The following is a 144,179-nucleotide window of genomic DNA, read 5'->3' as shown; positions in this document are numbered from 1 at the left end:
CAGAAGACAGAAAGGTGCAATAAACCAAAGGACAGGGCAGAAAGGCATGCCATTATGTGACCATTTGTCAGAAATAGTCATGTCTTTCTTTAAACATAGTATAAAACCCAATAGTTCAATCTGTTTCTAATAATGCATTTCTTATAAAATTAAAATAATAGAAATGTAAAAATTATTTGTTATCACATCAATTGGAAACATAAAAAGAAAAAGTATTTATAGACAGATAAAATGTATATAATTTTAAGTCAGGTGACAGTTGCTCACCCATGTAATCCTAGCTACTCAGGAGACTGAGATCTGAAGATCACTTTCAAAGCCAGCCCAGGCAGGAAAGTCTGTGACTCTTATCTCCAATAAACCACTTGAAAACCAGAAGTGGTGCTCTGGCTTAAGTGGTAGAGTGCTTGCCTTGAGCTGAAGAGTGCAGGGACAGGATTCAGGCCCAGACTTCAAGCCCAACAGACCGACAATAAAAGCATATAATTTTGTATATATAATATTTTTAAGGCTATAAAAAAAAGAATTACTTGAAAAATACATCCAGCCATGGGTAAACAACCTACTATGAATCTTTACTTTTTAGCTATTACTTCATAAAGCTAATACATTATGGTATACAATTGAAGTGTATTTTTGTAGCTTATAAAATCCATTTTTGAAATTCTGAAACAACACAGAGAAAGCAGAGACAGAAGAGGAAGAAGAAAAGGAATAAAAGGAAAGACAGTGGGAATGAAATTGGACATGGGGAAGATGGATCTGACAAAATAGATTGAGGAATATGGAAAAAGGCAGATGTGTGAATGGAAATATATAACAATGAACCAAAATACATTCAACTAAGTATATGAAACCATGCACTTTTAAAAGTGCATAATATGAATGAATTGTGACTAAGAAGAATAGTGATATAAAGGCAGGCAGAAACTATATTTCAAAAATTAGGAAAATATGTATAAACTAAGCTACATAGAAAGTTTTGATCTGGTGGTCAAGGTTAAAAGCTAAATTGGACAGGAAATCAAAAAGAATATTAATTCCAGTTAACTATTTGGTGAAACATTATCCTTATGCAATAAATAAATAAATAAATAAATAAATAAATAAATAAATAAATAAATAAATAAATGGACTGTACCAGGCTTTAAGATCAATTCCCAGACAGACTAGCAGCAAAAAAACAAATTTAGGCAAATGCTTAAGAAAGCATAATTTGTAAACTAGAATCAATGAAAATATACTAGTGGAGATGATTAGATAAGTACTCAGTAAATAGAAATAAAAAAATAGAATGATATTCAAATTTACCTGGCTTTGGTTACAACTTGTGACTCAACCATTACTAGAAAAATGAGTGCGAATCACTTATTCATGGAATTCATTACAACAATATAAACTAATATCTGATGGAAAAAAGAATGTAGACCATCTACACATTTGGTCATCCATGTAAGTTCAATCATAAGAGGACTTATTTTTCATAATATGTGTTTTGTCCCAGAAGCCATGCAGAAAATTTCTATCTGGCCTTAACAAAATGATGTAGCAGTTGGGGGCAAAGATGCCACCCAGCAACTCTTACTGGAATCCAAGATGGAGAAAACCTCTGTAGCCACCCTGACTTTCCTTTTGTCACTGAGGTAGACAGGCAGGAATGTGAACCGTATACTACAGAACACCAGCATGCTGAAGGTTAGGAACTTGGCTTCATTGAAGGTGCCAGGCCAGAAAAAACATAATGAAGCTGGCCAGGGCCAGGGGAGCCCAAGTATCCCAAGACACAGTAAAAAGTGGTGAGGGAACCCTTGTTACACAGGATGAGCACATGGCCACATTTAGAGTGTATATCTGTGTAAGAGTAGGAAGGTGAAGTCTCCAGTCAGAGTACACAGAGAGGTACCTAGATCAGAGTACAGATAGGAATGGTGACGTTAGGAGCCCCTGATAGCAGCAGCCACCTCATGTTTCTCCCTAGAGAAGTGACCTTGAAGGCCAGATCCACATTTACAGTTTTGGCCAAGACAGCAGAAATAGATACTGTGAATGCAACTCCAAACGTGGTTTGCTGTGGAATGCAGGTGATTGTGTTGGAACAGCCATTAAAGAGCAAAGGAAAGTGAGAACAGAAGATGAGGGAGATGAGCAGGATGTACCTGAGAGCCTGGCTACTAGCTTTTTTTTTAATTGTGAAAATGCTGTACAGAGGGGTTGCAATTACATGGGCAAGATAATGAGAGATTACTAGCTTTGACAGTGGAGGTGTTCTGATGTTCACAAAGACTCCAAGGACAATTCCCTGTTAGTGTACATAAATAAATGGCCATGCAGGTCAAGGCCATTCCCAAGAGCTCTCCATTAGCCAGGAAACTTTCATCTCTTTAAGTCACTGGTTACTCTCTGCATTGGCATACTGGTGATCAGGACACTTTACACATTGCTCCATATCTAGTGAGGAAGTCAAATAACCAATAGTCACTTTTCACTACTTAAAAGAATATTGGGAATCCCTACATAGGGATAATACTAACATGTCAACACTTACTAGCAACAAAAGAAAATATTATCAATTATTCCTTGATATGTTCAGTACTATTTCTATTTCTTCTTCATGTTCCCACACTCTTGCCTACATTTTCCTTTTTCAGTTTGAATCTTTTTTTTTTACATACTGTGACTATCACCCATAATATTTATTTCCATTTGTAAAAGCCTATGAAAAAATTTTTGCACATACTGGAGCATGTGGCTAATGATATCTGAAGAGTATGGTTCGAAGCCATCCCAGGCAGGAAAGTCCATGAGACCCTTATCTTTTTTTGTGGGGGGGGGGCGGTCATGGGGCCTATACTCTGGGCCTGGGCGCTGTCCCTCAGCTCTTCAGCTCAAGGCTAGTGCTCTACCACTTGAGCCACAGCACCACTTTTGGCTTTTTTCTTTTTTCTTATGTGGTGCTGAGGAATAGAACCCAGGGCCTCATGCATGCAAGGCATGCATTGAGCCATCTTCCTAGCCCATGAGATTCTTATTTCCAGTTAACCACCAGAAAACCAGATGTGGTGATTTAGCTCAAGTTGTAGAGTGTTTGCCATTAGCTGAAGCTTAGAGACAGCAGCCAGGCTCAGAGTTCAAGCCCCTTGACAGACCAAAATAAAAAGAACGTTTCTGCATGTTAAATGCTGCCATACTAATTCTCAGTCTTTTGTGTACTACTCAAACCACTAATCCAAAATTCTGGACAGAAATGTTTGGAATTCCTTGAATGTCTCTATGCAATATAAATAAGAACCCATTAGCTATTCCTTGCAGACATTATATTTGTCCATCTGACTCATCAATAAAGTGGTGGAGAACAAAAGCTGTACAATCATCCTCTGCAAAACACTGTTGCCTGCTTCTTCGACCAAACCCAACACAGAGTGCACACTCTGTTGAAAGAACATTTCTGGTCACTAGGAAATAAAGGTGTACAAGATGTCTGTTTTTTTTGCACCCTAACGTGAACTTGAAGAAGATAGAGACCATGTACTTAAAAAGGCTTCGCACTTCATATGATAGACATTAAACTTACATTGCTAAGGAGTGGAATAAGCATGTGTAAAATGAGTAGAAAAAAATAATCTTACAAGTAATTCAGAGCCTGTATTTTTTATTTCAAGGAGCAGTGTCATCCAGTGTCACAATTAATTTACAAGGTGAAAGAAGGAAGTCTTTGAGTATGCAATTATTATACAACATTTGTGTTTCAGGGATTGGGTAACACAAGGGAGTAATCATAAATTTGTTCCTAAGTCATGCACTTACCTATTAGCTATCTCTTTCTCTGAGCAAAGGGTACAATCAAAGCAACAGGTAATCTTTCCTTCCTGAGGGGATTTCCTGAATCCAGGACATATCTCACTGCAGACAGAGTGAGGAGCCTGAGAACAATAAGATATTTGTCAGTAAATGTATAGAATTTTACATAATACTAAAAAGTCCATTGATTTAAAGAATAGGATTATTAAGGATATAATTGTATGAACATAACTCTAATAATGCAGTTATAGATTCCACATCATATATCAAAAGTGTTATGTAGTATATACTTAGTCTCTATCTAGCCTGAACTACTGAGAAGTGTCTGACCTTTAAAAGAAAGAGGATAATGATGGGAAAGTAGGTCCTGGTTGACAGCCTTCTGGAATTTCCTTGAATTCATAATATCCTATGTAGTCTCCTTCTCATCTGTGACATGTTGAGGGACAAGGAGAAAGAATCCTCTTGATGCTTTAAAAGTATGCTATAAGATAAAGCACAGGCCTCATCTTTATAGGGTTATATGAAGCCCAGGCCCTTCCAATCTTCTTTTCATCTATCCAGTGCCATGCATTGAAAATCTGCTCACACAAGCTCTTTCACTGTTTGCTCTCTCCACAGATCATTAAAGTAGCAAGACAACAAACCATTGAATGGATTCTCCACAGAAGGGAGCAAAATAACTCTTTAAAAAAATTAAATGTTTCCTCTGATACTTTCTCTCAGCATAGAAACCAGCTAAGAAAAATACAATTTACATTCTATGATAACATTCTAAATAAATATTGAACAACACACTTTTAACTTTTTATTTTTTGGGTGCTTAACCTAGAGATAAAAATCTGTATCTGGCCACTGTCCTTGAGGCTGTTTTGCTCAAGGTTACCACTCTACCACTGGAGCCATAGCTCCACTTGATCTTCTTGGTAGTTAATCAAGATAAGAGTCTCACAAAATTTTCTTCCCATTTTAGCTTTAAACTGATATGTAATCTTAGATCTGGAAGGATAGGATTACAGTCATGAGTCCCCAGTGCTCAGCTCCATTAATTTATTCTGTTTCTTTTCTATCCAAGAGTCAATCAATAAAATTTCTTAAGTTTGATATACTTAAATGTTAGTAAGCACAGAGAGTATAAAGTCTGTGTGTTTTTTTTTCTGTGTGTGAGAGTATATGTGTGAGCCAGAACTATTGTTGAATTCAGTGCCTGGGCTTTGTATCTAAGCTTTGCTGCTTAGGGTTAGCACTGTATCACTTGATCCACTGCTCTACTTCCAGTTTTTTAGGTGTTTAAATAAAGATAACAGTCTCACAGGCTTTTCTGCTAGGACTGATTTGAAACCATGATACTAAAATCTCTGACTTCTAAACATCTAGTATTATAGGAGTGACTTTTCTGGCCCCAGCCAGGAATACATTTTAAGGGTGAAATCTGCTTATTTATATGAAATTACAATTAGATCCCACCCACCTTTGTAGTTCCTATGGCCCACTCTACCATATTTTATTATTCAAACGCTTGTGAACATGTAGTTTATGTGGAGAAAAATGGCCTACTTCCACTTGAGGTCAGACCTTCTGGAAAATTCCAAATGTTCACAATGTCATACTCTTCTTCTAATTTCCTTTTCTCAATCAAAATCTCTTGGCCTCAAAGAGGATTATGAAATTGTATTTTATTCACAAAATGGGTACACCTAAAAAAAGATACATCATCTTATGATGAAGTACATCTCAGACTTAAAACAAAAAATCTGAAATGAGTAAAGCTCCTGATTAAAATTTCAGATTCAGCATTCCAAAAGAGCAGAAAAACCTAGTGAAGAAATAAAAAATTCTATGGGACAAAAAATTATCAAAATAATCTTTGGACATCCTGGTCACTCAGCAAAGAAATAGAAGTCTTTGTTTCAAGAGAAACCAGTTCCATACAAATACTCATAAATGGGACAATTCCCAATTTCCTCACTACAGTTTCACATAACTAAGTTTGTAAAAATCTATAGTTTGAGAATGGTAAAATTTTCATGCACAAAGTTGAATGAATTTAATTTACTTATAAAAATATGGATAATTCTGTTTAGCAGATTATCTTTACTAGTATTAAGAAACACATCAGGAAAAGGTGAATTTTTAATTTTCAAAACATTAGCTATGAGCATGTTGAGGTTATTTGAAACTAAATGAATTTATGGAAAAATGGAATATATTTTGCACTTTTTACTGACCTGCTTTAAATTAACAGCACAAGCACACATGTGTAAGAGACCTCAATTACAAACTGTTATACAGTAAGAGACCTGTCTAGGAAATGACGTTCCTCACTGTACCATCCAAAACTTTAAGTCCTTACCTGTGCAGGTGAAGGCACTGAACCTTTTCTATTTTCCGTTGTTTATAATACTGCTTGATGAAGAAGCGTGTCATGGAGAGCCTGGGCCACAGAATATACAGCATTCTATATACTGTAACTGTCTCCAGACATAGTCATGTCAAAAATGTGCCTAGGCAACCAAGCCAAAGAGGCATCATGAGGATAGTTCTCCCCATTACCAAATCAGAATCAGAACCTGAGCAATTAAAGGAGAAACCACAGCCCACCAAGGAAAATGTCTCCTTGGTATTTGGAACGGTTAACTACTTTGACAAAATTTGTGAATCCAAAAACATCTGGGTGATGATGTTAAAAAAAATGACAGGTACATGTAATGAACTAAGCAGAAAATATTTTTCTTATGGTTAAATGCCATTCTACAACTTTTCCTTTTATTAAAATTTACTCAACACACACCATTAAATATAGTAGGAATTCATCATGGACATATAGGATGAGGACATACGCTGATGATTTACTTATATGGTTATAGGGTGCCATGATTTTAAAAATATACATCACTGGTTTGTTATTGCCAGATCAAATTATTCTTGGCCATCTCTTCTTTCAATGCAGGAAGAATCCGCAAACATTTTCATCTTGTAATGTTAACAGTCCTACCCAATTCCAGCTGAAGTGAAGTAGTAATAAGACCATGGCAGTTGCTACTGATGTGTTCTTTGGGGACATCTAATAGAGAGAAGGAAACTTTTTATGGTCACTCAGTACATGATCAAAAGTCCCAAAGGTAAACTAAAGATAAGGAATAGAAGATGCTCCATGAATGAGAACATTTCTATCTATGACAATCCCAGTCATCATATATGTTATATAACCATGTGAAGAAAATGGAAGGCATTTTTTTTCTTTTTTCTTTTTTTTTTTGCCTCTTCTTTTTTTCTTTTTTTCTTGCCCATGAAATTGTAACCCCTCTTTATGGTATTTTCAAAATAAAAAAATAATAAAAAACAACATTGAGATATCACCTCTTTTTATTACTTTTTTTTTATTTTGAAAATACCATACAGAGGGGTTACAATTACATGGGTAAGATAGTGAGTACATTTCCTATCAAACATTGCTGCCTCCTCCTTAGTTTCCCCATACCATCCCTTCTCCTCCCCACCCACTCACCCCCACACCCCCATACCACAACCACCCTACCTCCTCCCCACCTCCTCACCCCGCCAAAGTTGTAAAGTTCGTTTTTTGGCATAACGTCTTGTACATCTCGTAGTTGTAATGGGTCTACCTCTAACCCTGTTTAAACAGTTTGTTTTTTCCCTTCCCGTCCGCAAATTATATCAACATCAAATACAGTGAAAGCAGGGCTTATAAAGCATTGTTGCCTCCTCCTTTGTTTCCCCTTCCCATCCCTTCCCCTCTCCAACTCCCCATCCCCCCCCCAATCCCACCACCACCACCACCACCTCCATTTGATAGGAAATTGAAAGACTTGGAAAAATTATATTAAGTGAAGTAAGCCAGGCCCAACGAAACATAGGTCCTATGGTTTTCTTATTTGCAATAACTAGTATATGTCTGAGACAAACAGAAACTCTTAAACAAGTTGATGTTAGGCAAAATAAACCCCAAGATAAGGATTCATCTGGGTTTTTTTTTTCTTTCTCACGATTATTTCCATCATATTTATAAGATGCTTTCTTTGTTGCTGTGTATGTACCTCCCCCATGGTATAACCCCTGCTTTCACTGTATTTTATTTAGACATGTTTTTCTTTTAGTTTTTGAAAAGAAAAAATAAAACTTTTTAATTAAGTGTAAAACAAATCAATTTGTACAATGTCTTTTGGTCTTTGTCACTGTCTTTGTCTTTGTCACATCAACTCTTTTGGTCTTTGTCACATCAACTCCTCTCATTTGTATCTACCACAGATATTCCCTGACTTTAATAGTTCCATTTTCACATATGTACATTGAATATTATGTTGTATTTGCCCAACCATATTCTTCTTTTACCTTTACACCTTTCCACATCCCCTTAAAACGCCCCAAGAAGATATGCTTCTGGGGCTCATTTTTTATATAGTCTGTTAATTTTTCAGAAAGGTTAGATTGATATGTACTATAATTTATTCAGATTGATCATGTATATATGTAAGTGAATATATGTGGGCTCCATAACTTTATAATATTTCATGAGCATAATTTTTATCTAATATTACATATGAGAGAACACATACCTACTTTTACTTTCTTTTTTTCCTGCCAATTGTGGGGCCTGAACTTTGGGCCTGGGCACTGTCTCTCAGCTCTTCAGCTCAAGTCTACCACTCTACCACTTGAGCCATGGCACCATTTCCAGATCTTTCTGCTGAGCAATGGAATCCAGGGTCTCATGCTTGCAAAGCAAGCACTCTACCACTGAGCCACCTTTCCACCCCCTACTTTCACTTTCTGAGCCTGACTTTCTTCATTCAATATATCTTACACAGAAGCATATGTATATGTGTGGTAATACAGGGATATAAACTCAGGGACTCATGTACTACTCCTTTCAAAGCTACCAATCAACAACTTGAACCACACATTAATTCCTGTTTAATTCTTGTTGATTCAGAATGTTTTCTGATTACTTGCACACTCTGCTTAACATATCTCTACACTTTCAAGTCATTTCCTGATTTTTTAAAGAAAATTAGTAAGGGTAAAACTTTAAAAAAAAACCCTCTTTGATGTGAAGGGTAAACAAAGGAGGAGGCTGCAATGCTTGGTAAGAAATGTACGCATTATCCTGCCCATGCAATTGTAACCCCTCTGTACAGTATGTTCACAAATAAAATAAAATAAAATTTAAAAAACCCTCTTGTCATATCTAACTTTTCTCTTTTCAAACCAAAGGGACTATCCTATTCCATTATATTTGAGTACTTACTCTTTGATATTACAAAATTTGATAGGTTCATAAATCCAATCTCCTCCTATCATACTCTCCTAACAGCTGAAATGGCCCCAAATTTGATATTTTTACTATCGCCTACCCTTCCTATTCTTATCTGTGAACCTGTAAAGATTCAGAAATGTAACAATCTGGGCAGATATTCTTCCTGATGGTCCTGTAAATGCTGCTATGGACTTTTTTCCCTCATATGATTGTGGTTTGGAATATTATAATTTCTCAAGATGCAAATGAAGGGATCTTTAAATGCTGTTGAATTTCCATATTGAACATTATATACATACATACATCTATATCTATATCTATATCTATATCTATATAATCCCAGAGTCAAGTTATGTAAAAGACTAGGATATTTGTTGTGCTCTTTAATAGCAACTACCACAAAAAACACACTAGTAGTTCATGAATGTCAACCTGAATAATGAACATAGAATTTCAAGACTAGTATTTCAAACTTAGGATGTTGAAGTATAGAATGCTTACTTTCTTGCCCATATATATGTTAAAATATTACCCTAAATTGGGATATAATGTGAATATAGTTTCATGTGTGAAAGACATAAAGGAAATTTGTCATGAATGAAATTTAAAAAGTTAGTTAAGGCACAAGATAGTTTGCTTTATCTCTACTACCACATAAACCACAGCAATCATTTTCCATTAAATGTGGGGCTGGCTTTCATGAGACAACAAATATTCTATTGTTTTCATGTTTGGTAACTATCTCCACATATGAGAAAAGTTTTATTTCAAGCCACCTAGTTTGTGTAATGTGGTTATATTGCAGGTCAGAGTAACTAACAAATCTTCCATGTAAGAATGTCTTTCAGAAGCTAAGTGTCATTTAAGGAAGATTCTATAGCAAGTTATGTTCACAGACCCAACATAGTAAAAAAAAAAAAACACTTGATGCAATATCAAGCAAAACAAAAGCTTAACCATCAGGTGATGGAATTTTATTTCTTATTCATATGACAATAGTAAAGGGAGTCATCCAACTCCAATGTCCTTATTATGGAGAGAATAACCTCCAACATGGGGATGAGAATGTCAGCAAGCTTTACATTGAAATCCAATTTCCAAGGCCACCGTAGCACAATGCAGTAATCACTTCCCAATATATTTAGATTGAGATATTGAAAAGAATGACTATAAAAAAGTAAAGAGGATCAAAGTACTTTTCATTCTCTTTTGTCATGTTTATGTGTATAAAGTTATTCATGTGTGCACATTCTAAAGAAATTAATGCAATGAAATCAACAAACCTTTAAAGTTAACAATTGAGGCAATATTAAAATATAAGTAATTCAAAAATTACTTATAGAATCCATAGAAGAACAGGAAACTGGCAATTAAAGTTTCATAAAAGTATAACCAAGCAATAGGGCAGATAATCAAGATACAGAAGAAAGGTGAGTAACATGTTAGGAGTTACTAAATAATTCTCAGTCCTAAATATCAATTTTATTGGGCTTGACCCTACAATTAAATGACATAGATTGAGTAATTGGATCAAGATATAAAACACATCCACCTGCTGTCCCAACCAAAAAAATTATCAAATAGAAAGCAAACCCACAAAAAATAGGGTGGAGTAGCAATCTTAATATCAGATGAAATAGACATCAAATTAAATTAATGAGAATAAACACAGAAGGACATTACATACTAATAAAGGGAACTCTTTCTCAGAGTAATATACCAATTCTAAATATCTATTCACCAAATGCTGGAGTACCCAATTTTATTAAACAATGCATTTTAATCTAACAATGCACATAGATCTAAACACATTGATAATTGGTAACATCAACACATCATTGTCATCTCTGGATCATCCAGGAAAAGCTCTGCAAAGAAAACTCATACATATATGATTGTATGGACCACCTAGTTTTTCCAGATATCTAGTGAATATTTAAACAGGAGCATCAGAATATAAATTCCTCTCAACAACTTAATGAACACTCTAGCAAGTAGATCATATTTTAAGTCGCAAAACAAATCTTGCAAATTAAAAAAATATGATATTATTCCCCTGCATCCTGACATATCAAAATGGAATAAAATTACAGCTCAACACATAATGCTATGACAGAAAATTCTGTAAAGTGTGGATAATGAATAATATATCACAGAATGAAGAGATTAGAATGGGAATTCAAATATTTATTAAACAACATATATGAACCCATAAAATACAGATCCTCTAGGACTCAATGAAGACAGTACTCAGAGGAATATTTATAACTCTGTGCTTACAAAAACAAGTTGGGGAAATCTCAAATCAGTAGTTTAATGATGAAAATCAAGGTTCTTGAAGAACAGGAATAAACCAAAAGCCAAAGTAAAAGGTTGAAACACCAAAAATTAAATCAAATAAAGTAGAGAAGAAAATACCATAAAACATTAACAAATATTGGTTCTTTTAAGAAAATTAATAAAACTGGCATACACTTAGCAAATCTGATCCCCAAAAGAAGAGTATGTACACACATAAAGAAAATTATAGGCAAAAATCGGAAAATCAAGAGAGATACAATCAAGCTTTAGAACATTAGAAGGGAATAATTTGTAAACATTTATCATGACAAATTGGAGAATTGGGAGGAATGGTGAAATTTCCAGAGAATGTTGATATATTCCAACAAACAAAATACATTGGAACCAAGACAATAGACCCATAACAAGTAATGAAATTGAACTGGCAATATAAGACCTTCCATCTAAGGAATGCCCAGGACCTGATGAATATATAGCTGAATTCTATAAGGCCTTCAAAGAGAACTCACTCCATTATTTCTTAAAAATCTTCAATGAAACAGAAAGGGAAAGATCACTACCAAAGTTCTTTTTTGAAACCAGCAAAACGCTCATCCAAAAACCACATACACTCATCATGAAAGAGATCTGTAGATCCATTTCTTGGATGAACATCAATGCAAAACTTCTAAATAAAATTCCAGCCAACCTAATTTAACAACTATCCAAAGAAGTTGTGTTCTATGATCAAATTAGATTCAACACATCAACAGAAACAAGGACAGCAACTACAAAATCTTATAAACAAAGTGTTTGACAAGATTCAACACCTCTTTATGAAAAATGCTCTGGAGAAGCTAAGAAGCCATGGACTACAGCAACTATAAGGTAATGGAATAACCTTCCATGGTCCTGATTGGGAAGGATTATCATCATGAAAATGGTAGTAGTGCCTCAAGCTATCTACAAATTCAATGCAATACTAAGAAAAATCTTAAAAACATTCTTCAATGATATAGAAGAAGCAATCTGAAAATTCTTGTGGAATAGTCAAAGACCAGAGCAACAAGAACAGTCCTCAGCATGAAGACTGGTACTAGAAAAATATCAATACCCAACTTCAAACTCTGTGATAAAGTCATAGTAATAAACAGTTTGATAATAGTACAAGAATAGGGCAGAAAGCAGAGCAACAGCAGCTCATGCCTATAATCCTAGCTACAGAGGAGGCTGAGATATGAGGATCATGGTTCAAATCCAGCCCAGTCAGGAGAGTCTGTGAGACTCTTATCTCCAGTAAGCCACTAGAATACTGGAAGTGGCACTGTGGCTCCAGGGTGCTCGCCTTGAGCTGAAGAGCACAGGAACAGCACCCAGGCAAAGAGTTCAAGCCCCACAACTGCCAAAAAAAGAGCAGAGGTGAGGACCAATGGAATAGAAGACCATGAAATGAACCCACATACTTATAGCCACATAATGTATCAGGAGAGAAAAAAAATAGGATAGAAGGAAGACAGTATCTTCAACAAGTTGTCAAAAGAGAATTGTGTAAACATGTGCTGAAAACTTCAAAGAGATTAGAACAGATATTATAGAACCTTATATATCACCCTTCACCTAAATCAATTATACAAGAAACTAAGACCTCAGTGTAAGACCTGATACCCTGAAGAGGTGGGGAAACACCAACGATCCTTGACACAATTCAAAATGTCTGAAGTCAATATGCAGAATCACAACAAATCAAAGAAAGTCTGGATGCATGGGATTGCCTCAAAATGAAGAGTTTCTGCAATGCAAATGGAATAGCTAGCAAGATAAATTGAAAGCCCACAGATTGGGGGAAGATCTTTATTAAGTATGCATCAGACAAAGGCCTCGTATCTAAAATATACTCAATGGTCAAAACATTAAACCTTTCCAAAATCAAGTCCTCAAAGAAACAATAACCCAATTAATAAATGAGTTAAAGACTGAAAGAGAGCTATCTCTGCAGAAGATGTAGAATGGTAAATTTATCCATCAAGAGAGAGAGATTTGACATTTCTCTATATGAAAGAAATATAAATCAAAACAAGATTGAGATTCCACCTCACCCCAGTTAGAATGCCCAATATAAAGAAAACTAACAATACCAGATTTTGCCAAGGATATGGCCAAAAAAGAATGCTTACTAAACTTTTGATGCAAATGTAAAGTTTTCAACCACTCATAAAAGAATTATGGACATTCCTCAAAAGAGTAAACATAGAGCTTCCCTATGACCCAGCAATTACATTCTTATTCATTCATCCAATAGAACACAAAAAAGACCACAGTGAAGACACCAGCCCAATGATGTTCATTGCAACATTGTTTACCATAGCCACGGTATGGAATCAACCCAGATGGCCCTCAGTGGATGGATTAAGAATGTGTGGTTTACATAGCTAATGGCATTGTATGCTCCCATCTGAAAAAATGATATTGCTAGTTTCATAAGGAAATGGAAAGACTTTGTCACTGTTCTTGATTTCTGATTTTATATAAGTTTATCTGTTTTGGTAAGGATAAGGGAGAACACAGAAATGGTGGAACAAAGTGTGAACAAATGCAGCAGTGATACTAGACACTAGGCAGAAACTGAAATATACAACTTGTGTGGAAGGGGCTTAGGAGGGAAAATCTGAGAGAAAAGGACAGAGGTTGCACCATTCCAAAAGAAAAGTACTCATCCAACATGTAACTCTAATCCCTCTGTATATCACCTTTAAAATAATAACAAAAACTTGAAAAAAGTGGAATAAAACATTACATGCAAATGAAATACAAAAAACTATGCGCAAGCATGTATAACATCATCACATCAAATAGACTTTAATGAAAGGATCAAAAAGTAACAAGATTTTAATGTCATGATAAAGGAATTAAATCAACAAAGTGAAATAGTAACTGTAGGTGTTTATTTTCACACTTCTAAGCAATTAACTATACTAACTGACTTTGAGATAGTCCTTAATACAATAATAGGTGAAGATTTTATGGAGAGATTTGCCATTCAGAATCAACAGGCAGGCATTAGAATTTAATTTCACCCTTGATCACGTGAGCCCTATATATGCCAAAGAACATTTTAACCAACTTCTATTGAATAAAGCATTGTTCATCAATGTAATGAATTTTCTCCAGGAGAAATGATGGGGTAGGGCCAAATACCAGCCATGTTTTAACATTTTACAACTATCTTGAGCACACATGTAGATTACACTGTAGTAATGCTAGAAATTAGCAAGGAATATGGGCACATAATATGAAAATCAAGTGAATTATATTTTAACCATTATTACTTAAATAATAATTGCATTAAAATTATTCATTGAAAAAATTGCTTCATGATAAAGTGAATTTTTTTCAGGGCACATTTCATGAAATAATCTGGTCCTAGGAACAAATGAAAATGAAAAGAACATCAGAAACACATAGTTATAGAAAACAGGACTTAAAGGAACTATCAAATTTTGCTTAAACCAAGAGAAGGAATAATGAACTAAATAACTTGCACTGCATGTCAATGAACAAGAGAAACTCAAGAATAGTAGAAAGAATGAAGGAAACGATGTCAGGAGCAAAAGCATAGTGGCAATCAGCAATGAATCAAAAGGAGTTTGTGCAAAACAGAAGGGTTATAAGGCTGAAGTAAAAATCCTAAAGCAGCAATCAACAGAATGACATACATTAATCCATATCTCCATGATTCTGCATGGGCTGAATCAGTATGGTGAAAATAGCCATATTACTGAAAACCATATACAAGTTCAGTTCAATCTCCATCAAAATTTCTATCCCTTCCTAGACAGAAATAGAACAGGCAGACTACATTTTCTGAAAAAGGAAATCCTTTATTCAGAATGATGTTAAGACATAAGAACAGTACTGAAAAATCACTGCCTTTCTCTTATGCTATGGGGCCAAATAACAAAAAACCACATAAATCAATGAAAAATAAGACAGAAATACTTGTAACATCTACAGATATCTGATTTTTGGAGAACTGACAAAAAATACATGGCCTAGAGATGGCACCCAAAATAAGGCATGGAGCCGTTAAATTGGTTATCCATGTGGCAAACATTGAAACTAAAGCCTATCCTTGAATACACAATTTTTTCAAATGAAAGTTGATTAGTTTTCAAATAGATACTGGAACATTGAAAGTAGTAGTGAAAATGAGGGTCAATATAAAATAACGATAACCTTAATAGATCTCACACCTGTCATAAAATAATAGAAAGATTTAAGTGTGGGGCTCGGAAGGTGGGTCAGTGGTAGAGCGCTTGCCTTGCATGCATGAGGCCCTAGGTTCAATTCCTCAGCACCACATAAGCAGACAAAAAAGACCAGAAGTGGCTCTGTGGCTCAAGTGGTAGAGAATTAGCCTTGAGCTGAAGAGCTGAGGGACAGCGCCCAGGCCCAGAGTTCAGGCCCCACTTCTGGACCAAAAAAAGAAAAAAAGAAAAAGAAAGATTTAAGTGTGAACTCAACTAGGTGGTAGAATATTTTTCTTATTTACAAGGCCCTAAATTCTACCCAAGAATGGAAATTTATAACAGCTTTGTTTGCATCAAATTGAAAAGGTTCAGCACACTGAAAGAAACAGTGGGACAGCCAAATATTTGGTTGAAACTCATTAAATCATTTTAGCAATCAATACAATAAAAATAAAAACTACAATGAGTTATGCATCAAGCCACACAAAATTTTGCAGTGTTATTGTAACTGAATATTGGATGTGGGTGATGAGTAAATGGCAAACCTCAAGATAATCTTTAGGGCAAGAGACATTTAAGTTAAAGGAGAGCATAGCAGTGTGGGCAGAAGAAATGTATTTTTAAATGATGATATCATGCATACCAAAGCTCAGGGATGAGGTCTGAGATGCATGCTAGGATCACAGTATTGTAATAATATATATGAAGTAGCTTCATATATATTAACTAATTTGCTAATTGTTTAAATGCCTGCAAGGTACAGTTTTACTTCTGTAATTCAGGGAGGGGAAGGGAAAAAACAAAATACTTAAATAAGGATACAGGTTGACCCACTATAACAATGACATGTACAAAACACTATGTGGAAAATGAACTTTACAACTTTGGTGGGAGGGGGTAATTGTGGCGGTAGGAGGGGAGGGATGGTAGGGGAAAAACAAAGGAAGAGGCAACAATGCTCAATAGGAAATGTACTCATTACCTTGTCACCCCTCTGTACAGTATTCTTACAATAAAAATGTACAAAAAATTAAAAATAACATTCAATGATGGAAACCAATGTCTCATGTCTGTAATGTTAGTCATTCAGGAGGCTGAGATCTGAGGATAACAGTTCAGAGCCAGCATAGGCAACAAAGTCCATGAAACCCTCCTCTCCAACTTAACCAGCAAAAAGCTGAAAGAGCTGTGCCTCAAGTAGTAAAGCCTTACCTTGAGCAAAAAACTCAGGGACAGCACCTGAGTTTAATCTCCGGACTGGTATGAACACGCACACAAACACACACACACACACACACACACACACACACACACACACACACACACACACACACACTCCATGCAAACACAGTAGTAGATCACATACCTGTAATATTTTCACCTTATTTCCTAGTGATCGCATTTAATTTTAATTTGTTTCATTTTTTCTGCTAATAGTTATTACTTTAGTTGTACACACTTGTGGAGGTACAATGTGACTAATACATGTATTAAAAATTAATATAATGTAATTATAATGATCAAATTAAGGTAGTTAGCATTTCCATCTCTTTAAACTTGATCTGCATGTTTTTTACTAGGATGGAATAAATAAAATTTTGACCAAAAAAGATACAGTTTTAAAAATACCATGCAAACAAAGAACCTGCAGATTATTGCCTTAAAGGGTCCCACTGATAGAGAACGGCATTACATTTTCATTGTTTATTTCTGTCTTGGTAAAGTTTCTCAAATGCCATGGGAACTAGAGGATTCTCATTTCAATTATGACTTTTAATTATATTCATAGGTGGTTAACTCGCACTCCTATTTGCCATTCAAGCACATTTGTACCTGGATCTGTAAGAAACAAACCAACTAGTTCTTTATAAAGATGATCTAGAACACAAAGGTAGCTTCTCAAAATCATTGCTGAATTTCTTTAGTAGAAAAAACAAAAATAAGGGGCTGGAAGGTGGCTCAGTGGTAGAGTGCTTGCCTTGCATGCATGAGGCCCTGGGTTCGATTCCTCAGCACCACATAAGCAAAAAGGAAAAAAAAAGCCGGGAGTGATGCTTTGGCTCAAGTAGTAGAGTGCTAGCCTCGAGCTGAACAGCTGAGGGACAGCGCCCAGGCCCAGAGTTCAGGCCCCCCAACTGTACCCCCCCAAAAAAAGAAAAACCAAAAATAAGAATAAATTTATTCCAAGTATGTTGTACTCATATATGGAAATACCACAATGGATGCCTATCATAATATAATTTGTACAAATTCAAAACATACTAAAATATTTTAAATCCCTTCAAATGATGGTAATGCTATATACAAATTAGAGATTGGGAATACATCCAGAAAGTCTGGAAAATTATCTGTGCTGGGGCCTCATGCGTGTAATCTTATATAATCAAGAACCTGAGAATTGCAGATACTAAGCCAAAGTCAACTAGTGTAGAAAATTCCTTGACAGACTTTTCTCCAGTTAACCAAAAAAATCCAGAAGTGCAGGAGTGATTCAAATGGTGAGAATCAACCTTGAGAGAAAAGGCCAATCAAGAGTACAAAGCAAACCAAACACTAATATCCCATACCTGTAATGCTTGCTCCTTCAGGAAGGTGAAAATGAACAGAAATAATTAGAGATGTAGGAGAGAATAAAGGATGTAGAAGAAGGCATAAAAATGGAATTAAATAGACCATGTGACTATGAAAAAAGTTCATGGTTTGCAGGTGGAACTACAATATGAAAAATTATTTGGCACAAGTATCATATTGTTCAGAAATTGAGAACGATTGTGGGTGTAGAATTGAGTGAAATTTCTCATTTACTGCTGTGTAATTGCCATGGTCCACTTATCTACAGGAAAGATTTCATGTATAAATATTATCATCTGTAGTCAATAATATGAAGGGTATGGTTTTTGAGGGGTCTAGTCATGGGGCCTGAACTCTGGGCCTGGGCTCTGTTCCTCAGCTCTTCAGCTCAAGGCTAACGCTCTACCACTTGAGCCACAGCGCCACTTCAGGCTTTTTTCTTTTTGCTTATGTGGTGCTGAGGAATCGAACCCAGGGCCTCATGCATGCAAGGCAAGCGCTCTACCACTGAGCCACCTTCCCAGCCCAACCATTAATGATATTTTACTAATACAGACTATTCTTTTCTTCATATCTATAGGTAGTTATGAGATTTGCTGAGATTATAATTCTCAATGTGTTCATATTAGCACAGAAACAAAAGTACACAAGCATGTTTTGGGAAATTAAGAGAAGGAAAGTTAGCTTAACATGGATAAATACTACGGAATAAGAAAAATAAACTATGCTAGGGACTGGTGCATCATGCCTGTAGTCTTAGGTACATAGGGGTCTGAGATGTGGTGATCATGTTTTGAAGCTATCTTGGGCAGGGGTGACTGTGAGACTCATTTCTCTATTTAACAACCAAAAAGAATCAGATGTAGAGCTGTGGCTCAAGTGATAAAGCACTAGTCTTGAGCAAGAAAGCGCAGTACAGTGCACATGCCCTGAATTTCTAGTACAAGCACAAAAGAAAAAAAGATAAGCAAACATACTACTGGCATATAAGATAAGGACATATATATATATATATATATATATATATATATATATACACATATGTGTGTGTGTGTGTTTGTGTGTGTATAATAGGAGGGAAGGGAGTATCTGAAGCCTTTTAGTACATAATTGGTGACACTGACTCAAATGTTTGAAATAGCAGCCATCCCATCATAATCTGCAGTGACTTCTGGGATTAAGAAGATAGTTGAGTAAAGTGTAGTGCCTAGAAAGAGAAGCTATATATGGGAGGAAACCAAATTCATTTCCTACTAGTAGATAGAAATGTACTGAACCATAGATGAAAGGTACAAGTATGAAACTGAGCTTTTCACTGGTGCATAAGGATGGGTTGGCATGGTAGAGAAGAAAGAGAACACTCATCTGTGCACCTAAACTTCCCTCAGGCATTGCCTATCCTGAGAACAAAACAGTAAATGGAAATAGATTAATGAGTTACTTAGGGCTTGTTCTCTTCATGCCTTGGAAACATCGCCTGTTACTGCAATCTTTGTCTAAAGTGTAGAGGGCCAAAACACCAGCAACATCCCATCTCCATCCATGTGTGCTCAGTGCTTCATTGTAGAAAAGCACATAATGCCAGCCAAGGACTAACAAAGAGTGGAAGCTGGAGGAAAAGGAATGTGAAAGTCGAAAGGTACATCCATGAAGTATCTGCTAAGCTAAAATCCTGGTTCAAACTGAGGCCCACAGTTTTAGGTATACACACACACACAGACACACAGACACACACACACACACACACACACACACACATATGTGTGTATATATATAGATATCTTTGCACATGTGCACATGAGTCCTTTTATTCACAAACATGTGTAGTATAGTCCATCTTTCATGGAAAACTCTTGTGAATCCCCAGGAAGAATGTATTACATTCTTCCCTGGAGCTCTGCGTCTGTGGCCTTGCATCCAGAAGAAAAACATAGGTTGGAAAGCACACTTGCAGGTTCTCCTTATTCATCTCGGGTGCTACTGTTTCTTCCAAGACCACAGACAGTGAGTCCCTAGTGTTGAAGTTAACTTTGATATGTTTACTCCAATATCTGTGTCTATTTGCCGAAAAGTCATTCAGAATGATGCAATTGAATTGCATCAGAGGATCCCATGTCAGGTGCATGGTGAAATGGACAGAAAAAAAAATGTATTGTAGTGGGATATCAACCAAAGTTATTAAGGCATCAGACCCAATGGGTCAGTTCATAAATTCAATGTCCACAGAACGTTGCTGGTTGATCTAGGCAGGGTTCCATAAAATTTCCATTTGCACAGGCTTCCAAAAATGTACCTGCTTACTTCTCCCTGGAAGCAATGATGATGCTGAAACCAACAAAATGTTACTAAGGGCTCTAGAATTTATATCTAATATATTCTGATAAATTCACGGATTAGTACATCATAAAAATATCCTCAGTAAGTTAGTCTCAATAAATCAAGTTTGATGCCAAATTGAATGTCACATTTGCATTCTGAACTTTCACCTTTACACAGGTAATTTTTACTCAACCTGCTTTCACAATCTAGTTTTGTTTTTCAAGACATGTTTTTGAGAACATATGGTAATAGAAGACTTCCTTCTCTACCATGAGCCTAAATCAATATCGGTACAGACTCTATGTTTTCTACTTGTCATAATATATTAGACACAAATACCACACAGAGACCCCAATGGCCCTTGAGAGCAGAGCTACTTCAGAGATGTGTACACACTCTGCAAATGTCACAACCTTCCATGCACATGATGTACTTGCCCATAATCACGTACTACGTATCAGAAAATGTGCATTGCTGTTTAAACAAATCAGCAAATGTACTATAGATTGTAGAAGGAAAAACTTTTATTTATTGTGAAAATATCATACAGATGGGTTACAATTACATAATTTGCAATAACTTGTATATGTCTGAGACAAGCAGAAATGGTCAGATAAGTTGATTTTAGGAGAAATGAACCTCTAGATAAGGATTCAAATGGTTTTTCTTTCATGCGGTTGTTTCTAACATATTCATAAGATGATTTCTTTGTTGCTTTGTATGTCCCTCTCCCAAAGTATAACCCATTTTCACTGTATTTGATGTAGGAAAAAATTTTTAATGAGATTTCCACTGGCCCTTTAATCTTGTATACTCCTTATATTATATAATTATATCACTTACTTTTTCATTCTTAGTAGCATATGTTAATTCTATAGAGGGTTTATTTATACACATACATGTACATATGCAATGAACCTCAATCTCATAAGGTAGTGGTATTGGTTCATATCTTCAATCTATTTATCATTTTTGTGGGGTTTTTTTGTCAGTCATGGGGCTTGACCTCTGAGTTTGGGTGCTGTCCCTGTACTCTTCAGCTCAAGAAGAGTGCTCTACAGATTGAGCCAGAGTGCCACTTCTGATTTTCTAGTGGATTTTTGGAGATAAGTATCTCACAGGGGCTGGGAAGGTGGCTCAATGGTAGAGGACTTGCCTTTCATGCATGAGGCCCTGGGTTCGAGTCCTCAGCACCACATAAGAAAAAAGAAAAAAGCCAGAAGTGGAGCTGTAGCTCAAGTGGTAGAGCTCTAGCCATGAGCTGAAGAGCTGAGGGACAGCGCCCAGACCCAGAGTTCAGGTCCCACAACAGGAACCCCCCCCAAAAAAAATAAGAGTCTCACAGATTTTCCTGCTCAGGCTGGCTTTGAACCTCATTCCTTAGATCTCAGTCTCCTGAGTAGCTAGGATTACAGGCGTGAGCCACAAGCATCCAGCTTTTTATAATTTGTGAGAAACTACATACATTTCCATAGTATGAAATGATATTCCTATGAATTGTGTATAAGTGATCACTTTATTTTGCCAGCATTTTTATTTGTGTTCTTGGTGATAGACATTGTCATTGAAGTGTGAAAAATTCAATGTCCTTTGGCTTTGCATTTCCTTTATGCCAAGGATGTTGAGCATCTATTTTTGTATTTTAATTGGCCCCATATACTTCCAGATGTCAGGAATATCTTTAAATTTGCTTGCCAATGTGTTCATTGACATTACTTAAGAGTTTAGATTTCTAACCTTCCTTCATATTCTGATAATTAAGTTCTTGGCTGATGTTAAGCTAATCTGTAAGCCATCTATTCACCCTAGTTACTGTTTATTGTGTTGTGCCACATTTTTAATTCAGTGTAACCCCATTTGTCAAGTTTTGCTCTTATTTACTGAGATATTTGAAGTTTTAATCAGTAGCTTACTGTCTAAATAAAATGTTTCTTCTTTTATGTTGTCTGTAGTGTAGTGTTTTATTTTACATTTTAGATCTTCAATTTTTATGGGCTAGAAAAACAAGGACCATTCACAACTTAAGGCATACTGGAATACCTGGAGACAGTGTCCAGGAGAAGATGACTGGAATTGTGGTCAGAGAGAGAGAAGCTCTGTGAGTGGAAATATTTACTCACCACAAGTGCTGCCCTTGTGTACACATGTGGGACCTTTGGAGCCAGAGCGATCCTGCTTGTCTCATGGACTAGAAGTCTCCCTGAAGCCAGCAGTTGTTTCAAGTACTCAGAAAGTAATCTTGTGAAGTGAATCAAATATCCATTTGATGTTTTTAAGAATCAACGATATAGGGCTGGGAAGGTGGCTCAGTGGTAGAGCGCTTGCCTTGCATGCATGAGGCCCTGGGTTCGATTCCTCAGCACCACATAAACAAGAAGAAAAAAACCGGAAGTGGTGCTGTGGCTCAAGTGGTAGAGCGCTAGCCTTGAGCTGAAGAGCTGAGGGACAGCGCCCAGGCCCAGAGCTCAGGCCCAACAACCGGACCAAAAAAAAAAAAATCAACAATATATTAAATAAAGCTACAATTTACAAATTGTCCACATACACTAATAGGAATCCTTATGCATTTCTGATCACAATAAGTAATGGAGGAAAGATTTTACCTGTTATTGGATTAACAGATATCTCCCTAGAGTAATTTTACATATCCCTGATGCCATAAGGGTATCATGGAGTAAAATATAGACATTGTGACTTGATGAGTCTTTTACAAGGTATCCTACACTTAGACTTGTTGGAGTTGGTGAATTCTTCAAAACATGCAGCCTAACTCTGCTGACCATCTACTGGATGTTTGCCAACATCCACCTGGCACTGAACTATCTGTTCAAAATATGAGTGCCAATTCTAATAATGTGAAACTCTTGACCTGCAGGAAAAGCATTGGAAATAGAGCCTGAAAATGGAGTGCTCAGATCAGAGAAGCACCCTCACTGGTTATTTTCAGCACCATGTTTTATGTGCCATGAAGATGCTGGCTTAGGCTGGCCCTTTAGAGTGTGCTGTTTACAGCTGTGGAATCTTCGGAATCTTTTTTTGTGCCTCTACTTTTGAATGAAAAAATGTTCTCTTAATCCAACTTCAACTATTTGATGCATGAGAATAAGAATTAATATTTATGAAGGGGGCACCTGATTCTATCTGAAAGGAGTTTCCCTAACCTATATATAGACAGAGCAAGGATAGCTTATAGCAGATTGTGAGACTTTAATCAAACAGGATTATTTGGAAAAGAGCTCATTGTTCTAATACATTGCATAGATATGAACCACCTATAGTGTAACAGCATTCCCCCAGGCACTGGAAAACCCAAGCTCTGCTGCTCTCCAGGGAATGGACAGTTGGTCATTAACACTAGAAATCCTAAACAGGTTCAATAGGTGTGAAGTCCTCATGGGCTCTAGACACAATGAAATTCTTCCCAACTCCAGTTTGAACTTCATACCTTAGGACCAACTCACAAAGTGAGATTTTTGTGGGGTTGTTAGGCACTTTGAGACGTTTAGAATGTTTTTGACTCTTTTTGGAGCCCACTCTTGTGGCAACACTAGCATTAGTTTAAGATCTAAAGCCAGAGCCAGCTGTAGCACCTTGTGTTGGCCCACAGGCAGAAACTGTGCAATCTATATATTGTACTAATCACCCACAGTACCTGTTTGATTGGCAAAGCTGATATTCGAATTTTTTGTATTATCTGAGACAAACCCAACATCAGTTCTGTCAGGAGAAGCTTACGAGATGAGTAAGGAGAGGCCTCATAACTTGTCTTGCTTTCTTTCTTTTTTTAAATTGTGAAAATACCATACAGAGGGGCTACAATTACATGGGCAAGGTAATGAGTATATTTCTTATCAAGCATTGTAGCCTCCTCCTTTGTTTCCCATTTCCATCCCTTCCCATCCTCCACCTGCCCCCCCCCAATCCTCCCACCCGCCTACCCCCACCCATGAGATGTATAAGTCGTTATGTCTTGCTTTCTGTACCTAGTGGCACATATTAATATATATGGTGAGGCTAAGGATGGGTCAGAGTTCCCCTTACTCTTGTGTCCTCTTGTTCTGTCTAGGACAACTTTCCTTTAAAAATGTTTTTATTGATACAGGTGGACCCATTGCAACAATGAGATGTACAAGTCATTATGTCGAAAACGAACTTTACAACTTTGGTGTGGGGGTGTGGTGGAGGGGAGGATTGGGGGGGGTGGAGAGAGGATGGGAAGGGATGGGAAGGGGAAACAAAGGAGGAGGCTACAATTCTTGATAAGAAATGTACTCATTATCTTGCCATGTTATTGTAACCCCTCTGTACAGTATTTTCACAATAAAAAAAGAAAAAAATGTTTTTATTGATATTATAAAGGTGATACACAGAGGGGTTACAGGTACATAAGTTTGGACAGGTTCTGAAAGATTAAACATTAAAGTAGAGAGATGGGACCTTTTTCATTCCCATTAGAGCTGAACAGTCAAGCACTGGAATAGAGCTACAGCTAGGCAACCACTCATGCTCATCTGCCAGGAGAGTTTTCCATCTTCACCACATATTGAGTTCCTGATATTCAGTGGAGCCCAGCCCACACATAATACTATTTGCTAGTAGTAGGATATGTTTACCTACACCAGGAGATAGACAAATGCTTGAGGGGCAATGGTAGAACTTGCTTCCATGACCAAGAAGTCACAACACCTCCCTGTGTTAGGATTGAGATTAGGGACTGAAAATTTTGTTATCCCTTTCCTATTTTCATTTCCTTCTGGGATACTCTGGTGCTGGGTATACTCTGTAGTTTAAATAAACTTGGCTATGGAGGCTCAGTCAGAGGTGACAAAGGAGTCTTTATTGGAGTGCTAGTTATGTGCAGATGACCAATTACAAAGACCTGCATCCACCAAATACACTGAACTCAGGAAACAGACCAAAGGAAAACAATACTAGCAAACCAATTCAGCTCCAATGGATTGCTGAGTTGGGATGACATGATGACTGGAGAAGAGCCAGGAGACATAAAACAGGACATGAACATGGAGATACGTGACATAGCATAATGGCTCCTGAGCAGGCCCATGCCTAGGTAGTCTTGAAAAGGGGGCAGTATCAAGGAAACTCCTGGTCCCAGGCACTGGATGGACAGGCTTAATCACCATTCATCCAGATACCCACCCAGAATTTTAAATTTTGCCATTACCAGTTTATTGTCTTACCAGTAAATTTTGTGCATTCTTGTGTATTTTCTTGTTCACTAATGTAGGTATCTTTTGGACTAAAAGACTTCAGTATTTTTGTAGAATAGGTATGGTGGAGGTATAGTCTCTTAACTGCATCAGTCTGGAAATATGTTTGTGCATTTGTCCTTTATCTTTCTCTTGTGAAAGATATCTTTGAAAAGTACCGTTGTCATGGTAGATAGAATGCATTTTTTTCAGTTCTGTAAAGACTTCCTGCCAAACCCTGCTGGCATCTATGTATTATATTTAGGACTCAACTGTTAGAGAAACAGAGACACACCTAAGTATTATATCCATTTCTCTTCTAAGCTAGAGAATCTTCCATACAAAATTCACTTTTGACAGCTTGATCATACAATAGCTTGCCATATATGTGTAGATGTCATTGTCAAAAATTTGATTAACATTTTATGTTTTAGTTGGTATCATGTATTCTTATTCTTGTGTATGTAGGAATTTAAAATTCTGTCATTACTTATTAGAACAAGCATTTTAACTTGTTAGCATCCTCATCATTTCCTAAATCCACAAAACACTAATATTAACTATTATTTATACTGTTGTCAACTTTTGACAAAACTTCTTTCACATGTCTCCTCATCCTTGCTTTCAGTTTAGTACTCGACTAGATTTCCTTCAACGTAACTATTTTCTTCTATTTAGAAGACATCACTAAGTTAACAGGCATGAATTGAGAAATTTTAAATATATATATATATTATACCATATGTTGAAAAAGTTAATATTCTCATTTGAATTTCCATGTTGCTACCATTGTTTACTCCTTTGAACAATTCGTTTTTACTTCCTTATATTAATTTCCTTAAAATGTGCACACATACATATATCAAAAGTGTACACAAAGAAAGAAATGTACTTTAATCCTTTTTACTCCTGTTTTCTTTCCTATCCACAATTTTAATCTAAAAATATTGTGAATATAATAGTGATTACTCCTTTTTGTCCTACTGGCCTTGGAATTGGAATTTCAATGTAGAGTTTGCTCACAATTCATTCCTCTTCCCCCATGTTTGATGTTCCTCTGTTCAGAATGATTTCCTTAGAGTTGAATGAATCCTTTTGTGCTACATGAATGAAAATACAATTCCCTCACCTGATATTTGAGCTCTTGTTCTGATTGATATTGCAGGACGTGTTGTTCACAATGTTGGGTGTGTGAGCAGAGCTTACTATGGAATCTTCTCTAAATGACACTTTCCTTCTGAAAGATGTTCTTAAATTGAAATATTTGTTAGTTAGCCTGACTTCCCATATAAACACATAACCTAAACTGGGTGACTCGAACACAAATTTTAATTTTATTTTCAATTCCCTGGCTTGAATTTGGGGCCGTGGAGTTGTACCTGAGCAGCTTTGTACTGAAAGCTAGCATTTTACCACTTGAAACAAAGCATCACTTCCGAATTTTGAGTGGTTAATTGGAGATTAATATTCCATGGAGACTTTCCTGCCAGTGCTGGATTCTAACTATGGTAGTCAGATCTCAGACTCCTGAGTAACCAGGATTACAAGTGTGAATCACTGTTGCCCAGCCAAACAAAATATTTTCACACACATATGGAAATTGTTACCCCAAGAAAAAGACAACTGAATACTTGGTGTCTTATGAGAGTCTATTTCATATTTAAGGGACAAGTTTGTGCTGTGGTGCATGTGAAAGTGGGCATAAAGTAAGCTGTCTCAGAGCTTAAGTAAGTTTCTGAATCTCATGCATGACAAATTCCCTTCATGTCCTTACTTATTCCTATTTACAAACATAAGTATAATATTTGCAATTTATCCTGATTGGAGATAATGTTTTAACATATTCATTGGCAGAGAAGTAAGCATTCAAACAATCAAAATCTTAAGTTTTGAAAAACTCCCTAAATTTCTATGCTCATTATGCAGCTTGATTTTCAAGAACTATAATTCGTTTTGGGATTGGCTTTTTCTGTTGAAGAAATGAAAAAAAACTATAACTTGACCTTGGGATTTGATATTTATGTGGTTCAATATGGAAGTTGGACAGCATTTAAAAATCCCTTCATTTGCCTCTTTAGGAAGTACGAGATCCTTGACCAGTCTTGTATGAGAAACTGTAAGACTATGGCAGCATTTACAAGACCACCAGGATTAAAATCTGCCCAGATTGGGACACTACTGGACCTCTACAAGATTGCATAGGTGAAAGTGGGACGAGTGAAGTAATATCTTAAAATGTCTAAATTGGTGCCGTTTCAGGTGTTAGAAAAGAATGAAAAGAGGCTGAGAAAATGCAGTCGCCATGGAGACGCAGCCAGTATGGGCAGCAATTAACCCTCAAAAGCAAGGCTTAGAACAATTTACCAGATCCCAACCGTGGCTCCTTGCCCCCGGTTACCCTGAAAGCGAACCATTCAGGAGTATGCAATGCCTTGACTCAACCACTTCCACAGCCCTCATGGGCTGGACGCCGGGTTACAACCAGGTTTACAAGGGGAAGAAGCTAGCTGAACAGATGTTTCAAGGACTTATTCTTTTTTCTGCAATAGTTGGATTTATCTATGCATAAATGGCCGAACAGTTTGGATGGACAGTCTATATAGGTATGGCCGGATTTGCTATTCCATGTTTGCTGATGCTTCCTCCATACCCATCTATGCACGACATCCCCTCAAATGGTTATCTGTTCAAGAATCAAGAACAGAAGACAAGAAAATTGGGGATAGAAAAATTAAGAGGTATGTTAAAAAAATTCATTGGGTTTTTACATTTGTTTTCTCTGAGATGAGCTAAGTTGACATCATACCCAAATCATGAGCCTAAAACTCCCTATGCTCTTAAACACAGATTTCTTTATATTTTAGTTTTCTTTATATTTCTTTTTTGTTATTGTTTTGTTTTCTACCCCTAGTTAATTGAGTGTTGATTAGTTACAAAATAGTCTCCTATTGTTCACTTCTCATTTTGAAGAAGAAGCCAAAGCCAAGCCTGTCATAGTAGCACTAGCCTGGCCCTTCTCCTAGCCATCTGTGAGCATTCATGAGTGACAGTCAGGTTCAGCACATTCTTGGCTTTGCTTCTGTCTTTTTTGTACTTTTTTAATTCTAAAAATGCTGTATAGAGGGGTTACAGTTCATGAGCAAGGTAATGAGTACATTTCAGCTCCCCTATGAACCAGAAATCCCACTTTGGGGCATTTACGAAAGGATCACAAACAAGGCCATACTCAGGCTACCAGCACAACTATGATTATAACAGCATTATTTAACATAGCTAAGATATTGAACCAAACCATATGTCCTTCAATAGATGAATGGATCAAGAAAATGTGATATATATATATATATATACATATATACATATACATACATACATACTATATATACATAAACATACATACAATGAAGTTTTCTTTATATTCCAAAGGCAGTTAGAAATAACTCAGTTGTATTTGACTTATAAATATTTTAGACAAATATTTTAGACTTTTGGAAAACAAAAGTACATGTATGCAATGTTTCTTCCAGGTACAAATAATAATAAATGCCACATAAATGACAGCCAAAAAGGAAAAGGTATGATAGGAAAAAGGTGTATTTAGGAACATAATTTTTGTGATATCAAAGACTATGCATTCAAAGATAATAGGCTACTTATAATCTAATTGGCTTGAAAAAGGGAATGCAAAAGTTACAGTAGATTACTGGTTTATTTGGAGTTTTAAGCCCTATCAATAATTTCCTTTAAAAATTGGGAAGTTGAAAATGACTTTAGAGTGTGAAAATATGTTGAACTGGGTGGTTCATACATAATAATACCAGTTACTAAGGAAAATTATCTCTAAGTACCCATCAAAACTCAGGGAGTAATTTGTAGTTTAAGTGGTAAAGTACTAGCCTTGAGGAAAAAAGCAAAAAGTGAATAAGGCTCTGAGTTTGTCAACCTGAACTAGCATGTGTGTGTGTGTGTGTGCGCGCACACACACACACACACACACACACACACACATACACATACACGCACACGCATGTTCATGTGCAAGGGATGTTGAAAGACTCAGAAAGAGAAATGGAGTGTAAGTCCTTTCATATGTATATTAGATCTAAAATATGACCATGAAATTTGAAAAAAGTAAAACACATGTCCATTAATTATATATGAGTTCAGACTATATAGTACAGAAAGCAGTAAAATTTTATGTTGAATTAATTTTTTTGTGAAAGTATTGTACAGAGGGGTTACAATTACATGGGCAAGATAATGAGTACATTTCTTATCAAGCATTGTAGCCTCCTTCTTTTTGTCCCCTTCCCATCCCTTCTCATCCTCCCCCGCCCCCCCATCCTCCCCGGCGACCACCCCTCTGCACCAAAGTTTTAAAGTTCATTTTCGACATAATGACTCAATTTTATGTTCTAACCTCTCTGACATAACAGTATCATATGCGAACAGTAAAAAGATGAAGCATATCTTGTCCTTGGGTAGGTGTTAAAGGAGACATGGAAAGAGGCAAAGTAATAGGGAGTAGATGGCTTGGAAAATACAACATAAGATTCAATGCACATATGTGAAAATGGAACTAGGAAAGAAAGGGGATGGGTGGGGTTTTTATAGACTAGAAGAGTCGATGGACACTATGACAAAGTCTAAGAGGCATTGTAAAAACCAATTGATACATTGTACAACTGTTTAAAAAAAACTATCCATGAGGCCTGTAATTCTAATTACTCAGGAGGCTGTGAAATGAGGATTGTGGTTTGAAGCCAGCCATGGCAGAAAAGTTCATGAGACTCTTATCTCCAACAAAGTACTCAGAGAAGGCTGGAAATAGTGCTGTGGCTCAAGTTGTACAGGGCTAACCTTCAGCACAGAGAGGTTTTGGAACAGCATTTTGATCTTGATTTGAAGTGCCAAGACAGGCACAAAAACAAAACAAATCAAAAGATAAAAAGAAACAAACCAAAAACAAAAAAGATCTTAATTTTTATATTTTTGAAAATTACAAGAAAAACCCATGTTCCACCTACTTCAAATAGTTAGATAATATACATTACATGGCTGTGCTTATGATGGATGGAAATTTTCTCATTCATGTAGCATCTAATGTTCAGTCGAGGCATGGTTTTTCATGCCTCCCAGGCTATGACTTGTGTAGGCTGAGGTTATGGGCTTGGAGCTGCAGATGCTGATACCCTTCTCAACCAGTGTTTCACCTCTTAACAGGGCAGTCATACCCAAGGGCTCCTTCAACTGCAGCTTCATGACCTCTTCGTGGTCCTGTGGGCCCAGTTGGGGGTGCCATCCTGGATACATGTGATTTGAAGTAAGTTCATTCTACTCATCCTCTATGCCAAAAGAGTCAAGTGTGAGAGGGTTTGCAGACATTTGAAGTAATGTACATACACGGTGCTCCAGTGGCCCCACATACCTACCCAGCATATGCCTGTGTATCCTAGGATTATTGGTCTGGAGCAGGGGATGCTTCCAACATATTCCCTAACTAGTGCTTCACCTGCTAAAGTGAATAAATGATTGAGAGCCTCTTGTTTACCTTAAGGAAATCTAAATTCCTGATCTGTGCCAGGCCACAGCAGATGCCATCCCACATGCCCCCCATTTCATTTTATGTTAGACATCTCCTGCCACACTGTGGGAACCAAATCACTGGTGAGCAGTTGTGCATGTATGTACACACATTCACACTAAGGCATGTACATAGTGTCAGATTTGACTGGTTGTATACTATATATTATAGTACCAAAGTGAAAGAAGACTTGGAGATTCCTTGACTACGAGCTGTCCTGTTTTGCTATTTAGCTGTGTCCTGTATAGCCCAGGGTTGTGGGATTCGAAGTGGGCATGCGTCCACCTTCCACAACCAGTGCTCCTCCTCCTACAGGGAGAGCATACCCAAAACCCTGTTCTTTCCCTCTTGGACTAACATCTTGCAGGTCCTTCTCTGAAGATCGAGGTGACAGTGCCATTCCAGATGCCCTAGTTTCTAGGCAAATAGGACCACTCTCCCTTTGTGGTAACTGAATATTTGTGTGGGGTTGAGTGAGTATATCATTGTGCTTGTGTATACACCAGTTTGTGGAACACAAGGACCTGTGGCAAGATTTTCCCACTTGGGTGCTGATGCCAGCCCAAGGGAAGAAAAGCATAGAGAGTAGGTCTTTCATGTCTCCCTTGCAGAGTATGGCCTGTGCTGCTTGGGATTACCGGGCTGGAGTTTGGCATGGTGCTGCACTTTCTAACCAGGGCTTATCCTGTTACAGGGAAGCCATACAAGGCGGCCAGTTTTTCTTCACTTTGGGACCTCTGGCTTCTTGGTATGAGTCAGCCCAGGTGCAGCTATATGTGCCTATGTCCTTCTCAGTAAGTGGTTCCACTCCCGGTTGGAACTGTGGGAATCCAGTTGTGATATGGGTTATGCATGTGTGTATACACATTCACAGGAGGGCACAAATGTGGTGCCAGAGTGGCCTTGTTGTGCAATATATTGGATCCAGAAGAAGGGAAGCCATAGCTTGTCCTTTTTCCTTAGCTGGCTAATTTCAGTGTAGCCTTGGGAGGCCTTCAATTCAAAGTAAGTGATTCCATTCCCTCCTCTGTCCTGTGAAAATGAAATCATGGGTCAGGGATTTTGTGCATGTGTATACACATGTTCCCATGAAAGCACTTAACCTATTTTTAAATTAGATAGGTCCTAGGTGTTTTTGGACCCAAGAGAAAAAGGATGGGGTTGGAGACTGTAAAACATCCCTTTCACAGGCCTGTGGAGCCGGGCTTATATGCCTGGGACTTGGGGTGCTGCCTACCTTCCTAAATGTGCTTACTCCTGCTAAAGAGAGGTCGTGCCTGGTAGCTTGCTCTTCACCATGTGGACTACTGTCTTGCTGGTCCCTTCTGATAGGCCTATGCGCCAGTACACACTTTCATAAGAGGGCACATACATGATGCCAGATAGGCCTGATTGTGGGCATATTGGGCCTGGTCCTGTGTCCATACCCCTGTAATTCCTTTGTAGCCTGGGGTTATTAACTTGGATCTGGGTATGTTGCTACCTCCCTAACTAGTCGTTTACCTGGTACAGTGACTTCATAGTGAGGACCTCTTCTTGTTCAAGTAAAGGAACTCTTTATTCATGATTTGTCAGCCTCAGAGACAGTGCCATCTGAGATATATCCATTTTCATGTAAAGATTGCTCCCACCCTGCCATTCTATGGGAACCCATTCATGGAATGTGGACACATGATTGTGTCTATGTGGTGCCAGTTGGACTAAGGGTGGGCTCTAGCGGGCAGAAGAGATGGCACATTGGAGCTTGGAGTATGTCCACCACCCTTCCCAACTATAGCCTATATACTGGGATTATGAGCCCTGAGCAGGGGATACTGTTGCTCACCCCATCCAGTGCTTCCCCTTCCACAAACAGGTCATGCCCAGTAGCCTGTTTTTCTTAATCTTGCAAACCTCTAGCTTCATGATTTGTGTTATCCTAGATGCAGGTACCATTTGCAGATGACCCCAATTCAAAGGAAGCTGTTCCTCTCCTGCCCTTGCCCTGTGGGAACTGAATTGCAAAACAAAAAAGAAAACATTACGAACTAGTAAGTAGTGGGGTACTTGAAGTTATTTCACAAATGAGGGTCCTTATTAAGGCTTCTTACCCCCTTTTTTCTTCCTTGAAAAATTTTCCAGTGTGCTAAAAATCATCACAAATACTTATGACAGTGCATATTAATTGTGATGTACTTCATATTATGTATGAAAATTTTCTTCATGAATTTTAGTCAGTGGTGTTTGATAACTTTTACTCCTCTATATGCAGTTTGCATAATGATAAAGTTTGTATCCATATCCACATATATTCTTATATAATCCTTCTCCAATCATTTGGTATTGTCCAGTATATTTTTAACTTTTCCCTAGTCTGACAAGTGTGATATCTCTTTATTGTTCCTGATAGAATATTTTTCATAAATCTTGCCACATCACATATGCCTTTTCTTGTGAATTGCATGCTCAGATATTTTATTCAATATCATGTATCCTATCTGTCATCTTCTTGATTGAAATGTTCCTTTGTTGAATACATACTATTTAAATGTCTTCAGCCTTAAGAGAGGATGTTTATATTTTTCTTGATATTACTTACTCAACCAAAGGTGTTGCTGTAATGTAAACTTATTGATATTTTCCGACCTTTGTATTCATTTCCTTGGGGAAAATCTCCATTCTTAAAATGTACTCTTATTACATTCTTAAAGCTTTTAAGTGTTGCTTTCTACCTTTGCCTCTTTGTTTTTAGGAATTGTTTGCTATGGCTTTAAGTTAAGGTCTATTTTGTATCTTATTCCATATAAATAGATAGCTCATCCAAATAGCTATTTGTTGAATAGTCTAATGTCAAATCTCAGGATTCTACATGGGCTTGTACTCAATTCTCTACCCTGTGTAATTCTTTTTCTTCAGCTGTAATACCAGATTGTCTTGATTACTAGGCTTTAGTATAACAAATCCTCATTTTGAGTTATGGTGTATCCCCAAAATTGTTCTTTCATATTCTTTGTGTCTTTTGATCTTTAGAAATCCTTCCCCTCCTCTGTTAGTGGGGACCAAACACCGAGTCTCTTGCATTTAAGGCAAGCACTCTACCACTCAGCAACTCACCTCATAACTTTGAGGAACAACAGTCACTGGGTCCAGGTGAGGTTTGGGGAAGTTTCCCTCTATCAGTAGGAACTCTTGACTTAGGGTCCTTGGTCACAGAATAAAAATTTGCAGAGTAGTCACCATGGTAAGAAAACTTGGCAATACTTTATTGAGTTAGCAAGCAAACAAACAGATAAGCAGATAAACAGGAAGACAGAGGCACACTCAGAGTGTGAGTGCTCTTAACAGTAGGCGCAAAGAGCTCTTTGACATCAGTGGCATTTATATAATAAAAGCAAGTCCTGTCATAAAGCCATATATATAGGTGTTTATCTTTGCTCTTAATCACTCTGGGGTTATACCATCTGAGTTCTTGGTTATTTGGTGATTCAGTCTTTAGTGTATTTCTTTTTTTGGGGGGGAGGGTCCAGTCATGGAGCCTGAACTCTGGGCCTGGGCACTGTCCCTCAGCTCTTCAGCTCAAGGCTAGTGTTCTACCACTTGAGCCCCAGCGCCACTTCTGGCTTTTTTCTTTTTTCTTCTGTGGTGCTGAGGAATCGAACCCAGGGCCTCATGCATGCAAGGCAAGTACTCTAACACTGAGCCACCTTCGCAGCCCCTTTAGTGAATTTCTTACAGGAAAGAATGCATATATTTTTGCCATAGAACAGATGCTTATCCTTAAGATGATGAATGCATCCTGAGTTAGAAGCAAAGAAGATAGTGCATGTATTATTCTAAATGTATTATTTCTATCAGAGTTCCTAGATGTCATTTTCCAGGTCTCATTTTTTCTAAGCTATGCAGCCTGAAACTATAAAAAGTCCTGATAAGACTTCTCATAAAATTCCATTCAATTTATAGATTGATTTGATAGAAAACAATACATTCTTTAGATAGTGAGTATTCCCATGAATGATTTTTTTTTGGAGGTCCGGTCATGGGGCCTAAACTCTGGGCCTGGGCACTGTCCCTCAGCTCTTCAGCTCAAGGCTAGTGCTCTGCCACTTGAGCCACAGCGCCACTTCTGGCTTTTTTCTTTTTGCTTATGTGATGCTGGGGAATCGAACCCAGGGCCTCAAGCATGCAAGACAAGCACTCTACCACTGAGTCACCTTCTCAGCCCCCCATGCATGATTTTGACATGGCTGTATTTTGCTGTTTTTCAGTTATTGTTTAATGATTAATGTTTGTTACATAGTATTATATATCTTTTGTATGATATGCTTCTTTGTGTGTTTTTGTTTGTGTGGTTTGGTTTGAACAACATGGGGAATTGAACTGGTGTATGGGAGGAAAGCATTCTACCACCTAAGCCACAATATAGCCATGTTAGTAATTATTGAAGCTACTTAAAATAATCATCCATCTTATAATTTGTTATTTTTACCTTTTTTTCATCCTGGGGAACTGAGTATAGGAGTCTGGTTTGTGTGTGTGTGTGTGTGTGTGTGTGTGTGTGTGTGTGTGTGTGTGTGTGTGTGTGTGTGTATGCACATGCATGCATATAAGTGTATATGTGCCAATACTGGGGCTTGAATCCTCTTAACTTTTTCCAGCCAAGGTTAGCATTTACCATTTGAGCATGTATACACCTTCAGTGTGGCTTTTCTGGTTAAATCCTACTCAGGAGGATACAAATGGCAGTTCAAAGCCAGCCTGGGCAGAAAAGTCCAGTAGTCCTATGAACTACTTTGAAAAACTACTATGAAAAACCTGGAAGTGGTACTATAGCTCAAAAATAGTGCTCAAGCTTTGAATTGAAGCCCTCAATCCTTAGGGCCAGCACATACAAAAATTAATGAACTTTGAATTGTATAACCATGATGTATTTACACGATGATCTACAGATCTCAGCCTCTCAAGTAGGTAGCATTGTAGGTGTGATCCTGTAGTAATAATAAGTCATTTATTATTGTTACTAATGGATATATTTTAAAGACATAAGTGTATGCTAGTGGCTCAAGTCTATAATCCTAGCCAGTCAAGAGGCTGAAGTTTAAGAATCTCTGTTCAAAGCTGACCCAAGGGAGAAAAATCTATGTGTCTTATCTCCAATTAACAACCAAAAAGTTGGAAACACAGCTGTAGCTTTAGTGGCATAGTAGTAACCTTAAGCAAAAATGCTTAGGGACAGTGCCCAGACCCAGAGTTCAAGTCCCAGAATCAGCCCCCAAAATTAAAATAAATAGAACACAGAATAACTCCAGGTATGGCTAGTGATAGTATGCGTAGTTTGCATGAAATTCTGAATTTGATTGCCACCAGCAAGAAAAATACACAAACCAAGAAAAAATGTTTCCAAAGTCAGAGGGAATTTTTTACTGATCCTTACTAACAGACAATTTTTTTCTTACACAATTTCATTTAGAAAGTTAGCCCAAGGCAGGTGCTAGTGGCTTGGCTCATGCCTGTAATACTAACTACTCAGGAACTTGAGAATTGAGGATAGTGGTTCTTGAGACTCTTCAATAAGCTACTCAAAAATAAGTGGAAGTGGCCTTATGGCTCAAGTGATAGAGAGCTAGCCTTGAGCTCAAAGAAGCACAGGTACAGGGGCCAGGCCCAAAGTTCAAGCTTCATGGACAACAAAAATAAAAATAAAAATAAAAAGCCAAACAATAACTCCAGTAGAAGAGAAATGATTATGCAATGACTACTTTAGCAAGAATGCATTTCTCAGTTTAAAATGAGGTTTCACTTTGTATAACCTTATAAATATAAGATAATTAAATTTCAAGTAATTATTTAACTTCACTATCCACTAAGCAGCAACAAAAATGATCCTTATCAGAAAGAACAATGTTGGAGGAATATCAGTACCAAATTTCAAACTCTACTACAAAGCCATAGTAATCAAAACAGGTGGTTACTGGCGCAAAAACAGACCTCAGGACCAATGGAATAGAATTGAAACCCCAGAAATGAACCCATCTAATCTTCGATAAGGGAACTCAAAAATAGAATTGAAGAAAGACAACCTCTTCAGTAAATAGTGCTGGCAAAGCTGGTTAACTACTTGTGGAAAACTAAAGCTAAATCCTTATATATCACCCAGCACCAGAATCAACTCCAAATGGACCAAAGACCTCAGAGTCAAAGCAGACACCCTGAAAACATTACAGGACAGAATAGGAGAAACCCTGGGTTTCCTTGGTGTATGCCAAAATTTTCTTAATAGATATCCAGAAACACAACAAATCAAAGAAAGTTTGTTCAAATATGCTTTCATGAAATTGCAGAGTTTCTCCATGGCAAAGGACATAGCTAGCAAAATCAATAGAAAGCCCAGGGATTGGGAGAAGATCTTCACTAGCCATACAATGGACAAGGGTCTCATATCTAAAATAATAGTTTCATTTCATTTAAGTGTTTTTTTTCTCAGTGGTGGGGCTTGAACTCAGAGCCTGGCCACTGGCCCTGGCCCTTTGTGTTCTCGAGGCTGGTGCTTTACCTCTTCAACCACAGCACCACTTCTAAGGAAGAAATGCTTCTGGGGCCTGGGCACTATAGTCTCACCTCTCTAATCCTACTCAGAAGGCTGCTATCTGAAGACTGAATTTGAAAGCCATTCCACACAATTATCTCCATTTAGCCATCAAAACTGTGGTAATATAGCCTTAGCTCAAGGGATTGAACACCAATCTTGACAGAAAAAACTAGAGGATAGTACCCAGGCCCTGAGTTCAAGTTCTCATACAAGCACAAAAAAAAAGAAAACAGCGAGGTCGAGTAATAATGGAGCTTCCTGTTTTCATACCTTTCCAGGACTGCATGGAGGAAATAATCCTGTTATGTGAAAAGAAGTCCCCATTGAAGCAAATGAGTGAATAGTGGAAAATCTTCAGCAGCAACACAAAAGCTTTCAAGGTGGATGACAGGCATAGCAAAGTTAATGAGTGTTAGTAACATGTCTTTGATGTCCTTGTATTAAGGTAAGAAATGACTTGAAATTGCTTCCTACTTCTAAGCTTACTTCACTGAGCGAGGAACCTAAGCATACCTTTCTTCTACAGTAATCTGGAATCTTTATAAACTTGCAGATTAAAGTTTGATGCTTAAAAAGAATACTTATAATTTGTGCATTAAAAGAGATTGATTATTAGTAAAAAGTTATTATGCATTAGGTTAGTATTGTTTTTTTAGTACTTGGGATTAAAAGCAGAGCCTCTGTTAGAGTTCTGCACCTGTTTCTTTGAGACTGAATCTTCCTGTGTGTGTTACCCAGGATGTCCTTCAACTCCTGGGCTTGAATGATCCTCCCACCAAAAGTGACCAGCCATTGGTAGGATGAGGTATATGATCAGCTATTGCAGGGGACTGAGCTAAGGTTCAATGCTAATACTTGGTGTAGGTCTCAGGAGCGTGAGTAAACCAGATGTTCCATTTTGGAAATAGCGTTCCTGAATTTGAATTCCAATCCCAATAATATAGACTATTGTCCTAAAGAAGGAGGTGTTAACATTGACTTAGATGGCCTGTAAGGAGAGTATCTTTCATGAAGCTGGAAGTGAGCCTAACAGTGGTCTGCTAAACAGAAATTCTGGACTAAGGAAAATGAGGCTAAGGATGGGAGGAATTTGCCACATTATGTTAACTCTCAACAAGAGAATGGATAAGGGATATCATTCCTTTTCCCTGCGAAGTCTTGAAGGTGATTTGGCCTTCAAGATGGGCTATTTTTAAGCCCATGGATTGGGAGAAGATAAACTAGCCATACAATGGACAAGGGTTTCATATCTAAAGTATACTTGGAACTCAAAAAATTAAATCCCCCAACAACAAATCATCAAAGAAACAACTGCACAAGAAATAAGTGGGCTAAAGACTTAAAGAGAAACTTCTCTGAAGAGGAAAGAAGGATGGCCAATAGACACATGAAGAAATGCTCAACATTCCTCTCCATAAAAGAAATGCAAATCAAAGCAACACTTAGATACCACCTCACTCCAGTTAGAATGGCTAAAATCACGAACTCTAATAACAACAGATGCTGGAGGGGATGTGGACAGAAGGGAATCTTACTGCATTGTTGGTGGGAATGTAAACTTGTTCAACCACTTTGGCAAGTAGTATGGAGGTTCCTCAAAAGACTCCACATAGAGCTCCCCTATGACCCAGCAATCCCACTTTTGGGCATTTACCCAAATGTTTACAAACAAGACCACACTAAAGTTACCAGCATGACTATGTTTATTGCAATATTATTTACTATAGCTAAGATATGGAACCAAGCCCGATGCCCCTCAGTAGATGAATGGATCAAGAAAATGTGGTACACACACACACACACACACACACACACACACACACACACACACACACACACACACACACAATGGAATTCTATGCCTCCATCAGAAAGAATGGCATTGCCCCCATTTGTTAGGAAATGGTAAGGCTTGGAAAAAATTATATTAAGTGAAGTAATCCAGGCCCAGAGAAACATAGGTCCCATGGCTTCCCTTATTTGCAATATCTAGTATATGTCTGAGTTAAGCAGTAAACGTCAGATAAGGTGATGTTAGGGAAATGAAACCTAAAATATATATTCAAATGTTTTTTTTCTTTCATGCGATTGTTTCTAACATTTATAAGATTATTTCTTTGTTGCTATGTATGTCCCTTCCCCAAAGTATAACCCCTGCTTTCACTGTATTTGATGTCAGTATAATTTGTGGAGGGGAAGGGGAAAAACAAATCGTTTAAATAGGGATACAGGTGGACCCATTGCAACAATGAGATGTACAAGTGTTTTGTCGAAAACGAACTTTACAACTTTGTTGGGGGGGCAGGGGGATTTGGTGGAGGGGGCGGGGAAGATGAGAAGGAATGGGAAGGTTAAACAGAGGAGGAGGTTACAATGCTTGATAAGAAATGTACTTATTATCTTGTCCATGTAATTGTAACCCCTCTGTACAGTATTTTCACAATAAAAAAAAAACTAATTAAAAAATGGGCTATTTTGACACAAGCGATAGAATGGATTATATGAATTCTCTGGTCTTTCTAACCAGGATACAGGGGGACTCAAAAGGTAGAGAGCAAACTGCAAAAAACCATGTCTCTGCTAGCAGGCTTCCAAATTCACTGTATCCTTAAAATTTGAAACAAATTAGTTAGAACAGAAATCTTTTTTTTACATGTCTCCAATCTAAATGTTTCTTCCTTGGGTTTAGAACACTTCATAAACAAGCAAGAGCTAAGATAACACTGTATGACTCTCTCTTCCCCCAGAATTGCAGTTCTGCAGTGCTAGAACAAAGACTGTGTGTGAGGAAGGGACTGGACATATGTGTTTCTTGGATGAGAAAACTAGAGCTGATAAATTGCAGAGAACAGAGCAGATGTCATTCCTTTTCTTCCTTTCCTTGGGTAAGACTGATTCAACCATGATGCAAGATGCTGAACCAATGAATGAAGAGGGCATGCTGTGCAGCGGGAGGGGTTGCCCATGCCCAGGTGCAGCTGGGAACTTGGAGCTATTGATTCAACCTAAGGAATGTTTTTTTTTTTTCATAAATATTAAGTCCCATTTCAGACTTCAGCACTGTCTGTGGCTGCTGTTCTGGTCTGTTTGTGTCTTGCTCTTTGGCTTTTTCCTTTGGTTACAATAGAAACTGCAGATGAAATGGAGAGTGTTGAGTGTGAGCTCAGCCATTGGGGATTAGTGATGGACTTTCCAGGCATGGGCATGCCTGTGGGATTGGAGTCTGCCTTTGACAAGCAGGGCACAGAGCGGGTTGTGCTGAGTAGAAAATGGAAAAGTCCTCTGATGAGAAAAATGCTCCAGAGAGACAATTAGCTCTAAAATGTATTGTTAACCTTCATGTCCCCAAAAATGCTGGGGGATATTGGAGTAAATGGTTATTTTACTATAGAGATGGTGAACCTTCTGAAAAGATAAAATGGTTTAGGTCTGGGTGTAATGTTTTAAGCAATTGACAGCTACTCACAAGTTTGACTATTGATTTATTTCCATACTGATTGTTACTTTTGAGTATCTCTATTTTCCTTAGTAATTTTTTTTCATATTGCCCACATTGGAATAGGTATTTTTTTAACTTGTACTATTATTTCTTTGATTTCATGGTACATTATACATAAGGAAAACAGGGCAGAGGTAAATTAATTTCTTAGGCATGACTATGAATTAATTTCAATAATATGCATTGAGTATTTAAATTCTTCAACATACAATGTATGGTCTAGGCTCAGTAGTTTATTCTAGAGGGAGTTTACCTTCATGAGCTAAGACAAAAGACAACTTTATGTTTTGCATCTCTATGCATAATTCCTGTAAAAAAAACTGTCTTTGAAGACTGGAAGGGTATGATTCTTATTTTGATTGGTTTCATAGAAAAATATCTCTACAGGTTGAGAGCCTTCACTTTACATCTAGAAGTTTTCTTGTTCTGTTTATTAGACCTGGAATTCAGCTTCAGGAAACCTTACTTCTTTTATGGGGAGGCAGTCAGTGTTATTTGTTATGATAATTTGTGTGTATTTGTATTTATATATGTGTTTAAATGCATGTACATACATATATATGCATATATGCATAAGTACATACATATGTATGTGTATGTATATATTAAAAATTTAGCTCAGAGTCCCTGGGTAAAGCCCTGGGAAGGGCAGAGAATGGAGCCACATAAAGAAACTACTTAGGTGTTGATGTGATGCAGTTTATGCCAACAGGCTGGTTTCTGAATCATTTTTCTTGTTTCTTTCTGGTAATTCAGGATGTACATGTTTCTAAGAGCAATATTAACAAGGCCTGTCTAGCATGGAGTTTGGTGAAATTGGCCATTGGGCACATACTTTCTGACCTGGGAAAGGTGACATTTGGGTTAGTTTCTACAGAGTATAGAATAATACAATTGGCATAATTTTGAAAGTTCTTTGGGGAGTTGTAATTGAGAGCTACATTTTGATTGACATTCATCTGGGACTAATATTCATCAGCCTCCAGATAGAACTTGGGACATAAAACAGATTAAGTCCTGACTGGATGAAACTCTGTAATCTCCAGGTGATTGTTCTCTTTTCCTCTGCCTTCCCTTTTAACATCTGAAGGGATCTTCAGTACTGTATATGGAGATGAGGTTAAAAAGGAGCATGGCTGCAAAAGTTCTCCCATGTGTTCTGTTCTTCACTTCTTATCTTTTAATATAACATAATAATCCCTTCTATGGAAAGAGAATCTAGCAGTCTTGAGTGCCCATCACTTACTCATCCAATGAGTACTTAGGAAGTACCTCCTGTGTTGTATTCTGATGTCTGCTTTTTAAGGGTATAGCTTTAAGAAATACGACATATCTTGACTTACCTTTGAATACTCAGACTGTACACCACCTGAAATAGAGAAATGTTTTTAATCTCTTCTTCAGTAGTACCCATTTCTTAGTACTGTGGACAAGGATTAAGGAATTTGGTAGCATGGAAAGCACAATAGGCACATGTCGTCTGCAGTTAGATGTTTGCTTATTTCTATTTAAGTAATGTTAAGAATTATATGACATATAGAATGTGGAAAAAATTAAAGAATGGTTTATTAATAGAAAATTTAAAACAGATTGACTGTCCTTCCTACAAAATACTTGAGAAAGGAGATATTTTGAATTTCAGATTTTGGAACATTTGCATATATGTGATAAGGTAACTTCGTGCTGGGATTAATTCTAAACATAAAATGCATTCATTACTTATATACCTAGACTGAAGATAACTTTATATACTTTTAGTGTGCCTTGATGTTTTTTGTTTTCATTTCCTTTTGTGTTGTACCTGAGGCTTGATCTAAGGAACTGAGCACTTACCTTGAGCTTTTTGCTCAAGGCTAGTGCTCTACTACTTGAGACACAGCTCCATGTCTACATTTTTGTGGTTAATTGGGGATCAGAATCTCAGAGACTTTTCTACCTACACTGGCTCTGAACTGTAGACATCCTTATATCTCAGCTAGCATTACAGGCATGAGCCCATAGCAGCGTGCTCCTATTTTGATGGCCACAGTCACAGGAAGCCCAATGTGGAATCTTCTCACTTGAGACAGCATCACAACACAAGATCCTCAGATTAGAGATGCTCAGCCTGCATCTTACTTCTTAACCCCATTGGTTTGTCTGTAGCATTCCATTTTGAATACCACAGTTCTGAAGAAGTCCATAAAAGCATTTATCCTCCTTCTCAGGGAGGTATTCCTGGGGTTTAGATCTTTTTAAACTCAAGTTATTTTGTTGTTTGTTAGCTTAGCTTCCTGATGCAAACTTATGCCCTACCCTTTGAAATAAGAAAGTGGGTTAGGGTAAAGTAGAGACAGGTGTTTATAATGGCTTTTGTGCTGTCATTCTGAAAGGTAGGGGAGGGAAGGTGTAAGATTTTTGGGAAGGTCACAGAACATCAGCACTGGAACCCACCAATGGGAAGTCCTCATGACCAAGCCTCTTCTCCAATCAGAGCCCTCCAGGAAGGCAACCCTTTCCAGTTGTTTGGAAACTTTCTTGTCTCTGGGCAGTCACAAGGACAAAATGTTGGTGTGAGGAAGATGGAGCTCTACAGCTGTAGGAACCAAGTAGGCAAGTTAGTTGGAGGCATTGATTCTCATGACCCCATCTGAAGTCTTACGTGCCATGAGTGTGCATATTCCTGCATGTATTCCCTCTGGGGGAAATAAGAGGGACTCCCCTTTCTCCATGTCAGGGCAAAGGCCTGATGCCCAGCTGCCAGATTCAGGTGAAGGTTTGCAGGAAGTGCGATTATTCTCCCCTGTTAATTCTATAGAACAATGCCCAGAGACTCTCTTTGTGTGTCTAAGGAAGCTCACCTGTGCCTTGCTTACTCTTTGCAACCTCTGATCACTGGAGCTACTTCACATTTGTTGACAAGGTTTAATTCTTCCTGCTTACTGACTTAAAATTACCTCTAATTGTCTGTGTTCGTATGAAATTCTGTAAAGTTAACTTTCTTCTCTTTGTCTGAAGATCTACTTTTAGGTCTGTATGCTGTAAATCAGCATGTGATATGTCAACAAACTTTGTCCATACCCACATATTGTGGTCCACTTTCTGCCTATTGATCATGCGTTCCCAGGTCTCACTGAGGAATTGGCAGCAATTTGGGTTACATCTGTTTCCAGAACCAGACTAGCATCCCTTACTCCCTTTTTAATAAATCATGCAATGGCTTTGAAGGCAATGTGTTTGCAATAAGAATTGTTTGCAGAATGTTTGCCCTTCAAACTGATCATGCCCACATGCCCTGGCCATTGTCTATTGGCCATTGTCTATTGAACATTGACATTGGTCATTGTCCCAAATGTCCTTAATATGTTAAGTTTCCCACAGTTCCCCCTCAGTACCCAGCTAAGGAAGGTAATCCCATTACCACCATATTCTAACAATGAGATCAAACAAGCCAGGATTCAAAGCCAGGCCCTCACCACCAGCCTGCATGCCTTGCTCTAAGGGCATACACTTCGCTATTAAGAATAAACACTCGGTGTTTTCTTGTGAGCTGGGGTTCATAGCTATAATCTTAGCTGCTCAGAAAGCTGAGATGTGAGGGATCATGGTTCAAATTCAGCCAAAGTAGTGTGATTTGTTTCCCTTTTTTGTAGGTGGTTGTATTTTCCCACCTCCTGAGCAGATGTCAGGGACTGCATGAGACACCCAATTTGTGGCAGAGCAACCAGTCCCAGGACAGCACCAGTGAAACAGATAGTGGGAACACCACACTTTTAGTTGTGGCAGGATAGCAGTTGCTCTGTTTTTGCATTTGGCATAATTATCTTGTGTCTAGAGCAAAGGAAGCATCATGATCTTGAAATATCACAAGTTAGTCTAAGCTGGTTCTGTTGAGTTGGTCTGCTTTTCCTGTAGCCATTCCCTTAAGTGTTTGACAGGGCACCTGAAATGCTAGAATGACTGGGCATCTGTGTGTGGAGTCCTCAGAGACTGTCGTGTATACATGGTCTCTGGTGGCCTCAACACATGGCAGCTCATAACTGCAGCAGCTCAAAGGTGGCAGTGACTAGACCTTCTTCAGACTCAAGCCATAATTCTGTGGCTTGCCCTCAGATGAGACAAGTGAGGCCCATCTAATTCAAGAAGAGGGCCAGTGCCTGTGTGCTTGACTGGAAGCCACCAGTCAGACAGAAGCTGGGGGGTCCTTCAGAAGCTGAGGCTACTTCCAGTCACTGTTGGAGGCAGCGATTGGATGAGAAAGGCACCAAGGGCCTTCAAGAAGGTTCTGAGGAATTCTATTCGTGGATTTCACATCTGTTGAACCAATAACGTATGGGGGACAGAGCATTCCAAGGCAGAGCCCCCTCCTGTGCTACCATAGGGCCTGGAAAATGGGATGCTATCCTGTCACATTGGTGCCAGTGAACAGCAGGCTCCTGTCAGATCCAACCTATGGTGCGATTTGCAAGTGTTCTTCCCTAAGTGCGTTCTCTGGAGACCTCACTCTTCCGCTTGTGTGGTGGTGTCATTCAGCAAGAGTATCTCAAAGTAAGTGTCCACCTGCAGGGAAGTTAGGGTTATCTTGCCTTGGCTCCTGAAAGAAAGGCCTTGATATCCTTCACCATCAGGAGAGGTCCCTTTCCAGACCCCTGAGGAACTTTGGGCTGTGCAGTGGCTTCCATTGATTCATGTCCAATCCTTCCCATGTCGCTCAGACCTCAAATGGTTTCAGAGAAGGTGTCACCATATTAGGGGGTGTAGTGACTATTTGCCTATCAAGCCTGTAGAGAAGGAGATTCCAACTCAGTATGTGCACACAGGATTGTGAATCCAATGGTTACTACACTTGTCACATTGAATTGTCTGTTTGGAGGGACTGTTTTGAGTCTTCCCTGAGCACAGTCTTTCACCAGATACAAAGCATGTATCTGTTGTTGATTTCACGGTTTTGACTGCTATTTCACAATGATTCAGTGTAGCTTCCCTCCACAAAGCCAGGAAGCTGTCACGTTGTTATGTAAGTGAATGACCAAACCAGGCTCATGGTTTCATAGATGAGTTTGCCAGGTATTTGGTGAGAACGATTTCAGGTTCTCAGGTGAGGTGGATTCTATATGTCATGATGCAGGTAGGGTTTGGGAAATGGGGTACTTGACATGCAGATTTTATTGAGAGTTGCTTAGAGATGGACTGTGAGAAAGTGAAGGGGCGCAGGGTCAGAGCAGTCACTATTGGGCAAATCATGAACATAGATGTGATGGGAATGTGTGTAGCCAGCCTACTTTGGGGTGGTTGTTAGACATTCAAAATGCATAATACCCCTTAGCTGGCTAAGTATTTTAAAGTTAGAAGCACAGGATTTTATGTTTTGGGAGAAAATTGTAACACATGTATTGAACTTTTTAAAAACCAAATTTAGGCTCTTAATTTTGTTTTTAATAAAAATTTCATCCCAGCTACAGGGAAGGGCTAAAATCAGGAGCATTGACCTTTCAGGATAGCATGGGGAAAAAAATTGAAAAGCTGAGGATGGTGGCATGCATCTGTCATCCAAGTGTGGCATGACATGCAAGTAGGAGGATCCCAGAATGTCTGGTCTTGGCATAAAGCATCACACAAAGGGATGTGGCATGGCTACAGTGGTAGAGCACTTGATTATCAAGAATGAAACACTGAGTCAGATGCCAATAATGCCAAAAGTACACAAATTAAGAGAATGAATCTAAATAAACCCCTCATGCCCACTGAATGGCCTTCATGAAATTCAAGGCCACCATTTCCTTCATCATTAGTGATTTTTGAAACACCACATGGGAATATTGGAAGGGCTGTCTGGGTTTTCCTGCTTCCTCTGCTGAGAAACCTGTCCATATGTTTTTAGATTTTAAGAACTACTATGAATTCTTTTTTTTTGGTATTCAGGTAAGGGGTAGGTTTATTCAAGATGGCACCAGGCCATCTTGGATTTCCACAAGGCTGGGAAAGGCCTGGGAAAGAGTTGGGAAAGAGAACTGGGAAAGAGAGAGCTGGGAAAGAGAGAGAGTTGGGAAAGAGAGCATCTGGGCCTGGGTTAGGCCTTATCTGGGGTATGGGTGGAGAAAGGTGTGGCCACATCAAATTCAGATGTGACCTCAGTGGATGCAGATGTGACCTCTTCCAGGCGTTCCAGGCACCTAGGTAATGCAGGTACTCAGTGGAGACTTTGCTCTCCATCCAGGAGCAGACCTTACATTCCAGTCTTTTAATAATCATGAAATGGGGCACGGATTCTCTCTGGCTACTTCCTGCTGAACAGGGGCATTGACATTAGGGATAAAAGTCTGAAATTTGGTCCCCTCCCAGAGAAGGCAGTGAGCAGCTGCTGTCCCTTGGTGGTGTGAGTCCTTAGATGAACTCTGGAGAGGTCTCATGAGGCATTGAAGGGCTGGAAAAAAATACTAGAGAGCAAATAAATGGCAAGAGGAAGGACTGAAAATGTTGGTTGAAATGTCTCTAGCTACTTATGATATCTGGCAACTAGGTAGAGGATAAGTCAAGTGACAAAGACAAGAATATAAATTCCTGTTCAGTTAATAGGTAGACAGGTATAGACATTGGATGGGCAGGCTTCTTACTTCTATTGACCTCCCAACTGTGGTTAATTTTGAAAGGGCAGGCACAAAGTAGCTGTTTGACAACATCTCCTCTTACACCTATCCATGGTCCCTTGTTCCCCAGACTGGCTGAGTCTAGGTGCTCGTTGTCCCAGTTGGTATTCAAGGAGGTTTGAACTCAAGGTCTGGGCACTATCCCTGAGCACTTCTACTCAAGGCTAGTGCTCTATCACATTGAGTTAAAGTACCATTTCCAGTGTTTGGCTGGTTAGAGATAAGAGTCTTGAGCCGTGCTTCCAACCTGGCTCTTTTCAGGTTAGTTGGGAGATGGAGTCTTAGGGATTTTTCAGCCCAGGCTGCCTTTGAACTGCAATCTTTGCCACAAAGGCCCTTTATTATTTCCAATAAATCAACAAGGAGATCAAATAGAATAGAGAATAGAGCTTACCTGGTCCTTATCAAGAATTGACCAACAAATATTCTGCAATGACTAAACTTGTTAGATGTGATGAAAATTTTAGCACAGATAGGCCCAGTATTTTAAAACCACGTAGTTAGTAGTAGAATACACAACATAAAACAAAAAAGGCAAAACTCAAAACCTGAATTTTTTTTTAATTGTGAAAATACTGTACAGAGGGGTTACAATTACATGGGCAAGATACCGAGTACATTTCCTATCAAGCATTGACAACAGTGTGTAGACATCTTTGGTAACAAAGCACATCAGATGGTTGGGCCTCACTTACCAGGGCCTGAAAAAGAGCAACTTGTTAGCAAGATACCTTAGAATAGATGGATGGAGTAGTAAGCTTGGTGGAAGTTGAAGGGTCAGATGGGGCCAAACCCTTAACCCACCATGTGTGGCTTCCCTACTTCCCCAAGAGCCCTCTAGAGAAAAAAGGCCAAGTCCCAAAACCAAGCATCCTAGGCTTCAGAGGTGAGTGGCCTTTTTCAGCTAAAGGCTGTAGGAGCTCTCTGGCATGGTGCCATGTCTGGACAGAGACTGAGCAACTGAGAATTGTAGAGAGTAGTTTCACTCACCAGAGTAGAGAAGTGGTGTGGATGTGGATGTGAAGGCCAGCAATGGTATCGGTGTGATGTGTCCACAGCAGACAGACCAATTCGCAAAAGGCCATCAGAACTGTGGGTATTCCTCAGAGCAAAAAGGGAAAAACAAGCAAAAAAAGAAAAAAAGAGGAAAAAAACAGAGAGGAATCCCACCTATCCTGACTTTAAGCCCTTTATCCGAGTCACAACACCATTTATGTTAGATTTTTAAAAAGAGGTAGCTGAGTAAGAAGAGCACCACGCACTTGGTATTCAGGTAAGGGGTAGGTTTAGTCATTGTTCTGGCTGGCACCAGGCCATCTTGGCCCTCCACGCGGCTGGGAAAGGCCGGGGAAAGACCTGGGAAAGAGCTGGGAAAGAGAACTGAGAAAGATCGCTGGGAAAGAGAGCTGGAAAAGAGAGAGAGCTGGGAAAGAGAGAGCTGGGAAAGACAGAGAGTTGGGAAAGAGAGAGCTGGAAAAGAGAGAGTTGGAAAAGTACTATGAATTCTTGAATCATTTCTAGGAAGAGGGATTATGGGAAAGTTTGCAGGTATCAGGTCTTTGTTATGGTAGGCGTGAGGTTTCTACACAGCAAACATAGAGCCTCCATGATTTAAGGAGCCTTTCATTGGGTCTGGTACTCTTTAATTCTGTTGAAATACTTTCCCTTTTTCCTCTTGAAAAATAAGTTCCAAAATAGAGTTTATTTTAACTTCCATCACTAAAAGTTCTTCCTTTTACTCTATGGGCAGTTCACACATGACCAAAATATAAACCAGCTGGTTTTACTGCATCATATACCTTTGCTATGTATCAAATTTTTCATCCTAATCCTCAAATCATGTAATAATTTGCCTATTTATGACTGAATTGTAGTTCCTTTATTAATAAAAGCTAATGGGAAAGGATTGTGTATTTAGTTGATGAATAGACCTACATTTTATTTCCCTGAGATACTGTAGCAGAGTATTAAAAGGAATGTAATATATATATATATATATATATATATATATGTATATATATATATGTATATATATATATATATATATATATATATATATATATAAATATATATATAAATATATATATATATTTGGGGGGGGTCCCATCGAGGGGCCTGAACCTGGGCCTGAGCACTGTCCCTCAGCTCTTCAGCTCAAAGCTTGTGCTCTACCACTTGAGCCACAGCGCCACTTCCAGCTTTTTTATTTTTGCTTATGGGATCCTGAAGAATCTAACCCAGGGCCTGCAAGGCAAGTGCTCTACCACTGAGCCATCTTCCCAGCCTGGTATGTAATATTTTATTGATAAGTCTATCCCTTAAAATGAATATATTTTGGGGCTGGGAAGGTGGCTCAGTGGTAGAGCGCTTGCCTTGCATGCCTGAGGCCATGGGTTTGATTCCTCAGCACCATATAAGCAAAAAGAAAAAAGCCAGAAGTGGCGCTGTGGCTCAAGTGGTAGAGCGCCAGCCTTGAGCTGAAGAGCTGAGGGACAGCACCTAGGCCCAGAGTTCGCCCCACGATGGGACCCCCCTCAAAAAAAGTAATATATTTTAGGATGTCATTATTTTAATGTGAATTATGTAAATGTTGATAATATGCTGTTGGTTATACATTTAGTTTTCAAGAGTTTCACTTAATTGCTTTTTTTGCCCACATATAGTACAAGTCTATTTGCAATTGTTTTTTAATGGCACTAATAGTATAGTTTATATAGAGAATATAGAGTTATTTTAGGACCCTATGATTGGTTATAGTATTAATAACACAATTAATTTGAAGTATCAATATTTCTCACCAATTACTGACTCTTAATGAGGTTGCGTGTGGAGTTTTGGAGTGCAAATGAGATGGTAGATGTATAGAGTTGTAAGGAAGTGTTTAGGGACCATTAAAAGGCATTGGGTGACCCCAAAGTGTAGGTCCCTGGTCTTCTGTGAGTAACTAGCTCTAGGAAGGTCTCAGGAGAGATCTGCATTGCTTGAGACACATTGTGCTCCTGATATGCATACCCCTGGCCCACCTAGATATGTCCTTTCTGGAGGCCTGGCTCTCTTGTGACTTTATCTATGAAGCACCCAGCCCTCATGGGGGATTTGATATTTCAGTAGCTCTTAAAGCCTAGGCAGAATAGAAGACAGAGCTAACCTCTCCCAGTTCCCAGGTCTTGCTTTGAATGGATGGATGGAGAATAGGGGAGATATGAAGCTGTAGGTTAAGCAGGAGTGGCTCAGGTCATGTGCCAGAATCCCAGATGTTCCTTGTAATTGTAGAAGACTCCTATAGCTTCTACAGTGCAGTGCAGGGCAATGAATATTGGCATTGAAGGCAGGGACATCAGGTACCAGATGTGTCTCCTTTAAACATGTCCAGGCCTCAGCCTGCATTTCCTCCTCTGAGAAATTGGGATGGTTTTCTTTCCTGATGGTCTTGCTTTGTGTCTATGAGATCCACTTGGAAGTCTTACTGAGAAGGTGATGCTGTGATTCCCTCATCTGGGCAAGGAAGGCAGGAGGAAGAGAAGAGAGTGTGAGAAACAGAATCCTTCTCTAAGCTTGTCCTAAGGAGGTCTGTCTATGTGGTAGATAGTGCTTCCAATCTGGCTTTGTGTCAGAGCCTCTGCTACCTGCCTCTGGCTTTACTGGATGGCACCCTTGGCTGCAGAGAGTATGGGCTCGGCTTGAATGTTCCTTGTCTCTTGTGTGTTGGTATACTAACCCAGCATCCTGATTGACAGCTGAGAACCCTATCTCACTTGGGGGTAAACTTATCTCCAAGAAGCTCCAGACCAGTCACCCCTCTGGGCATTTGATTTACTAGGGAACTCAAGCCTGAGCATAGCATGCACACAGCTGCTGCATTAGGGTGCCTGACAAACTCATCAGCCCTTTAGTGCTCATTTGTGCATACTTGTGGATGTGGTGCCTGGAGCCTACAAGTCCAACTTCCTTGTTACCCTGGAGCATTGAGGACTTCAGAGTGAGTACTCAGTGAGTACCTAATGGCGCCCAGTACAGAACTGCTCTGTGTACTCACAGTAGTAGACATAGTGCTCAATTACTGTAGGTGATTCATAAGTGAGTTAAGAGGGCACATGGAAGAAGGATTGGTTAGCTTGAGTTCATACCAAAAATAGATGAGAAATATTTAGGTCTTCACAGGAAGGTGATATTGATTCTGAATATTGGGGGATGAGATATTCTTTGGTGGTCTCTGGGAAGAGTCTGAGGCCCTGGCAAGCTGTGCACTATTCTATTTGGTTCCTTGGTGCCAAATTGCCTGTCTAATACTAAACGGTTCCTGTTAGCTCCAATCAGATCCTATTATACTAGTGCAATTTGAGTTCCAGCATCAAAAGCTCCTTGTTCAGTTAGCCGAGCTCTTTGAGTTAGTTAGTAAATCTGTCTTTTGTGTGAAGCCTGCATGCTTGTCGTGGAAGAAAGTGCTGAAACATCAAATTATTTATGAAGCCTGTTTTCTTTGCTTACTCATAAAGGGATATATAGCAGTTTTGGAGCCACAGTATTGGCCGGAAAGGAGGAACAATGGCTCATTGTCTTCTCTAGTTCTGAAGGATCACTGTTCCCATGGGGCTCTAAAACAAAGCTAGCTGTGGGTGTGATGGGTTTAATCAAAACTGCTACAAAGACTTTACAAATAGGGCACAAACTCTTGAGAGTGTTTGCATAGATATGAGTCTTTTTTGTATTCATATAAGTAAATCAGTAGTACATTCCTCAGAATAAATACAATTTGTGCATTGTAGAAAATGTGTGTAATAGAGATAAAGCATGATGAAAAACTAATTCCAGGGGTTCCGGGAAGATGGCGGAGGAGAAGCTGGAATCTGAACAAGCTCTCGCATAGAAAGCAGTTTTAGAGTTCCAGTGAACAGTCCTAAGCCAGAGAATCACACCAAGTGTGCCATCACAGGACAGAGAGTTAGACAAGAGAGGGGAAGCCAAGGAAACACATCAGCTGCCGCTGCGGCGGCAGGGTCGCAGCGGCGACCACCTCAGCGGGGTCATACCTGAGACACAGAGAGTCCGGGACGAAGGAGCCAGACGCAGCGGACGAGCGGATTCTACTCAACACCAACAAGAACCAACAAGGAGCGGACATCTTCATCCTGCTGTTTGCAGACCAGAGACGACCCAGGATCCAAGACTCGGCGTGAGTACAAGCCCGACGTCCTCACTCCTGCTCAGGGAGCAGAGGAGGGAAGGCCACCCCTCCCCCCCCAGCACCGGTGATCTCCATCTTGGATACCGACAAAGCTCGGAGGAGCTGCTAGCTCCAGCTCAGGCCTTGGAATAAAACGAGTCATTTAGCAGGTCACAAGAACTTAACGGCAAAGTGACCTGCCAGACTCAGCTCCATCCAGGGAAAAGTCACCCAGCTCAGGCGCCAGCCATTGGAGTGCATTGACTCACTGGGTAACCAGAGCCAGAGGCTGCCCCTCCCTCTAGCAGTCTCAACAATCAATTGAAAAACAGAAACCCTGAGAATGGCTCCAGGCTGGGCGCTGTGAGCTTTATCACAAAATAGCCCCAGGGAAAAGCTACTGTTTGTTGAAAGGCCTCAACTCTACCCAGAACCTAGCCTCATCACCGCATCCCACTCTTTTGTGATTCTCAAAGCAGATCACCTTCCCAGAAAACTAACCTGGGAGGGGGATCTCAAAATCTTGGGTAAAGCAGAGCATTATTCTGCCTCTTCCAACCAACCGAATTAAGAAACCAATCAAGCCACAGGACCTCAAGCTGACCAGAGACTCCAACAAGAGACTGGTTACAGACAAAAGGGAGATACAGGATTCTTCCCACTCCTCCCCCCCCAAAAAAAAAATCAAAAGAGTTTTTTTTCTGTTTTTTTTTCTTCTTCTTCTTTTCTTTTTTTTGCTTGTTTTTTGTTTTTTGTTACCTTATATATATATATATATATATATATATATATATATATATATATATAAATTTTTTTCACTTCTAAGACTTTTATTAATCTTTAATTTTTGCCTCTTCTGAAAAAATAATTGTTTTCCAGTAACTTTTTTTTTCTCATCTTATAATTTTTATTTTAGGAATATGTGAATGAGCGTTTTCCTTTCATTTCTTGTCTTCTTTCTCTTTTTCTTTCTTTCTTAATTATCTTTTTGTTTTTTGTCTAGCTCTAGTGAACTTCTGATCTTTTCTTCTCCCTTTCCTTTCCTTAAAGTTTTTCACATCTCCTCTATGTCCCTCCCCTTCTCTGAACATATTCACATTCCTCTCTAAATAGACGGTCTTTTAACCTCCATAATAACATTAATTTTTACGTTTCTATTTTTTTTCTGGTCTCTCTTCATTCCCCTTTCCATCTCTTCTTTTTCTCTCTCTCTCTACTTGCATCCTACCCAACCCATTTCCTGCATTGTGATTAAGACATAGTTAACTCTCCCTGTGCCTCCCCACACCAATCTATTCCTATTTTTTACCCACATCTCTCCTTAATCCTAATAATTTCTGGTTTTCCAAATTCTTTTCTGTGGTTCGAAGTCCTTTAACATATAGTTGTTTGATGTTGAATAGATGTATCTGTTGAACTAGATTGTATCTGTAGACTATTGACTGTACAAACGCAAACTTTGGTTGATGGTTGCCTTAAGATAGTGTTCTAGCACAAAACTGGTGCAATCTTCATCTCAAATGGGCCGAGTAAGCCGGAAAAACACAAGAAAAATGGCAAATTCGGGTATCTCAATTCCCAATCTTGATAATCAGGGATTAGAACAGATAAAGAATAATCCAGAGGAGAGTTCCCAAATAGCTCTACAAACACTAATAGCAAACATGATAAATGAGAAGTTTGACAATGTACAAAGGACTCTGTATTAGCGTGATAGGGAGAGAGAGGAGGCATCCCAGAAGTTTATACAGGAATATCACAAGCGTGAGGAAGCTACTCAAAAACTGATACAGGATTTGCGTGAACAACTTGAGAATACTCAAAGAGAAAGGGAGGAATGGCGTGAGCAGGCAGAGAACACTCAAAGAGAACTGCAGGAATCCCACGAACGGGAAGAAAGAGAACTGCAGGAATCCCACAGACGGGAGGAAGCTAATCAAAGAGTAATTCATGAATTGAGAGACCAGGTAGAGAATACACAAAGATCACTAAAGGCATTCATGGAATCCATTAACAAAGAGCTGAAGGAACTCAGGGAGACCACAAAGGGAATGCTGAATGGAACCCAACAGAAGGAATGGGAATCCAAAGAAACCATAACCAATCAACTAAGTGATTTGAGAACAAACACTGAACACCAAATTAAGGAAGTAAAGAAATTCATACAAGACCTAAAACAGAGCTTCAACAAAGAACTTGAAGTCATCAAAGCTGACCAATTAGAAGGAAAAGAGATAAAAAACAAAGTAGAGAGTCTTGACAGCAGGTTAGACCATGCAGAAGATCGAATCTCAGGGATTGAAGACAGCCTAGATATTATAGAGAAAGAACATACAACCATCCAAGACAAGTCCAAGAAATATGATAGGTCTATCCAACACCTGGAAGACACCATCAGAAGGCCCAATCTAAGGATAATGGGTGTAGAGGAGCACCTAGAAACAGAAGTTAATGGTCTAGGAAATTTGTTTAACAGGATCCTAGCAGAGAACTTCCCAAACATACAAAAAGATAGGCCTATTCAGATACAAGAAGCTTTTAGAACCCCAAATAGACCAGACCAGAATAGGACATCCCACCATCACATTATAATCCACACAGGATCAACCCAGACCAAGGAAAAGATCCTTAAAGCTGTCAAGGAGAAAAGGGTAATCACCTATAAAGGGAAACCAATTAGAATTACCTCAGATTTCTCAGTAGAGACAATCAAAGCAAGAAGAGCCTGGAATGACGTATGCCATGCCCTAAAAACAAACAACTATCAACCAAGAATACTGTACCCAGCTAAACTCTCCTTCATAACTGAAGGCCAAATAAAAACCTTCCATGGCAAAGAAAAATTGAAACAATACATCTCCACCAAACCAGCCCTACAAAAGATTCTTAAAGATGTCCTACACATAGAAAACCAACAAGACCCCAACAAAGGCCAAGAAACTGCACCAAAAATGAGAATCCAAGAACCTTAGGAAGAACCCAGGTTTCACAGCCCCCAAGAAGGTGGATAACATGGCAGGAACTCCCAAATACCTCTCAGTCCTATCTCTTAATGTTAATGGACTGAACTCTCCAATTAAGCGACATAGACTGTCTAGTTGGATTAAAAAACAAGACCCTTCTATCTGCTGCCTGCAGGAGTCACATCTTGCCCGTAAAAACAAACACATTTTCAAGGTTAAAGGCTGGAACAAAATCTACCAAGCAAACGGCCCTCATAAACAGGCGGGAGTTGCAATCCTAATGTCAGATAAAATAGACTTCAAATTAAAATTCGTGAGAAGAGATAAAGAAGGTCGCTACATACTAATTAAAGGATCTCTCCTTCAGGAGGATATTACAATTCTAAATATCTATTCGCCAAACAATGGAGCACCCAAATTTATCAAAGAAACACTACTTTCCCTCAAATCCCATATAGATCCAAAGACATTAATTGTTGGGGATTTTAACACACCACTCTCCCCACTAGATAGATCAACTCGGCAAAAACTCAACAGAGAAACCGCAGATCTAAACAGCTGCATAGATCAACTAGACTTAACAGACATTTACCGAACATTTCACCCAGCAGCATCAGAATACACGTTCTTCTCAGCAGCACATGGAACGTTTTCTAAAATAGACCACATTCTAGGCCACAAAGCAAACTTGTCTAAATTCAGAAACATTGAAGTTATACCTTGCATTCTCTCTGACCACAAGGGAATAAAATTAGAACTCAACACCAAAAGCCACCAAAGAAAGTCTGGTATCACATGGAGGCTGAACAACACACTGCTGAATCATGAGTGGGTCATGGAAGAGATTAGAAAGGAAATTCAAATGTTCATGCTATTCAACAAAAATGAACACACAAATTACCAGCTCCTCTGGGACACAGCAAAGGCAGTACTCAGAGGCAAGTTTATAGCTCTGAGCTCCTACATCAACAAATTGGAGAGATCGGAAACTAACAATTTAATGACACATCTAAACCTCTTTGAAAAAGAGCAGCAAGATAAACCCCAATCCAGTAGACGGAAAGAAATAATCAAAATTAAATCAGAATTAAATGAATTAGAATCCAAAAAAACTATAGAAAGAATCAACAAAACAAAAACTTGGTTCTTCGAAAAACTTAACAAAATTGACAGACCCTTAGCAAACCTTATCAGAAAAAGGAGAGAACACACCCAAATTAATAAACTCAGAGATGAGAATGGAAACATCATCACGGAAACAACCAAGATTCAGAACATTATAAGGGAATACTTCTCAAAACTTTATGCTAATAAGTTTGAGAACTTGACAGAAATGGACCTTTTCTTACCAAATATTGACATGCCAAAACTAAATCAAGATGAGTTAAACCAGCTTAACAGGCCCATATCAAGCATTGAAATAGAAACAGCAATAAGAGACCTCCCAGCTAAGAAAAGTCCAGGACCAGATGGTTTTACAGCGGAATTTTACAAGGCCTTCAAAGCAGAGCTCACACCAATACTCCTCCAACTCTTCAATGAAATTGAAAGAGAAAGCTCACTACCGAACACATTCTATGAAGCCATCATAACCCTCATCCCAAAACCAGGCAGGGACTCATCAAAGAAAGAGAACTATAGACCCATTTCTTTGATGAACATTGATGCAAAACTTCTCAACAAAATTTTGGCCAATCGACTTCAACAATTCATCCAAAAAATCATACACCATGATCAAACAGGATTCATTTCAGGGATGCAAAGCTGGTTCAATATACGCAAATCAATTAATATTATTCATCACATCAACAGGAGCAAGAATAAGAACCACATGGTTATCTCAATAGATGCAGAAAAAGCATTTGACAAGATCCAACACCCCTTTATGATGAAGGTTCTGGAAAAATTAGGAATCCATGGATCATTCCTCAATACAATAAAGGCTGTATATGACAAACCTACAGCCAGCATTATACTCAATGGTGAAAAACTAAAGCCATTTCCTCTTAACTCAGGAACAAGACAAGGATGCCCACTATCTCCACTTCTCTTCAATCTAGTATTAGAATGCCTAGCTACAGCAATAAGACAAGATGCAGACATAAAGGGGATCCAAATAGGGAAAGAAGAAATAAAACTCTCCCTCTTTGCAGATGACATGATCTTGTATTTAAAGAATCCCATAGACTCCACTCCCAAATTACTCAAGCTGATTCAAAACTTTGGCAAAGTAGCAGGTTATAAAATTAACCCCCCAAAATCAATGGCTTTTCTGTATGCCAACAATGAGAAAAGTGTGGCTGAAATTAGGAAAGCAACTCCATTTGTAATAGCCCCACAAAAAATAAAATACCTAGGAATTAACTTAACCAAAGAAGTGAAGGACCTCTATGATGAAAACTTTAAAATCTTGAAAAAGGAAATCAACACAGAACTTAAAAAATGGCAAAACCTCTCATGCTCCTGGATTGGCAAGATTAACATGGTGAAAATGGCAATACTTCCCAAGGCTATCTACAAATTCAATGCGATACCTATCAAAATTCCACCCTCATTCTTCAAGGAAATAGAAGAGGCAATCCCAAAATTCTTATGGAACAATAAAAGACCCCGAATAGCAAAACCGCTCCTCAACGGAAAGAACACTGCTGAAGGAATATCAATACCAAATTTCAAACTCTAGTATAAAGCCATAGTAATCAAAACAGCTTGGTATTGGCATAAGAACAGACCTCAGGACCAATGGAATAGAATTGAAAACCCAGAAATGAACCTACAGACCTATAGCCATCTAATCTTCGATAAGGAAGCTAAAACAATAGAATGGAAGAAAGACAGCCTCTTCAGTAAATGGTGCTGGCAAAATTGGTTAACTACATGTAGAAAACTAAAGCTAGATCCTTATATATCACCCTGCACCAGAATCAACTCCAAATGGATCAAAGACCTTGAACTCAAAGCAGACACTCTGAAAACATTACAGGATGGAATAGGAGAAACACTAGGTCTCCTTGGCTCAGGCCGAAATTTTCTGAAGAGAGACCCGGAAACACAACAAATCAAAGAAAGGTTGGACAAATGGGATTGCATAAGGTTGCAGAGCTTCTGCAGGGCAAATGACATAACTAGCAAGATCAATAGAAAGCCCACCGATTGGGAGAAGATCTTTACTAGCTACACAACAGACAAGGGTCTCATATCTAAAATATACTTGGAACTCAAAAAATTAAACCACCCAACAATAAATCCTCAAAGAAACAACTGCCCAATAAATAAGTGGGTGAAAGACTTAAAGAGAAACTTCTCTGAAGAAGAAAGAAGGATGGCCAATAGACACATGAAGAAATGTTCAACATCCCTAGCCATAAAAGAAATGCAAATCAAAACAACATTGAGATATCACCTCACTCCAGTTAGAACAGCAAAAATCAAGAACTCTAACAACAAGATGCTGGAGGGGATGTGGACAGAAAGGAACCTTACTTCATTGTTGGTGGGAATGTAAACTTGTTCAACCACTTTGGAAAGCAGTATGGAGGTTCCTCAAAAGTCTTCACATAGATCTCCCCTATGATCCAGCAATCGCACTTTTGGGCATTTACCCAAATTTATACAAACAGGACCACACTAAAGCTACCAGCACAACTATGTTTATTGCAGCATTATTTACCATAGCTAAGATATGGAACCAACCCAGATGCCCCTCGGTAGATGAATGGATCAAGAAAATGTGGTATATATACACAATGGAATTCTATGCCTCCATCAGAAAGAATGACATTTCCCCATTTGTTAGGAAATGGAAAGGTTTGGAAAAAATTATATTAAGTGAAGTAAGCCAGGCCCAAAGAAGCATAGGTCCCATGGTTTCCCTTATTTGCAATATCTAGTATAGGTATGAGTCAAGCGGAAAAGGTCAGATAATGTGATGTTAGGAAAATGAACCCTTAAATATGTATGTTAATGTTTTCGTTTCTTTCATGCATGTGTTTCTAACGCATTTATAAGATTATTTCTTTGTTGCTTTGTATGTCCCTCCCCCACAGTGTAACCCCCGCTTTCACTTTATTTGATGTCAGTATAACATGTGGAGGAGATGGGGACAAACAAGTCGTTTAAGGATTCAGGTGGACCTGTTGCAACAATGAGAAGTACAAAATGTCATGTCAAAACCAACTTTACAATGTCGGTGTGTGGGGGGGAGGGGGGTATAATTGGGTGGGGGGAGGGGGGAGGCTGGGAAGGGAGGTGAAGCGTAAACAAAGGAGGAGGCTGCAATGCTTGGTAAGAAATGTATGCATTATCCTGCCCATGTAATTGTAGCCCCTCTGTACAGTATGTTCTCAAATAAAAATAAATTAAATTTAAAAAAAAAGAAAATGCAAAAAAAAAAAAAACTAATTCCATATCTCAGCAGAAAGAATGGAACACTACCAACACCTTAATGTACAATGTTTTAAATGTCTCTAAGCATGTGTGTCTATCTTACCTTTAGCATAGACCTACTAACACTTTTAAAAGAAGGGCATTAAAAGTGTATTTTCTTTTTATTTTCATCATAGCCACTGTCTCTCTCTGGTTCACCAGGTTGCCCATTGACTTGACAACTCTCCCATAGTCTTAGCTGATCTGTTGTCATCACCCTTCCAATAAGAAATATTCTTAGCCTTACTAAGAGCACATTACTTGTGGGGGTGAGGTCATCACAGGAGTTACAGCTCTGTGGCCCTTAGAGTAGGGTTTCTAAGTAGTCCCAGGACAGGCGTTGGAATGGCTTTGTCACTTAGGAAATACCAGGTTTCTCTGAGTCCTTGGTGGAATGGTATTGGATAGGCCCCTTTATGGCTTACCCTAGTTTTTTAGGACAGTCAGGACTGAGTTGTGCTATGTCTCCAGCTCTGTCACTTGTCACTTTGTGGGTCATTGAAGATGCTTTTCACTGCTTGCAGATGGCTCCAGTGATGTTTATAGAAACAGTTTCATCAGAACATGCAGTATTTGGGAAATACATGGGAAATCCTTGGTTCTGTGGACCTTCTTGTCAGTGTGGGGAAGTAAAATAACACAAGAAGGGACCAGAAAAAATTGTGTCTTCTCCTGATTTTAAGAAAACCTAGAGTTTTTTTTTTCTCTTTGCCTCTCATAATGAGTGTCAAAAAGTTCCATCTTGTTGCTGCTACAAAAGAATATTTGCTCAGTGTCCAGGTTCTCACATCCAGCCACTCCAGAAGGGGGAGATGAGTGTGTTCTTGAAGTCTGCCGAGGACTCCATTCTTAGTTGGAGTCCAAGACCCAGGTACCACCTGTTCATTTTGACAAGTTAAAGGCATGAGAGTCTGTGGCTCACCTCACCTCTCCCCTGCAGGACTTGGGCAGGAAATGTGAGGCTCAGCTACTTTGCCAATAACTGGCATATACCCAGGTACTTCCAGTGTCATAAAAAGGAACAGGATTTTCCCTGTGTCCTTTTACTTCTCTGATAGAAAAGAAGTAATGATTAATTTGTTTAATGCTGGTGATATTCAGCTATTGTGATACCAAGCGGTATATCTTTGAAGTTTGAGTCTGAAATGTTCCCTAAAGGCCCATGTGTTATAGACTTTGTGGCCACCCCATGATGAAGCTGGCAGAACATTCAGCTGTGTGCAGTGATCACCTCATAATTTTGTATTATGCCTGTCATCCCATTAATTGGGAAGCATATTAAGATTATAGGGAGGCATGAGTCAAGTGTTAGAGTGGCCTTCCAGCAATCATAGAGCTCTGAGTTCAATCCCTAGGACTTCAAGCAACCATTCAGAAACACACCCCATGTTATGGTAGAGTCAACCTTTTTATTCCACAGCTGAGGTGCCCAGCTCCCAGTCTTGTCTACCTTCCTTCCTGCCTCCCTCCCTCTTTCCCCTTCCCTTGCTACCTCTCTTTCTTTCCTTCCTTCCTTCCTCTCTCTCTTTCTCTCTCTCCCTATCTTCTTCCTTCCTTCCTTTCTTTCTTGTTTTTGACCTTATAGAAACTCTTGCCTTGTAATCTGTGTTTACTTCACGTTTGTCTTCTGAGTGTGAAGATAGTTTTTCTCCCAAATGCTACAGCAGGTAATCATTTAATATTTTATGTGTTTCCCATCTGCATATTTGTTTGCTTGTTTATCTTGTTTACGTTTGAACTCAAGACTAGTTTGCTGGGCACATGCTCACACAGCCACTTGAGACACATCTCTACTCTTTTTAGCTTCAGTTATATTTCATATAGGACCTCATGTTTTTTGTCTTAACTAGGCAGAACCAACATCCTCCTGTCCACAGCTTCCTGGAGTTTGAGATGGGATACATGCACAATCATCCCCAGTTTATTGAGATGATGTTTCAATTTTTTGTGCAAGATGGCCTCCAACTTTGATCATCTTGATCTCCACCTCCTGAGTAGCTGGGATTTGGGGGGACAGACATGCACCATCCCATCCTTGGCTTTGAAAAACTTCTTCATTTTATGTGTTTATTGTCTGTTTCTGGGGGCATTTTCCCCCACCGTGCCTCTTTCTTAATGAATAGAGATGTTATTCATTTTGTTCTCTGGTTAGGTTCATGTAAGATGTCAGCAAACTTTTTTGTGTGTGGCAGTCTTGGGGTAGAACTCAGGACCTGAGTACTGTCCCTGAACTTTTTTGTTCTAGGCTAGTACTCTACCACTTGAGCCATACCCCAACTTCTGGATTATTGGTGGTTAATTGAAGATAAGATTCTCATGGACTTTTTTGTCAATGCTAGCTTTGAACCATGATCCTCACGTTTCAGCCACCTGAGTAACTAGGATTATATGCATGAACCATCAGTGTCCAGGTGTCAGCAGACATTTTTAAGGGGGAATGAACAAATGGGTAGTATTTCATTTTCACCTGTGTGTAGGTGTTTAATATTGGTCTGATTTTTTTTTTTTGCTTAGCTTTTCCTTGGGTGGAGTTAAAAGTTTCTGCTTTTCAACAAAGGATATTAATGTCTACTGAAGGAATAAGAACTATATCTTAGAGAGACCATCCATATTCTTTTTGAATAAATACTTATCTATGACAATCTGGATATGCATATTTCCTGGCAGGTTTTAGAAGCTCAGAATCTTCAGCATTTCAGCTTACCACAGACTCTAAATTATTTCATTCAGGTCTCCTGTTTCTAGGATTTCTGAAATTTTGAATTCTCTCCTTTCTTAGAAATTACAAAATAGGTAATTCTGTTATGCATTTCCTTTGATTTTACTGGGACTTTAGAGTGGTCTTCGATAAATAAATGGGTGAATAAACAAACTTTCTGTGATCTAACAACATACTTCTGGTGATAAGCTGAAAGTATTACATTCATTTTTCCTAATGATCTCATTCTTCTCTGTTCAAATTGTTGTCAGTCACTGATCAATGTTGCATATAAATTGAGGTCTCAAAAGCAAAATAATCCATAGCCTTCAAAATGGATACAGTCCCGTAATTATGAAGAACAACTACCTTCAAAGACCTCTTGTTATTAGAGATGTGCCTTATAAACCCACTGAGGGAATCTTTGGAGTGAATTTTATAAGTTTCCTAAGGGCAGGATCATGTTCATACAATTCTGAGCACTTTCTGAGTGTTTTGTTATGTTGGCTTTTTGTCTTTCTTCTCTCAATGTCAAGTCTTAACATGTAAGTACTCAGTAGTACAGTTAATCAGGAGTGCAGCAGACTTGGTTTACAAAGAGGTGACTCCCAGTCACTTGTTTGTACAACTTCCTTCTCATTGGACCTCTATGGGCTCTTATTAAGACCTTCAATATTGGGAAAAGGGAGGAGGACTGAAAGAGGATAGGCTTGACTCAATTGTCAATAGGTGAGGACTGTTTATTGAGGAACACCAAGGGGCACAGACTTTCCTACAGTTTGGAGGTTGTGGGTAGGAGCTGGGCTTTTCATCTGAGCAAGGAGGCAGAGATGAATGAAAGGGCCTAGTCTAGTGAATTGTGCCTTTCAAATGAGCTCACGTGGGATGTTCACAGCTGGGTTCAGGCACATCAAACAAACATACCTGGGAATTTGTCTGGCATCTGTATGGACCTGGGACAATAGGGTGGGAGTCAATCCTTCACTCTACATCTGATACTGTTGCCTTTGGTAGTCCTGTGACAGAACACCTTTTGACACCTGAATTCTTTCCTGTTCTCCTCACATTTTCTGTCTTATTGCTTAAAGACAAGCTATAAAATACTATTTCCTACTCCTGTGATTATTGAGCTTTTGAATTGTCAATGAGCCCTTATACACACGGGATGAAGTAAATTTCTTCCCTGTGGCTTCTGGGCCCTGTTTGGCTAAGGTTAGCCTTTACATACACACTCACACACACACACACACACACACACACACACACACACACACACACACACACTCACACTCACACACACACACACATGCACACATCTTCAGACTCTCATTGTTTCTAGGCTTTCTCCACGGTATTCATTGTCCCAATCAGAATTACTTAAATACTGAAAATTGGACCCTATTAATAATTATTCTGGGACAATGGCACAAGTTGGTTGGACTCAGAGAACAGGAACACATGATCATTTTAGGTATATCTCACTCTTGTTCCCTTTTCTTTCTTTTCCCATTCTTTTCTATTTAGTTCAGCTCAAGACTCTCTTGTCCTTAGTGGCTTATTGCTAGGAAGCTTCTCTGAATGAAGTCTGAGTTTACTAGGTCAAAATGATGAGGCTCCATGTCAGAAGCCATTTTGTTCTTCAGCTCAGTGTTTAACTACTGGGGTAACATTTTGGAGTGTGGGTTCTATAGCAGACTGTGTCCTGGCTATTAGTAGCAAGAACTAGACCACAGAGGGCTCAATGTCACTAAATTGTCTGTGTTTGTTGTACATATATGTCTTACATTTGCCATTCTTTTTGGCTTTTCAAGTCCCCTATTCTTAGAGAAGATCAACATTTTAAAGCAGTACCTATTTAAGATAAAAGCCATTTTATTAATGTTAATGATTAGCATATCTAGTCACATAGCTATCTTCTTATATCTTTTACAAAAAACTGTTGAAGCTTCACACCTCTTGTTTAAACTTGTGTAAAGGGATTAAAGGATTAATATTAATACCTTAAGAAGTATTTGATAAGCTATAAAATAGTATCCACGTGTTAGTCCTTATGTTCTGTTTCAAATAGTAAAATTTAATTCTTGACCAATAATGCTATATATCAAGTTGTATAACACTCTCAAAGAAGCTCAGCACTTATATAAGGAATCTACTCTCAAACATGGATTTTTAAATTCTTTGTTTTATATTTCTAGATCTATGTTTTCATTGCTTATACCAGTACCAGTTAAATATGTTTTATGGTCATTCTTTTAAATCATGGTTTGGCATTTTGCTCTCTGGAAAGTGTTTGATGATAAAGATACACTTTAATTTTAACATCAACAAATCTGTGCCTGTTTTGTTTTCTACACAATTGAAATGTCAGGTAAAGGCTTTTCAGTTTTCCTTTGAATCAGAGTTCAGGAAGGGATCATTTAGACTCTTGCCTGGGAAAGATATCAGCAGTGACAGTGGGCAGTGTTCCTAATGATGGCTACCATGGCAGATGTGGGTGGCAGCTCCAGCTGAGGTGTCTGCCCCTGGCACTGTGCAATCGGTTGCTTCTTGACACCAGTTCTGCAGATGTGGAGACTCATTCTTGGTGTTGTGCCTCTGCACCAAGAATATTCTTGGTGTGTTCTCTGGCTTTCCTGGATGTTTAGAGATGTTTGCATACATATTATAAAAAAAATTTAGCCTAGCAGAAGTAGAGAAAAATTATATAAGGAATATTTACCTATCAGCAGGCACATTTAAAAATTGTGCAAATTTTATTGTTTTCTTTCTTATCCACTTTACTGTTGCTATTAAAGAATTTAATTAAATTTAATTAAAGAATTCACTCCTAACACTTCAGTATAAGTCTCCAAGAAATAAGGACGTTTTCTTTATAACTTTACTATTCTTCATCTTTTCTATTAAGTTAATAGCAGTTCTTTAATATTGTCATTTAAGCCTGTATTTCCTCGATTTTCTAAAAAAAAAAAAAAAAAAAAACCTCTGCCTTTTTGTGTGTATGATATTGGAGACAGAACTCAGGGCCTTGTGCTCCTAGTGTTCCTCCACTAGAGTAATTCCTCCCAATGTGCTCATTTCTCAGCTGAGGTCTTGCAAACATTTCTGCCTAGGCTGGTCCCAAACATGTGGTTTGCACAGGAAGTAGAAATAGCCATGAGGAAAGACACATGTGGATGTGTTGTTGTGTATATAGCTATTGAAGGTAAAATATTCTTACACAGAGGCATCCCCCTCTAGAGTCTAATCACCCAATGTAGACTTGTACATGGTATTTGTAAGCAAATTTAGATGGGAAGAGAGATAGTGGTATGGAATAAATTTCTAGGAAGAAGTAATTCTGCAAAGGGCATGTTCAGGGAAGTGAACAACCTAAGAAAATTAGAGATTTGTGACAGTTTCTCAGCAATTGCAGGCTGTGAAGGAAATGGCCCAGCAAGGTAAGTGTGCTTACAGAAGCTATAGGCCAAGCTACTTTGAACAATGACTGGTTTGGTTTGTCACCAGAATGTTCCTGCAGGGTAAGAGTACTGGCTTATTTCAGATTGCTCAGTCTCAGGTCAGCCATGCTAGGCTCTTTGCTATCAGTATACTAGTTTCATTGTGTGCCATAACAAAAACACTTTCTTTGATGCTTATCATGATCAGGACAATTGTGAGGGCCATAAGGTTTCAGACTATGACAATAAATGTATTCATTCATTCAGTCATTCATTTTTGATGTTTCAGTGTTGTTCTGCCATAGGTCTTGCTGTGCCAGCCACAGTTGAGTCATACCTCCAAGCTTCCTACCAACACCTGAATGAAAGTATTACAGGTGTGTATCCATCTGTTTATCTTCTATGTTGTATGGTTTCCAACCTTGAATTGATTATTCAAAGAAACCGCCAAGACTGTATAATAAAAGAAAATAATTTCTTTGGATGCTTGTATATGAGAGGAACAGTGAGCAGCTATGTAAAAGAGCCTTGTGTCCTGAGATGGGTTGCATAGTGTTTATGACTTTTAAGTTATGCCTGTGTGTCCCTGTTTGTATGTCCTGAGGTTTGAACTGAGGTCCAAGGTGCTGTCCTGAATTTTCTTTTCAAGACTAGTTCTCCATCACTATAATCTTGCATTTGAAAATTAATGTTTGTTTGTCATAGGGCTTGAACTCTAGGTTGACATTGTCCCTCAGTTCTTCAGCTCAAAATTAGCATTCTGTCCCTTGAGCCACAGCACCTGTTTTCTGGTGGTTTAATGGAGATAAGAGTCTCACGGACTTTCCTGCACAGACTGGCTTTGAACCGTTATCCTCAGTTCTCAGCCTTCTGAGTAGCTAGGATTACAGGCATGAGCCACTGGCATCTAGCTGGAAATTACTGGGGTTTTTAAACATAGCAAATATTATTGACAAGTAAACAACTGTGGCCTCATCAGAAAGAAGCCCCTTTGCTTTCCACCATTGTCCCATTCCTATAATCTTACCTCAGAAGGATGAGAACTGGAGAATCATGGTTTGAAGAAACTCCTAAAAACAAGTCCACAAAACTCCATCTGTAGTTAACTAATAATAGTACAGAATGGAGGCCTGATTCAGTTGGAAGAGTGTCAGCTGTGAGCAAGCAAACAAATCCTAAAGAACATGAGTTCATGTTCTTAGTTTAAGTGGTTGCAAAATATGTAGATGACATCTAGGCAGACAGTCAAATAAATAGAAGATGAGCGATCACACTTTCTTGTTGCAAGTTGATCCCACAAGGTAAAACAGCTCATAATACTGGATAAAATATAACTTTTAAATTATGAATTGGATTTGAAATGATACCCAATGCATACAATTCTTGCAGCTCCAAAAATAGCTCTTTGCACCCCCACAAATACCAGTTTTTGAAATCAGAGCCTTGCCCTTTCTTGCCTTTGCTTCCTCATCTAGCCGAGCTCTCTCTCTCTCTCTCTTTCTCTCTCTCTCTCTCTCTCTCTCTCTCTCTCTCTCTCTCTCTCTCTCTCTCTCTCTCTCTCTCTCTCTCTCTCTCTCTCTCTCTCTCTCTCTCTCTCTCTCTCTCATATAACTCTCATTCCATGAGAATCAATTCCCTTGTCTTCCAAAAAATTCAGCAGTTTTCATTGTTCTGTTTCCATACATGAAAATAAGTTACATCAAGACTTAAAACCTTTAGCTTTGGGATATACCACTTGGGGTAGGTGGTGGCATACTCATCATTAGACATTTCCAGTCCTAAGAATGGTTGTTACATCTATTGGGAAAGCAGAGGAGGAGCACTGGAGGGCTGCTTAAGCATCTTGAAGACCAAAGAGTACCAGATGGTTAGAGGAAGCCTTGGTTCTCCATCAGGTACCGGAAGAGCGGTGCAGAGAAGTTCTGGTAACTGTTGATTTTGCTATTACCTCTCACAGAAACAGTACCAATTTTGATTCATGTGACCACCCACAAATACACCATTGGTGTATTTTCCAGGCATGAAGTATAAAGCCAGCAAAGCATGAAATCCCTTGTAATGACTAATTTAACAAGAGCCCATGACTTTTTGAGAAGAATGGACCTGGGGCCTAAACCCAGGATATAGAGTGAAGGGAAAGGAAAGGCAATGGGCAGAGCACAGTGACTGTGGCATCCCAAAATGGTTGATTAGAGTAACAGCAATTATTGTGCACTTCAGTCTAGTCTACATAGGTGGGTTTCAATACTGTAGTTGGATCCACTTACAACGAATGGGACAATGGTTGGAGGCAAAGGGGCTTCTTCCCAATGGGGCCACATTTGTTCATTATATTTGTCAAGAATAGTTTTGCCATTTTTTAAAGCAGTAATTTTCAGCTGGGTGCTAGTGGCTCATGCCTGTAATCCTAGCTACTCAGGAGGCTGAGAACTGAGGATCATGGTTCAAAGCCAGGGTGGGCAGGAAAGATCATAAGATTTTTAAGACTTTTTTATGTATCTAATCAAGCCTATTTCCTATTTCACCTTGACAAAAGCAATGTGAAATGTGTAAAAAATGTCAGGTTCAAACAAAAATCAATCCAGCAAGATACATTTGCAGTTTTAAAAGTTACAAGAAAAGTAGTGCCTTGTGGTAAAGATTCTTACTCAACAATTTCAAATGTCTTAGTGTCTGTGTATAAAGAGATTATGGCAAGGCACGAGTGGCTCATGTCTTTAATCTTAACTATGAAGGAGGCTATGATCAGAGGATTTAGATTCAGTCAGCCTGGAAAGGAAAATCTGAGAATCTTTTCTACAGTTAACCAGCAAAAAGCCAGAAGTGGAGATGTGGCTCAAGTGGGTAGAGTGCCAATCTTGAGGGAAAAAGTCAATAGATAACCTTAGGCCTTGTGTTTTTGCATTCGAGTCTCTGTACACACACACACACACACACACACACACACACACACACACACACACACACACACACACACACACACACACACACACACAGAGATTATGGAAAGTTTGGCAGTGTGTAAAAATGTGAAAGGAAAATAATTTTCAGAAATTCACATGTATGTTTTCAAGATGACTTACTTTCCTCTTGATGAAAGCAATAGCAATATGATTATGCCCATTTTAAATGTCTCTGGATTTAGTTATCATAGTCCTTTAATAGTTCAGGAGTTTATCACTAGGCTTAATATAAGAACTCTTGTCTTTATAGAATTAAAATAATTTTCTTTATATCGTCAAGTGTGCTGGACATTACAAACAATTCTATACCATTTTAATAGATTTTTTTTTTGCATTTTGTAAACTGAATATGTCTTTTCTTTTGAATGACTCATGAGAAATCTGCTTCTTTCAATATTGAACTCGGACATAGCTAAGCATTTCCAATCTCTCTTCTAAAACTCACCTTAAGACTCACCTTTGAAAATTAATTAACTTTAAGATTTCTTGCCACTTAAGTTGCAGACTTTGATTCTGCAAATCTCAGGTGTCAGCTCTTGCAGTGTCATGTAGTTCTTGTGAGACTGTTTATTTTCCTGGTGTGTATAATTTGTCAGATGTACTCAGCTTACAGTCCCATTATAAGTTTCAAATACATAGAAAATAAATCTGACTTTAATATTCTGATAAAACATTTAGCTCCTTCATGTACACATTCTATATCCATGAATTCAACTCACTTTTGATCACAATTATTTAAGAGAGTGATTTGATCTGTCAGGAAACTGTACATGCATTTCTTTTTCTCAGGGTTTCCTAAATAATAAAAATACTACTTGTGAAGCATTTATATAATATGGAGCATTTTAACTTCTTTAGATATGGGAGGATATGGGTGGGTTCTGAATTGATAATCTGTGTATTTTGGCACTTTTAAAATATAAAAAAAGAAAGGAAGAGTGGGGTGGAAGGAGAGGAGGCCCATCTTGGAGCCAGTTACTAGATATAGGGTCAACCAAAGGAGATCACCTGCTTTCTTGAGGTGGGCTAGGTCTGTAGGGTTTGTCCATTACACAATGGAGGCTTCTCTGCTTCAGAATTCCAGGAATTCCATTGGATGGCCACCAGGAAGCAGGAAGTATGGGTTCCTCAGGGCATTCCACTTAGGCTGTCCTGAATAATCCTGTCCAATTCAGGAAGAATCACAAAATGAGTGTGTTGTGTTCAAATAATTTTGGGAAGCGTCGGGTTAAACAGGAGTAAGTGCTTCCTCAATGTCAAACACTTCAAAATGTTAACATGCTGATTTTTGTCATGAAGCTAAAACATAACCTCTTTGCCAGGCAGAGGCTTCAAAGCTATACATGCCCATTGGTGGTTTGCCAGAAGGAACTTGACTGCCCTCTAGCTTTGCTGCTGAGAAATACCCATACAGGAATTACCTTTCATACAGAAATTACCTGTATGAAAGGTAATAGCCAGAGGACAAGGGGGTGGGGATGGCGGCGTGGGAAAAAAGTCCAGTCTTTATTCTTTTCCTGGGCATGTGGTCAAGCCTGACACTTGCTCCAGTTCCAGAGCAGGTTTGAATGCAAGAATCACTACCTAATTCCTGAGAAGTAGGAGTTGGTGGGAGGAGAAACACAGTGGAAAAGGGCATCATATTTAGTCTACACCTTGATTTAGACCTGCATTAAGCACCAGCTGCATCCCTTACAGCTGCACCCTTCTTTCCACTCCTTTGCTTAGATTGGCATTGGTTGACAAGGTGGTATAATAGTTGAGGATCCAGCCTCTGGGCTTGAAAACTGGCCCTACTGTTTATTATTCTGTGTGCATAGAGGAGGTTCCTTGGCTTCTCAATGATTTGTAAAATGAAATCAGCTCTCATCAAGCTGCTGCACACATGAAATGCACTAACGGTTTTTCCATTTGAATGAAGCCACTCAGCAAAATTCCTCATATATATATATATATATATATATATATCTTATATATATTTATAGATATAGTATGTATTACATACATTATGTATGATATACACACATTATAAATAGGACAAAACACGTACGTAATCACAACAAGAACAGCCAAGGCACAGCTTCTCCCCCAAAATATGTATAAGAAGGCAGGGACAGACAAACACCTCTCAGTCCTAACAATTTTAATGGTTTTAACTCTCCAGTTAAGCATCATAGATTGTCCAGTTGGATCAAAAAGCAAGATCCTTCTATCTGGTTTCTTCAAAAGACACAACTTACCCACAAAAATAAACATTCTGAAAGTGAAAGGCTGGAATAAAATATATCAAGCAAATGGCCCCCATAAAGAGATGGGAGTTACTATACTAATGTCAGATAAAATAGACTTTAAATTAAAATCAATGAGAACTGACAAAGAAGGTCACTGCATTCTAATTAAGGGAACTCTCCTTCAGGTGGATATTATGATTTAAAACATCTACTCACCAAATAATGGAGCACCAGAATTTATACAAGAAATGCTACTTTCTCTCAAATCTCACATAGATACAAAGACATTAATTGTGGGGGACTTTAATACACTACTATCCCCACTAAATAGATCCACCCAGCAAAAAGTCACCAGAGAAACTTCGGATCTTAAAATTTGCATAGATCAACTAGTCTTAACCAACATCTACCGAATATTTGACCCAGCCCCATCAGATTACACCTACTTCTCAGTAGCACATGGAACATTCTCCAAATTAGACCATATTCTAGGCCACAAAGAAAATCTGTCCAAATTCAGAAACATTGAAATTATACCCTGCATTCTCTCAGACCAGAAGGGAAAAAAATTAGAATTCAATACCAAAAGCCACCAAAGTAAATACTGTAACACATAGAGGCTGAACAACACAATTTTGAACCACCAGTGGGTCATGGAAGAGATCAGAAAGGAAAATCAAATGTTCATGATATTCAACAAAAATGTTCACACAAATTACCAGCTCCTCTAGGACACAGAAAAGGCAGTACTCACAGGCAAGTTTATAGCTCTGAGTTTGCACATTATCAAATTGGAAAGATCTGAAACCAACAATTTAATGAGGCAACTAAAGCTTTTTGAAAAAAGAACAACAAGCCAAACCCCAATCCAGTAGATGGAAGCAAATAAAATTAAATCCGAATTAAATGAATTAGAGTCCAAAAAAAAACTATAGAAAGAATTAACAAAACAAAGAGATGGCTCTTCAAAAAATAAAATTGACAGATCCTTAACAAATCCTATGGAATGGAAAAAAGAGAACACACCCACATAAACAAACTCAAGAGGGTACAATGGAAATATAACTACAGAAACAACCAAGATTCATAATATATAAGGGGATACTTCTCAAACCTTTATACTAATAAGTTTGAGAATCTAAAAGATACGGACTAGTTTCTAGCAAATATTGACATGCCCAAACTTAACCAAGATGATTTAAAACAACAGACCCATATGAAGCATCAAAATAGAGCAGCAGTAAGAGACCTCCCACCCAAGAAAAGTCCAGGACTGGATGGATTTACAACTCAATTCTACAAGGCCTTCAAAGCAAAACTCACACCAATACTTCTCCACCTCTTTAATGAAATTCAAAGCAAAAATTCACTATCACACTCTTTTTATGAAACCAGCATAACCCTCATCCCCAAACCAGGCAGGGACTCATCAAAAAAGAGAACTATAGACCTATTTTTTGATGATTATTGACAGAAAACTTCTCAACAAAATCTTCGCCAATCGACTTCAACAAGTCATGAAAAGAATCATACACCATGATCAAACAGGATTCATTTCAGGGATGCAAAGCTGGTTCAATATATGCAAAACAATATAATTCATCACATTAACAAGAGCAAGGATGAGAACAACATAGTTATCTCAACAGATGCAAAAAAAGAATCATTTGACAAGATCCAACACCCCTTTATGATGAAGGCTTTGGAAAACTAGGAATCCATGGAACATTCATCAATATAATAAAGGCTATATATGACAAACCTGCAGCCAGCATTATACTTAATGGTGAAAAGTTAAAGCCATTTCCTCTAAATTCAGGAATGAGACAAGGGTGTCCACTCTCCCCACTCCTCTTTAAACTAGTATTAGAATGCCTAGCTACAGCAGTAAGAGAAGAGCACGGCTGAAATTAGGAAAGCACACCCTTTTGTAATAGTTCCACAAAAAATAAAATACTAGGAGTGAACTTAACAAAAGAGTCACCTTCCTAGGAACTCTATGACAAAATCTTTAAAAACTGAGAAAGGAAATTAAAGCAGAACTAAGCAAAGGGAAAAACCTCCCATGCTCCTGGATTGGGAGGATTAACATCGTGAAAATGACAATATTGTCAAAGGCTAAGTATAAATTAAATGAGATACCTATGAATATTCCAACCTCTTTCTCCAATGAAATAGAACAGGCAATCCAAAAATTCATATGGAACAATAAAAGACCCCGATGTCAGTATAGTTTGTGGAGGGGAAGGGGAAAAAACAAGTCATTTAAATAAGGATACAGGTGGACCCGTTGCAACAATGAGAAGTACACATTCTCATGTCGAAAACGAACTTTACAACTTTGGTGGGGGGGGAGGTTTGGGTGGGGGGGGCGGGGGAGGCTGGGAAGGGATAGGAAGGGTAAAAAAAGGAGGAGGCTACAACGCTTGATAAGAAATGTACTCACTATCTTGCCCATGTAATGGTAATCCCTCTGTACAGTATTTTCACAATAAAAAAATAAAAATATAAAAAAAGAATAAAAGACCCCGAATAGCAAAAAAAAAAAAAAATCCTGAGTAGAAAGAGCAGTGCTGGAGGAAGATCAATACCAAAATTCAAACTCAACTACCATAGAAAACTCTCCTCTACTCAAACTCTACTCTACTCAAATTCTACTCTAACATAGAAATCCAAACAGCTTGTACTGGCACAAGACCCGACCTGAGGACCAATGGAATAGGACTGAAGACCCAGAAATGATCCCACAGACCTACAGCCACCTAATTTTCAGTAATTGAGCTAAAGAACTATATTGGAAGAAAGATAACCTTCTCAGTAAATGGTGCTTGCAAAATTGGTTAAACACTTGTAGAAAACTAAAACTAGATCCATATATATCACCCTCACCAGAATCAACTCCAAAATGGATCAAATATCTCAAAATAAAAGCAGACTCCCTGAAAACATTACTGGAAGGAATAGGAGAAACTTTAGGGTTCCTTGGCACAGACCAGAATTTTCTTAATAGAGATCCAGAAGCACAACAAATCAAAAAAAGTTTGGACAAATGGGATAGCATGAAACTGCAGAGCTTCGGCAAGGCAAAGGACATAACTAGCAAGATCAACAGAAAGCACAAGGACTGGGAGAATATTTTCACTAGCTATACAAAGGACAAGGATCTCATATCTGAAATATACATAGAACTCAAAAAACTAAATCCCCCAACAACAAATCCTCAAAGAAACAACTGTCTGATTAACAAATGGGCTACAGACATAAAGAGAGACTTCTCTGAAGAGGAAATACGAATGGCCAATAGACATCAAGAAATACTCAACCTCTCTAGCCATTAAAGAAATGCCAATCAAGACAACGCTAAGATTCCATCCACCCCAGCTAGAATGACTATAATCAAGAAATCTTGTAATAACAGGGAACCCTACGGCATTGATGGTGGGAGTGTAAACTTGTTCAACCACTCTGGAAAGTAGTATGGAGGTTCCTCAAAAGACTCCACATACAGCTCCCTTATGACCCAGTAATCCCACTTTTGGGCATTAACCCAAACGATCAAAGACAAGGTCATACCAAAGCTACCAGCACAGCCATGTTTATTGCAGCATTAATCACCATAGATATGGAACCAACACAGATGCCCTTCAGTAGATGAATTGATCAAGAAAAAAAGAATGATATTGCCCCATTTGTTAGGAAATAGAAAGACTTGGGAAAAATTATATTAAGTGAAGTAAGCCAGGCCCAAAGAAACATAGGTCCCATTGTTTCCCTTATTTGCAATATCTAGTATATGTCTGTGTCAATAAGAAAAGGTCATACAAGTTGATATTAGGGAAATGAACCCCAAAATAAGTATTCAAATGTTTTTTTTTAATGTGATTGTTTCTAACATATTTGTAAGATGATTTCTTTGTTGCTTTGTATGTACCTCCCTCACGGTATAACCCCTGCTTTCACTGTATTTGATGTTGGTTTAATTTGTAGAGGGTAAGGGGAAAAATAAATCGTTTAACTAGGGATACAGGTAGACCCATTACAACAATGAGATGTACAAGTCATTATGTTGAAAAACGAATTTTAAAATTTTGGTCGGGGGTGGGGGCAGGATCTGGTATGGGGGTTGGTGGGGTATGGGAAGGGATGGGAAGGGTAAACAAAGGAGGAGGCAACAATGCTTGATAAGAAATGTACTCATTATCTTGCCCAAGTAATTGTAACACCTCTGTATGGCATTTTCACAATAAAAATGTGATATATCTCTATCTATATATCTATCTATATATAGATATAGATCTATCTATCTATCTAGATAGATAGATAGATAGATACATAGATATATATAGATAGATACATACATACATATATATAGATATAATTATATAAAATGTTATTCTATGTCTCTGTCAGAAAGAATAACATTGCCTCTTTCATTAGGAAATGGAAAGACTTGAAAAAAATTGTATTAACTGAAGTAAGCTAGGCCCAAAGAAATATACATCCCAAGGTTTCCCTTATTTGCAGTGACTAGTACATATCTAGGACAAGCAGAGAAAATCAAAGGCTATATACATAAGACCACATGAGATAATGTTAAGAAAAATGAACCCTAAGACAGGGTCAAGAGGTTTGTTTTCCTTTCTTGCAAGTGTTATTAATGTACTTACAATGCACTATGTGATTCTTTTGTTTCTATTGTACGTCCTTCCCCGATGGTATAACCCCTGTTTCCACTGGATTTTATGCTGGTGTTCTGCACCTTGTATAAACATTTTTGTAATTTGGGGAGGGGAAGGTATATTGCAGAACCGCTTAAAATGGGGATGCAGGCTGACCCATTGTGACAATGAGATGTATAGGACACTATACTGAAAATGAACATTACAAGGTCAGGGTCGGGGGGCTGGATGAGTTGGGAAGGTGGGGAGGGAAGTAATAGTAGGGGGAAAATGAAGGAGGAGGTAACAATGCTTACTATGAAAAGTGCTCATTACCCTACTCATGTAACTGTAACCCTTCTGTACCCTACTCATGTAACTGTACCCCTTCTGTACATTTTTACAATAAAAAATTTAGAAAAATAAATAGTAGAAAATATATTTATATATTATATAACATATATTTTATTATACTAGTCATATATTATAAAATATATGTATTAAAATGTTTCGGATGTACTATATATTTTACATATATAATATATACACATTTTATACAGATTTATTTATATACTTTATATATGCTTTATACCTATATATGTAGAACTTTGGGAAGCACAGTGCCAACTGTCTGCCAGGAAACCATGCTGTGTAAAGGTCAAGCGCTCCTTTGCCATTTTTAGTGGACATTAGCACAGGTTCTTGCAAGTTTGTGTACAAAATTTCCTGGTGTTGGCTTTGGTGGATTCTTTGTATTTACAGGCTGACTTCTCCCACAATCTCCTAAGCTCACATACCTACTCAAGTTGTCTGGGATTGAAAAGCTGAAAATCACTTGATTTCCTTAACTAGGGTAAAATACAAATCTATTGCCTCAGTTCACGTGGTGCATCATGCACGTAACAATGAAATGGATTTGTTGCTGTCCTCCCTGATCCTGAAAGGTTACCTGGGGGAATTGGAGAAAAGCCGGATGGGATCAGGCAGGGAGGGGCATGGGAGGAGCAATGGCTGCTCACGTTGTGTTAGACACATCCCTGAAGAGCTCTGCTAGAGCCTCCAAGCAGACAGAAGGAGCAAAAGGAGCAAGCTAAAGGTGAGGTTAGGACGAACATGGGTAGCTGAGGTTGGTTCCAGTGGGACCCCATAGGGCAAGGGATACCTCCTAAACTGTCTAATGTCCTTCTGTCCTTGGGTTGTGGGGGATCTGCTCCCAGTGTGTGCTCCACCACGGGCAAAAGGCCTGCCCCAACTTCTCTCTGCTCTTCTGCCCCTATTATAATTGAGTGCCTCAGACCTGTAGGGACTCACGCTACTCTGCCTAAAGCTCCTACTTGTCTACTCCTAATCCCAGGCATATTCTTTCTGGCCTTCTTTATTCTTTGTTATCTCTAAAGAGAACCATGCTCTTTCCTCTAGGGGATAGCCAATCCTCTCTGCCCAATCAGTGGCAGGCCTTTTCCATCTGTCTGCTCACTGAGTGGAAAGGCCTGGTCTATGCAAAACGGAAACCATTTCCCTCCATGTTGCCTGCCTAGGAACCCAGTGAACACTACAGGCCTCTGCTGGACTGAATGAGGCAGGTGGAATGAAGGAGGCACCAGAGACACAAACCTGGCACTCCTGGATTGTGTTCAGTGTAACCAGCCCCCACACTGGATGATGCTTGGCCATCCATAGGGAATAGACACACAGAGCAAATCATTTCTCAATTAGGCAAATCATCTGGAAGCGGTTTTTCATTGTGTCTAATGTAATGACTTTTCATGTAATAATGTAATGATTGCTTATTCAAGTCAGTTTGGGCCTTAATTACAACATAAATTTCTGATTAATTACCAGCAGGGATACTCATCAGTTTATACAGCATTATTCCCTTCAACATTACCTTTGCTTGTAGATATTTTTGTACTTATGCCACCTGTGATTGGCAAGGTGTGTGCAGGTGAACTGATGGTTAACAGTCCATCGAGGTCCCACCTCTACAGGATACACCAAGCATTACCCTTCGGCAGACCAGATCTATAGATCACACCTTTCTCTGGTATGAAGTGAGCTTCAGAGAAATAGTGGAGCCTTTTAGCAAGGCTGCTGCCAGCAAGGAAGAGCTAACAAAGCAGGCCTACTGCAGGCTCAGCATTGGCTATAATTTGGGATCCTGGATCTTGGGAGAGCTTTGTCCATTTCTCCAGGGAACTATGTCTTCCTAGGAGTCCTTTGCTTGTAGCATAGCTCACCATGTTTTGAATTGAATGTCCAAAGAATGTGGCCATGAGGAAGCTTACTTTCCTCTGGAGTCTGGAACTTGGTATGTTCCATGAAGAAAGGCTAGGGATCCGCCCCAGTGGACTTCCCAGATGTTGGCTTTCTGTTTCCCTTCCCTCCCCTGCCCTGTGCTGCCCTGACCTTTTCTTTCTCTTCCTTCCGCTCCCTTTCTTTTCTGTTCCCTTCTTTTTCTTCTTCCTCTCTCCTCCCTTCCCATCTTATCCTCTACCTTAAACAGAAAATCAAAATTCACTAAATAATGATACCTCCTGCCTTTTCCCCAGCCCTTGACATTTACCATTTCACTTTATAAGAAATTTTCAATGCTAGTTACCATATGTAAGTGAAATCATACTGTAACTCAAGCTTAGTACATTGACAAAGTATCCTCAAGGCTTGTCTGTTTCAGACCTACATGACACAAGTGATGCACACATGACCCATAGGACTATGTGTACATTGTGTGTGACTATGAATTTGTATATGTGTGGCTCATTCATGGTTCATACATGGTTGTGTGTCAGTATTTATATGCGTTTGTGTGTATAAATTATTATTATGCACACATACATTCCATGTGAGTGAATGCATCACCATGATTGTGGTTCGGTTATATATTCCTGTGTTTTCACATACATGTCATTATATATGCATATTTATAGATGAATATGCAAACATGTTTGTTGTTCCAACTGAAGATTGTCAGTTAATCTTTCCTGCTGTCTCCTGCACATTGTTGCCTGCATTAATGTTTCTGTACTAGCCATAGCATTGCTGGACAGGGACTAATTAGCTTGCTCACTTTGGGTGAAATAAATATCTCAATGTGCAGAAACTCTTAAGAAATGTAATGTTCAAACTTTGAAAGGTACTTTGCACTAAAAGGTAATAAAGCACAGAAGTGCAAAGGCAAATCACTTGAGAAATCATTTTTGAAGCTTTCTGGAAGAGGGTGAGTGTCTGAATCTCCCTCCAAGTTAACAGTGCACTCTTGGGCTGTCTCACCTAACGATGTTAGTACAAAACACACACACATGCCATCTTGGTCATTTATATCACAGTATCTTGAAATGTTTTTAGTTAGAAAATGCTTCTGTGTCTTTGGCTGAAGAACCAGAATTCTGAAAACCTATTTTATTCATTAACTAAGGTCCATACTTCACATTTTCCTTGATTCTTTTCCACTCCAGCACCCATCTAGGTGACTACATTATGTTCAGCATTGTGCTTTCTTGATTTGACAGTCTCCTAGACTTTCCTTGCTTTTGGTAACTTTGACAGTTCGGAGGCATATTTGTCATGGGTTTTATAGCACTGCCCTCAATTAGAATTTATCCAATATTCTTGTTACAATCTGATTGAGTTTGTGTGTTGGGTAAAAAAGTCACAGCAATACTTATTTTCAGAATCCATTGTATCATGAACCCAGGGAGTCAGCGTGGTGGGGCATAACTGTAATCCCACTACTCAAGGTGCAGAGCTAGGAGGGACTCTTCTATATGTAGATAGGTTTTTCTCCCTCATTACTTACCTATTCCATTACTTATTTCTTTGTGTTTATACCTATGTATTGGATATGCTGTGGGTTATAACCTGACATTGCTGTCTTTTTTATTTATCACTAGAAAATTCTGTCTATTGGTCAGTAGCAAGTCTGCATATTGGGTCCTGTGTCCCACTGACTTCCTGGAATTTTCTATTATTTTGCTAAGATCGTGTGTGTGTGTGTGTGTGTGTGTGTGTGTGTGTGTGTGTGTGTGTGTGTGTGTTTTGTCCCAGCCCTAGACCTAGTCATTTCTACAAGGAGTCTGGCTCTCCCCCATTAAAAAAACAGTTTGTGAAACTGTAATATGGATTTTATATGTTCTCATTGATGCCAGAAGTTATTGATTCTATTTAACTGAGACATAAGTTCTATATGTTTAGGTCTATGCCTTTTTAAAATTATCATTATAATGGTGATGTATAGAAAAGTTACAGATGTATAAGTCAGATAATGAATACATTTTTTGGACAATATCTCCCCTTCCCTTACTTTCTCTGTTTTTCTCTCCCATCTAACAACAAACTCTATAGTTCATTTTCAACATAGTGTTCAGTGAATTTGTATGACTACTGAATTTGTTTGACTTTTGTTTGACATATTTTGCAAGTTGTGGGGTTTGAACTCAGGGCCTGGGCACTGTCCCTGAGTTTCTTTGTGTTCAAGGCTAGAATTCTACCACCTAATCCATAGTGCCACTTCTGGCCTTCTCTGAGTAGATTATTGGAGAGCCTCATGGACTTGCTTGCCTGGGCTGGCTTCTTACTGTGGCCCTCACATCTCAGCCTCCTGATTAGCTAGGAGTACAGGTATGAGCCTTTGGCACCCAGCATCTATGACTGATTTTTAATGCTGGAATGGTGCTCTCCTTCTCTCTCTCTCTCTCTCTCTCTCTCTCTCTCTCTCTCTCTCTCTCTCTCTCTCTCTCTCTCTCTCTCTCTCTCACACACACACACACACACACACACACACACACACACACACACAGATTTCCTATGATGTAGATACTTCAGGGAAACGTATTCTAAAAATCTTTTTTTTTATTGTGAACACACTGTACAGAGGAGTTACAATTACATGGGCAAGATAATGAGTACATTTCTTATCAAGCATTGCAGCCTCCTCCTTTGTTTACCCTTCACATCCCTTCCCAGTCTCCCTCTGCCCCCTACCCAATCCTCCCTCCCACCAAAATTATAAAGTTCGTTTTCAACATGAAAACTTGTACTTCTCATTGTTGCAACGGGTCCACCTGTATCCTTAAATGACTTGTTTTTATAAGGATGTGAGCAAAGAGAATTGAGAATGTGTAACCATCTTGGCTGGGCTTATGGGAGAAAATACAAGATTCATGAAATGGAAAATCCTGGGAAATTTAGAGTTAGGAAGAGTGAAGCTGGCCAATCAAGGTGGCTTCCTACTGAATTTTGTAGTATTTATTTTTCCCAGTGGTTGGCAAGGGAGGGCATCATCGTCAGGGGCACTAGAGACTTTGATTCCACTCATTTATGAATGGGACATTATACAGGAATGAGATGTTTTAGTCTTTAAAATATGAAGTCATGGCCCTCTGTGGCTGCATTATATTTGAAAACACAATCTGTGTAATTACAGAATAATAAATTATTAACTGAGAGGACTTTTTTACGGCTCTTGGTGATTTATCCTGCTATTTTTGCAATTGTTTTTTTTCTTTTTTAAAAAAATTTTTTATTGTAAAGATACTATACAGAGGGTTACAGTTACATGAGTGAGGTAATGAGTACACTTCCTCTTGAACATTGTTACCCCCTCCATTGTTTTCCCCCTACCATCCCCTCCCTCCCTCCCTTCCCCGAGGTTCTTTTTTTTTTTTATTGTGATTAAGTGATTACTTAATTTCCAGTAATTCACAGTATTGTGGAATAATGATGCTCATTTAAAGTCACAACTTCATTCTAACTTTCCTGGAGCAAATTGTCTATCACAGTCTGTAATATATAATGGTGCTCACATGTTATATACCATGTATGTGATCAGCAGCATGGGGATATTTGGTAGTGGTTCAACCAGATGAGTGGGAGTTCTTTGTTTCTTAAGTCCTGTTAGTTTTGTCATATCACCTAACATTTTGGATTTATCATCCACTTATCAGGGAGACCATGTATTGTTTGTCTCTTCATTCTTGGCTTACCTCGCTCAACATGATTCCTTCTAGCTCCATCCATTTCCCTGCAAATGCCATTATTTTGTCATTTCTAATGGCTGCATAATATTCCATTGTGTATAGATACCACAATTTTTGGATCCATTCATCTGTGGTGGGGCATCTAGGTTGTTTCCATATCCTAGCTATTGCGAACAATGCTGCAATAAACATGGAGGTACACGTGTCCTTGTATATTGGTTCCTGTTGTTCAGGGTAGATGCCTAGAAGTGGTATGACTGGGTCATAAGGGAGGTCAATCTTTAGCTTTCTAAGGACCCTCCAGACTGCTTTCCAAAGTGGTTGTATGAGTGTACATTCCCACCAGCAGTGTAATAGCGTTCCTCGTTCTCCACATCCCCTCCAGCATTTGTCGTTGGCTGATTTGTGGATGTGGGACATTCTGACTGGGGTAAGGTGGTATCTCAGGGTTGTCTTTATTTGCATTTCCTTCACCACCAGGGATGATGAACATTTCCTCATGTGTTTCTTTGCCATTTTTATTTCTTCATTTGAGAAGTCCCTCTTTAGTTCCCTTGCCCATTTAGTAATTGGTTTGTTTGGTTTGGGAGGGATTAGTTTCTTGAGTTCCCTGTATATACAGGATGTTAACCCCTTGTCTGATATATTGCTGGTAAATATTTTTTCCCAATTAGTTGGTTGTCTTTCTAGCTTGGTTGCGATAGCTTTATCTGTGCAGAAGCTTTTTATTTTAAGGTAGTCCCATTTGTCGAGTCTCTCTCCAACTTGTTGTGACCCTGGGACTCTGTTCAGGAAGTTCCTTCCTGTGCCTATTAGTTCAAGTGTCTCTCCTACTCTGTCCTGCAGTAGTTTCAGAGATTCAGGTTTAATGTTAAGGTCTTTAATCCATTTTGAGTTGATGTTGGTGCATGGTGATAGGCTGGGGTCCACTTTTAGTTTTCTGCATGTGGCTGCCCAGTTTTCCCAGCACCAGCGGTTGAAGAGGCTGTGTTTCTTCCATTGTATGTCTTTGGCTCCTTTGTCGAATATCAGCTGGCTGTAGGCCTGTGGATTTATTTCTGGATCTTCTATTCTGTTCCATTGGTCTTCAGGTCTGTTTTTGTGCCAGTACCATGCTGTCTTTGTTATTATAGCTCTGTAGTAGAGTTTGAAGTTCGGCATGGATAGCCCTCCCATATTGTCTTTATCCCTTAGACTTGTTTTGGCTATTCTAGGTCTTTTGTTGTTCCATATGAATTTTTGGACTGTTTTCTGTATTTCAGTGATGTACGTCATTGGGATTTTAATAGGAATTGCGTTGAATTTGTATATTAGTTTTGGAAGTATTACCATCTTTACTATATTAAGTCGGCCTATCCAGGAACATGGGAGGTCTTTCCATTTCCTAGTGTCTTCTGCAATTTCTTTCTTTAACTTTTTATAGTTCTCATTAAATAGTTCTTTTACATCTTTGGTTAGGTTAATTCCTAAATATTTTATTTTTTGGGCGCTTATTGTGAATGGGGTTGCTCCCTTTATTTCCATCTCTTCCTGTACATTATCAGTGTATAAGAAGGCAACGCCCCCAGTAAGAAAGCAGGTGTAGCTATCCTGATATCTGACAAAATAAACTTTTCATTAAAATCAGTACAGAAAGACAAGGACGGACACTACATATTAATAAAGGGAACAATCCAAGAGGAGATATAACCATCATCAACTTATATGCCCCAAATATTGGTGCACCCAGATATGTCAAACAAATGCTCTCAAACTTACAGAATAAAATAGATCCCAATACGATAATACTAGGAGACTTTAAGACACCACTCTCACCAAAGGACAGGTCTACCAACCAGAGGATTGGCAAAGAAGCTACCGAATTAAGAGAGGCCATACTTCAAGCGGAATTAACTGACATCTACCGAGTATTTCACCCTAAAACAACACAGTACACATTCTTCTCAGCAGCTCACGGAACTTTCTCCAAAATAGACCATATCATAGTTCATGCAAGGAACTTAAGCAAATACAAAGTGATTGACATAATACCCTGTATCCTATCTGACCACAGTGGAATCAAGCTAGCTCTCAATAACAAAGCATACCACAGAAATTTCTCTAATACATGGAAATTGAACAGCACACTCCTTAACAATGCCTGGATAACAGAAGAGATCAGAGAAGAAATAAAGCATTTCCTACAACTCAATGAAAATGAAAACACCTCACAAAGAAACTTGTGGGACACAGCAAAAGCAGTCCTGAGGGGCAAATTTATTGCCCTCAGTGCCCACATCAACAGAATGGAGACAGACCAAGTAAATAATCTCATGTTGCAATTAAAACAGCTAGAAAAACAAGAAAAAATGGGACCTAAAGCTAGTAGACGAAGCCAGATAACGAAATTAAAAGCAGAGATTAACAATTAGAAAATCAGAAAACCATAACCAAAATAAACCAAACAAAAAGCTGGTTCTTTGAAAAAATAAACAAAATTGATGGCCCATTGGCTAGATTAATTAAAAAAAGAAGAGAGGAAACCCATATTAATAGGATTAGGGATGCCACGGATCACAACACGTACCCAAGATATCCAAACAATTCTAACAGACTACTTTCAAAAGCTATACTCTCTAAAGGAAGAAAATCGGGCAGAAATGGATGCATTTTTAGAGAAATACAAGTTGCCCAAACTGAGCAAAGAAGAAGTTAACCAATTAAATAAGCCAATATCCTATAATGAGATACAGGAAGCTATCAAAAGTCTTCCAACAAAAAAAAAGCCCAGGACCAGATGGATTCACAGCAGAATTCTATAAGACCTTTAAACAAGAACTAATACCCATACTCCTCAAGCTCTTCAGAGAAACAGAGAAGGAGGGAGCTATCCCAAACTCATTCTATGAAGCCAATATCACACTCATCCCCAAACCAGGCAAAGACCCAACCAAAAAGGAGAATTACAGGCCAATCTCCTTGATGAACACAGATGCAAAGATCCTTAACAAGATTCTAGCTAACAGAATCCAGAAACACATAAAAAAAATAATTCACTATGACCAGGTAGGCTTCATCCCAGAGACACAGGGATGGTTTAACATACGTAAGTCAATAAATGTAATCCAACATATCAACAGAGCCAAGGTCAAGAATCACATGATTATCGCCACAGATGCAGAAAAGGCCTTTGACAAAATTCAACATTCATTCATGCTAAAAGCTCTAGAGAAAATAGGAATAGAAGGAACATTTCTAAAAACAATAAAAGCCATTTATGACAGACCAATAGCCAATATTATACTTAATGGGGAAAAGCTACAACCAATTCTCCTAAAATCAGGAACAAGGCAAGGATGCCCACTGTCTCCACTCCTCTTCAATATAGTCCTAGAACCTTTAGCCAGGGCAATAAGGCAAGAAAAAGACATTAAAGGGATCCGCATAGGGAAAGAAGAAGTTAAGCTATCCCTTTTTGCAGACGACATGATACTATACCTCCACGATCCCAAAAACTCCATCCCCAAACTCTTAGAAATCATAAATCACTTCGGCAAAATAGCAGGATACAAAATAAACCCACAAAAATCAGTTGCCTTCCTATACACTGATAATGTACAGGAAGAGAGGGAAATAAAGGGAGCAACCCCATTCACAATAACCTCCCGAAAAATAAAATATTTAGGAATTAACCTAACCAAAGATGTAAAAGAACTATTTAATTAGAACTATAAAAAGTTAAAGAAAGAAATTGCAGAAGACACTAGGAAATGGAAAGACCATCCATGCTCTTGGATAGGCTGACTTAATATAGTAAAGATGGTAATACTTCCAAAACTAATATACAAATTCAACGCAATTCCTATTAAAATCCCAATGACGTACATCACTGAAATACAGAAAACAGTCCAAAAATTCATATGGAACAACAAAAGACCTAGAATAGCCAAAACAAGTCTAAGGGATAAAGACAATATGGGAGGGCTATCCATGCCGAACTTCAAACTCTACTACAGAGCTATAATAACAAAGACAGCATGGTACTGGCACAAAAACAGACCTGAAGACCAATGGAACAGAATAGAAGATCCAGAAATAAATCCACAGGCCTACAGCCAGCTGATATTCGACAAAGGAGCCAAAGACATACAATGGAAGAAACACAGCCTCTTCAACCTCTGGTGCTGGGAAAACTGGGCAGCCACATGCAGAAAACTAAAAGTGGACCCCAGCCTATCACCATGCACCAACATCAACTCAAAATGGATTAAAGACCTTAACATTAAACCTGAATCTCTGAAACTACTGCAGGACAGAGTAGGAGAGACACTTGAACTAATAGGCACAGGAAGGAACTTCCTGAACAGAGTCCCAGGGTCACAAGTTGGAGAGAGACTCGACAAATGGGACTACCTTAAAATAAAAAAGCTTCTGCACAGATAAAGCTATTGCAACCAAGCTAGAAAGACAACCAACTAATTGGGAAAAAATATTTACCAGCAATATATCAGACAAGGGATTAACATCCTGTATATACAGGGAACTCAAGAAACTAATCCCTCCCAAACCAAACAAACCAATTACTAAATGGGCAAGGGAACTAAAGAGGGACTTCTCAAATGAAGAAATAAAAATGGCAAAGAAACACATGAGGAAATGTTCATCATCCCTGGTGGTGAAGGAAATGCAAATAAAGACAACCCTGAGATACCACCTTACCCCAGTCAGAATGTCCCACATCCACAAATCAGCCAACGACAAATGCTGGAGGGGATGTGGAGAACGAGGAACGCTATTACACTGCTGGTGGGAATGTACACTCATACAACCACTTTGGAAAGCAGTCTGGAGGGTCCTTAGAAAGCTAAAGATTGACCTCCCTTATGACCCAGTCATACCACTTCTAGGCATCTACCCTGAACAACAGGAACCAATATACAAGGACACGTGCACCTCCATGTTTATTGCAGCATTGTTCGCAATAGCTAGGATATGGAAACAACCTAGATGCCCCACCACAGATGAATGGATCCAAAAATTGTGGTATCTATACACAATGGAATATTATGCAGCCATTAGAAATGACAAAATAATGGCATTTGCAGGGAAATGGATGGAGCTAGAAGGAATCATGTTGAGCGAGGTAAGCCAAGAATGAAGAGACAAACAGTACATGGTCGCCCTGATAAGTGGATGATAAATCCAAAATGTTAGGTGATATGACAAAACTAACAGGACTTAAGAAACAAAGAACTCCCACTCATCTGGTTGAACCACTACCAAATATCCCCATGCTGCTGATCACATACATGGTATATAACATGTGAGCACCATTATATATTACAGACTGTGATAGACAATTTGCTCCAGGAAAGCTAGAATGAACTTGTGACTTTAAACGAGCATCATTATTCCACAATACTGTGAATTACCGGAAATTAAGTAATCACTTAATCACAATAAAAAAAAAAAGAACCTTGGGGAAGGGAGGGAGGGAGGGGATGGTAAGGGAAAACAATGGAGGGGGTAACAATGTTCAAGAGGAAGTGTACTCATTACCTCACTCATGTAACTGTAACCCTCTGTATAGTATCTTTACAATAAAAAAATTTAAAAAAAAAGATAAATAAGAGGATAGCATTAATATATTGTTGAGGCTGTGCTCTTTTCAATACAAAATTTAATAAGTGTCAAGTCTGCTGCAAATGTAAATTTTATTTGCCAATTCTTTTTGCAAATTGATTAAAATATAAAGAACCAAATTCCAATATCCCTTCACTTCCAAAAAAATCTCATAGATCTCTAGGTTTCTCAGTTGTTTCTAAATATTTTAATGTAATGCACTATTGGAACTAATTTCATTCCTCATTTAAATTTAAATTTAAAATCATTAAAGTCTTTTAAAAGCCTCTCACTCCAGCACAGGTATGGATAAAGAACTGATGTGGTCAGAAGCAGAATTATTCAGAAGACTGTAAATGGATGCTTACCTAGTTTCCTCTCTGCTGGATCATAGAATACAAACTGTCCTAATTGAAAAAAGTTAGCCTTCCCAGGTTTTCTGCATATAAATGCTCCATCAACATTTTGTTATTAGAGGATTATTCAAGATTAGCTATATGTTGATTGATAATGACTGAGCATGAGAGAAATTTGAGGGAAAACTATCTACACTTCAGTAAGGTACTGACTTGTGTTTCACAAAGTGTTATGAAAGCTCTCCATGAGAAATCTAGCAGCTGCATTTCTAAAAAGTCCTTGTGTGCTTACACTTTCTGATACTGTCTCAATTCAAGTACTTCTCCTTGGAGTTCCATACTATTCAGTGATGCTCTATTAGCTCCTTGTTTTGCAGACCGGTCTTGGTGATGAAATTTGTGCTTTTCAAAATTGCTCTCCCAATTCCATCCACAAAATGTGGACAAAAATTATCTGAAAAAATTGTATCTGTTGATAGTGCATATACTTTTATTTTTCATTACAAACATAGAATGTAGTAAAAATTTTCATAGCAATTACTCTGCACTAGGTTGTGGGCAGATTCTAATGTAAATAATATACTGTGTTCACGTAGAGAATTTGAGTATCCAAAGTTTAATATGCCTGTGGTACTAAAACCAATACCTTACTGATATTGAGTGACAAATACAACTTCCTATAAGTACAGAAGTTTTCATTGTATCTTTTTAATATATATTTTTATTGTAAAAATACTGTATGGAGGGGATACAGTTCCATAAGTAAGGTAATGAGTACATTTCATTTTTTTTCTCTATTGTCGTTCATGAGGCTTGAACTCTGGGCCTGAACGCTGTCCTCAGCTCTTCAGCTCAAGGCTAGCACTCTACCACTTGAGCTACATTGCCACTTCCTGTCTTTGGGTGGTTTATTGGAGATAAGAATTTCTCAGGGGCTGGGAAGGTGGCTCAGTGGTAGAGTGCTTGCCTTGCATGCATGAGGCTCTGGGTTCAAGTCCTCAGCACCACATAAGCAAAAAGAAAAAAGCCGGAATTTCTTGGATTTCCTTCCCGGTCTGGCTTTAAATCGAGATCCTCAGATCTCAGCCTCCTGAGTAGCTAGGATTAGAGGCCTGAGCCACCTGCGCCCAGCATGAGTATATTTTTTATTGAGCACCCTCTCCTTTGTTTTGCCCCTACCATCCCTTCTCTTTCCACCTCCCCAACTCATCCCTCCACCCCCTCTTTGATAGAGTGTCTTGTACATCTCATTGTTACAATGGGTCAACCTGTATCCTTTCCTCATATCTTAAATGAAGAAATACTGGCTTGATTTATGCTGATTCTACTTATGTAGACACATGTAAAATCACTCACCAAGTCCAAGAGCACATCATTTTTTGTCAGTTGGTATAGTTGTGTTCTACACAATTATTGACAGTTTACAAATTATTCTCAAACTTTAATCCATTAAAAATACTTTCTTCTTTTCTTATTTTCTTGGCCAGGAAATCAGCCAGACCTCAGTCAGCATTTCTCTCATAGGACTTTTCACATGGGTTGGTTAAATGTTGATCTGAGGTCCAGTCTTCTGAGGACTCTCTCATCTGCTTAGGAATTGATGCTGTCTGTTGGAAAAGAGCTCAAGGAAGGATGCCATTTAGCACCTTATAACTTTATTTTTTATTGTGAGAATACTGTACAGAGGAGTTACAATTACATGGGCAACATAACGAGTACATTTCTTATCAAGCATTGTTGGCTACTCTTTCTTTCCTCTTCCCATCTCTTCCCATCTTCCCCCTACACCCGGTCATCCCCCCACCCACCAAAGGTGTAAAGTTCATTTTTTGACAAAACAACATTGAAATTCCACCTCACCCCAGTTAGAATAGTTATAATAAAGAACTCTAATAACAACAGATGCTGGAGGGGATGTGGACAGAAGTGAACCTTTCTACATTGTGGGTGGGAGTGTAAACTTGTTCAACCACTTTTGAAAGCAGTATGGAGGTTCCTCAAAAGACTCCACATAGAGCTCCCCTATGACCCAGAAATCCCACTTTTGAGCATTTACCCACATGATCACAAACAAGACCATACTAAAATTACCAGCACAACTATGTTTATTGCAGCATTATTTACCATAGCTAAGATATGGAACCAACCCAGATACCCCTCAGGAGATGAATGGATCAAGAAAATGTATATATACACAATGGAATTCTATGCCTCCATCAGAAAGAATGACATTGCCCCATTTGTTAGGAAATGTTAAGACTTGGAAAAAATTATATTAAGTGAAGTAAGCCAGGCCCAAAGAAACATAAGTCTTATGGTTTCCCTTATTTGCAATAACTAGTATATGTCTGAGTCAAGCAGAAAAGTTTATGTTAGGGGAATGAAGCCCAAGATAAGTATTCAAATGTTTTTTTTGCCTTTCATGAAATTGTTTTTAACATATTTATAAGATGATTTCTATGTTGCTTTGTATGTTCCTCCCCCACGGAATAACCCCTGCTTGCACTGTATTGATGTAGGTATAATTTGTGGAGGGGAAGGGAAAAAACAAATCGTTTAACTAGGGATATAGGTGGACCCATTGCAACAATGAGATATATAACTTTATTCTTTACAAGGGTATTTTCCTGCTACTTTGGTTGTTGAGAGTGTCTATAAGAGCAAGCATTCTGTAGGGAGCTGGGAGAAACCATATGTTCTTTACTTACTGAGATTCCTAAGTGACTTGTACTGCATTTTGCAAGTCGAATCTGTCAAAACCTACCAGTTTTAAGAGATAAGAGGAGTGGTAAAAGAACTCATGGAGACAAATACATTTTCAACATATTTTGTTCCAAGCATTCCATCTAAGGCATAGTCAACAACTAGTGAAACTTGTGTTGGCTGTACATATGTGTCTTTCTCCATGTGTGCATGTATACATGTGTATATGTATGTGTGAATTTGTGTGTATAGTAACATATATGTGTACATATATAAGGGCATATACATACATATATAAATAAATATACATATGCAAATATATGTACATATATATAAATCAGTGTTCAGTGATTTAATCAATAGTTCCCAGCACATTGTCATTCTCACAAAGTGTACATGATAAACTGCTCTGAGGAGCTGTGCTCTATGATGGGTATCCTTTGTTCTCACTTGCCCCATTACCTTGTTTTTCATCCCTGTGAACAACTTTGGTCTGCTTACCATAGGAAAGTTTTGTTTTCATTACATGTAGTTACTTACTGATAATCAAAGAAAAAGGTTATTTGTAAAAGAAAAAGAACTTTTAGATCACAAGTCAAAATATCTTATCTATCCCAATGATTCCTATGAGATAAAATTTATAACAGAAGAAAAGTGAAAAGGAATTCCTAGATCTGTTGTTTTGCCATTTAGAATGGCAAAGAATAATATCACGTCACTCTTAGAATTCTTAAAAACTGCAAGGGAAACTGTTGGTCCCTATCATGTTCCCACAAAACAAGTGGATCCTGAAGGATAATAGACCAGCTGAAATTCTAAGTAGCAGACATGGAGCCTGAAAGAGAAAGACCATGAATGAAAAAGGGTGAAAGAGAGAAGTACAATAATATTGAAAGTACATAACAGATAAACAAGAGCTGTATGAGAATATTCATACTGCTATCTTTAGACTCTTCATGTACATTTGAAGGTATCTGATGTATGATAACCCATCAACATAACATATAGAATGATTTTGATAAAAAATAAAAATGATGAGTCCCTGCCTGGTTTTAGGATGACGATTATGATGGCTACATAGAATGTGTTCAGTAGTGAACTTTCTCTTTCAATTTCATTGAAGAGTTGGAGGAGTATTGGTGTGAGCTCTGCTTTGATGGCCTTGTAGAATTCCGCTGCAAAACCATCTGGTCCTGGACTTTTCTTAGATGAAAAGTCTCTTATTGCTGTTTCTATTTCAATGCTTGATATGGGCCTGGAAAGACTTTGAAAAAATTATATTAAGTGAAGTAAGCCAAGCCCAAAGAAACATAGGTCCCATGGTTTCCCTCATTTGCAATAGTTAATATATGTATGAGTCAAGCAGAAAAGGTCAGATAAGGTGATGTTAGGAAAATGAACCCTAAGATACGTATTTAAATGCTTTTTTTCTTTCATTCATTTGTTTCTAATGCATTTATATGATTATTTTCTTGTTGCTTTGTATGTCTCTCCCCCACAGTATAGCCCCTGCTTTCACTGTATTTTATGTTGTTATAATATGTGGAAGGGAAGGGGAAAAACAAGTCGTTTAAATAAGGATAAAGGTGGACCCATTGCAACAATGAGAAGTACAAGTTGTCATGTCGAAAACGAACTTTACAACTTTGGTGGGGGGTGGGGGGAGGATTGGGTGGGGGGGAGGCTTGGAATGGATGGGAAGGGGAAATAAAGGAGGAGGCTACAATGCTTGATAAGAAATATACTCATTATCTTGCCCATGTAATTGTAATCCCTCTGTACAGTTTTTTCACAACAAAAAAATAAAAATGACTCAGAAGAAATTATAAGTGCAAATACAATTTTCCCAGAAGAAATCTCTCAGAGATATTTCATGACTTTGAAAAGGATAAAGTGGCTGAAGTTAGCATAAATTTAGAAGTATCACAATTCACAAAAATATAAAAAGATATTCATATATTTCATTATATAACCCAAAGCAGAAAGCAAATATTGTTTAGATGATTTTTTAAAGCACAGTCTTTCTGGAGCTGGGAAGGTGGCTCAATGGGAGAGTGCTTGCCTTGCATGCATGGGGCCCTGGGTTTGATTCCTCAGCACTACAGAAGTAGAAAAAGACGAAGGCTCAAATGGTACCGCTAGCCTTGAGCTGAGGGACAGCACCCAGGACCCAGAGTTCAAGCCCCCTGACCAACAAAATAAAAATCAACAAAACAATGCTGGGTGCCGGTGGCTCAGGACTGTAACCCTAGCTATGCAGGAGGCTGAGTTCTGAGGATCACGGTTGAAAGCCAGCCCAGGCAGGAAAGTCCATGAGACTCTTATCTCTAATAAACCACTAGAAAACCAGAAGTGGTGCTGTGGCTCAAGCGATAGCGTGCCAGCCTTGAGCTGAAGAGTGCAGGGACAGCGCTCTGGCCCAGAGTTCAAGCCTCACGACTGCCAAAAACAAAAACACAAAAACAGTCTCTCACTTTTGTGGTCTCAACTCTGTAATACCGCCGCTTCAGACGAGGGCTAAGATTTTGGGTGTGGACCTTTATCATCCCTCCTAATTCAGACTGTAATTGATAATTTTTTAAATAAATAATTTGTTCTTAATTTTCTTCTTTGTAAACTCACATGCACCTATAAAAAGTGCTTTGGCCATCCCAGTAAGCTTCTCAAAGTACCTCCTGAATACGACTTATAAAAAGTTGTATTATATTACAAAAAGGAAAACAATGCAACAAATAAAGAAAACGGACAATTACATATTAATGATTAATCAAATAAAAAAACAAACAATTACCAGTGTACTACATATTACATTTTACTATTTTCTCATATTCCTGTACATTTAAAACTGGCTAAGATTATGATGTTCAAAAAGAGGATTTTGTTTTGGTTTTTATTTTGGGTCCGGTTGTGGCCCTGGACTCTGAGCCTGGGCGCTGCCCCTCAGCTCTTCAGCTCAAGGCTAGCACTCTACCACTTGAGCCACATCATCACTTCCAGCTTGTTTTTTGTTTATGGGTGTTGAGGAATCGAACCCAGGGCCTCAAGCATGCAAGGCAAGCGCTTTACCACTGAGCCACCTTCCCAGCCCCTTAAAAAGAGTTTTATAGGCTATGAGTAGTCTTTAAAATTACCCACTAAGATTACTTTTTATGGTCATCTCATCATTTGTATATGGCTTATATCATCATTTGTTCCTCACTAACATGTAAAGTAAGGAAGCCCTAAAAATTAAACAGAAACTATATAGTTAACAAAGTCTTAACTCTTCACTCTGCTTCTTTACGCAAAGACTTTGCAACTTCTTATTGGTAATGTTTCTATAAACTCTGAAATGTACATAATTAGTACCATATGTCTGCTACCATAAACCTTAAATACTTTATAGAAAAGTTTATCACCTGCCAAACAGTCCTAATTTTGGCATATATATGCAAATTCCCAAAATTAAATACATTTAAAGTTTAAAACTTTTAACAACCTTAACACTTGCTGCAGTGTTCATTATGACAGGTGCCTTGTATAGAATAATTGAATTCCTCCTCCTACACATCTCTTGAACAACAAATATCTGGAATTATTTTGTTTTTGACATGCCAATCTTGACTTTATTCTTAAATGTGTGCTTATGTAAGAAATACATGGTTCTAACAGTTTGTTGTATTGCTAAAAAAAAAAAAAAAAGAAATACATGGTTCTAAAATTTCACAAGAATTCTTTTGAAATTACTTTTTTTTGAATTGTCTAGTTTAACAAAATCAATTACACTTTATATATAAAAAATGTTCTAACTTGGAAAAAATTATATTAAGTGAAGTAAGCCAGGCCCAAAGAAACATAGGTCCCATGGTTTCCCTTATTTGTAATATCTAGTATATGTATGAGTCAAGTGAAAAGGTCAGATAATGTGATGTCAGGGAAATGAACCCTTAGATGTGTATTTTAAGGTTTTTTTCTTTCATGCATGTGTTTCTAACGCACTTATAAGATTATCTCTTTGTTGCTTTGTATGTCCCTCCCCCACAGTATAACCCCTGCTTTCACTATATTTGATGTCAGTATAACTTGAGGAGGAGATGGGGAAAAAACCAGTTGTTTAAGGATACAGGTGGACCTGTTGCAACAATGAGAAGTACAAGTTGTCATGTCCAAAACGAGCTTTACAACGTCGGTGCGGGGGGAGGGGGGGAAAGGGGGGGGAAGGAGAAGGATTGGGATTGGGGGGGAGGGGGGAGGCTGGGAATGTATGTGAAGGGTAAACACAGGAGGAGGCTGCAATGCTTGGTAAGAAATGTACGCATTATCCTGCCCATGCAATTGTAACTCCTCTGTACAGTATGTTCACAAATAAAATAAAATAAAATTTTAAAAAATGTTCTGTGCTCAATTAGGCAGCAAATACACTAAAATTGGAACAATACAGAGAAGATTAGCATGGCTCCTGAGCAAGGTTGACATGCAAATTAGTGAAATGTTCCATATTTTTGCAACAATAGATGCTGGAGAGTATCTGGCCACAGGGAACTCTACTGCATTCTTGGTGGGTGTGTAAACTTGTTCAACCACTTTGGAAAGCAGTATGGAGGCTCTTCAAAAGACTCCATATGAAGCTTTCCTATGATCCAGCAATCCCACTTATGGGCATTTACCCAAATGATCACAAACAAGACCATACTAAAACTACCAGCACAGCTATGTTTACTGCAGCATTATTTACAATAGCTGATATAGAGCCAACCCTGATGCCCCTCAGTAGATGAATGGATCAAGAAAATGTGGGTGCATATACACAACGGAATGCTATGCCTCCATCAGAAAGAATGGTATCACCCAATTTGTTAGGAATTGGAAAGTCTTGGGAAAAAATTTATTAAGTGAAGTAAGCCAAGTCCAAAGAAACATAGGTCCCATGGTTTCTCTTATTTTCAATAACTAATATATGTCTGGGATAAGCAGAATAAGTCAAAAGCTATGTGCATATGAGCAGATAAGATGATATTAAGGGAAATGAACCCTAAGACAGGGACACAAGTATGTTTTTTCTTTCTTGTTATTGTTTCTAACGTACTTATGATGTGCGATGTGATTTTTTTTCTTTCTGTATATGTTCCTCCCCCACGCTATAACCCCTGTTTTCATTGTATTTGAAGTTGGTACACCTACATCCTGTGTATATGTTTCTCTAATTTGGTGAGGGGAAGGGAAATACAAAATGGTTAAATAGGGATACAGGTTAACCCATTGTAACAATGAGATGCACAGGACACTCTGTTGAAAAATGAACTTTACAATTTAGTCAGGGGGAGGGGGAGGGGAGCGTATTTGTGGAGGTGGGAGGGAAGGGATGGTGGGAAGAGGGAACAATGCTTGTTAAGAAATGTACTCATTATTTGCTCCCATAAATGTGACACCTCTGTACAGTTTTTTTATAATAAAAATCGTATGAAAATATTCTTATGTCTTGGTAGTGTAAAAATATCAGGAACAGAATAATGAAGGAATGTTGTAGACTGAGGTGAAGTCCATATAAAAATGTGCAAAACTGATGAGCGGTATATTGTGTTTTACATCATTTAAGTTACATTGAAAAAATAGGGAAGACCTAGAAGAATGAATTCTCTTTTTGATATGCTATCATAGTTCCTTAGCAGGATGAACTCTTTCCTCATTGTTGTAGACGCATCATCAGATGAGAGGAACTGATTTTTTTTGTTGGCTTCCTTACATTTATTTGTCAGTTTATGAACTACTAGTTTATGTCTGAGACAAAAAGAAAAGGTCAGATAAGTTGATGCTAGATGAAATGAACCCCAAGATAAGTAGTCAAACTTTTTTTTTCTTTCTTGCAATTGTATCTAACATATTTATAAGATGATTTCTTTGTTGCTTTGTATGTCCCTCCCCCACGGTATAATCCCTGCTTTCATTGTATTTGATGTTTTTATAATTTGTGGAGGGGAAGGGCAAAAACAAACCGTTTAAATACTGATATAGGTGGACCTATTACAACAATGAGTTGGACAAATCCTTATGTTGAAAAACGAACTTTCCAACTTTGGCAGGGTGGGGGAGGTAGAAGGATGGGAAGGGGAAACAAAGGTGGTAGCAGCAATGCTTGATAAGAAATGTACTAATTGCCTTGCCAATGTAATTTTAACTCCTCTGTACAGTATTTTCACAATAAATTTTTTTTTAAAAGAAACTAAAGGAAATTAGACACACAGGCTTTGGAAAGTGTAAGGTCTGCTCCTAGATGGCAAGCAGACTCCACCCTCCTCGCAGCAAAATTTCTACCCAGTACTTGCGTTATCTAGGCAACTGGCACAAAGGGAAGAGGTCACATCTGCATCTGCTGAGGTCACATCTGAATTTGATGTGGCCACAACTTTCTCCGCCCATAACTTAGATGAGGTCTAGCTCAGACCCAGATGACCTTTCTCTACTCTTTTATAGCTCTTTCTCATCTCTTTCCTTCTCTTCTCTTTCCCAGGTCTCTTCTCTTTCCTCGCTCTCTCTTTCCCACCTTTCCCAGATGCTCTCTTTTCTAGCTCTTTTCTCTCTCTTTCTCAGCTCTTCAAGGTCTCTATCCCAGGCCTTTCCCCACCACGTTGAGGACCAAGATGGCCTGGTGTCAGCCGGAATGATGAATAAACCTACTCCTTACCTGAATACCACGTACATGCTGCTGTTCTTCCTTAGCTAACTCTTTTTAAAATCCTAACAGAAAATGACCATTTAGGATGAATGATATTGGATTTTACAATCAGAAAAATGTTTAAAAAATTATATAGATATAAAATACTCCAAAAGATTTATTCTATGAATCTATCCCTTGGAACAAATGATACGAAGTTGATTAATGTATTTTAGGATAATACATATATTCACATACCTATTTATGTTCACATAAATTTCACTTAAACAACAATTAAATGACTATATTTCTACCATCTACTTGGAGTATACTTAAATCTCTAAAAATGACTATGCTGCTGCTATAAACAGCAATTCCCCAATTGTCCTCCACAGAGGGCATCCACAGCATACTTTGTGATAGGGCCAAAGCCTGAGTCAAGAAACTTCCCAATGGTGCCCAGTGGGTAAACTGTTTTGATTTGGTTTAAAGAAAACTAAAAAGAAACATTATTAATACCTTGCTCTTTCGTGATGTGGAGACCACCTATGAGAAAGAGTTCCTACCTTGCTCTTCAACACAGTTGTAATGAAAAAGGAAGGGACAAGACTGTGAACTTACGATGCACAGACTTGAGTGCCATGCACTGGGAGTCAAGGCGGACCATTAGTCGAGAAACAAGGAGTTGCAAGTCTAACCCACAAGACACGGCAACATCAGGCAGGCCATAGGCAGTGACGGTGAATTTGTAGCCCCATTCATTATTACTGCTGTCAGAATGAAAGAGCACCATCCTTAAACGTCACGTTCTAGAGAGAAACAAAAGTCATGTGGTCAACAAGATGGAAGGAGGCAACAACTCAGCAGTTAAGTATATTCTTTGTGACTCAAAAAAACCTTAAAAGCAGTCTCCATTTCTATAAGTTCAAAATTATTAAGGGAGAAATGTACACAGATGATACCAAAACACAAAACTCACAACTACATTTAGAAAGCAGAATTAGTAGAAAACTGCTGCTCAGCTTTCTAAAACTCAAGTGACTATCTGCTCAGCCAGTGATCACTGGCTCAGTTCTTTGTTCTCAACCAAGACCCTTGATAGGAGAGAGAAGTAAACAGTCTGAAGCAGGCTGCAGCCCAGATATTAAACAGATCTGTCAGCCGGGCTCCTAGCTTTCACCATGGTTTAAGTCTTTCTATTGGATCCACTGGCCCTTCTGAACTCAGAGATTAACAGCTCTTTAATTTATTCTGGACAACACTGGTATTAGCAAATTTCCTATGAAGAGCCAGATAGTTAAATTTTTAATCTCTACTGCAACTGTTCCTTTCTACAAGTAGAGTATCAAAGCAACCGTTAGAAATATAGGTGTGGTTACATTCTAGAAATGTGCCAGAATTAAGGTTTGTACTTAGAGCTTTGAGTCTTTTTCAGCTATTTTGCTCATGGCTGTCATTCTACCATTCAAGCCATGTCTCCACTCTGGCTTTTTGCTGGTTGATATAGGGCTCTCTTAGATTTGTCTACCTAGGCTAGCTTTAAATCTTATTCCTCAAATATCAACCTGCTGAGTAGCTAGGATTTTGAACAATATGAACATGAGCCACCAGAGCCTAGCTAGTCCTTCTCTTTCTACACACCATACCATTATTGCTCTAAAGTTGGAAAAAGGACAAGAATTGCTACAGAAGTACTTATTTACCTTGTTTGGGAAATATGACTTACCTTAGGCCACTTATAAGTACCAACTTTGTGTCAGTGTGTCTTCCCACCTTTAGAGTCTGTAAATTCCAGATAATCATACCTGTGAAGGCATAATCTCTATTATATTCTTCCTCTTGTTTTTGATCCACTATTGCTTGGAAGAAAAAACATGTGAGTCTTAGCACTTTTTGGTTTCACACCTCTCATTAAATTCCACTTCAAAATAGGTTGCCCTTGGGCTAACAAAGACAGATACTTCATGGCAGTTATTTTCATAGTTATCGGCAGATTTCTTGGTCCATATATGTAATACCACAGGCTGTTCCTGCTGCCAGGTCTCAACATCCAGCTAGGCAGACAAATGTGTAAGAGAAAATTCCAGATATTACTACACAACCAACTGTCAAAATAGACTATCAGTGCTGTAGATCACAGGCTTTGACTGCCCTGATGAAATTTTACACATGCTAATCTGATTTTCTTGTCTACGCAGAGATCAATAGACATCTATCACTCAGCAGAAGTGCATTAGGATATACTTTAGGGACTCATGCTTTTATCTTTTAGCAGTGACACAGCTATTTTTTAAAATAAATACTAGTATGAATTCCACTGGAGAAAAACACTGAATTAAAAGTTTAAAGAGCTCACATTTTTACTTAGGACCTTGGCATGTCTAAGACCACTCTTTTTTTCCTCTAAAAAATAAAGTTTTCTTTTTAGCTCAAGATTCCAATCCTAGTTACCCAGGAGACTGAGATCTGAAGATTGCAGTTTGAAGTCAGCTTTGTCAGGAAAGTCTTATCTGTAATTAAAAGCCAGAAATAGGTCAAGTGGTAGAATGCTAGTCTTGAGAAAAAGGAGCTAAGGGATAGTGCCCAGGCCCAGAATTCAAGCCCCAATACTGGCAAAAAAAAAAAAAAAAAAAAAAAAAACGATTAAGATTGGATGCTGTGGCTCAAGTGGTAGAGCACTGGCTTTGAGCTGAAAAGCTCAGGAACAGTGCCCAGGCTCAGTTTAAGCCCCACAACCAACAAAAACATCAGGGTTAGAGGCATGGATTAGTTGGTTGGTAGTGCACTACCCAATGAGCCAAAGCAACAGGTACTAAGTTTGAGTTCCAGTCTTACACCAAAAAACAAAATGAGAAAATAAAAAAGATCTGCTAAATGTATATGCCCTTTCTATTACCATCAGGCAGCTATGAAACTCAAAAAGACTGTGAACAAATGTTATATAATAAAAATTAAGTATGGGAGATAATTCTTTTAAATACTAAACCTTCTTATTTGTCTTTCCATGTACATTTTCTCTTTTAGACTTCATTTTTTTTGTGTGTGTGCCTGTCATGGGGCTTGAACTCAGGGTCTTGGTGGTCTCCCTGAGCTTTTTCATTCAAGACTAGCACTCCACCACTTGAGCCACAGCTCAAGCCTACGCCTCCTCATTAGCCCCCCTCCCCCCCCCCCCAACTGATTATTTGGAAATAAGAATCTCGCAGGCTTTCCTGCCTGCACTGGCTTCAAATTGAGATCCTCAGATCTCAACTCCTGAGTATTAGTATTACAGGTATGAGCTACAAGCAACTGGCTAGACAAATCTTATAGTCTTTATTTACATAGATTTTACTTAACTTAATATAACCTAAAATGATTGGATAAATGATTGGATAAAATGATTGGATATACAGCTTTTTGGCCTCCTTTCTTGTGCTAATGACAAATCAAGATGATATTTACTATCCCTGTTGGCAAAAATACCAATAAAGCTTCTAGAGGCAACTTATTTGTATATATCTGTAGTCCAGTAGGTTTTATATGGTAGAGTCATATCTCTCTGAAGAGAGGAAGCAAAATAGGTTCAGGGCCAACTGAAGTTACCTTGCTCAGTCCTCCTTCAGGGTCATAGTAGAGCTTCTTCAACAGCTCTGTTAAGGTACTGAACTCTCTCAAGAGAGTACATTGTGAAATGTCCAAAGAACAGACGTCTAGGAGAAAGATGACCTAAAGGAAGATGAAGGAAGTACTCAGTATTCACTGCACATGCTGGTATTTCCACCAGCCCCCTCCTGGTTATTGAAAATAGCCACTTCTCCTTACCAGTTCATGAGCTGCCATGGAAAACACTGAATTACACAGTTTTTCTTTTTTTTTGGGGGGGGGGTCTGGTCGTGGGGCCTGAACTCTGGGCCTGGGCTCTGTCCCTCAGCTCTTCAGCTCAAGGCTAGCACTCTACCACTTGAGACACAGCGCCACTTCTGGCTATTTTTTCTTTTTGCTTATGTGGTGCTGAGGAATCGAACCCATGGCCTCATGCATGCAAGGCAAGTGCTCTACCACTGAGCCACCTTCCCAGCCTTACACAGTTTTTCTACTATGTTTTTTCCACTATACTTTGACAAAAGGGATTCCAAAATCACTCTCATGCTTACCAGAAACTGTCACACATCTATCAAAACATAAAGTAGTTAATATTTTATATGGTAAAAACATCATTTACTACATTATTACCAAGGGCAAAGCTAGGGAGGGCTATAGAAGCTGTAGTCCTAGCTACTTGGGAGGACTGCAGTTTAAGGTCATCCTAGACAAGAAGTTTCAGAGAACTCATCTTGAGCAACCTCATTTCAACCAATAAAAATCTGAACATATGATTATATATTTGTAGTTCCAGATATTTGGGAAGTACAAATAGGAAAATTGCCATCCAAGCTGGCCCAGACATAAATGTAATACTCTATTTGAAAAATAAGTTAAGTAAAAAAAGGGGTGTGGCTGACTTATACATGCTTAGCAAACACAAAGCCCTGAATTCAAATACCAGTACTGTGAAGGAGTGAAAGAGAAAGGGAGAGGGGAAGGGAAAAGGAAAAGGGGAAAAGAAAAGGGAGGGGGGAAGGAAAAGGGAAAAATAAGAAAAAAATGACCAAATGAGTCAGCTCTTACCCTTCCCTTTCCTTTAGTTTACAATGTGTCCATGAATCAAGGGTTCTGATCTAAAGCCAAGGCCTAAGTGGCCTCATCCAGAACTCTAAGCATTTTGTCATAATTGCTGAGACCAAATTTGGCAGAAGTGAACAGTCAATTTCTCACCATCTGTTGGATTTCATACAATTTTCTGTCGATTTACAGGAAACAAGTATCAATATTTTCAGTGACTTATAAAAGTCATAGATTTTAAAGGCTCAATACTTTCTTTTCTGGGTGATGATTAACAGAGATGGAAGATTCCCCTGATATGGAATAATATCATTTAAGAGTGCTGTATGATTGCAAAGAGAATGACTAGGCAGTAGAATGACCAAATTCTAAATAAAAACACTAGTGCTAATGGCTCATAACTGTAATCCTAGCTACTCAGCAGGCTAAGATCTGAGGATCAAAGTTTGAAGGCAGCCCAGGCAGGAAAGTCCAAGAGACTCTATCTCTAGCTAACAAGCAAAAAGCCAGAAGTGGAACTGTGTCAAGTGTCAGAGTCCTCATCTTGAGCAAAAAAGCTAAGGGAAAGTGCCTAGGCCCTAAGTTCAAGTACTGGCACCTCCCTCCCCCCACAAAAAAAAAAGAAAAAAGGGCTAGGCACTGGTGGCTAATGCATGTAATCCTAGATACTCAGGAGACTGAGATATGAGGACTGGGGTTCTATGCCAACTTGACTCTCATCTCCAATTAACCAGCAAAAGAGCTGGAAGGGGTGCTGTGGCTCAAGTAGAGCACTAGCCTTAGGTAATAAAGCTCAGCAATCAGGCCCTAGGTTCAAGACCCAGAAATGGCACAAAAAAAGACAAAAATAAGCTGAACAAGGTGGTGACATAGGCTTGTAATTTCAGCACTTGAGAGGCTGAGGCAAGAGAGTCACGAGTTCAGGGCATTCATCAGCTACATAGTGAGATATGGTCTCAACAAAACAAAACCTTCCAAATAACAAAAACAAAAGCAGAAATAACTATAGATCTGAACTGAAATAAGCTATGTACATCCTTGATGCATGAGTTATAATTATCTGTTTTCATGGATTGTGTATTGATACTCACATTTTTCTATAAGGTCCACAGTAAGATCTTTGGCTCCAGATCTTTGCTCTTCAGTTGCAGATAGCACCAGGAGAACAGGCTACCTTGCACAGATCAGAACAGAAAAAAGAGCACAGAGCCAACTTCCCCTGGTGCCTCACTGAGCATCATCAGCTCACACTACAAAGAAACAGATAAACAGGAAATGTCCAAATAAGGTGTTCCCAGAACTTGGGCAGGAAATATCTCTATAGAAGCAGCGGTCACTGGCAAAGCAAAAACAAAAAAAACTATGTGTATGGGGCAAAGTTATGAAAGAGCTTTCAATCCAGAATTGAACCAAGAAAAATGGTGTTAGGAAAACTTCCCTATTGCTCTGCAGTTTTGTGGAACCTATAAATATTCTTTTTGCTCCACAAGACATCTACTGCACCCCAAGACGCCCACCCTATTGTTCATCTCTTTCTTGTAATGAATCTTCTGTCTCTGAGCCCTTCTCCTGAGTCTTCAATCAAATCTCTCGCTAGCAGAGTTGAGGGAGAGTTGAAAAGAAGGTGTGAGTCTGATCAAGGTACATTGCATGAGTTTTATTTTGTTTTGTTTTTGTCAGTCATAGGGCCTGCACTCTGGGCCTGGGCGCTGTTCCTCAGCTCTTCAGCTCAAGGCTAGCTCTCTACTTCTTGTGCCACAATGCCACATCTGGCTTTTTCTGCTTATGTGGTGCTGAGGAATCAAATCAAGGGCCTCATGCATGCAACGGAAGCACTCTACCACTGAGCCACCTTCCCAGCCCCCACATTGTATGAGTATATGGACATGTCAAAATAAATCTACCATGTACCATAAATTGATAATAAAATATGGAAAAAATAAAGATAATCCATCATTGAAGGACAATAGGAAAATCACATTTTCAAGCAATTCATTTGAAAATGAAAATATAAATTCACACATCAAAAATTGTTATGCTATAGTCATGTGACCTCTTTACTAGGTTTAAACAACAATAACAACAACAAAAACAGCATTGCTAGTGATATCACTGATATTGTGTGACTGGATGCAGTGATCTCACTAAATGTTAGCTCTTCATTTTTGGAAAAGTATGTCTAATTTCAGGCTAAAGAGCAGTGTCAAGGTATTTGAAGAACTAGGAGATACATACTGTTTTTAAATGGTAAATATATATCACTAAAAAGAACAGAAGCATTTATTTGTTCTTTTGGTGGCAGTTCTGGAGCATGAGCTAACGACCTGAGTGCTGTCCCTCAGCTTTTTTGCTTGAGGCTACTACTGCTCTATTACTTGAACCACATCTCTACTTCTGGCGTTTCTGGGAAGTGGGGGGAAAAGATGTGGTTAATTGGAGATAAAAAATTATTATATTCTGGGCTGGGAAGGTGGCTTAGTGGTAGAGTGCTTGCCTTGCATGCATGAGGCCCTGGGTTCGATTCCTCAGCACCACATAAGCAAAAAGAAAAAAGCCGGAAGTGGCACTGTGGCTCAAGTGGTAGAGCGCTAGTCTTCAGTTGAAGAGCTGAGGGACAGCACCCAGGCCCAGAGTTCAGGTCCCACGACCAGATCCAAAAAAAAATTATTATATTCTTTCCTGCCCAGACTGGCTTGGATCTCAGCTATCTGATTAGCTGTAATCTAGCACCTGGTGAAAACTTAAATTTTTAAAAAAATTTTTACTGTTGCCAAACCTGGGGCTTGAACTCAGGACCTGGGCACTATTCCACAGCTTCTTTTGCTCATGGCTAGCACTCTACCACTTGAGCCACACCACCATTTCTGGATTTTTCTATATATGTGGTAATGAGGAATCAAATCGCAGGCTTCCTGGATGCTAGGCAAGCACTCTAGCACAAAGCCACATTCCCAGCCCAACCTTTAATTTTTAAAAGCGTAATTTACAAAGGATTGAAATTGGACCACTGTGTGGAATCTCTCTATAAGGAGGATGTTTTTAGAAAACATAATATTTTAAGTTAGGAGAATTGACTAAATGACTACAGAATTTATAATTTGTAAATGAAAGAAGTAGCCAAGTAGCTTGTAATCTTCCTACCATTAAAAATGCTTAAAGATGTCTGTTGAAGATGAACCATACTAATGAGCCCAAACTTTATAAATGTCCATTCAATTTGTGTCTGAATATTTTGTGTGCCTGAAAAAAAAAAATTGTGCCTATATATTGGAAGGGAAGATGGGATTTTCTCACTTTTTTATTTTATTTTAAAAACCTACTTGAAAATAATTCATGATCTTTTTGTAACTCTTTGGACTTTCTCTGAAGGGGCATCTAACCTCCAGAGGGTCTGTCACATAAGAATTATGAAGTTGGAACTGGGAAGGTGGCTCAGTGGTAGAGTGCTTGCCTTGCATGCTTGAGGCCCTCAGTTCGATTCCTCAGCACCACATAAGCAGAAAAATCTGGAAGTAGGGTTGAGACTCAAGTGGTAGAGTGCTAGTCTACAGCTGAAGAGCTGAGGGACAGCACCCAGGCCCAGAGTTCAGGCCCTATGAACGACATACAAAAAAAAAAATAAAGAAGAAGAAGAAGAAGATTTATAAGTAGCCGGGCATCAGTGGCTCAGGCCTATAATCCTAGATACTGAGGAGGCTGAGATCTGAAGATCGCAATTCAAAGCCAGCCTGGGCAGAAAAGTCGTTAGACTCTTATCTCCAATAAATCACCAGAAAACCAGAAGTGTCACTGTGGCTCAAGTGGTAGTGCTCCCCTTGAGCTGAAGATCACAGGGACAGTGCCCAAGCCCAGAGTTCAAGCCCCATGACCAGAAGAAGAAGAAGAAGAAGAAGAAGAAGAAGAAGAAGAAGAAGAAGAAGAAGAAGAAGAAGAAGAAGAAGAAGAAGAAGAAGAAGAAGAAGAAGAAGAAGAAGAAGAAGAAGAAGAAGAAGAAGAAGAAGAAGAAGAAGAAGAAGAAGAAGAAGAAGAAGAAGAAGAAGAAGAAGAAAAGAAGAAGAAGAGAACTATGAAGTGCCAAATGCTGGTGGCTCACACCTATAACCCTACCTACTCAGGAGGCTGAGATCTGAGAATTGTGGTTCAAAGCCAGCCCAGGCAGGAAAGTCTGTGAGACTCTTATCTCCAATAAACCACCAGAAAACCAGAAGTGGCACTGTGGCTCACATGTTAGAGCGCTAGCCTTGAGTTGAAGAGCTGAGGGACAGCGCCCAAGCCCCGAGTTCAAGCCCCACAACCAACAAAACAAAACAAAACAAAAAACTATGAAAAATGATAATATTAGCACTGTCTGTAATTAATTCCTCTAAACTAGAATCAACCCATATGCCTCTCCAAGTTAAGCAGATAATTATGGTATGTCATAAAGAGTCTATTGTGGTACACCAGTGAACACAAATGACAACACATGAATGAAACTCAAAAACATTGTTAAACAAATCAAATATTTCACAGAAGATTGTATGCTATCAAGGTGAAAAAAAAAACAAGCAATAACCAACACATTGTACAGGGATGACTAGAAAGAAAAACAAGGAACCTGTGAACACACACTGAAGAATGATACTACAGAGAGTTGTTTTCACTTATTGTCCCTCCATATCTATTCTTTTGTATGTGAACCACATTTTGAAATGGTCCCTTCATGCTGTGGCTTTGCTTTTCCTTCAGTCCCATTCTACTGTCTCTATTGGATCACTCCCCAGTTACCACTTGGAGAGCAAAGCCCCTCCACTGAAACTCAGGCTCTGCAAACTCTGGCCCTCTTTAAGTTCTTTCCCTTTCTCTGCCAGAATTTCTTCCTGATACTCCTTCCTACTGTCCTGGTTACCTTCCTTGTAGATTTGCTCAAGATGCCCATGACTGATGTGAGGCAGTCCCCAATCATGACTTCCTGTTCGTTACTGGTTACAAGTCTTTAGCCACAATTTCTTTCTTTCTTTCTTTCTTTTTGGGTCTGGTTGTGGGGCTTGAACTCTGGGCCTGGGCGCTATCCCTCAGCTCTGTAGCTCAATTTAGCCACAATTTTTATCTTGAGAGCGCAACTAGGTCTTACCACCTTAAGGTCACTAAAACCATGAATACCTCGTGTTCAGAATCTACCCATTATCATCCCCTTTTTAGTAACCTGTTCCTTCCCATTTATCACAGGCCCACTGTAGGTGTACCTCCCTCCATTTGAAATGTCTCTAACTTCCTCTTTGCTTGTTTAAGCCTATTCAAAGTCCTTCCCTGAGCTCAGCAATTCTTTTCCAAAATGCTTTTCCCTAGTTGCCTTCCCTCTCCCTAGACCAGTGCTCATCCTTTGACAGCCTGAATTATGCACAAAACTATGTAATCACACATTTGTTTGGGTTCCTCTATCATTGTATCCTCTGTACCTAACTTGGGGCCTCACACACAGCAGGCATTGGTAAGCATTGTTGAACTAACAAACATGAGAAAAAAGCTCAGACTAGGTGTAATTTAGACCATTTTTATTTTTTTTTCTCCTAATGTAACTCTGTCTATCTCCCTCCCTATAACCATAAATGCTTGCTTTTACAAGAAGATAATTCAGTGGCTGCAATAATCTCTGGCCTAGAAAGTTTAATTGTATATGCAATTTCCTCTGTATCACAGATGAGAGAAAGGGAAGAAAGGTCAACTACTTGATGTCCCAGTGGTAAGGGATTATGGGAAACTCTCTTGGACAGTCAGTGAGATTTCAGAGTTGAATGGCCCAGTTGAAGAGCCAGGTTTCAGTGTTGTTCCAGCATGGTGAGCTCCTGTTTCTTTCAACTTGTGAGAACCCTGAAGTTTTCACCCAGTGGCTTTGACTGAGAATGGTAAGAGCTTGAAGAAGTTTTTAGAGGTTGAAGAATATGCAGGATTTAGATGTGCTACAAGAGAAAGAGAAATTATAGAAAATGGCAGAAATAAAAATGGAGATCAGAATGATCCGTGGTGAACTGGAAAGACAGCACATATCAATGATCTTGTAGTGAGAATTTTAAGGAGGACACAGAGATGGGCAGAATAGTCTAGACATATGAGAGAAAACTGATGTGATGGCAAAAACAATACTACAAAAGTTAAGACTGTAGCCAGGTATGTTAGATCATGCTATAATCGCAGCTGTAGTTCAAGGAACACTCAGAAAAAAGTTCACTACATCTTACCTTAAACGATAGCTTGGGGTGTACCTCTTGCCACTATAGTTACTTGGGAGACCAGGACCAGGAGGATCTCAGTCCAGACCATGCAAAAACTGAGACACTATCCTCAAAATGACAGGAGTAAAAAGGGCTAGGAGGCACAGCTCAGGTGGTAGAGCACTTGCTTAGCAGGAATGAGGCTGTGATTTCAAACCCAGTACCATCAATCCCACCCACCCTCCAAAAAAACCCTACAGTAACTGTCTTATCAAATACTCTTAAAGAAGCATGAGGTAAAAAATGGAGAAGAAAACAGGATGTATCTCTCAAGCAGCCACAGAAAGGAGGGTATTCATGACAGCTAGGACTTCACCAATGTTCATGCCAACAAGGTCACTTTTCTCAGGTATAAGTAGAAGGCCACCTGGATCGTTATCACTGAAAGGACACAAACTCACACCTGTTTGTAGGAAGAGGCTTTTCCTGGTCAGGTTCCAATAAAGAACACAGAGAGATGTCAGCGTCAGTTCTATGAAATAGAGGGGACTGGGTCAGGAAGAGAAATGGTAGTTACAACTAGGACTATGCCACTGTCTGTCCACATGTCCTTCCAAAAGCACAGGCACATAAATACCTTGATATAAGTGTTAAATATATCTGATATCATGACTCGTAGCTCAACAATCCAGGCTAACAATCCCTGTATCTTCAAATGTTCTTCATGCAACACCTCCAGGACCTATCATCATCTTCCTTAACTGATTCTGAAAGCATTTTATACAAATAGCCCTAAATCTGTCATCCAGACCAGATAGTCCAACTTGTAAGCAGATGCTCAGTTCCCTCCCTCCTTCAAGAGTCTGTGCCTCCATTAAGGAACTCTACAGTCCCATCTGCTTTTCTGATGGGACTGTAAGTCTCCATATACTCTCTTCCTGGAATGTTTCTTTCTATACATTACTACTCTGCATTTTCAGTTGTTGTAATGGAAGACTGAGGACCCCAAACTCTTTTGGTTTTAGTTTTTGTCTTTGATATTTAATTAGAGACTGAAGGTCTGAAGAAGTTTTCACTGGGTTCAATACTGCCTTGTCTTATAAGGGCCTTGGATTAAAGTCTTGAGAAGAGTATCAGTCTATCACTATTTTAGTCATTCTCATGCCTAGTAGGAACTCGAGAATCTCTCTAAATTCTGGGTAGGAGAAGCACTACTCCGAAAGCACAGAAGGAAGGACTAGTTAAAGAAAAATAACTACAGATGTTAGAATTATTCAATAATCGAGGAGAATGGAACTTACCTAAAATATGTGCACAGTGAATGGAATGTGAGCTACAGGGACTGCTTATGATGTTGCTCAGTGATATTCTTCTAGAAAGCCAGGAAAAGGACATTTAGAAAATTTACTTCATGACACTCCACAGACATATGGTACCATGAAATAACATCACATACTTGTCCCAAGTATGAGGAGAGCAGATTTGGCAGACCACTTTGTGGCAGTGAACTAAACCCCTGCCCAGTATCAGGAGAGGGAAGAACCTACTACTTAAACAAAAGGTGGCAGATAAGTTTAGTTTATGCCCAAGGTAATATCTGCAAGTTTTCCTTCTGGAAGGTTTGACCCAATAGTTGAAGAAACTGACTTCTAAAAAATATGCACTATTAGAGGAAGAGACAAAGGCAGGGATAGAGTATGTTTTTTGTGAGCTTTCTGTTGCTTAAACAATGTTAAACCTTTTCCTTTATCTTGTAGATTTACAGACTATGCTTACAATCATAGGAATCAGGCCTCCAGACAGGGTTATTGAGTTATTTTTGAAGAAACTTACTGTTTTAAAATAAATGTAGTGAATAGGTAATGCTGTGCAAGGCATTTGATGGAGGGTTCAAGAAGACCCAACATGAAGGCTGGGAAGGTGGCTCAGTGGTAGTAGAGTGCTTCCCTTGTATGCATGAGGCCCTGGGTTCAATTCCTCAGCACCAATACACAGAAAAAGCTGGAAATGGATGTGGCTCAAGTGGTAGAGCACTAGCCTTGAGCTGAAGAGCTGAGGGACAGTACCTAGGCCCAGAGTTCAGGCCCCACAACCAACAAAAAAAAAAAAAAAAAGAAGACCCAACATGACAGAGACAGTAAGGGAGACAGGGGCAGGGGTCACATGAACATAAGGATGCTGGACAAAGAATGGCTTAGTCAGGTAAAATATTAGTGAAGTTCAATTCATTAGCATAAGAAGGAAAACAAAAACCCTCACCACTGCTTTCTGAAGGGATGATAAAAACAAATGACATAGGGTTGATCTAATAATAGGCACTAGTGTTATTCAAGAAGCCATGTGCCCTCTACTTTTTTGTGTAGGATGAAGTAAAAATTAGTTAATCAGCTACCTGGTGAATACAAAGAATTGGGACAATATTCCATTTGCTAACAGAGTACTTGTAAATACTTAAAGCACCCTTTTACTCCAGTACTTAGTCTGAGTAACATGATAGTATCTAAAAACTGAGCAATACAAAAAAACTGGAGAAACAAAACTTAGTAATATTGTTTTACAGGTATATTTTGAAGTATTGATGAATAAAATGGTCATATACTTTCTCTAAAATAATACTGGGAAGGAGGAAGAAGAGTAGGTGAGGTGTATTATAAATGAAACAAGATAAGCTTATCATCATTGAAGGCAAGTAATGAGTACACTTGGGGGTGAGACAACTATCAACTTTTTTTTTTTGGCGGTCATGGGGTCTGAACTCTGGGCCTGGGTGCTGTCCCTCAGCTCTTCAACTCAAGACTAGCACTCTGCCACTTGAGCCACAGTGCCACTTCTGGCTTTTTCTGCTTATGAGGTGCTGAGGAATTGAAACCAGGGCTTCATGCATGCAAGGAAAGCACTCTACCACTGAGCCACCTTCCCAGCCCTCCTCCTCTTTCTTTTTTGTCTGTCATGGGGCTTGAACTCTGGGCCTGGGCACTGTCCCTCTGCTCTTCATCTAAAGGCTAGTGCTCTACCACTTGAGCCACCGTGCCACTTCCAGTTTTGTGGTGGTTTATTGGAGATAAAAGTCTCATGGCCTTTCCTGCCTGGGCTGGCTTTGAACTGCGATTCTCAGATCTCAACCTCCTCAGTAGCTAGGATTACAGGAGTGAGCCGCCAGCGCCTGGCCAACTTTACGTCTGCATTTGTTTAAAATTTTCTCATAATTTGTTTGTAAGCAAGTCATAAAGCTGGAGACTAAACTGTGACTTGTGAGACAAAAGCTTATACAATACAGATTGGAAATGAGCACAGGGTCATGTCCTTTGATAGCTATTTTGCACAAAGGTTTTAGAAATCTATCAACAAACATTTGGGAAACTCAAATTGAAATATTCAGAACAAATAAAAAGTAACAAATCTCATCGTAATCGACTTCAGCGAAAGAATCCACACTTTCAGTAAATAATTACCATCACAGTGAAGAGATGGTTCCAACAGGTCTGTCGATCGGGAAAGAATATGGAGAGACATGGAGTGAACCAATGCAGCAGTGGTAAACAGTAGAAACCATGTTGAAAATGAACTATACATACAGCTTTTGGGTGGGTACAGAAGGGAAAAACTATGAGAGAACAAAGGACTGTCCAGGAAGAAATGTACTATTATCCATCTTATGAAACAGTACTCCCACCTGTACACCACCTTTATAATAACAACAAAAATGTTTTTAAAGTTTTAGATTTAGGTTTCATATTTAGGTCATAATCAATTTGAGCTATGAGTTATGAAGTATATAAGATCTGGGTCTAGATTTTCTTTTTTTTTTTTAATCTTTTGCATATGATTGCCCAGTTGACATTTATTTTATACTGTCTCTTTTTTTCCAATACATTATCTTTGCTCTTTTCTCAAGAAAGAAACACCTCAATCTTTTTCTTCTAATTTTTATATTTTATAGTCTCATCTTTTGCCCAAGTTAGCCAATACCAAAATTCACTTATTTGCATATCCCGCACAGCTAGGATGACAGGTATGCACTATGGTGCCCAGATTTTTTTTTTAATTTACTTTTATTGGCAAGGTAATATACAGAGGGGTTGCAGATATATAGATATATATGGTAATGAGTACATTTTTGTTGAACATTTTTACCCCCTCCCTCATTTTTCTCCCACTTTCCCTTGGCCCCTAGAATTCCCCGGACCAAGTCTAAAAGTTCATTTCCAGCATACTGTCTTTTTATATATATATATATATATATATATATATATATATATATATATATATATAAAGATACTGTACAGAGGGGTTACAGTAACATGAGAAAAGTAATGATTACCATTCCTATTGAATTGTTATCCCCTCCTTTGATTTTCCCCTACCATTCACCCACTCCCCTGCATGGGGTTGTAAAGTTCATCTTGTACATTTCATTGTTACAATTGGTCAACCTGTATCTCTATTTAAGGATTTTGTTTTTTCCCTTCGCCTTCCCAAATTAGAAAAATGTATATATAGGATGCTTTTTATTGCTCAAGATGAAATCTTGTCAACTTTATTTTGCCTAGGCTGATCTTCATCTGTGATCCTCCCAATCTCAGCCTTCCCAAGTTTCTAACATTGTAGGCATGAGCCACTGTGACTATTTAAAAGCCCAATTTTTGTGCAAATTGCTTTTTATGTAAAAGTTCCTTCGTTAACGGCTTTTCCAAATCTAGTATTTTACTGCATAAAAAGCCTTGAAGATAGTTCTTAATTCTCTTATTGAAGTCTCAGCCTCAGATTGATACTTGAAGTTAAAAAAAATTAAGTGGCCAGATAGCTCTTTGACAGTCTCTTTCACTGCCAGGCAAACACATCTCTTGCACATATGCCTGTGTACTTGCTTCTCAGCCTAAGATGAACTCCTCCACACATCTCAACCAAGTCAAGGATGATGGCTTAACTTCTAGCCCTTTACTTCACACCATCTTTCCTAGTGCATTCAAGGCTGTTTTGAATCTTCTTCCTGTGGGTTCCAACTGCCCCTGAATATCCCTTTATCACAGCCATATTATATCTGTCTCTCCCACTACATTCTCAAGGGACTCCTTGAGAATTATTCCACCTCTGAGGTTCTGTTTTGGCTTAGGGCTGGCCTACAATTAGCACAGAGTATACACAATAAGAAGAGGGTAGGAGTAGAACATGCGAGTGTTGTGCTCACTAATGCTTACTTTGGCAACTCGGCACTGCTGCAGTTTGACATCTGTTTCATCCCACTCTTCTTCTAGCTCAAACCAGCCAATAGGATCATCTTCTCCAAGGTCTTCAGATGAACAGTAAACCCTGTGTACAGAATGACAATCAAAACAATTTCCTGTTCCTAAGCTTCTCCAGAATCCAGCAAGTAAAGCCACATTTATATAGGAGTTACCTCATATACAAAGCATGTCAATTAAAAGTGGGACCAGGAATAGCACCCACTACCCACTGGGAACACATGAGGTAGTAGCAATTTGTAGCAATCTCATCTATAAAATGAAAGTTAAGAAGAAATTTGCTCTCTATACAGTGGCTTATCTATCTGAAGAACCAGACTTAATGAGACTCTCATGAGAGAGGCAAAATGACCACTATATCTCAAAAGAGCTATGGAAAGGGAGGCCCAGTTTCTTTGACTCATTTTCCACACATCTGTCTGACTAATGTGTGACCAGTGTGGGGTCTGGGCACTCACAAACAGCTGAACGCAGAAGTCTGGGGGTTTTCAGACCCTGGAATTCCAATAAAGGAAATCACTGTTCATAGGCCTTCATGTTATTTTTAGTTCTTAAGAAGTCCTTCTAAGCCAGGCACTGGTGGCTTACACCTATAATCCTTGGAGGCTGTGATTTGAGGACTGCAATTCAAAGCCAGTCCAAGCAGGAAAGTTCATGAGATTCCTATCTCCAATTAACCACCAAAAAGCTGGAAAGAGAGCTGTAGCTCAAGTGGTAGGTTAGTAACTTTGAGCAAAACCAGCTCCAAGACAGTGCCCAGATGTTACGTTCATTGAGTTCAAGCTCTAGGACCAGCACCTCCCCCCCCAAAAAAAAAGTCCTTCTAGAAAAGTTTTCTACAATGGTGGGCCACTTTTTTGTCAGTCATGGGGCTTAAACTCTGGGCCTGAACACTGTCCTTCAGCTCTTCAGCTCAAGGTTAGCACTCTACCACTTGAGCCACTGGGCCACTTCTGTTTTTCTGAGTGGTTTATTGGAGATAAGAGTCTCATGGACTTTCCTGACTGGGCTGGCTTGGAACTGTGATCCTCAGATCTCAGCTTCTTGAGTAGCTAGTAATACAGACCTGAGCCACCGATGCAAAGTAGGTAGGTAGGGGCTGGGAAGGTGGCTCAGTGGTAGAATGCTTGCCTTGCATGCATGAGGCCATGAGTTCGATTCCTTACCACCACATAAGCAGAAAAAGCCAGAAGTGGTGCTGTGACTCAAGTGGTAGAGTGCTAGCCTTTTGCTGAAGAGATCAGGGATAGTGCACAGGCCCAGAGTTCAGGCCCCACAACTGACAGAAATTAAAAAAAAGCAGATTTATGTATCATATTGAACTAATGATTTATATAATGACATATATAAAAATGTAAGCCATCAGGCCAAGGAATGAATAAAGGCACTTTTTGTTACAGAATAGATTGCATGCACAATATTAGGGAAATGATAAAAAGTTGCTGCCATTTACTTAATATCAGTAAAATAACAGGAATAACGTAAAACACAGAGAATCTCCCTGGTGAGGCTGACATTTGTGTATAGTCTTAGATATTCTGAATGTGCATATCTGAGAACTGATGTGTGAAGCAAGGCTGGACAGAAAGTTCATAAGACTCTCATCTCCAGTTAACCAGCAATAATCCAGAAACGGAACTGTGGCTCAAGTAGTAGAATGCCAGCTTTGAGTGCAAAATGTCAAAGGAGAGTGCAAGTCCCTTAATGCAAATGCCAGAAATGGCATAAAGAATAAAAAGCAAAACATAAAACACATGGAAACACAAAAAGACAAAAGTTATGCAAATTTAAATGCTACATTGAGAGATGGATCACACCAAATACAAGAAATGACATTTAGACATTTTCACTCAGTTGAAAAATAAACCAGGATAAGGTGGAATATATACACAATGGAATTTTACTTATCTATTAGAAAGGATGATATTGCATCATTTTAAGGAAATGGTAGGACCTGGTGAAAACTAGATTAAGCCAAGAGAAACTAAGAATGTGTGTTTTCTTTCACCTGAGGAAGACAGCATTAATCTATAAATATACAATAGACAATTGGGTAAACTTGGTGTACATAATTTTAAGAAGTGAAATATGATAGACTCATATTAGAAATTAAATGATATAATTTATTAGAAAAACTAACTTATAGTCCAATAAAATAAACACCTGGAATCGAGTAATCATATGTGGAAGTGAAATCAAGAGCAGAAAGGCAAACTAATGAAAACATAAAAGGTGTAGAAATAGGGGCTGGGAAGGTGGTTCAGTGGTGGAGTACTTGCCTTGCATTCATGAAGCCCTGGGTTCAATTCCTTAGCACCACATAAGCAGAAAAAAAAAGAAAGTGGTGCTGTGGCTCAAGAGGTAGAGCAGGTGCCTTGAGCTGAAGAGCTGAGGGACAGCACCTAGGCCCAGAATTCAGGCCCATAAATAACAAAAATGTGAAGAAATAGGTATGAAATCAAATTTCCAATTAAAATTAATGATTTTAAATATGCATTTAATTTTACATGTATTTATTGTTTATAACTCTAATCTTTTGGTACCTCTTGCCTTTTGTGCTTTTAGGTTATCTTAAAATCTCTTTGTTGTGTGGACAATGCATGGACCATGATAGTCCTACCTATGCCTCTTGTGTTGCTGAGATTAATGGCATGAGTCACCATGCTTCACTGATTTGTGCAGATTGGGACTTGTAAACTTTTGTCCAGATTATGTCCAAAGTGTGATACTCTTGATCTCTGATTTCTGATAGTGATCATAGATGTGAGCTGGTACATAAGGCCATTCATAATCCTTTATCCCACTTGGAAGACATGAAGTTTAATTTTCCAAATGACATACAAGATGACAAACAGAAAAATAATCCCTTAATTCGGGTAAAGATGAGTTACTAATGTGAAACAAAAATACTTTCTAAAATATCTGACTAGTGTAATTATATTTTCAATCTTACCCTATATTTTAACATAAAAACTATTTTAATATTTATGCCAGTGATTAAACTCAAATTGCAGGCATGCAACTGTGGTTTGCACCTGTAATCCGAGTTACTTGGGGTGCAGAGACGCCAGGATCATGGTTCAAAGCCAGCATGGGCAGGAAAGTCTGTGTGACTCTTATCTCCAAAATTAATCACAGAAAAATACCTGAAGTGTCACTGTGGATCAAGTGTCAAGCCAAAACAGCCTAGAGACATTGACTAGACCCAGAGTTCAAGCCCCAAGACTGGCAAAAAGAGACTATTATTGCTTTAATCATTCATTTGGATCACCTATAGAGAGGGCAGGCTATTGAAGGTCACATCATTAACTGAAGAAGTAGAATTTGAGAGGATCACAATTCAGAATCAGTCTGGGAAGGGAGGTAAAAAGATTTCCATATCTCCCTAAAGCCAGGCAGGTTGGAATGCATTCGTGATCCCAGCTACTTGGCTGACCAAGGTAAGAATGAGCTTAGCCTAGTCTCTGTTTTGCCATCAACAAAACTGATAATGTATGTGAAAGACCCCAGACTCACTGGGATACTTTCTTCAACGGGAGGGCACCCCAAGAACCAAGACTCCAAGCCAGCAGCTGCAATAAGCAAGAGGAGTTTATTTGGCGTTTGCGCAAACGGGCTCTCTGTCCAGGGCAGACAGGAAGCCCAGTCCAGCGGTTACAGGCACTTTTAAAGACAAAGACCACAGGATTAGCATATAACACCAGGTGTCCCTGGGATTGGCCCGTTTAAAAGGTTACTATGTACTTTAGCAATTATTTTTTTACTACCCAGGGAAGTTTATAACACTCTTTGCACTAAGACAATTAGTGCAGACAGAGGTAGTCACTCTGGGAGATAAAGGTTAGGAGATTTACAGTGTTACAGGTTTGTGATTGATTAACAATTTGGCCTAGTCTGCAGAGCCCACCAGATGGCCCTTATCTTGAGCCCCCTAAACTGGGAATTTCTGCACAGGAATGTGGAGGAACATACTCTTTGTTCCTTATCTTGGGTCCCATTTGGCCACCTGGGGAATTTACTTGTTAGTTCTTTATTTACGACTACAGAGCTTGTCCCAGGGCTGACATCTAGGCTCCCAAACTTTTTTATTTATTTCCAGGGAGGGGAAGGGTCAGTGCTAGCACAAGCAAGTTTACAGAAGCAAAACTAGCAGTTAGCAATTGTAAAATGTAACTCTAATTTTTAATCTTTCAGTATGAGCAAAGTCAGTAAATGAAAAAGATTGTTGATGTGTCCTTATTTGTAGAATGCCTGTCTAACAAACAAAATATCTAAATTAAAATTAAAAGAGAAAGAAAGAGAGAGAGAGAGAAAGAGAGAGAGAGAAAGAAAGAAAGAAAGAAAGAAAGAAAGAAAGAAAGAAAGAAAGAAAGAAAGAAAGAAAGAAAGAAAGAAAGAAAGAAAGGAAGGAAGGAAAGAAGGAAGGAAGGAAGGAAAAGAAAGAAAGGAAGAAGGAAGGAAGGAAGGAAGTAATGGAGATAAGGAAGGAGGGAAGGAGGATAGGAACAAAGGAAAGAAGGAAGGAGGGAAGAAAGGAAGGAAGAAGGGAGAAAGAGAAAGAGAGTGGTAAAAAGAAATATAAAAAACATATAGTCAGCATGTGATAGATGTTAATAGTGACACTATACCATGTTAGATATAATTGTCATCATTGATTTCTAGGAGCAGCCTAGATAAAACAAGAGCAGATTTCAGCCAAGGATACATATATGTGTTCACCACCAACGAACTGTTATTGATGCCTCCTCCTGGACCAGAAGACATCTAAATAAATAAAAATAAAGCCTAAATAAACCAATAACATACATATACAGAACTTTGATAAAACACAGGTCTGGCTTAAAGTGTTGGACCAACAGGATTGCATATCTAGGAGGTATGGTAAAGTGTGTGGGAGACAGTCATTCTGATGATCTTGCAATGATGAAACTGCCTAACCACACAGCTCCTGGGCATATCACTGCTGAAACAAATATTCAGTCAGAGATTAACAAAAGTAAGATTTACAATGAAACAGACATTTTGACCAAAGGTATTTTTACCTGATTCATTGTATTTCTTACAATCTCCAGTTATATATCACACATACAAAGTTCCTGATTCCCTTCTGCTTCATTATTGTCTTTCCTTGTTTTGGTTTTGTTTTCAGAAATACACAGGTCATATCGTATATTTTTGTCTTCTAGCCTTCAGAAAGTCTATAGTTAAATATCCTTAAGTTCCTTTTGTTAGAAAATGAAAGGCACATTGGGTGGTTCTTCACCTGTTATTATATAACTATATAATTATATAATTATACTTTTTTATTTCTAACATTTTACCTGTATAATCCCAATTCATTTTTTTCCCAAAGGGAACCTTAGTGGAAGGAAGAATCTGAAAGTTCATTCTGGTATTTAGAGAAGTTCTGTTATTAAAACTCCAGTACATAGTATGGAAAGGAACTCTGAAATTATTCATTAGACAGATGAGTTGAAAGTCAGATTTTGTACACTAATACTCTTTCCTCAACCAAAATAACTAATATTCTTAAAGTTAATGGGCACAAATGTGCATAAATTTTCTAGAAATAAAATGATCACTTATGAAACATTACTAATACTTGCAAAGAAAGCTTTACAATAAAAGGTAATTCCTTCACACAATATGGATCTGTCTGGTACCATAACACCAAACTAGACTAAGGCATCTAATAGCTATCACACTTGGATGTTCCCTTTTTGTAAAACTGTTTTATCGTGTTGAGTAATATGAATTGTATACCAACTTAAAATCACATTTGGAATAAAACAGTTACTAGATAAGACCTTCGTGTTTGAGGTGGTGTGGGGTTTCCAGTCAACCTCTCGAGTTTTCCAGGAAGGAGCTTGCTTTGCCACAGCCTCTGTGGTGGAGCAGGGCAGGGTTTTGAGAATGGAGGCCAGTCTGGGTAGGGCTTTGAGACATTTGGGAGGGGGTAGGAAGTATTGGATTTGTAGGGGCGGGGTTTCCAGTGGAACAGGACAAGGCTTTAGGAAGGAGGCTCAGAGATAGCCCCATGTTCAGTAGAAAATGGCAGGGTTACCGGGGAAGATGTTGTTTGCAGGCCTGACTAAGAGAAGAATGGGGCTGCAAGCGAGGAGATATAATGACCTGTGAGCGAGAAAATACACATAAGCACAGTTAAAGATGTCAAAGGTGTTTTACTAATGTGTCTGCAACCCTGTCCTAGGTTACTAGAATTAGGAGCAACTGCAACCTCCAGGGGGCAAGTTGTTTTCCTTTTTCCTCCTCCTTGCAAGCCTTGCCTCTCCACTCTCCATTGGCCTCTTTGCAAGCCTCTCTGCCTCTCCACCTCTTCACAAGCCTCTGTGCTCTCTGTAGTCCTCTCCACATTTCACAGGACTTTCAGCTCTCTGCAGGCCTCCCTGCTCCTCACAGTCCTCTCAGCTCTGTGCAGTCCTCTCAGCTGGCTAGGGCTTCCCCAGGTCTCCCTGCCTGCCCAGACTTCTCCAGCCTTCTCTGACAGCCTGGGATTTCCCAGACCTCTCCTTGATCCAGCTTCCTCGGGCCATCCCAGATTCTCCTCAAGCCTGAGGAGAGCCGGGCACTCCTCTGCTCCAGGAGCCATGTCTCTTGTCATGTGTCTCTTGCGGCATCTCCTTCTTTCCATCCCTTCCCCAGAAACCCCTCTTGCTATATCTGGTGGCCTGTCCCCCAAGCCACCCTTTGACCCCTCTTCCCCAAGTGGCCTGGCATGCATGAAGATGGAATCAGCATGGGGCAGGACTTCCCGGCCCCTCAAGCTCTCACAGAGTTTACTTAGAGGAGGGGTTACTGGTGGAGCGCTGTGGGCCTCCATGGGTGAGGTAGAATTGGATTTCCCGTGAAGCAGGGTGGGAAATTTGAGGGAAGAGGCTGGTGGAAGGCAGGCTTTCTGGTGGAGGAAGGCTGGGCTGATGGGGAGAGGTTTATTGAGGGGTGTGGCTTTGAGAGGGAAGGGCAGTGTTATGAAGGAGTGGGCTAGTAAAGGACAGCATTTCTGGTGGAAAACCCCATACTTTCTGGCATGTGGTAAGATGGAAGGATTTCTGGCAGAGCAGGAGGGGGCAGCAATGGACGAATGAGCCTTGTCATGACAGGGCTTTGAGGATCCAAAGGACTAGTTAGGGTGGGGTTTTCGGTGAAGCCAGCCAACACTTGGAGAGATGGAGTAAGATTGAGTGGGGACTTCAGTGTTAGGAGGCAGGATATCTAAGGAGCAAGCCTACTGTGGGCAGGGTTTCCAGTAGGGCAAGGCAAACCTTCAAAGAAGAGAATAGGGATGGACAGGTGCTTCCAGTCGAGCCTGGTAAGCATTCCAGAAGGAGGCCAACTGGTGGAATGGTTTCCAGTGGAACAATGTGGCCTTCCAGAATGAGCAAGGATGGTGGGATTTTCTGGTGGAGAAGGGCAGGGCTTGGAGCCATGAGGCTAGTTGGAGGTGGGGCTTTCAGAAGGTGGTAAGGCTACAAGGGTTTAGGATAATTATATGCAGGGTATCCTGTGGAGTAGAGTGTGGATTCCACAGAGAACCCCAACTAGGGGTTGGATGAGGAGCTCAGCTGAGGGTTGGATTATTGGGGGAGAAAGGCAGGACTTACAGAGAATAGATGGGGAGGTAGGGAAGTACCTGGTGAAGTGCTTTCCAAGGATGAGGTGGGCTGTGCCAGTAGCTTCCAGTGAAACAAGGCAGGGCTTCAAGGGCAAATATAGGGTGGCGGATGGATTGTGATGTAGCAGGACAGGGCTTCATGGGAGGAGTGTAGTTCAGGGAAGGGCTTTGAAAGGGTTGTCTGGGCTGTAGGAGTAGATTAGTTATGGGGTGGGGGGAGGGCAAAGGGGAGAAATGTTCCCTGGAGCCTCTAAGGAGCTTGAGGGAGAAGGCTGGTTGAGAGTAGGGTGAAAGGGAAGGGTGGGGTTGGAGGGACTAGGTTAGTTAGGGGCAGGGCATCCAGAGATAAGGGTGGGGTCTGGGTGGAACAAGTTGGGTATTGAGGGAGGCGATATGTTTCTTTGGGGCAGAGAAGAGAGTAGATGGAGTGGAAGAGGGATTTCCAAGTAGCAGAGCAGGGACTTGAGGAAGGAGGCTGGTTGCAAACAGGGCTTTGAAAGTTTATAGCAGGGCTACTAGGGTGTAGGTTAATTGGGGGTGGGATTTCAGGTGCAGCAGGACAGGGTTTCGAAAGAGGGGCTGAAAATGTGGTATATATACACAATGGAATATTATGCCTCCATCAGAAAGAATGACATTTCCCCATTTGTTAGGAAATGGAAAGGCTTGGAAAAAATTATATTAAGTGAAGTAAGCCAGGCCCAAAGAAGCATAGGTCCCATGGTTTCCCTTATTTGCAATATATAGTATAGGTATGAGTCAAGCGGAAAAGGTCAGATAATGTGATGTTAGGAAAATGAACCCTTAAATATGTATTTTAATGTTTTCGTTTCTTTCATGCATGTGTTTCTAACGCATTTATAAGATTATTTCTTTGTTGCTGTGTATGTCCCTCCCCCACAGTGTAACCCCCGCTTTCACTATATTTGATGTCAGTATAACATGTGGAGGAGATGGGGGCAAACAAGTCGTTTAAGGATTCAGGTGGACCTGTTGCAACAATGAGAAGTACAAAATGTCATGTCAAAACCAGCTTTACAATGTCGGTGTGTGGGGGAGGGGGGTACAATTGGGTGGGGGGAGGGGGAGGCTGGGAAGGGAGGTGAAGGGTAAACAAAGGAGGAGGCTGCAATGCTTGGTAAGAAATGTATGCATTATCCTGCCCATGTAATTGTAGCCCCTCTGTACAGTATGTTCTCAAATAAAATAAAATAATATTAAAAAAAAAAAAAAAAGAAAGAGGGGCTGACTGGAAGTGGGTCAAGTTGAACTTGTGAGAGGGGATAGGATAGAGGCAGGACTTCGAGTGGGAAGGGAGGGGCTATAAAAAAAAAGCAACTACTAATAAAAATAATGCAAGAATACCATTTTCAGCCAGTGTAGAATTAATTATATTTCTGTATATATGAGAGAGATATTGGATAAACTAACCAAATAATAATTTCTTCCTATTGAAATTTTTCTTTATTCTAATTGACTGAGAATAAAACAACAGGCCACGTCAGGCTCATAGGCACACATAGACTGACACATGAAGCACTGGATTTGATTACCCAGCAACTACTTTAAGGAACACAAAAATTTTAAACTCTCTCCGTTGGTCATAATGGACACTCTGTTGACTGAAAATTGTGAATAAATAGAAAATTTTCTTGAACTTTTTGGAAATATTAATCTAAACTAAGCAATAGCAATGCTTTAACTTTATACTTCTATATTGGAACCTATACTAAAACAAAATAAATAGGAAAATATATTAAATTATACACAGAATGTTCATTCTTGCAGCATCAATTTTAATCTAAAATAACTTTAAACCAGAAAATTGTTTGCCATATACTGAGATTGCAGTATGGTTTCCTTTTCAGTGATCAAAATGATGATTTAAGCAATATGCCTTTATCATTGGATGCATTGATGGTTAAAAGATAGCCAAGAATGTGAAGTACCCTAAAACAATATCCTGAAGAAACTCACAGGGTACTGTGAATTGATGTTGGAATAAAATTAATTACTGCTTACAGTAGGAATTAATATTAAGTAGGCACAGAAATATTTTCTACAAGAAACGGCTACATTGAAAAATAAACAATGAAAAGGAAGGAGGCAGTCAGACCATGAAGTTAACATTACCTAATGAATACCATTTATTGAGGCTTGTTTGCAATCTGCTTGCCCTAAGTTCTTCCCTGAAGCCAAATAACAAGAAAAAAGCCATGGAAATACAGTAATCATTTTCAAGGCATTATTAGACTTTAGAGAGTGAATTCAATTAATATATTGCTAGAAAGTAAAGACAGATGTCCAAGATAAACAGCGAAGAAAATATTCCCAATCTATGGCTCTCTGCTGTGAGAGGGGTGCAGGCCAAGGCGTGAATGGACTGAAGTACAGGAGTGCATATTAGTAGTTCCCAAGTTGCAATGATGAATGTAACACGGGAGAATATCAACATAACTGTCACATGACTTTATCACTGGAGAGTACAGAGAAGTACAGTGAAAATCCCAGGAGAATTATAAAGTACAATCTTACATATTTGTCAGAACAGTAAATTCAAATGTTTTCAGAAAAGTGTCTGGCATTGTGTTCTAAAACACATGAAAAGACTACAGGAAACTACCGGGCACTCACATGATGCCAAGAAATGATTAACTTATAATTTACAAGACATTGAATAATCATAAAAGTCTTGTTTCAGTAGTGCAAAATTAAGCCTTAGTACACTCTGTTCTGAAACAACACACTATAAAATCAAATCAAGAAGAATCAAATTATATATGTGACTCAACTGTTTCCAACAATAGAATTCAAAAATTCAAATTACATACTGTATCTGTAAACTGATAAAAATCATACAGGATGTCAAACATAATTAATCTTTCAACACTGCACATTTTATGTGAATAGTCCTGATGATAAATGATTTATTTTCCTTACAGATTTTGGATGAACACAACAACAGCAATACAAAACCAAAAATCACTTGGCAATAGATCTGGATGCCAGTGGCTCATCCCTATTCCTAAAAGGCCAGGAGGTTGAGATTGGAGGATCATGGCTCACAGCTTGCTGGGGTAGCCAAATCCATGAGACATTGATGTTCCATTGATCAGTCAAAGGCCTAGTGGAACATTGGCTCACGTGGTAAAGCATCAGGCATGAGTGTGAACACCAAGGGTTCAAGGGCTCAAAGTCAAATCTCATTACTACACCCCACACACACAGTCACAACCTACACACAAACACACACACACAAAGGGGAAGATATAGGAACAGGGAGAGAAAAGGAATCTTAAGAGTTTAAAAAGTGAAGCCTATCCTAGAAAAAAAAAATCTTTTCCAAAAATATACAACTGTAAGAGTACTTGTAAGGGATTCTAGAGCTGAGCTGTGAGATCTGGAAAGAGATAAAACATTAGAAAGCCATCTTAAACAAGACTCAAAAGGCTGAGACATGTACCCTGGAAAGGTCAAATCGTCAAGGCAAGATAGAGCTATAAGTTACTACCTTAAGTGTGTTTAAAATACAGCTGTTAGGATACTAAAATAGTAAGATCTTGGAGATGAGATGAGATATTTTATGGCTAAACTATGTATTCCTCCCTTCTGCTCCCTAACAGTAAGAGAGTTAATTGTCACTATGTATACAAAGTATACCTCATGTTAGTGGTTGTAACCACAAGATAGATTGATGACCTAGTTTGTGCAAATACCTTTAGCCACACCCCTATATTAAACTGGATAAAAAGTTTGTTAAGCAGGACCACCAAAAACTGGTGGTGAGCCTTTGGGTCCCCTGGTGTCCCACTTTCCTATTCCTCTCTGTGATTTCTCAGTTCTTTGGCAAGGTACCCCATCATCTGTGATGTTCCAGAGTTGTGGTTATGGACCGACCTGATATTCTGAACTCCTCAATACAAACTGTGGAAACACACTTTATCCAAGAAGATACACAAACATATATGAGCACCTGGCAAGATACCAATCATCAGCAGTAATCCTGTGAGTCATTAGTGAAGAAGTAGAGTTCCATTATGGTGGTCATAATGGCTAAGTGTAAAAAGTATGTAATAAAACCTTTGGAAGGTTCTTTTGCTCTTTTTGCTATATAGTCCCGGTGGCTTGGAACTTTCCAGCCTTGTCTCAGCTACAGAAGTGATGGGATTTTGAATATGTGCTGCCATGCCTGGCATTTAGAAAGTTCACAATAAAGTATTACCAAAGTGCATGAAAACAGTTTTGTAAGTGATGTGTATTTACATCCTCAATTGTAAAAATTAAACAAATATATGCCAAAACATCGCATTATTAACATTATTATATATGCAGTTCATCAGGCATCACTAATACCTCAACAGATCAAATGCAAAGTAAAATTTCTACTTCTTTCTAGGACAAGCAGAAAAGGTCAAAAGCTATGTACATATGACCATATAAGATGATGTTAAATAAATGCTTAAATAGGGATACAGGTAGACCCATTGTAACAATGAGATGTAGACACTACATTGAAAATGAACTTTAAAACTGGCAGGGAGGAGGGAGTAGTTGTGGAGGTGAGAGGGAAGAGATGGTAGGGGAAAAACAAAGGAGGAGGCAACAATGCTCGATAGGAAATGTACTCATTACCTTGTTCATTTAATTGTAACCCCTCTGGACAGTATTTTTACAATAAAAATGTACAAAAATTCTACTTCAAAATCTAACATCTAAGGCAGTGTCTGAAATACAAGAAGATAAAAAATAAATCTAGAGGAGTGATATCTTTAACACTGTGACAATGAGAAGCGAAAGCTGGATTTTAAATCAGGGCTTGACAAGATCAAGTGTCCACTAAATATGTGATCACAGCTGCAGAGTTGACCATGATCACAACAATGGAGGTACAACTGAAAGGCAGCTCAGGCTGTTACAGCATTGTTATGTAGACACAATGGGACCTCTCCAATAATGGAAAAGCACAAAATAGAAGTTAAGTCAGTAAAATACATGGGAGAGTTTACCCACTGAGAAAAATTGCAGTGGGTGATCATTGCTCTTTGGTTGAGTATACAACCCATCTCATTTTACTTTAAGCTAAAGTATATTTCTGATATGAACACAATTATAATATATCAGTGTTTCATGAGTGCTGACTAGTGTAGGTGCATATTACTCTAATATATATAAAAGCTTTAGAGGTATGTGAAGGCTCTACCTTCATAATCCATTCTATGTTGTTAAGTTTGCATGAAGAAATGTTCATAACTAGGAAATTTAGACTCTTTTTGGTCTGATTCAGGCAACTGAAATAAGACATTAGGGTCATCCACTCCAATTATTCAGTTTGTGACCTATGAAATAAATACCATTATTTAAAATGTGTATGTATTTTTGAAAACACATGTAATACCACATGGCAAACATACAAAAGATACAATTTCCCATCTTCTTATAGAAGCTGAAGTGAAAATACTCCTGAAATGCACTCGTTTTTTCAAAGAAATACACAATAATGGCTACACTTTTTAAATTACCTTTTCAAAAGGTAAATATACATACTTGAGAAAAGATTCTGTGCTTTTTATTCAATACTACATTATATCTATATCTATCTATCTATCTATCTATCTATCTATCTATCTATCTATCTAAAGAACTAGGCAGGCAATGCCAACCAAATTTCCCAATTACCTAAGACTGACCAGTTGCAGACCTAGAATTCAAGTCCAGTTTTCCATCATGCTTATCTGGATATTCTGTGAATGTCACATTACCTTTTAAGAGATATGGAGCAGATGAATCCACATTATCTTTCTAATTATAGTTATAATGGCAATAAAATTGCTATAGAATGAAAATATTTTATAAATGAAAAGGGTATTGGGTACAAATTTGTTAATAATCAAAACAAGATTGGTTCATTTTCTAAAGAAATTCCTGAATGGCAATCATTCAAGCTTCCACTGTTTATTCTGCCTGGAGTAAAGACTTTAGGAGAACAATCCCATGCCAATGACACACCAGTGCATATGAAAACATGCTTTTATCATTCAGTATCTTGAATGCAAAAGAAATAATTTTATATATATATATACATATATATAAAATCCAAGAGGAATAATTTTTGTGACTGTTACTTCCTCGTTATACCAAAGAAAATTTATTCCCTTTTCTAAAACATATACGATTTTACTAATATTACTATAATTACTATAAATAATGTAGGAATATATTATAATATCATCAATGTTATATAATGTATAAGTAATATATATAATATATTTATAATAATTGATACTACTATAGTAACTATAATTAATACATGTACAAAACTGAATTTTGTGTTATATAAACTATGAAGGGCATAAGGAATGAGAACTCTAATATGCACCACATGCCTTAGTCACATAATTTATTGTTTTGTATGAGTACTGAGGGTTGAACTAGGACCCAGGTGCTGTCCCCGAACCGTATTGCTCAGGTCTTGTACTCTACCACTTGATCCACACATCAATCTCCTATTATTTTTTTTTTTTTGGAGGCTAATTGGTAGTATGAGACTCACATTTTTTTTCTGTCTGGGCTGGCTTCAAACAGCTATCCTCAGACCTCAGCCTCCTGAGCAGCTGGGAATTCAGACATAAGTCTTGTTACATATTTTTTAATTCCATGCATGGCAAGTTGTATGTCATTATTTTTGTGTGTTCAAATATATTATGGCGTTTCATTTCTAAACCCATTCAGAATAAACAATCATTTATTGGGTAAAACTATATGTTGCAATAGAAATTGTAAATACACTTACTTTACTATCAATTTTCAAAGATAATGTTATAATATTTCTAATTCCTGGACCTAAAAATAAATAAGCATCCCTTCCTTAACTGTCTCATTTTCAACAGTATAAAACCTACTTGATAAACGTCTATCTTCAAGAAAGCAAGGCCCTCTAATCACATATTCACCTTCAAGTTATCCTCCTCATCTCTATATGGCCTTTTACAATGAATTTCCTCTCTAAGATTGGCTACACTTATCTACTAGACTCAACCTACCCCAACAAACTCTTTGTGAAACTTCCTAGATAAGGTTGTTTGCCCCATCCTCATCAGTCATTCTGCAGCCTCAGTGGAGAGTTTGTTCTTCTGCTTTACCTGTAGACTATATCATCCTGTTATATTTCCTAGCAAAGAAATAATAGCTAGCAGGCATGAGCCTTGGTATATTCAGAGGTTCTTTGGTTTTGAATGTTTCCATTTCCATTTCCTTTCCTTCCTTGGTAAGTGAGTTGGAATAACAAAAACAAATCAATTTTGAAAGCAGTGTGTTTTAGTGTAAATGAAAAGATACTGATTTGAAAATACTGTCTGTAAAATGCATGGTTATTTCATTTCCTGTGTATAACTTACAGTATGTTTTGAAATTTGGTATAAATCATTCATCTTCTCAGAGTGAGAAAATGGCATGGCACTTTGTAACTTGTAGTCATTTGTTGCCACTTGTCCTATCCTATTTTCCCTGTACAGAGTTTGTAATAAACTATATGTAATTTATTTATTAATTATTTTTATTTATTGTTGGTTGTGGAGCTTGAACTTGGGGCTTGGGCACTATGCCTGAGCTCTTTGCTCAAGGCTAGCTCTCTACAACTTTTTTTAACTGTATTTTCTTTGTTGGTCATAGGGCTTGAACTCTGGGCCTGGGCACTATCCCTCAGCTCTTGAGCTCAAGGCTAGCACTCTACCACTTGAGCCACAGTGCCACTTCCAGTTCTCTGCTGGTTTATTGGAGGTAAGAGTCTCACTGATTTTCTGCCCAGGCTGGCTTTGAACCACTATCCTCAGATCTCAGACTCCTTATTAGCTAGGATTACAGGTGTGAGCCACCAGCACCCAGCTTTAACTGTATTTTTTCTTTTCTTTTTGGTACTGGAGATCAAACCCAGGACATTGCACTTGCTAGCAAGTGTTTTGCAACAGAGCTACATCCCACCCCTAGATCTCTACAACTTTGAGCCACAGTACCCTTTTCAGTTATTGAGTGTTTATTTGGAGATAAAAATCTCATGGGGACATTTCTGCCTGGGCTGGCTTTGAACTGTGACTCTTAGATTCAGCATCCTGAGTAGTCATGATTTCAGACATGAGCCACTGGTGCTGGCTATATATATAATTTAAATTGTAGTTTTCTTCAAGTCTTTCATCCTACACTGAAGTGTTTTCTTCCAGCCTTTCTAATAAATATGTAATCTATTCAATTTCAAAACTACTGGTATGCCTCACATTTATTCATGGCATTTCTGAAATCCAAGTTCCTCTGGCTGTCAGGTGGATACTTTTGCCTGTACCAGGCAATGTTGTTGAACACATATCATCTGGCTAATTTGAGATCAGAGAATGTGAAGCTACCAGAGTCAGATAAAGAACTTGCAGGACAATTCAAGAAAAAGTCATGTACTGTCTGTATAGGTAAATAGGAAGGATATAGAGAAATTCTTATATTTGAGTGTGTGTGTGTGCACTTTGGTGTTCAATTCTTTATCTGTTACTATACTGTTTTACACATTCATTAGTATAAAAACATAATATTTTCATAAATATATATGTGCAGATCACAGTCTTCAAAATCCAGACAACCACCTCCATGGGCATCGCTTTCATGTGTTGCTCTTTGGGTAATGAGGATGAAACCTGAAATGGTTCTGTGGTAGAGAAATTGCTCTGAGAGATCCATGTGTATTTCCTTCAATATGTTGCATGTTCCAACTCTAAAATAGGAAGTCTGTCATTAGACCTGACAGTGTTATATATTTATAAGGAAAATTATGACAAATGTATAAATGTCAGTACTTTCCTAGCCCTGATTAGGTTCCATACAGTTAGCTGCATTACATCTTGACAGGAAAGTCTGATGAGGTTCATTAACTGACTTTTACCTATATAAGAAGAAATCCTGTAAAAGAAGCCTCTCCTCAATTACAAGAAAAGATAAGTTTGGACGTTTTTGAGTAGAGGAATTTGGCATTTGCCTTGGATCCTTTATTGGTAATGAGTATTTATCACTGTGCTCCAAATTGTCTCCTCCTAGGTTCCCTAAGCAATTACACATAAGCCTCATTCCATAACCAATCTTTAAATCCTTCTTTTATTTTATGATCATTGTTGTTGTTTTGCAGCTCCTGGAGCCTGAACTCAGGGCCTGGGCACTATCCCTGAGCCTCTTTTTGCACAAGGCTAGTGTTCTACCACTTGAGCCACAGCACTACTTCTGGCTTTTTCTGAATGGTTTATTGGAGGTAAGATTCCAGCAGTTTTTTCTGCCTGGGCTGACTTTGAATCACAATGCTCAGATCTCACCCTCCTGAGTAGCTAGGATTACAGTTGTGAACCACTCGTGCCTGGGAAGTCCTTCTCCTTTAGATATTCTAACAGCCTGCTATCCAAGGACACTCTAAGATATTAGATGGACCTGTACCAATAGTTCCTTCACACTCTCAGCTTCTGTTATGTCTATGGGGTGCCTTTTGCATCTTACATTGAATCTATTTCACAATTCTCTTCTTAATCCATGATTCTAGATCTGTGTTACAAATAAATACCTAAAATTAGTGGCTACAAACACTAAATTATTCAACTACTAATTTCAGTTAAATTTTATTGCTATATGATTGATCTTTGGTACAAATCTGAGCTTCTTGTCACCTTCTTGCATCTACCTCTTGGCATGAGCAGAGCCTAGGCCTATTCTAAATCAATTGCAAGAGACTAGCAAAAGAATAGTATTCCTGACTAGGAGTCAGAACAAGTAGTTGAGTGCCTGAAAGAAGCAATGAATTCCCAGTATGGGAAGGAGTGGGAGAAACAACAGCCTAGAAAGCAAACTGGTGGTCACACCCTTTAACCCTTCTCCTTAGGGGAAACTGAACCTCCTGCAAAGTGGCAGTGAGATAATTCACCTAGTGCATTTTCTAATATGAAGGAAGGTGCCATGACTACAACTCACTTGTAGTCAAAAAGAGGGAAATTCTTTGTATCCCCCTCAGGCTCAGGCTCAGTTTAGCTACATCTTAGACTTTGTCTACTCTATTACTACCAGAACATCATGATGAGAAAGAAAGTGTGATCTCCTGACTTCTGACTGGCCCTGTGGGAAATGAACCCACTTTCAGTTTTGAATCTGTTCCTTATGACAAGGCTATGGATGATGGTGGGAAAGCACATTCTCTGAAATGTGCCCTAGTATCAGATCTCTTTAGAGAAAGTCAAGGAATGACAGATTCTCCCTGAGAAAGTAAGTTTGTCCATTCCAAACAGGTCAATTAATACCTGATTCTGAGGCCCAGGTGGAGGTCCTTCACTAGATCCTCTGAGCTGGAGTGGAAGTTAGCTCTGACTTCAAGCCATCTTCACATTTCTTCAGCTGTTTCTCATGAACCAAAAGGTCACAGGAGTTGAATTAAGAAACAAGGAGAAATGAGAGTAGCAGAAGAATTGTCAGCATGGGAGGAATTAGAAACTTTGGTTCAAAAAATTAGAAACTTTGTTTCAAACATGCCAGCCATGGGCTGGGAAGGTGGCTCAGTGGTACAGTGCTTGCTTTGCATGCCTGAGGCCCTGGGTTCAACTCCTCAGCACCACATAAGCAAAGAGAAAAAAGCCAGAAGTGGCACTGTGGCTCAAGTGGTAGAGCGCTAGCCTTGAGCTGAAGAGCTGAGGGACAGAGCCCAGGCCCAGAGTTCAGGCCCCACGACCAGACCCAAAAACACAACAAAACAAAACAAAAATGCCAGCCATTCCTGGCAGTTCAGGGCTAGGCCAGGGCCTTGGAGGAGCCTTCCCTCACACACTTCCTGGTGCATCCATAAAAGGAAGCATCACTGTTGCCTCTAGGCCACCGGCGTCACCCAGCCCCCAGGCCCTCTGCCCTGGCCTTCCACACGGCCTGAGTTTACCTCCAAGTTGTGGCCTTTGTTCTTGAAATGCTTCAGCCACTGGTTGTCATATTTCTCCTTGTCCACCTTGGAGGAACTTGCTACTCCTTTTCCTCAGGCTCGGCCCCGCGGGATCTGTCCCAATCACTGCACCTTACCTACACTCCCCAGAACCGGTTGCCATTAGGGCTGCCATTGAAGGAACCAGCTGGCCTGCTGCCTCCTTCCTCCTGTGGCCAACCCTCTTCTTCCCTTAGCTCCCAGCCCCAATCCCAGCATGGCTACTCTAAAAAAACTGCAGGCCTGAGCTGCCTCAAAAGTGGTGGAATGTGCAGCTGGCTGAGAGCAGGAGGCAGAGTAGATCTCTGGTCAGTGTCCTTCACTTCACTTACTCATATATTAATTGTATTATTTTAGTATTTAAATTTTGGATCTCTTATGTATTTTCTTATTAAGCCTTTGGGGAATAGATAGTAGAAATATATTCCCAACAAATTCGGATTGTCTGTTGTTTAATTCTTTCTTTGAATATGGAGGGATGTGTTAAATAGTTATCGTCATGAACTCACATTTCTGCCATTCAGAAAATAATTGCTTATGCATTTGTTATCAATGATTTACAAAACTTGAAACTTTTAAAGTTTCAAATATTACAGGAAGATCTTTGATTCATTTTGAGTGGATGCTTGTAAGTAGGTTGAGGTTGAGATGTTGCATACATTCGTGTGTGTGTGTGTGTGTGTGTGTGTGTGTGTGTGTGTGTGTGTGTGTGTATGTGTAGAGGATGTACATGCATTATTGAAATCAGGGATACTGATGATGAGCGCTGGTCTGCAACTTATTTCCTGTTTCTGAGATAATATATTGTGATGTTTCTTTGTTGGTGGTAGGCTCTGACTACTTGCCTTTGCCTGATGTCCACTTTCTAGCTCAATTTTTCAATTAAACCTTCTTATTTCTCTGATACTGCTTTGTCTCTAGTCTGCCATCTAGGATCTTCCTTTTGCTCTTTAAAAATTAACATTTAATATAAATTTTACCTCCTTAGTGATTTTTTCTTTAATTTACATTTTGAAAACTCTTTTTTTTTTTAGTTTTTCTTTATTTTTATTGTGAAAATACTGTACAGAGGGGTTACAATTACATGGGCAAGACAATGAGTACATTTCTTATCAAGCATTGTATCCTCCTCCTTTGTTTCCCCTTCCCATCCTCCTCCCTTGCCCCCCCAACCCTCCCGCTCCCCTCGCCACCCTCCCCACAAAGTTACAAAGTTCGCTTTCGACATAATACTTGTACATCTCATTGTTGTAATGGGGACATTTTGAAAACTCTTTTGATATCAAACTCCATGGTTTTAGCAAATACTAAGTATCCATGAAGAAAAACCATTTTGAAATCTCTTTTCAATGTAATAATACCTGGACACATTTGCTAGCACCAAAATCTTAAAATCATTTTGTAGTTTTAGTTTAAAATGCCCTCCCCCCCCCTTTTTTGGCATGCAGTGCCAGATTATTCCTGGGTACAGTGATAACAGTTTTATGCATTAAAATATCAGATAATTCATAATATATTTGCTCAATATATTTCCTTGATAGGTATGCACAAAAATAACACTCATAATCAAGTACATTAATTTCAAAGGTTGATTACCATTTTATCTAGGGGCAAAGTGCCAAGATATAGCAGACCTCTGTCCCAAAGCTTTAAGAAGGATTTCAACACCTGACAAGTGCTGAAAAAAGAAAGTAAAAAAAATACCTTTGCCAAAAACATATAGAATCTCCACTCTTAAACAAAAATAGGTACTAAGAATAGAATACTTTTTTTATAACATTTCTTAGAGATTCTGTCTCTATATCATCATATAAATTGACCTTTAAACACTCCATAGGTGGGCCTTAGTCTTCTGGGCCTCTAAAGAAAACTGGGGGACAGGATCATCAACTTGGATTTTTTAATTGTTATTGTTAAGGTAATGTACATACAGGTCATCATTTTATGTCAGGTAATGAGTACATTTCTTGTTGGATATTCTCACCACTTCCTTTGCTTGCTATCTCTCTGTTTTTCCCTCCTGTCCCTGTCCACAAATGGTATAGTTCATGGTCAACATAGTATCTACATCATTTGTTTTTCTGTTCTCCTTGAATTTCTGTGGCTCCCCCACTCCCCATAAATGAACAAACAAGAAAAGAAAAATCTCTCTTGTTTCCATTTCTTGGAATTCATCTCAATATAAACATTAGTAATTTTATGAGAGTATTAGGCTCTGTCCACACATACTTCCTGTGCCCATCATAATTCCCACCAGATTCTAAGGTCCACAAAATAATTCACTTTCCACACAGAAAGAAGCTGAGGATCAGAAATATTAAGTAACTTACTGGGAATACTGGGCTGAGCAAAGTGGCTCACTCTTAAAGAATTACCTACTCAAGAGAGTGAGATCTGAAGATCATAATTTAAAACCAATGCAGGTTGACATACCCATTAGACATTTATCTCCAGTTAAACAGCAGAAAGCCAGAATTGTGTGTTTCAAGTGGTAGAGCTAGAATACCACCAGACTTGAATGGGAAACCTAAAGGACAGTGCCAATTCAATGATTTTTAAGAACCAGTACTGGCCCATACACAACCTCAGACAAACCACACCACACATCATACATACGCGCACACACACACCACTTCCCTTAAAAGTGCTATTAGTAATGGAATCCAAATATAGTTTTTTATTTTTTTATTTTTATTTTTTGTCAGTCGTGGGGTTTGAACTCTGGGCTTGGACACTATCCCTCAGTTCTTCAGCTCAAGGCAAGTGCTGTACCACTTGAGCCACAGCACCACTTCCGGTTTTCTAGTGGTTTTTTGGAGATAAAAGTCTCATGGCATTTCCTGCCCGGGCTGGCTTTGAACCGTGATCCTCAGATCTCAGCCTCCTGTGTAGCTAAGATTACAAGCATGAGCCCCCAGCTCCCAGCTCAGTTGTTTTTTGTTTTTTGTTTTTTGTTTTTTTTGGTGAACATTCTGTACAGAGGGGTTCCAATTACATGGGCAAGATAATGAGTACATTTCTTATCAAGCATTGCAGCCTCCTCCTTTGTTTACCCTTCACATCCCTTCAGCTTTTATTTTTATATGTTTTATTATTGGCTTTAGTGAAGTTTGACCTGGTAGTCTCTACTAATGAGCCACAACTCGAGAACTTTCTTGGAATTACTACCCACATCTCTGCTCAGAGAAACATTCTCTTGGTTAAGACTTCCTCCTTTTCCACTTGGCTCTCCTTGTCTCAGTTTGTTCTTTTGGGACTAATATCTTAGAATTTTCTGTGTTGCATGGTCTGTAAATTGATTGATCTAGTAGATCTCAGCCATCCTAATAACTAGGATTATAGGTGGCAACTACTGTACTGGATGGTACCTGCCTTGTTAAGTTTATTTTAAGTTCACCAATCAGTGAAGGTTTTTAGAACTCAGCCATGAACACTTTGTGCTCAGAATTGGGAACTTGTTAGGTCCAGGAATGCAGGGGAAGCATTGTGTGCTATTTCATACTTGTTTGCTTTAATGGCAGCTTCCACCTATTGTTTATTGTAAGAAATTTGTGCAGTTAAAAACAGCTCCTGGGAGACAGATGCACTGTACTAACTGTTGCTCTCGGAACACAGGAGGAAGGAAAAGAAGTTCTGAAAGAGTCATACTTGGGCTCTCAAATGCGTATGCACATAGAAGTGTGTGGCTCATAGACTGTGAAACATAGTTGTTCAATGATAATTAACTCACACAGACTCAGCCACGGCAGGGTGGGCTTGGAGTCTTTCTGAGAGGCTTTGGCCCAGGCACTGTGGGCAACATTGACAGAGAAGTCTTCGGTGCAATACCACGGACAGCAAGTGAGCCCTCAGTAGTCCTTAGCCCTTGACAGTTCTACCTAGGGGTGTGAACCCTTGACCGAGTCCTATATAACCTGTTACACAGCAACCCAACTACTGAAGTTATTTTGAGCCTAAAAGAAAATCTGCATTCATAAGGCAGCCACAAATGAGAAGCTGATGATATCCCATACTCAAATCCTTCTCCAGGAGAACAGAGTTTAAGGCTGTCCACACATTTGGGAAGTGGGATTCTGAGGGGTGCTAAGGGATGTTTAGGTAGGGAAATTGGAGTTAATTATCAGCTTGTGAATTCCTAACCCAACTTCCTGGCTCAGTAAGTGGTGAGTTTATCATGATCTCAAAATGGAGTTTACAACCCCTGGTCCAAATTCTAGGTATTCTTGTTAGAGCTTCCAGTTTTCCCCTTATGGCAAATAAAGTGACATCATGAAGGTCAGAGAAAGGACATTTATTAGATGGCAGCCATGACAAGACAGCACCTTAGCGCACCTTCAGAATACTAAGCAATACTCACCTACTTTTCTATTCACCCATGTTGTTAGGTCTGAGGTGTGTCTGGGGGTCCTTCAAAACAGGAAGATGTAGGGCAGAGCCTAAGAGCCTAAGACTGGCCTGCCACTTTGTCTATAAACTAACTTGGTTGGTGGATGCCCTGAGTAGTGCTCTATAAATCTGTGCATGTCTTCCACTAGATTTGGCTACTCTCTACTACCTAAATTATCTATGGTTGGGTCATATATTGTTATTGCTGCTGGGTGGTGGCTCCATTGTGATATCACTTTATTCTGCTGACCTAGGGGTTGAGTAGGTGAGACTGATGACACCTCATTTGCATCTTTCTCAACAACCAATAGCAGGGGAGTATTTAGGCTCCACCCACATTCTTAGTTACCTAGTACTGACTTGGATTCCAGAACAAACTTGACAAACAGACATAAAAGGGAGATGATGGTTTTAATGCAGCAGTCACAGATGGAGAGAGAGATGAGGAACTTCAAGGATGTGGTGCAAAAGCCACAGGTAGATTGGAAGGAGAAAACAAAGACGTGAACATGGAGGGCACCACCTGGATAGAAAAGGAGGGGCAGTTTGAACAAATGAGTGCCTAAAGAGAGAATACAGAGCAAGGTGTGAGGCTTGAAGAGGATCTGGAGATCAAAGTACAACAGACTGCTTGTCCAGAACCGCAGTGAGAGAATGGAACAGTAGCAGATCTGTTGTTGTCCTTTTCCAGGGAGCCCTATAATGTTTGGGTCAGAAGCTGGTAGCTGTCCAGAGCACTATGTGCCCTGAACACATCTCAGGGCACAGGGTGCAACCATGATAATTGACATTAGATTGGAGTAGTATGGCTTGCAAGAGGTGATTGGAGCTCACTATGTGGAGCCTGTTTTGAAGTATTGTGGGGTTTGGATTCTCAAGGAAATAAGGGCAAGATCCTACAGCTGGTTCCCAAGAACCTGAAACACCTGGAGTGCGCATTGATAGATGACACATGCCCACTTCCAAAGAGCTGATGATGAGCTGTTGGAGGTCTCTAAAGTTCTAACATCCAATACATTGGCAACATGCCAATCACTGGTACCCTGGTACTGGATACACTGATCCCACACCCATGTTCTTGCTACCCTGATTGTGCTACCTTAATCCCTGACAACTTATTCTCTGCCACTCTGTCTCTGCTACCCTGACTTTGATAAACTGCTCCAGATGCCTCTATTTGCTACCCCAATCCCTGCACACATAATTCTGCCACCCACTTCCATGCCCCTCCAATCCTGTGTCTCGGTCACCAATATCCTTTCCCTGGTAGTCTAGTTTCAGTTACTCTGTTCTGCTACCATTAATTCATAACAACACAGTTCTAGCCTGTCCCTGTCACCATTCTTGCTATTGCCACAGACCCCAACCAGGCGAAGCAAGAGTGGGCACAGTCAGTCAAATTGAGACATTGGGACAGACACATTGGAACAAGTCAACTGAGAACATTCCCTCAGGTCTTCTAAGTGAGTGACTACCTAGAGGCAGAAAAGGCAAGAGGCTTCTGAGAGGTGGCCAAACTCTAGGGACATCGCCAGACCATTATTTGCAAGAAAAAAAAAGGGTCTGAGGCGAAGGGTAATGAAAAGACAAAATTTTTATAAGGAAATATTAAGGATGATGCAGTATATTTAGATTAGTGTCCTATACTTGTGATCTGAATTATTTTATGACATAGATGTGTAATTGTATTGTGTTTTAAAAATATTAGGAAGTACATTTATGTGGTAATTATATAAACTTGTTGAATAATTTTATATCTTTATTTGGATGTTATTGAGTATTTTATGGCAGTTTACTCATGAGTCTGCCTTTGTCACAGAGAATTAAACTCTCTATCAAAAACAGGAATTTCCCTTTGTGTTCAAATTATACAGTGAGCTACCTCATGTGAATACCAAAATAAAAGCTAAACTATGGCAAATCTATTAAAGCTGCACATTTGAATGGAGGGGTCCATGATAAGGGCTACAACAAAAACAAAAGAGTTTTGCAATGGAATCTGGGAAAGATAGAATGAGTTTTGTTGAATAATTGTTTTAGAAAGTGATTTTAAATAAAGTGATGCACATTGTTGCATAGTTCATGATTTTATATCCTTAAGTCTGTATTTTCCAAAAGACATGGAGTCCTGTACTAGCAAGAATAAATTTTATTGTTTGTATATTTAAGGCCATAATGCACAAACATTATTACAAAAACATACTATTAAATCAGAACTTGTAAAAAAATAGAATGGAGGTAGTGAAATGAAGATATACTAGATTAATAAAATACACATCAAATGTTCAGCTAAATCCAAAAATAAAAATATGATACACAATTCAGATATAAAATTTCATAGTAGTTTTGCATTGACACATGTTCAAATGATATAGGTTGGATATTTTTATTTTAATAAAACAATATTTAAATAACTATCTCCTGGTTCTGTTTAAGTTACTGAAGTAAGGTATTAGGAATTTAGAAATTACATATGACCCTTACTGACTATGACTCAGTCTGTTTTGAACATCACTGTTCCAGCCTGCTCCTTCATAACAAACATTTAGGAACACATGAAAGGAAACAGGGTGCCAACTTTCCTTGATGAGGGCATTATCACCACTAGCCCTCACACTAGAGCCTCTTCCTGTTTGACCCATAGCCTCTCAGAGCCTTCAAAATTCCAGATGAGAAAGGAATTTCAGGCCTACCGTTCCCCAGGCTCCTGGGCTGACCAGGGCAGCAAGACTCTTTCCACAGCAATCCTTGCAACAACGCTTTAGAGCTGTTGTGGGTGGGCTTTTGGTGATTTGGAGTCCCAACTTCGATCTGGCCACTTTCCCCTTTTATTAAAGACACACAGGGAAGGGAAGAAAAAGGACATTTATTGTATGAAAGCAATTAGGAGATAGCACTTCAGCACATCTTTAGAATATAATGAACTATTGGCTGTCTTTCTCTTCACCTTTCTCCTCAGGCCTGAAGTATGTCGAAGGTTGCTGGAGCATCAGCATATGAAGGTCTAGGGCATCTGCATTGGAGTGACCTGTCACTTTGTTCAGGAACTAACTTGGGAGGTGGAGGCCTTCCCTGGTGTCCCATCAATCTGTGCACAACCCCACAAGAATTTTCCCCACTCATCCTCAATTCCACATGGTTCAGCCAGGTACTCTTAGAATACCTTGCATATAAATCTACCATGACCTCATGCATTGCCTTGGATTGGAAAGCATGTAGGGGAGGCTGATCATGTCTACTTTTCTTGTGTACATCTATCTAACCTAACAATAAAATGTAAGCTTTAGGTTAAACCTAAATTACCTGCTTTAACGTACTCCCTTGTGGTCCACTCTTCTGCCTCATACCACAACTAGCAGTTTTAGGAAGTAGAAACAGTTCCTGAAAGTTGTTGGAAACAAGGAGATCAAGTGATTATAGAGGTCCTGACAATGTGGCACTACCTTTTCATTCTATCATAAGAAACAAAATGGAGAAAACTGTTGCCCCAAAAAAATCTTCCAAAGCTGAAAGTCTTGTTGAAGAGGAATTTCCCTCGTGGTAGTCCAAGAACAAAGCAGAGCACAAATATAAGCAGTGAATACAACAAGACCACCTTTGGTGAAAGGAACCTGAGGAGGTACACAAAGACCATGCTGATGGTGAGCCTCCCTTTGCTTCTCACTGCCTTTCTTTCCAATGTCGCTCAATGCTGCAATATCATACCAAAAACTTAAAATCAATGAGGCTGAAAATACCACCAAAACTCAGACTATGACTTTACCATACACTTGTGGAAATCAAATACACACCTCCAAGCCCTTGTGACCCAGTTTTCACTCAATGTCAATGACAAGGCTTCACATATCCCAACAGATCAAATATCAATACCTTTGAAACTATTAGTAATATAAATTTTATGATCAAAATGTATAAGGGTATCACTGAAAAGGAATATCCCTGAAAAGGATATGTTTAGGAATAAAGTATTAAATAAAATATGATACTTATTTTTTAACAGAGTAATACAATTCAGAAATTATGTAGAAAATCATTGTTATTATATTTAGTGCTTCCAAAAATGTTTTCTTGGTCTTTAATACTTATCAACAGAATGAAAAACAAATAAAAATAATACTACCAAAATTTCTGCTTGTGGTTGTCTTGTTTTTGTCTAATATCACATTTCAGATGTTACCCAAAACTCAAGAGAGACTTGTGTAAGTTAGTGACTATACTATTGTATTTGAAGATCAGGTAAAACAAAATCAGTGACATTGTGGTTGTATTACACTTAAAAAACTTTATATCTGGATGCCTTTCTCAGGCTTCTAGGACTTAGATAACTAAGTACCTTGAGGGTACTTAGAAAGTACTTAGGTACTTAGAAGACCGGATTCTGAGACTTGCAGCTTGAAGACATCCTAAGTAGAAAAGTCCATGAAACTCTTCTTCAATTAACAAGGAACAAGCCAGAAGTGGAGGTTTGGCTCAAGAGGTACAATGCCAACTACGTTGAAGTTAGAAACTGAACAAGAGCATAGTACTGGCACAAAAATACATAAAATAACAATATTCTCATGTGAACTTTTCAAACCTATTATTAAAAACATGACTTAAAAAGTTGTAATTTTACAAACTTCCTGAGAATATAGCTGATACCCAAAACTCCATACAACAAAACTTTCAGTTACTGCTACATCCATTCCTTTGCAAGACCCCATCTACATGCCATTTTTCAACTGAGTCTATAAGGGGCCAGGGAGAATCGCATTCTGCCTACTTGGGTTCTGGCTGTTCTCCGAAGTATGTCATTTCAATAATACCACGGTAAAACAGAGCCACGAATGTAAGAAAAATCAGACTCTGGGCATTAGAACAAATTGGAAATTATAAATAAAATCTTCAACAGGATCTACATTTATAACGAACTTCCACTTGTATACAAAATGCATTCACATATGTAACACATTTCCATGATATGTGTGTGTATGTGTGTGTGTGTGTGTGTGTGTGTGTGTGTGTGTGTGTGTACCTATTTCAGTTTATCTATGTGCTGGTTAAATGAAAGTAAGAGTCTCTCAGACTTGTATAGCTTAGCTGGCTTTGAACATTGATACTCACATCTTAGCTTCCTAATTAGGATTACAGGCATGAGCAAGTGGCCCTTGGCACACACATGCTTTCCAACTAATCTCTTTGCTATAACCAGAATCGTGCAAGATGACAGGAAGTTTCTCTTCCAGTACTGCCACCCTGTGCCCTCTCTTCTGCCACAACCCAGCAAACTCCATCCACTCTATCTTCTCCCTTGAATGAGCAGCTCCAGTCTTTGAAGTGATTATGGGAACAGATTTGCAACAGGATATAATCAAGAGAGACTCACCTGGCCTCTCTGCATGGGGATGAAGAATTGGATGAGGGATCAGTAGTCATGCCTACTCTGGCTCTTCCCATACAGTATCTGCTAAAAGATCCAGACTTACAGTAAGAAACCCCCATCTGTATATGATACTAGGCAGATTTGGAGGTGTTTCAATGTTCTGCTCCTTTTCAGAGGTGGATTTCTAAACATGGCCCAGGAATCCCATGGATCCTCTGTGCTGCCAGCACTAAAGGTGTGGAACTGACTGGACACCTCAGGATGGGCGTGGAAGTGGTAGCTGTGGGGAGGTTAGTCTGATGGAGGTGGGGCATGCTATGTTCTCTGATCCTTCCTGCAGAGGGACCAACAGCCAGAATCCCTCTGCCTGCCTGGATACTTCTTCATAGATATGTACTGCAAGAAAACTTAGGTTTCTTCCTTGTTTCCATTGTTATTCATGGAAGATCTGGCTCTGAGAGTCCGGCCCCTATAGAGGAGTAAGGATGGCAACCATTCTACCTAGACAATTGCCATCGACTGAGGGTGACCTGGTGAGCATTGGCAGAGGCCCAGACTGTGAAGTTACTTGGGGGGGAAAAATGTTAATGCAACTAAGCATTTTCTTCCTCCCTCCCCTCCCTTCCCTTCCCTATTTTGAAATTTAGCTTCTTTCTTTCCTTCATTTCCTACTGTCCTTCTTTTCACTTTTTTGTGTGGTTGCCAGCAGTGAGATCAGAATTCAGGACTCCACACCCATTCTCGGTGTTGTTCTCTCAAAGCTGGGGATCTATGGGCTGGGAATGTGGCTAACTGGTAGCCACATGCATGCCTAGCATGTATGAAGCCCTGGGTTCAATTCCTCAGTAAAACATAAACAGAAAAAGCTGGAAGTGGTACTGTGGTTCAAGTGGTATAAAGTACTAGCCTTGAACAAAAGAAGCTGAGTTCAAGCCCCAGGACTGGCAAGAAAAAAAAAAAAAGCCGTGATCTAGCTCATGAGCCATGCCTCAACTTGATGATTGTTGTGTGTTCTCATACCAAAGCTTCTCATAATAATTTGCATTTCCAATCTAATGCTTCTTTAACTTCCTGCTGGAATGTTTTTGTTCCTACTGCTGCAAGACTAGGCATAACAAGTCAACTTATTACCACTACCCTTGCTAGTGGCAGACACCATTGAGGATTCCAAGTTCACAGGGGGTGCTGACTGGCAAAATAAGTGCCAGGGGAAAAGAATAAATGACACACTTTCCTGAGGAATTTCATATATTCCAGGCTTTTAGATTCCTTTCTAATTTTGCTTTACATAAGGTTGTTGCTTTGCTACATTTCACTATTCCACTGCCTCTTAATTCGTAAGAACCCTAAACAGCATCACAGATAAACATGTTACAGCATTGGAATGAGTGTGTGAGGGGCTGTAGAGCTCAGCATGGGGGAAACCCTTTCTAAATCTACAGGAGCTTTCTTAGAACAGAGATGAAATTTGACCATTGGTCCCAGATGAAGTAAGAGGTCAAGATCTATCCACACAGCCTGACTAAGATATGGAGTCATAATGCACTCAAAGTGAGGTCAAGTCAGCAGCTGGATCTGTGTCCTAGTACACCCATGATTACTGGGCAAAAGCTGTGAAGCCAGATCGTCAGAAGGCTGCATGTGAATTATATTATTGGGGTCTAGAGCAGAATTAAAGGCAGAAAGGATTATTTGATTACTTTGACTATAATTTCCACTATTTTTTCAAACGTATTGGTAATTAACACATTTATAGCTGTTCCTTTCTCATTTATTCAATTATCCTACAGTATTATTCAATTATTCAATTATAATTGAATTATTATTCAATTATTCAACACAATGAATAACTAGAAAGATGACCAACAGCTTGCATGATATGAAACATTAACGTATGTATTAAAACAAATGTCTGTAAATGCTTAGTTTTCATCTGTCTTTAGTTTTCAAGTTGTGCTGAGGA

At 38.9% G+C, this 144,179-nt stretch overlaps 1 long non-coding RNA gene and 1 other non-coding gene across 2 annotated transcripts; both read left to right on the top strand.

The window, feature by feature from the left end:
* Positions 1-33,215: 33,215 nt before the first annotated feature.
* LOC138818515 (uncharacterized) lies at positions 33,216-124,453 on the top strand. The gene is made up of 3 exons (XR_011369161.1): positions 33,216-33,317; positions 38,131-38,297; positions 124,436-124,453. It is a non-coding gene; the product is annotated as an uncharacterized lncRNA (long non-coding RNA).
* On the top strand, positions 95,528-95,634 carry LOC138818517 (U6 spliceosomal RNA). The gene has a single exon (XR_011369163.1). It is a non-coding gene; the product is annotated as a U6 spliceosomal RNA (small nuclear RNA).
* Positions 124,454-144,179: the final 19,726 nt, after the last annotated feature.

This window comes from Dipodomys merriami, unplaced genomic scaffold (assembly GCF_024711535.1).
Source record: "Dipodomys merriami isolate MVZ:Mamm:240054 unplaced genomic scaffold, mDipMer1.0.p SCAF_770, whole genome shotgun sequence".
NCBI lineage: Eukaryota > Metazoa > Chordata > Mammalia > Rodentia > Heteromyidae > Dipodomys > Dipodomys merriami.
This window is presented reverse-complemented; position numbering and strand designations above follow the sequence as displayed.